Genomic DNA, 144,179 nt, shown 5'->3' with positions numbered 1-144,179 from the left:
AAAAGGATGATAGACAAAGGATGATGCATTTCCTTTGTCAAGAGACTTAAAGTAAGATATAAACTACCTAAACAGCACATTATAATTTTATTATTCATAGCCATATAATTATGTAGCTTAGGTTAGTGATATTTTTCCTTAAAAGGAGAATTGTAACTTGCAACTGAAGATTTTTTTAAATTTTTTATACACTTTCATGTTGGATTCAATAAAGGTTATTTCTCGTCAAAATTTAAAATCTTAATATTAACTTAAACTCATTAAAGAAATACTCTCCTGGTCACTTTCAGACCTAAAATTCAACCATCAGCCGTCAAAGATCCAAATATTTAACCGTCAGCCGTCAAAATCGGAAAAAAGTAACCGTAAAGAAAAACCTATCGTGGTCTCCAATATAAGCTGGAACTACGAAACTCTCTCCTTTTATAAGCATAAACTAGTGGTGACTAACTGTAATATCCCAAAAACTATTAGACTAATAGCAAAAAAAGATACGAATTGCCAGATGGAGAATCCGGGTATCGATCCCGATACCTCCCGCATGCAAAGCGGGCGCTCTACCATTTGAGCTAATTCCCCTTACCACCATAAAGCCATGTCTGAAAAACATCGCGGATCCTACAATTTCAAATTTATGATACACTCATCTCCCATTCACAGATCACTAAGTCATATCATTTACTAAATAACATCAAAGACAAGGACAAACTGATCAACAAACAAGAGGAAGTTTACAAGATCAATTTCTCCAATATAGAACTTCCTATATTGCAGAGAATGGTATGAATCTAAACGCAAGACTGAACAGAAACGATCGACGAAAAATGGTGCATGACACCAATCAATCACATCGCTGAACATCATTCACTCACGCGATGCTTAGCTTACAGCACTTACTACTTTCAACGACTGGCGCTGGAAAGCAGGTTCTCTCATTATAACTTAGCACTGAGTCACTTAAACAGACCGAAAGAAAGCCAACTGTGTTTGTAGCACAAGAAACTCTCTTTTCTTTTTTTGACATATCTTCTGCCGCTTTTTGCGTTTCCATCGCCTACATTGTCCAGGAATTACGAAAGTAGCTCTAATTTAATTGTTTTCATGCGCGAGATCAAAGTGGGCAATCCCGAGGGGGCAAGATGGGCCCATCTTGCCCTTCTTTAGCGGCTCTCGAAGTAAACAAGTCGCTCTTGATTCTTAATAAAGCGAAATCGTTTTGCAATATAATCAATCCTTTATTAACCAAGCTTGTTCGGTCAAGATGGCTGGATATTAGCCTCATTCTTTTTTGCATTTTTATGGACCTGTATTTCGTCTCGGTCCATAAAAATGCAAAAAAAAAGAACGCGGCCAATATCCAGCCATCTTGACCTCACGCTTGGTTAATAACACATATATACTACATTTGCAACATACTCATGAATATGCTGGCGAAACTCCCAATGAGGAGTTTTATGATTAAAGCCATTTACGGTTTTTGGAACACTTCACATGATCTAAATGTCTTCAGTTGTGATCCTTTCGAACGACGGGAATGGCTCAAATGTTCAAAGACAAGTCATCGAATGAATGACTGAATAAATGAATAGCTTTATTTAAAGAGGGAGACGCAATAACCTATTAAAGTTGTCTGATCAACGAACCCAAAAAATTAAATTAAAAGACAAAATAAACTAATAAATATATAAGAAATACGTGTATACATATAGATACAATGAATCTATGAAGTTCATATATTTTGAACTGCGGTTGTAGATACGTAGCGCTCTCTACTGCGAGGATCGTGCATCATACGTATATACATATACTAACTTTTTTGTTAATACGAAACGTTTCAATATATAAAACAGCAGTGTGTTGAAGTAAAATGACAAAGGCAATCTATTGGTCGTCAGAGTAAGAGACCGCACCGTGGTCTAATGTTCTCACAGTTCGTTGAGCCGGTGCTATTACAGCACCAGCAGATTAATATTATAACAAATGATAATGAACCAGTCGCTAAACAGAAATGACCGTATAGAAAATGATAATCCACTACCGACCGAGAAAATCATTTTTAAACTCTGTGTCTTTACATACAGTGGCCTCTGTAACGTAATGGATACCACAGACTCTACCTGTGAATGGAGCGTAGTTGAAGATTTCGGGCTTCGAGTCCCGTCGGAGGTATTGGATTATACACCTTTTTTTTACTTTTAGTTTGAGCTGCCATCTATGATAGAATGATAAAGAGCAATTTTCTCAAGGCAGAAACAAAACCATAGCAAAGTAGAGAAAACTCGAGTACCATTGTAACCAAGACGTCATGTGGCTTTACGTACGTTTAGAGGTGGCTCACAATGGACGGTATTTTTTTCTGGCTCCGGTCAGACCTTTATATTCGAGTTAGTGTTTTTAAAGTGCCCATAATGTCAAAAAATTTTTTTCGCTCATCTAATTCTACATTTCACCAAATGAACTTCTGCGAAAAAAATTTTCGATTTGCATAAAACGCAATTTTTTATAGTTTTTCTAAACACATTCAAATTTTCCGCCATTTTGGTCCACCATTCGCACCAGTCTTCCTTGGTGTAAAGTGAGTCGTGACGTAGGTTCAGAAACACGTGATTTTGGGTTGTGACTTATCTGACTTGAAAACAAGTGGGAATTTGCTTCAGAGTGGTCACCATATCGTAAGCTCACAATATCGTAAACGACCCGCACTCGACCAGTGTATTTATATGCATTTTAAGGTCAAGTGTGGTTCCTTAACCTACGTCACAGACATCAGTCACGTGGTCATTTTGAGCACGTTATTCTTGTGATCAGCGGCAGGGGTCGACCGCAAGAAAATAGAATTTTCAACCTTTGTAAAAATTCGTAAAAAAATCGCGTTTTATCCAAATCGAAAAAAGTTTTCACCGAAGTTCATTAGATGAAATGTAGGATTAGATGAGCGAAAAACATTTTTTGACCTTATGGGCACTTTAACTTTTTTCTTTAACTTGGGTCTTATTACGAACTGATGAGTTTTTTTCAAGCCTTTGATGGAGAATGAATAAGGTTAAGATATTAAAAACAAGTGCATTATCATCAGCGCACTCTTGAAGCCGCTCTTATTTTTCATATAGCAGAATATGAATGATACTAGGGATGTATTCAGTGTACGGCCCACGCCACCCAAAAAAACATCGCTGCAATCCTTTTTTATTGAACCTTATTCTCCGTCAGTGTCGTCAAAGGCTTCTTAACAATAGCTCATAGTAGGACTTGCTGCGAGTTTTAGTGTCATGCAAAAGGCCTCGCAGTAAAATAACACAGCTGATACTTTCCTCTTACCTCTTAGCCGATTAGTACAAAGGATTCAGCTATCATTGATCAAGGATTTTCAGTTGCCAGATTCGTTTTTGAAATGCCAGAACCAGCTGATAAAGATAAACATGAGGTGATTACAGATAAGCTCGTAATAAGACCTACGTTAAAGAAAAATGTTGAAAACACTAACTCGAATATCATGGCCTGACCGGAGCCAGAAAACAGAAACCGTCCATTGTGAACCACATCTAAACGTACTTTAAGTACGTGTATAAAGTCATATGAGGTTGTGATTACAATCTTCCTCAAGTCTTCTTAACTTTGATATAGTTTTCTTCCTGCTTTGAGAAAACTGCCTTTTGTAATTTTATCATAATGGCGGCTCAACCTAGAAATTAAGGAGATATTACAACACCTCCGACGGGACTCGAACCCGCAATCTTCGGCTACGCTCCTTTTGTAGGCGTTGGCCGGTGGAATAGGAGGCCCACGCGTTTACCATTACGCTACAGAGGCCGCTGTATGCTAATGTAAGACTTTAGAATATTATATTTATGTCAGTGGAGGATTATTATTTTATAAACAGTTATTTCTGTTTAGTGATTTGTTCGTTATCATTTGTTATTAGATTAACCTGCTGGTGCTGCAATAGTACCGGCTGAACAGACTGTTATAAAACATTGGATCACGTTGCAGTTTCTTAGCTTCTGAAATGAAATTGCTTTTGTCATTTTATTTCAACACACCGCTGCCTATCATATATTTTTGCAAATTGAAACGTTTCGTATTTACAACAAAACTAGTTAAAAACTTTTTTGAAATAACTAATTAAGCCTTCTCCTTATAATAAACCCTAATTAGTTAATTCAACATCAGCGGAGAGTGAAAGCTGAGTTTTTCTCCAACTTCACTTATGTCACACTCAATAATACGCTTACACGATCGTTTCATTTTCATTTGTTTGATACTTTTTAATATTTCAGTCGAATATACATGTAAAACTAACTTCTATGGAATATTTTATCTCAAAATCCGGATTAAGACTCATTAAAAGTAACGCAGCCTAAATTTCAAATGATTCGAATAGTAATTACATTAGCATCACGGAGAATGGATGAGGGCGTGAGGAAAGGAAATCCCTCAAAATCTCTATTTTACTTGCTTGCTAAGAAACGTTTTAGATTGTCATTTTCATTGATTTTGGCCTATAGAAATAACAATTTGTAATCATTTGGATATCTAAATCAACACTTAAAATGGCTGGCAACCACGATCACTTGCTTTTCTTCATTTGTGCTATTCTCACCGTTCGAAAAGATCACAACTGAGAACACATTTCGATCATATTCAATGTCCGAAAGAACGGTAATAGCTTTTATCATAAAATTTCTCACTTGGAGTTTCCGCCAGCATCTTCATGAGTCCGTCGAGATCAACGACGTTTTTTTGTTTTTATCCAGCCTCTGAGACTTAAAAGTTATTATATGGTGTATATAATTTTCTTCGTTGCCATGTTCCCACCAATAACGTAGCTCCATTTTCTGCCTTTAAAAGCACACACAACCCACAATTCCTCTATTCGCTCTGACGAAAGGCTAACGCTTGAAACGTCAGCTTTTGTAATCGTTACGGTGGCCAATTTACCATTTCAACTTTGTTGATATATCCAAATTATTTCGTTACCTCGACCGACGCAACCCAAAACAGTTTCTTTAGAAACTATCAGCCTTTATTCATATTATATGGTGTAGCCTGACAACTCCATAAACTCCGTCAGTCGGCAAAGTGAATTTCGGACCAAAAGAGGAGATTTTTTTCTTCCATGAAAGGAATATGCTATGGATACACCGTTAGTAGACGGTAGGTTTCCATGGGCTAGACGCTTGAAGTGTTTTCTAAGAAATCGAGAGGCTGAACTCTTTGGATAGTCAGTTCCTGAGCTGGGAAAAATCGCCGTTCGTAAGTTTGTGATACGTTTGGAATGACGTGACATGTATGTTGATTTTACAGTTTTCAATAAGGTTTTGGTATGCAATTAACAATGGCAGAAAGTCAGGCGCAAACAGCGTTTGGAAAGCTCAAGCCTTTTGAATAGCCAGCTTTTAAAACTCGCGTAGATATGTGATGAAACGAAACAATAGCACAAACAATAACTTTTTTGCCGCCTTCGTTTTGCCAGCTCCGCCCTGACTGGTCAATGAGCTAGAGTAATATTCCCTGAGGAGGAGGGTACACAATCTCCACCAATAAAGATCATATGGCGTACGCGCGCTTCGTCGCTAATGTTACAGATCTATTAGGAAGGACTGTTGTCTTTTACAGTAAATGACACTTCGACAACCTTAACAAAAGTAAAATAAACAGAGCCGAGTGGAGAGTTTTTTCTTGTTATCGAAGGCTGAAAGACTCTGATAGCATAAGTTGGTTGTGATAGTGTTCGTTGTCTAAATGTCGTGGAAACGTAGTTTGTGTGGTGTCGGTCATTGATGACGTCTGTTTAGGTGAGTCTGTGCTAAGCTAGGGAACCAGCCTTCCAGTTTTTTTCCAGTCATTGAAAGTAGTTAGTACTGTAGGCTTAGAATTGGGTGAGTCGCTTATCAGCAATGTGATTGTTGACATTATGCCCCACTTCTCGTTGATCGTTTCTTTTCGGTCAGTCTTCGCTTCAGATTCACACCATTCTCTCTGATGCAGAAAGTTCTACAGTCGGAGTAATCGATCTTGTAAATTTCTCGTTATCTTTGATCAGTTTGTCCCTGTCTTTGAAGTTAGTTGGTAAATTTAATGATATGGTGATCTATGTGGAATTCATGATATTTTTCAGACATGCTCTGGTGTACAGTATATAGTCACTGAAGTCGCAAGCGTCGTGCTATCGTTTGTTTCAGCAGTTGCAGTGGGCGTTAGGTGTTATGGCGAATGAAGTCATCGTTGCAGTTATTCTTGGAGACAGTCGAAGTAATTGTTTCGGTCGAACAGGCTGCCGGTCGTGCTGCAAAGTAGTTGCATACTTCCCACGGGTTGTAGGAGGACTCGCAGAGTAATTTGTCAGTATGGGTCGGTTTCCGGCTGTCAATTTTGTTTTATAGTAAACTCTCATTACAGCAAAAGAGGCAACCTGGAATTCTCTGTAAACCTTTGTGTCAACATAAATCGGACTTACAACACTCAACTGACAACAACTACTCTGACGATGACTTCCGCTAAGGTTGACCAAACGTCTGTTACTACTAACCAACCACAGCCATTCTCAGGACTACTCTCATCCGGATACTGGACTGCTCCCACCCGAAAGACTGGACTACAAGATCAAATGTTGCTCAGGGTACAAAATTATAACGTTACAAAGGTCAAAAAAATATCAATAACACACATACATACGTTTATTGCAACTCCCAAGCTGGGTTTTTCAGTTACAAAGCCTACATTAAATTATTGTAATTATAGTAACATTATATCAGCCTAAAAATTTATATAAGTAAATCTAAAGCTAATATGATATAAATACAAAAGGCCAGTAAACGTTAAAAACACTAAGGAACTAATACAAAAATTAGACAAGAATAGAAGATTGAAACGATTCATCTGTGCGCAACATTTCCACTAAGGAGCGCATTCAGTAGGCGGAGCTTAAGGGCATTTACATTCTCAGCTGCTTGTAAGTCTTTTGGGAGGTTATTCCACAATTCGCATCCGCGATAAGTGAATGCACGTTGCCCAGAGAACAGGCGGCATCGTGGGTTGTGGAGCAGATTACATGATCTTGTTACCCTACTATGAATACGAGATCGTGGGACAAACGTGTTAGCCAGATATTCAGGAACTAAATTATTTACACATTTAAATAACATTACAGCATCGTTGAAATAAAGTCTCTCCTTAACAGTGAGCCAATTAAGAGATTTTATGCCTTGCGAGATGTGGTCAAACTTCTTAAGACCTAATACAATACGGGAAGCGAAGTTTTGCACTGGCTGAAGCTTCTTTATATTTCTTTGACATGTGTTGGCCCATACAGTTGAACAATGATACATTGCACTAAAAATAAAAGCGTTCATCAAAAGTAAGAGAGTTTTTTAAAGCACAGACAATATGTTATATCACACTAGTAAAACTAATGTTAATCGAGTTGGGGAATTAGCTCAAATGGTAGAGCGCCCGCTTAGCATGCGGGAGGTACCGGGATCGACACCCGGATTCTCCATATAGTGGTGGGCTTCTTTTTGGAAATTCATAATGGAATAATACAGTAAGTCACCACTACTGAGCTTATTGTTCAAAATTGAAAAGAAAGTTTCTTATTAACTACTTATATTGCAATATGTTTTCCTCGTATATGCACTTCGAAAAGGAGGATCAAGACCTTTTGATTATGTCGGGTGCTGTATTTGACTCTCAGTGTCAACATACACCAAAAAAAAATTTCTTGGAGTTTTCTTTCTTCCTTAAGCTATCCTGTCCCTCATTTTGGTCTCTGTAGTCATGTAGTGGTACCTATATCCGACCCACATTCGGATGTTCACATACTCGAGCCTTGCAAGAAACATTTAAGTTCTCAGTAAAATTATTTTTTGAACTAAATAAAAATAGAAAAGGAAAGATGCGTTAATGATGAAACGATGCACCTCAGATACTATAAGAATAGCTGGCGAGTAGCTTTCTTGGCTTCTTACTTCCCTGGATTATGGTGTTTCCTTCCCTTTGATATCTGTTGCCACATTTCATTTTTCTCTCTTTTTTAAATCATTTATAAGGAATAGATCTGACAGGAATAAGAGTAATGCTAATAAAAATTTTGAATAGAGGCATGTCAGGTCCGTTAGCTCAGTCGGCAGAGCGTGGTGCTGATAACGCCACGGTCGTGAGTTCAAGCCTCACACGGACCAAAAAAACGTTACTTTATTTTCACATCTCTATATGCTTCTTTCCAAACGTTTGTTTTTCTTAAGCCCCGGCCAAACGAGAACTGCTGCGCCTCGCAACAAGACGCAACATTGTTGGGTCACCCAACATTTTCTCGTTTGGCCACCCTGTTGCGAGTTGTTGCGACGTGTTGGCACTTGTTAGATAAAATTTGACGATGGTCAAACTTTCTTCGCAACAAGAGCCAACATTTCCTTTGTTCGTGTCCACAATGCGTGAAATTTTCTCGTTTGGCCAAGTCAACGCAACATTTTGCGCTAACGCATGTGTATCGCACACTCAAAATTCATGCCCAAAATGCGGATTCACGAAAATGTTGCGTGTTCTTGGATATCGTTTGGCCACCCTCTTCCATGATAACATGTTGGGCGACTCAACAATGTTGCGTCTTGTTGCGTGGCGCAACATTTCTCGTTTGGCCGGGGCTTTACATCCTCTGAAACTACATCACAGTGTACTTCATCAGTGAAACTTGGCTAACAAAAACTCTCTTTCTGCATAGAGGAATAATCTCAAAAATAAATGAATAAAGGCTGAAAGTTTCTAAAGAAACTGCGGTGCTGCGTCGATGGGGGTAACACGGTAATTTGGTTGTATCAACTAAGTTAAAATTCGTATGATGCACGATCCTCGCAGTAGATACTCAGAGTGTCCTCTCCTGGGTGCAGTCTCATCTACTGCGAGGATCGTGCATCATACGTATCTAATACCGAAGTTCAAATTATATGAACTTCATATATTTTCATTGTATCTAAGTTAAAATTGTAAATTGGCCACCGTAACGAATAAAAAAGCAGACGTTTCGAGCGTTAGCCCTTCGTCAGAGCGAATGGAGGAATTTTTTTGTGTGTTTGAGGCGGACGGCCAGGCTTCCGTGAGGGTGGTGCAATGCCTGCCGACCACACGTCTGATCCAACCCGAGGCGGGGTGCAAGGCCTACGATCTGTGTCCACCACAAACTGAGGGTCACCAGACACCAACTTCGTTGGGCAATCGAACCCCACCTCATAAACACAAACATTAAAAATGACACACTGACATGGGCTACAAGACATAACAGGACGAATGAAAAGGTCTCTGCGCAGTACACCAACTAAGAAGACCCAGCACAAGGGACACAGAACGGATACCAGAGCCCCTGTGCAGTGCACCAATAAAGGAGACCGCAGACAAGGGGTTACGAGACGGAAACGGAGAACATGAAGGAGCCACTGTGCAGTACACCAGTTAAGGAGACCCAGCACAAGAGGCTTAGACACACTCACTCAAGCTACGGAGAGTGGGGTAAAGCAATTAGATAGAAAAGACCAGAGAGCGGTTCACAACAGAAGCTATGGTTCCACGGGCGCCCCACTGCCGGTGAAAAAAGAGACGGCGTCTGTCTGACTTGAACCTTTTGAACAAGATGGGGAGATAAAATTTCAGACGTGCTTCGATGGAGGCGATAACCGCCACAGCGCCAGGAAGAGTGTTACGAAAACGAGAATTATTACGGGATTGCCAGATACAAAACTTAGAAACGTTGAGTGTGTAGACGAAGATGTGCGAAATGACAACAGGCTCATCAGAGCGAAAACCAAAAAGTAGGTGACGAGGAAAAAGAACAGGACACATGGGAGAGTAACAGAACATGAGAGACTGCACCCAGGAGAGGACACTCTGAGCAAGTGCACAGGAAAAGAACAAGTGCTCGAGTGATTCTACCGGGACGCCACAAAAACACGGTAAAGGGACAGCCAGACCAAATGAAGAAAGACGCTGGGCGGTGTAAAGGACGCCGTACGCTATTTTCCAGTTCAGATCGATGACTTTGTGACAAGCGACAGGGAGCGCCATGTTGAAGGCCAGTTCAGACAGGGATACAAATCTCGAAATGTTTGAATGCAATGCGGTGGAGTCGCGTTCTCGGACAGAAGGTAGAGATATCTAGTCTTAGTAGATGTCTCTGCAACCGGAGCACGGGTGAGGGAAGACCTGATGACCAAAGAATTCTTTGACGGGGCAAAGGAGCCGTTAAGCTCACGCCAAGCCAAGACTAAGGACTGATAAAAGGGCGGGAAGGCTCGGTGGTCAAAAGAGAAAGGGCGGGAGAAAACAACTGAGGGGGGAACACCAAAGGACGAGAGAAACCAAAAAGACAAAAAAGAAGACCAACTAGATGGGGAGGAGGCGAACCTCCTAACCCATTGACTAAGAAGAGCCCATTCTTTGTATTTGACATTGACAACTGAGAAGCCACCAAGAAGAGGAGGCTGCGACACAGAGGAGCGCGAAACGCGTTCGCGCTTACCGGACCAAAACAAAGAGAAAACCGAAAGAGAGAGTTCTTTCTCCACCCAGGCTGGCATGTGGACAAGGGAAGCCACATACGAGACCCGGGAGAGGGCGAGGGCATTGACCACCAAAGCCTTGCCGGTAAAACACAGGAAGCGAGAACGCCAGGATTGGAGAACACGACTCACCGCATTAATGCGTGGGCGCCAGTTCTCTTCGTCTAGGTTTCCAGGGCCGATGAAGATGTCGAGGATCTTGAGGCTTGATGCTGACCAGTCAAATGGGACGGGGGCTCAGAACGGCCACGCCACCCGCCCAACCAAAGACCCTTGGACTTTGCGATGTTAAGCTTCGAACCAGACGCCTTTTCGAACAGAGTATAAATCTCAAGAGCGGCCCTGATGGCATCGTCAGATGTCAAAATTAACGAAGTGTCATCAGCGTATTGAGATATGGGAGACACGGGGGGACAACCCGGGAGATTCAAGCGACAGATACGGGGATAAGCGCGGATGTTACAGGCCAAAACCTCCGAGACCAGAACATATAAGAGGGGTGACAGTGGACACCCCTTCCTAACACCGCGAGAAAGATTAAAGAAGAATGTTAGATAGCCGTTGACATTGACTGTGCTCTGAACTCAATTATAAAAAAGGTCGACCCAGGAAATAAAAGAGGGGCCGAAGCCCATAGCCAGCAAGGTAGATCGCATGAAACCCCAATCGACTCTGTCAAAGGCCTTCTCTTGATCAAGAGAAAGCACCGCAATAGGGGTCTCAGAGGACTCTGCGTAAGTGACGACATCTCTGAGAAGTGCAACGTTTTCACCAATATATCGACCAGGTACACCACATGTTTGGTCACGCTTGACACCTAGATGGATGACATCAAGAAGGCATCCGGCGATGGTCCGCGAAGCTAGCTTATAATCCACATTCAGCAGAGATATGGGTTTCCAGTTACGAGGATCCAAGCGATTCCCTTTCTTGAAAGCAAGTGTGATGACTCCTCTGCGCTGAGAGAGGGAAAGACAACCAGAAAAAAAGCAAGAGTTGAGGACAGTGACGAGATCAGGACCGATGACATCCCAAAACTTCAGGTAGAACTCCATAGGGAGTCCATCTAAACCAGGAGCTTTTCCGCGAGCCATGCCTTTGAGGGCTTTAAGCACCTCAGATGGCGTGAGGGAGCCCTCGCAATGGCTGGCCTGATCTCGCGGGAGAGTGGCGGTGAGATTACGGAGAAGTGAGGATTGAACAAGGGGATCAGTAGGAGAGGCAGTGAAGATACAAGAATAGAAAGAGCGTAGAGAAGCACATAAAGCCGAGGGAGAGGAGACAATAGAGCCATCAGGGTCTCTCAGCGCAGAGATGAGACTATCGGCGGAGCGCCTTTTCTCCAGACGGAAAAAATATGCTAAGGAGGATTCATCCTCCTCCACCCATCCTTGAACGGACTTGTTCGCCTTTAGCAGCTAAAGAATCGAGTGAAGCCAGTTGCGAGAGGGCCGACTGGAGGGGGCCCACACAAGAGGTAACACCGGCATCCCCCTTGTTCTGGAGATGCTGGATTAGATTCACCAACGTATCTCTATTAGCCGAGGAAGCTAAGGACTTCCGGCAGCAGTAGCGTATCGTGAGCCCTTTGATACGACTTTTACCCTCATCCCACCATTTCCCAAGTGTGGGGAAGCGGGGGATGGAAAGACGCCAGACAAGCCAAGTATCACTCACGAGCTATACATATTCAGGGTCGTCCAAGATGGAGGTATTGAGTTTGCAGTAGCCAGGACCATGAGGGGTGACATCAGGGATAGAGGTAGAGCGCAAAACACCACGATGATCAGAAAAGGGCAACAATAGACAGAACAAGAGGCAACAGAGGGAACCCACGAAAACGGAACACCAAAAAGGTCAATACGAGAGGTAAGACTGCCATCCCACCTGGTCCAGGTGAAGCCTGGGGAAGAGGGATACAAGTACCTCCAGATGTCGGTCACACAGCACGATTGGAAAAGGTGACTAAGCGCCGAGGAGCTCTCACGGGATGTGCTGGCGGGGTCAGAACCGCCAGGGTCGAGAGACCTGTCAAAGACCGTGTTGAAGTCGCCAGCCAGAATAGTTGGGATCGAGGGATCGATCTTGGTATGAAGGCTATCAAAGAAATTGTCACGTGCAGGGTTGCGGTTAGGGGCGTATAGGCACACAACACGGAACACTTAACCAAGGAAGGAAAACTCGCAGTGAAGATAACGACCAGCATTGTCACACCAAGAATTATTTAAAGACAAAGAAGGACGAAAAAGAACTACACAACCACAGGGGAATGGACAAAACCAGGAGAAGCTACAGCATTAAAACCAGAGGAAGAGAACCAGGAAGAACATTCAGACACAGAGGAAACATGGGTCTCCTGGAGACAGACAACGTCTGCACTCACAGGTAAGTTCCGCAACCACTGCACAAGACTATCTCGCTTAGACCGGTCTCTGATACTGTTGGCGTTTAAAGTGATGACGGACAAAGTCATGAGGAGAAAGTGAATGACCCTCATGAAAGCCAGGGCTGGGTTTATAAGTAGAAAGCGGAGATACGCCATTGGTGGGAACATGGCGACGAGAAAAACAGGAATAAATTAGTGGAATTAAAAGCGTTCGTTACCTGTGGGATTAAGAGTGCCGATTTGAAAGATAAATTTTTGTTCAAGAGTTTTGCGGTTTTCCGTGTTGCCTAAATGTAAGGAAAGATCGCAGATTGCCATATGTTGTTTAGAATGATTAGGTAAATTAAAGTGTCTAGCGACTGGTTTTGATGCGTCCTTGTCAATCCTTTCTACGTCGCGAAAGTGTTCTCGGAAGCGGTCACTCAGTCGTCTTCCCCGTTTCACCGATGTACAACTTTTTGCAATATGTGCAAGTTATGCAATAGATTACGTTGGCGGAGGTGCACGTGAAGTGATCGGTGATCTTAATGGATCGCTTGGGTCCCGATATTTTCTCAGGGTTGTGAATGAAAGGACGAGTTTTGCATCGTGCGCGAGCGCAATTAAAAGTGCCGGGTTGGTCATTCGTTTGGAATGAACTTCTGACCAAAAAATTGCCTCTCTTTTTGTCGCGTTTGAATGAAATAAGTAGAGGTTGCGAAAGGATAGTGCCGGTCTCTGGATCGTTTTAAGGAATTTAAAGTCTTTAAGAATAATGCATGGATCTAGCTGAGTGGTTGTGTGGGTGAAACGTGAGAGTGAATGTCCATCGTCAGTGATAAGAACCCAAGAGAACAGCTAATGACAACAGATACTTGTAACTTTTACGAATTTCAAACAACGGCAATTTATCCCTATCCATTAATTGAACGATTTAGTTATAAGCAAGAAACATAAATGTTGACAAAGCGAAATACTTGAATGTACCTCTAACTTCCTCCAAAACACTGACAGTACACTCCATCTACAAGAAAAATTCCAAAAAGGTGTTTGTTCTCCAAATGAAAGAGCTTCTCTGAGAGAATTTAAGCGAGGCATCTAGGTGAAATAATATAAGAGATCAGAAAAGGCTCGCGATGGATATTTACCTCGCCGCTTCGAATTAGCGAATCGGTAAATATTCACCACCAGCCACCTTTAGTTCGATGAATTGTCGTTTATTATCACAGGGAGGAGAAATAATTGACAAGAGGGGATCCGAGTTTGTAGGAAGCTTGACTTGTGCAATATTATATAAGATATGTCTACTCCTCCAATCACAACCACGAAAAAATAACAGCGAAAACAAAATTAGTATTGTTTCTGGCAGGGCTCCAACCTGCGACTTTCCGCGTGTTAGGCGGACGTGATAACCACTACACCACAGAAACCTTCCCTATTAATCAGGCATTAATTGCTTGCCTAATAGAAATTAACGCATCAACCAAGATGCCTCGCTTAAATTCTCTCAGAGAAGCTATTGCATCTGGAGAACAAACACTTTTTTTGCACTTTTTCTCTCAGATGGAGTGTTCTGCTTTGGAGCAAGTTAAAGCTGATATTCATGTATTTCGCTTTTATGTTTCCTGCTTCTTACTACATCGTTCAATTAATAGATAGGGGAGAAATTGCCGTTGTTTGAAATTCGCCAGTTACAATTCTGTGTTGTCATCAATTGTTCTCTGGGGTTTTTATCATTGACGATTGACTGTTGCTTCGCTCCCAAGGTCGCAGTTTTTTCCTTAGAGTATGGCAAGACAATATAAGGACAAGCTGATATTCTCTCAATAGAGGATGTCTGCTCACTGTGATGCAGCCGTAGTTGATGCAGGTTTCACAGTAACCAAACATGTTAATGCAAATTATGAGGAACACGAACGTTGATATGGGCCACCGGAAAAATCGTATGACAGCAATTGATGACTGTTGATTGGAACTGCTGTCTTTATGTTTGACTTTTTTTCGCCCATCAACCATATAGCGCATTGTGGACATTGCGGTATAGATAACTGAACTTCTTTGGTATTATCTAAAAGAATCAAGGTTAGGGTTAGCGAGAATCATGCCACTAGACCAACATGCCACATTTATAATAATGTTAAACTTTACATGTGAATTTCTTTTTATGAGTAGCAGGTATCAAGCGTGTTGTCAGATGATCACTTTGAGCGACCTTTGCCCATCTTTAAAGGAAGTGATGTTTTCTGGATATAATCGTTAAAGTTGCCTGAACCTGCCCTCTTACTACTGTCCCTCTAAAAACTCTCAGTTTAGGCAATCTTTGATATTGAAGGTTGTTGTTGTCGTTTATCGTGGTATAGTACAAGTGCACTGGTTCATAAGAATCAAGAAGTTTGGATGCCGATGAATTGGCCACTGACCTATCCTTGTATCCTCTGGGAAGTTTGACTCCAGGTTAGGCTTTAAAACTTCGAAAATTAATATTTAATTAATTCTAATTAATTAAATACTAATACAGGTTGTGTATGTACATTATTATTTTTTCAAATTTTCTTCCCGTCTGTGTAAATTAAACGCATATTTAGAGGTATAAAACATCTCCGACCTATTTTTGAGATTTTTAATCCGTGCAGAAAGAGAATTTCTGTTAGCCAAGTTTCACTGATGAAGTACATTACGATGTAAATTCAGAGGCTGTAAGGAAAATAAAGATTTGAAAAAGAAGCATATATAGATGTGAAATAAAAACTTGAGTTTATTTGGTCCGTGTGAGGCTTGAACTCACGACCTTGGCGTTATCAGCACCACACTCTGCCGAATGAGCTAACGGACCTGACATGCTTTTATTCAAATTTTTTATTAGCATTACTCTTATTCCTGTCAGATCTATTCCTTATAAATGAATTAAAAAAGAGAGAAAAATGAAACGTGGCAATGCATATGAAAGGGCAGGTAGTACCGTCATCCAGGGAGGTAAATAGCCAAGAAAGCTACTGGCCAGCTATTTTTATAGCGTCTGAGGTCTATCGTTTCATCATTAACGCATCATTCCTTTTCGACCATTTCCCTAAAAATTGATCACAAACATTTATTTAGGTTAAAAAATGATTTTACTAAGAACCCAAATGTTCCTGGCAAGGCTGGAGTATGTGAACATCCGAATTTGAGTCGGATGCGGTTACCACTACATGACTACAGAGACCAAAATGAGGGACAGGACAGCTTAAGGAAGAAAGAAAATTAAGAGAAGTTTTCTTTTGTGTATGATGACACTGAGAGTCAGATACAGCACCTGACATAATCAGAAGGTCTTGATCCTCCTTTTCGAAGTACATATACGAGGAAAACATATTGCAATATATGTAAGTAATACGAAACTTTCCTTTCATCACTGAATAATAGTAGTAGTGACCAACTGAAATATTGCATTGTAAATTTAAAAAAAAACATTCCAAAAGATTGAGAATCCGGGTATCGATCCCGGTACCTCCCCCATGCTAAGCGGGCGCTCTACCATCTGAGCTAATTCCCCTGCTCACTTTCATTTTGTTGTATTAGTGTCGTAGATGATATTCTGTGTGCCCTTTACCAGTCATTGATATTTTTTTGGCTTTGTGATCAATAACGTTATAGTTTTGTACCCTGAGCAACATTTGATCTCGTAATCCAGTCTTTCGGGTGGGAGCAGTCCAGTATCCGGATGAAAGTAGTCCTGAGAATGGCTGTGGTTGGTTAGTAGTAACTGGCGTTTCGTCAACTTAGCGGAGGTCATCGGCAGAGTAGAGTGGAGAGTTGTTGTCAGTTGTGTGTTAAGTCCGGTTCATGCTGACACACAGATTTACAGAGAATTTGAGACTGCTTCTTTTGCTCTGATGTGAAAATAATAATTACTTTGACCGTGTCTAAGAAAAACTACAACGAAGACTTCAAGGCCGCGCAAGAGCCATTGTTTGTGGTATTGTTTTGTTTTATCACAGACATCTAAGTGAGTTTTGAAAGCTGGCTATTCAAAATACTTGAGCTTACCAAAGGTCGTTTGCGCCTGAACTTCTGCCAAAGACGATTGCATGCCGAAACCTTGTTAAAAATTGTAACATTAACCTACATGAAACGTCATTCCAAGTCTAGTCCAAATTTACGAACGGAGAATTTTCCCATCTCAGGATCTTATCATCTAAAGACGTCAGCCACTCGATTTCTTAGAAAACACCTCAAACGTCTAGCCCTTGGAAACCTACCGTCTACTAAAGGTGTATCCATAGCATATTCCGTCTATGGAAGAAAAACATCTCCCTCGTTGGTTTGCATGATGGTCGTTATCACGGTAGCCAGCCGTTTTAAGTGTTTATTTAGATATTCAGATGTCTGCAAATTGTCGGTGCTATAGGCGAAAATCAGTGAAAATGACGATAAACTGAATATTTTGGAAATGTGGAGACTAGTTGACCATTCTCAAGACTCCCCCAGATGTAAAACCTTTGTTAGCAAGCGGGTAAAATAGATATTTTGAGGGATTCCCTTTCCTCACACCTTTATCCGTTCTCAGTTATTTTAATGCAACTGCTATTCGAATCATTTGAAATTTAGGCTGCGTTCCTATTAGTCAATCTGAATCCGGAGTTTGTGATAAAAAATTCCATAGTAGTTAACTCCATAAATATATATATATATATATATATATATTCCCTTAGCTCCGGTTGGAGCATAGGCCATTAACCACTTCCGTCCTCCATCGGGTTCTGTCCTGGGCAAATCTTCCTAAAGTGGCCCAAGTGTGGCCCCAGTTTCTCATTTGGGACTCTACACCTCTTCTCCAGGAGTTCCTGGGACGACCCCTCTTTCTCTTGCCCTGAGGGTTCCAACGTAGTGCCTGCCGGGTGATGTTGTTAGCCGGTTTCCTTAGGATGTGACCTATCCATCTCCACTTTCTCTTTGAGATCTGAGTTATGATTGGTTCCTCGCCTGCTAATTCCCACAGCATCTCGTTCGTTACCCTGTCAGTCCAACTGATTTTTAAAATTCGCCTAAGGCACTTATTGACGAAGGTCTGCAATTTCTGGGACGTTTGGTTAGTTGTTCTCCACGTTTCAGAGCCATAGAGGAGGACTGCTTTGACATTGGTGTTAAAAATTCTAAATTTGGTTCTCCGTGAGATGACATGGGAGGACCACACTTTCCTCAGCATATTGAAAGCTACTCTGGCTTTGTTTATCCTGACCTTGATATCTTCATCGGAACCTCCGTCAATGCTGACTACACTGCCTAGGTAGACAAAAGATGTTACTTCCTCCAAGATGGTATCCCTCACTTTAACTGGTCTGTTGTTGGTGCAGTTGACCTTCATAACCTTGGTCTTACTCACATTCGGATGCAGGCCTAACTTGATGGAATTAGCCATAAATATGCTTGACTGAAATATCAAAAAATATCAAACAAATGATAATGAGACGATCGTGTAAGCTTATTATCGAGTGAAACATAAGTGAAACTGGAGAAAAACTCAGCTTTCACTCTCCGGTGATGTTGAATTAACTAATTTCTATCGTGGGTTATTAGTGGGAGAAGGGTTTATTAATTATTTAATAAAAGTTTTTAAGTATTTTTGTTGTAAATACGAAACGTTTCAATTTTCAAAAATGTATGATAAGCAGCGGTGTGTTGAAATAAAATGACAAAGGCAATTTCTGGTCCTCAGAAGCTAAGAGACCGCACCATGATCCAACCTATTAAAACTGTTCGTTGAGCCGGTATTATCACAGAACCAGCAGATTAATTTGATAACAAATGGTGATGAACCAATCACTTAACAGAAATGACCGTTTATAAAATAATAATCTAAATATAATAAAATAATAATCTAAATATAATAAAATAATAATCTAAATATAATAAAATAATAATCTAAATATAATAAAATGATAATCTAAATATAATAAAATAATAATCTAAATATAATATTTTAAAGTTTAACCACACAGGATACGGCGGCCTCTGTAGCGTAATGGAAAACGCGTCGGCCTCCTAATTCACCGGCCACCACCTTTGAAAGGAGCATAGCCGAAGATTGCAGTTTCGAGTACCGTCGGAGGTGTTGTATATTTCCCTTTTATTTCCTTAATTTCTAGGTTGAACTGCCATATATGATAAAATAGAAAAAAGTAACATTCTCAAAGCAGAAAGAAAACTACATCAAAGTTAAGAAGACTAGAGTAAGATTGTAACCACAACCTCATCTGGCTTTATAAACGTACTTAAAAGTAGGGTTTCTGTTTTCTGGCTCCCGTCAAAGCTTCATATTGGAGTTAGCCTTTTTAACTTTTTTCTTTGACGTAGGTCTTATTACGAACTGGTTTGTAATCATCTCTTCTTTATCTTTATAAGGTGTCTGTAGCATTTTAATTAGGAAACTGGCCACTGACAATCATTGATCAATGATAACTGAATCCTTTGCGCTAGTCGGCTAACGGGTAAGAAGAAATCAGAATCAGCTGTGTCATTCTTCGAAGCACTTTACAATTCTTCAGCACGTCTTGGCTCGCAGCAAGCCCTCCAATAAGCTATAATTAAGACTTTTTGTAAGCCCTTGACGACACTGATGAAGAATAAATATAAAAGGATTGCAGGGATGATTTTTAAGGGACCTTCAGTGTACGGCGCGGACCACACACTGATTACATTCCTTACATTCCTACTCAACATTACGCTGATGATAATGCACTTATTATGCCGAAATGTGTTCACTAGACACCGAGCTGTCCGAGTTCGATCCAGGCAGACTAACTTCCATCCCAGCACGTCATTAAAAAGAATCATTTTGTAGTACTTCTCTATTTTTACTTGAGATAACTTTTTGAGAGCTCCATGCAAATTAATTTTTTAAGTTGATTAATTAAGAAAGAAGAGCATCTCTGACGGGACCCGAGCGCATAGTCTTCGGCTTTGCTTCAGCTGGGCACGCAGATTCATATATCGTGATTTAGGAGGTTGCTAAAGGTCGCTTTACTCTTATCTATCGGCGTTCAATACAGAGACATTCAGTAGCGACGGGTTTATTGCACAAGCTTTTCACGTTTCAAAAACAGAAAGTGCCCGAGTGGTCACTCGTATCTTAATAATTTTTTCATTCGCTGTCGTTTCATTCTTTTCTGAACTGATTGTAGCTGTTGATCTCTGTAATCCTTTGTTGCTCTCCCATTTTCTTTTGACGCTACATTTACTTACCGTAGGGAAAAAAACTTAGTTCTGTAATATTAACATTGAATTGTAATCAGTTGATTTCCGTGGATGAGATTTTGCTTCCCTTGTACATGAAAATTGAACTTTTCCCTTCTAAAACTCAGAGAAGTGAGTTTTACGAAGCCTGGTAATCTAATTTTGTCCCATTCTTTTCTAATTTTGAGCGCGGTCGCCTTCAAACTGATCGTTTCTATTAAAGATGTCAATCTTTTGTTTGCTTTTTTTTCCTTAGATTGAAGCCGATCTCAGCGGTTTTAAGGAGAGCTACGATGCGGGCTCGGTAATTCGCAAAGAACTTAAATTGAATCAATTTAAATTGATTCAATTTAAATTCTTTGCAGGACTCTTCCAATGGAGAATCTAGGTATCGATCCCGGTACCTCTCGCATGCTAAGCGGGCGCTCTACCGTCTGAGTTAATTCCTCTGTCTCTTTATAAATTGTTGATATTTCTTCAAGTTTCTTACCAAAAAAACTTTATCGTTTTGTATCAGGGAGCAACATTTCATCCTGTAGTGGATTTAGTCTCTCGGATGAGAATAGTCTAGATGAAAGTAATAATGTCAGCCTTAGCAGAAAAGTGTGAAGAATTACTGAAAATCGAGTGCTAAATGTACGTTTCTTGAATAGCGATTTTCAGTTTTGGCTTTAACGAACAAAATGCCAACACACAGTTTACTCACTGCGGACGATGACGTACCGCCGAAAAGTGACCCATACTGTCAGATTACTCGTCGAGGCATCCTACAACTCTTTTTATACAGATATAGTTACTGTTAAAATCATCTGTATTGGACGGTGATTTTATCATCACTCTTAACTCTTGAGTAGCGCTGCACTGCAGGAGGATAGACAGGACACATACATGTTTTTGGTCATACATCATATCACTGCTTCAATCTTATTCTCAAAGGCCTGTTGGTATCGATGCTCAATTATAAAAGCTTGGTTTGAACTTCGAGCCTTGTTTCCACTTGTGCTTCTTTAGGAGAGTTTTTTTTTTTTCGTGTAAGGCGTCTGTACATTTTACACGTTATCAATTAATTCATTCCTTCTCATTCTGATGAACAGGGAAAGTTTCTGTGGTGTAGTGGTTATCACGTCCGCCTAACACGCGGAAGGTCGCAGGTTCGAGCCCTGCCAGAAACAATACCGAATTTCCTTTCGCTATTAGTTTTTCGTGGTTGTGATCGGAGGAGGAGTAGACATTTCTTAGATAATATTGTAGCAGTCAAAGTTCTTACAAACTCGAATTCCTTCTTGTCAATTATTTCTCCTCCCTGTAATAATTATCGACTTTTCATGGAAGTGAAGGTGGTTTGTGGTGGATATGTACTGAGCCGCTAATTCGAAGCGGCGAGGTATATATCCATCGCGAGCCTTTTCTGCTCTCTTTTATCATTTCACCCAGATGCCTCGCTTAAATTCTCTCAGAGAAGCTATTTCATTTGGAGAACAAACACTTTTTTGCAATGTTTCTTGCAGATGGAGTGTACTGTTTTGGAGCAAGTTAGAAGTGACATTCAGGTACTTCGCTTTGTTCTCTCAACATTGATGTTTCCTGCTCATTACTACATCGTTCAATTAATGGATAGGGGAGAAATTTCCATTGTTTGAAATTCGTAAAAGTTACAATTATCTGTTGTCATTCGCTGTTCTCTTGGGTTCTTATCATTGACGATTGACTCTTGTTTCGCTCACCAGGTCGCAGTTTTTTCCTTAGAGTATGGGAGGACAATGTGAGACTAGCTGATATTCTCTTAATAGAGGATGTCTGCTAGCTGTGGTACAGCCGTAGTTGACGCAGGTTTCAAAGTAACCAAACATTTTAATGTCAATTATTGAACGTTGGTATGGGCCACCGGAAAAATCGTATGACAGCAATTGATGACTGTTGATTGGAACTGTTGTCTTCATGTTTTACTTTATTTCGCCCATCAACCATTGTGGACATTGCGGTCTCTGTACACTATAACACAACTCAGTCAAAAGAAATATAAACGTTCTGATCATTCCTATAGAGAAATGAATTGCTTTGGCATTATCTAAAAGAATCGAGGTTCAAAATTTCTACCCTATTCAAGACAAAAGGGGCCTAACCGGGAAACGAACCGGGACCTCCCGCACCCTACGCAGGAATTATGCCACTAGACCAACATGCGACATCAATATTAGTGTTTCACTTTTTTTATATTTGAATTTCTTTTTATGAATAGCGGGCATCAAGTGTGTTGTCAGATGATCATTTGAGCTACCTTTGCCCAGGTTTAAAGCGAGTGATGATTTCTGGATATAATCTTAACCTTAACCTACCCTCCTAATACTGTCCCTTTAAAACCTCTCAGTTTAGACAATCTTTGATATTTAAGGTCGTTGTCGTCGTTTATCGTGGTATAGTACAAGTCTACTGGTTGATAAGAACCAGAACGTTATTCAATTAGTAGGCAAAGTTATCAGTTTGGATGCTGATGAATTGGCCCCTGGTCTTTCCCTGTATTCTCTGGAAAGTTTGACTCCAGCTTAGGCTTTAAATCTTCCAAAATTAGTATTTAATTAATTCTGACAAGTTGTGTTTGTACATAATTAGTTTTCACGGCAAAAAAAGTAGCGTTCACCGTACGGAAAACAAAAGTTGAATTCACGGAAAACGTGGCAATTTACTAGCGTTTACCCATGTTTTGCCTGCGGAAAATCCGACGTTTTCTGTGCGTTTTCGCATGGGTGAATCCCAGTATTCGTTCCATTATTCGGTAGTTTTCCTTCGCGGTAACTGATGCAGGTAAACAATTCATTTTCCGGCATTAACCATTCGGTTGACGCACTGCAAAGGGCGTGTTTTCCTTTTGTTCATTGACATTTTCCGAGTGAACAACAACGTATTCATCAGAGTTAACAGCTGAAAACACGCATTTTCCGGGAAGGTTAATGTGTAACATGCGGGATAAATGCGGGAAAACATAATGTTTTCCAGAGTTTGCAGTTCGTATAATGGATAGAAAATGCTATGTTTTCTTCTGTTCGCAACCATTTTTCGCCCGGTGAATGAAATGTTCACAAGAATTATCCAGTCGAACTCTACTACAGGTTCTCAAGGCATTTTGTCCTATTTCCCTCTCCCAGACAGGGTAAGCACTCCTTTAATAATTATCGTCAAGTTTATTAATGCACAATGACGTTAGCGGTACAATTTATTCAGAGTCCAAAATGGAGCCGGATAACAATCATTTATCTTAGCCTTATTTTACTTTACACATTTCTGTCTAAAGCCAAAAAGAGGCAAAACTTAACCGTTCCAGTACAATTCATACGATAAAATTGGAAGGATGACTGTCTGAAAAATTGTGTGGGTCAATATATACTAACTATTACCAGAAAACTGATCTCTAGATACATGTTTAAATTTCTAAACTTCTATTATAAGCACTTTGCAAAAATGAGTGTCAAGTGTTTGAAGAAAAAATAATTATAAAAGTTCACTCAAATTCACAATTCAGTCAAATATGAAGTAGTGTGATAATGTTCAAAAATCCATTCATAATACATGTGAATTATTTGCTAAAAAACACCTGCATTCAATCCTGAACATAAGTGCCAAATAGTGGTCAAGGAAGTTGCATTCAAGGTTTCTTCTTCTTCTTCTTTCCGGCGGATGGTGTTACTGTTTTCGGTGCGGAGACAACAGGCTTGGCACCCTTTTCCGAGCAGGTCCGACAAACAGGGTGAACCACTTTGTATTGGCCCTTCATCTTCATTCACTGGTGCATCGAGTTCTGTGCTTCCACATCTGCAACACATCAGGTCAAACTTTTTGCACGAATAATACTGCTTTTCCACTGGATCACTGCATGAAATTGATCCTGGCGTACAATGAAGATTTTTTAATATTAAAGAATATACCACTGTATAAATTACAAGAGGAAAAAAACAACATTCTAAAATGGAAACGCACCTGAAGATTTCACCTCTGCAGGAGGAAAACCTGCACCAGGGTATACGATTTTTGCGAGCTGCAGAAGATGGTTATGCAGTTCCACCCATTCCGTTGGATTTGCTTGCTCCTCGGCTGCTATTTCCGGCGGAAGTATCTTTGTGCTCGCCGCTTTACTCAGAACGTCGAAAGCATTCAATGGCTTGACAGCTTTTGCCTGTAGTTCTTCGTCTAGAACATCAAAATCTACAAAGTTCGCACCGAGGACATTAACAATCGTTCCAACGTTTTCTACGAGATCGACTGAAACGAAATTCAATCTTTCGGTTCTGCATCTACAGGCTTTTTAAAACCCACTCTACATTTGACACATACATCTAAATTGCCATCATACACATCGGTGAGCACTTCTTGAAACGACAAGTTCTTGTCAACCAACTTTACCCTAGGTAAGGCCACAACCCTCTTCTCTTTTCGTAATCTTATCACAGGTGCACATGAATTACTGTCTCCAAATAAAGAATAACGAACGAAGAAACCACGTTTTCGAGTTAACTTTGTAACCAAACTTTCGTACTTAGCAGCCCGGCCTTCTCTGCCACCCAGACCCCTTCAAGTGTTGGTTTTTTTTTTTACCCGACCGACCGACCGACTCACCCTCACGAGAGGGAGGGCAGTGGGAAACGAAACATTAAATTGAGATGACCTAAATAAATGTTTGTGCTAAATTTTGAAGGATATGGTCGAACAGGAAAGATGCGCCAATGATGAAACGTTGATGAAATGAGGAAATGTTTTCCGTTCTCAAGAAATGCCGCGGGAAAATGGACTGCCTAATTCACGAAATGTTATTCATTCGCGAACAAAAACCAAAGCTAAACACGCAGTCTGACTCAATACGTGCAAAAGTATTTATTTAAACATATACTGCACGATCTGACATGCTAAACACCAATAACAATGAACGCTCATTATTCTAATGAAGTTATCACATTTTATTTGTATATAATCTCTGAGCTACAATTTTACATCAGTTTTAACATTTTACTTGATAATGAGGTCATGCAGACTTCGAAACGTCGTAGACATTAATATTGGCATAGTAATTAATTTTTAATTTTTTTTTAATTTACTGAAATTGGCTGACTTTATATCTTGCCCAAGGGAGTTCCATACCTTTGGTCCTTGGAAGCGAATATTAAAGATTCCATAGTTTGTTCTAGCTCGAGGCAGGTAATAAGATTGATTTGCTGCACTTCGTGTATTGTAGTTATGGATACCAAGTACTGAATTAAAGAAGCCATCAAAATAGGAAGGAAAAAGTCATGATTCGCACTGCTTTTTTCTGTAAAATCTATAAAGGCTGAAGTGTAGTTGAATATGTATTACCCAAGATAACTATACCATAAATCAGAAATGGTTGGATTAAAGAGTAGTAGAGATTAGTAAGATTATCAATATTAACATAATGGCGAAGCTTAGACAAGATCCCTACACTTCTTTTAATTTTCTTTACAGTACACACAATTTGAGGTTTCCAGGATAAATTTGTATCAATTAAAATTCCTAAGTATTTAATACAGGAATCCTGTTGCAACTGTTTCCCATTTAAAGTTAAGCTGAAGTTAAATGTTACTTTCCTTTGGGGAGGATGAAAAATTACAAAACTAGTCTTCTCTATTATGAGAGAAAGTTTATTTGCACAAAGCCAGGAATTAACATTAGAGAGTTCATTATTAATACTTGCCTATAGAGAAGTGAGATTTTTATGTTTGCAAAATAAATTAGTATCATCAGCAAATAAATGGAAATTAAAAAATTTTTAGCAATGGTGAAGGTCATTAATATATAACAAGAAGAGAATTGAATTGAATGAATGAATGAATAACTTTGTTTGAAGAGGGAGCGCAATAACCTATTATAGTTTTCTAACTTATGACCCCAAAAAATTCAATTAAAAGACAAAATAAACAAATGAATACATAGTATATCACACACTAACTTTTCTGTACATACAAAACGTTTCGTTATAGAAAACAGCGGTGTGTTGAAATAAAATGGCAAAGGCAATTTATTGGTCCTCAGAAGGTAAGAGACCGCATCATGATCTGATGTTTTACAGTTCGTTGAGCCGGTACTATCACAGCACCAGCAGATTAATACTATAACAAATGATAATGAACCAATCACTAAACAGAAATGACCGTGTAAAAAGTAATAATCCACTACTGACCAAGAAAATAATGTTTAAATTCCGTGCCGTTACAAACAGTTAGCCTCCGTAACGTAACGAATACCACAGACTCTATATGTGAACAGCCGCAGCGTTGTCCCGTCGGAGGTGTTGGATTATACACCCTTTTTTACTTTTAGTTTGAGCTGCCATCTATGATAGAATGATAAAGAGCAATTTTCTCAAAGCAGGAACAAAACCATAGTAAAGTAGAGAAAACTCGAGTACGATTGTAACAAAGACTTCATATGGCTTTAAGTACGTTTAGAGGTGGTTCACAATGGACAGTTTCTGTTTTCTGGCTCCGGTAAGACCTTTATATTCGAGTTAGTGTTTTTAAATTTTTGCTTTAACTTGGGTCTAATTACGAACTGATGAGTTTTTCTCAAGCCCTTGACGACACTGATGGAGAATGAATAAGGTTAATATATTAAAAACAAGTGCATTATTATCAGCGCACTTTTGAAGCCGCTGCTATTTTTCATATACCACAATATGAATGATGCTAGGAATGTATTCACTGTACGGCTCACGCCGCCCCCCAAAAAATCATCGCTGCAATCCTTTGTTATTGAAACTTATTCTCCATCATTGTCGTCAAAGGCTTCAAACAATCTTAACAATAGCTCATAGTAGGCTTTGCTGCAAGTTTTAGTGTCATGCAAAAAGCCTCGCCGTAAAATAAAACAACTGATACTTTCCTCTTACCAACGTTAAAGAAAAAAATAACACTAACTCGAATATGATGGTCTGAGGGAAGCAGGAAAACAGAAACTGTCCATTGCATTGTGAATCACATTTAAACGTACTTTTAAGTACGTTTATAAAGCCATATGAGGTTGTGGTTACTCTAGTCTTGTTAACTTTGATAGAGTTTTCTTCCTGCTTTGAGAAAACTTCCTTTTTTTAAATTTTATCATCTATGGCAGCTCAACCTAGAAATTAAGGAAATAAAAGGGATATGTACAACACCTCCGACGGGACTCGAACCCGCAATCTTCGGCTTTGCTCCTTTCACAGGCGTTGACCGGTGATATAGGAGGCCGACGCGTTATCCATTACGCTACAGAGGCCGCTGTATGCAGATAGATAAGACTTTAGATTGTTATATTTACGTCATTGGTGGATTATTATTTTCTAAACAGTCATTTCTGTGTAGTGATTGGTTCGTTATCATTTGTTATTAGATTTATCTGCTGGTGCTGTCATAGTACCCGCTCAACAAACTGTTATAAAGCATTGGATCATGGTGCGGTCTCTTCTTGGGACCAGAAATTGCCTTTGTCATTTTATTTCAACACACCGCTAGTTATCATATATTTCTACAATTGAAACGTTTCGTATTTACAACAAAAATAGTTTTTTTTTAAATAACTAATTAACCCTTCTCCTTCTAATAAACCATAATAGAAATTTGTTAATTGAACATCAGCGGAGAGTGAAAGCTGAGTTTTTCTCAAATTTCATTATGTCACACTCGATAATAAGCTTACACGATCGTCTCATTTTCATTTGTTTGATGTTTTTTAATATTTTAGTCAAGTATACTTATGGAATTAACTACTGTGGAATTTTTTATCTCAAAATCCGGATTTAGATTGATTAAAAGAAACGCAGCCTAAATTTCAAATGATTCGAATAGTAGTTACATTAGCATCACTGAGAACGGATGAAGGCATCAGGAAAGGAAATCCCTCAAAATATCTATTTTACCCGCTTGCTAACAAACGTTTTAGATCTGGAAGAGTCTTTAGAATGGTTAACTAGTCTCCACATTTCCAAAATGTTCAGTTTATGGTCATTTTCACTTATTTTGGCCCATAGAACCGACAGTTTGCAATCATTTCAATATCTACAACTGTTGGGGATAGCACAAAACTTCGACGCGTTATCCGTAATATTCCTTTAATTTTCGACCATCACAATTGATAGTATGAACACGTCATGAAAAACGGTTACAAGACGGTAAAAACTGAGAAAGAAAACAAACAAGAAGACGAATAAACAAAATGAATACCTAAAACAAGCGTCAATGGAAATCCTACTTACATTTAGTGCGAACCAAAAGATTAAAAGAAGAGTTTACAGCCCGCAAGAGCTCGTCGATAAGAACACCTGTGAGAAGCTACAGTCCAAAAAACATGTGACCAAACTCTACCTCGTATATATGTACCGAAAAGTAACGCAACAAATAAAACAAGAACAAAGGAAATACGTCACGGACTAAGTTTAACTAAACAACAATAACACTTAAAATGGCTGTGCATTTTTGCTATTCTCACCGTTCGAAAAGATCACAACTGAGAACACATTTAGATCATATTCAATGATCCTCGTGAGTCCTTCGAGATCAACCATATTTTTTGTCTTTATCCAGCCTCTGAGACTTGAAAGTTATTTTTTGGTGTCGCCTGACAACTCCATCAACTCCGTCAGCCGACAAAGTGAAGTGCGGATAAAGCCAAGGTTGTGAGGGAGATGTTTTTCTTCCATTGCTGGTGGACGAACAAAAGAAGCTAATGAGATATCTATTATCTCCGTCCACCAACATGGCGGCGATGACGTAACGTGCAAACCGCCTATATGCTATGGATACACTTTTAGTGGACGGTAGGTTTCCAAGGGTTAAACGCTTGAAGTGTTTTCTATGAAATCGAGCGACTGAACTCTTTGGATAATCAGTTCCTGAGCTGTGAAAAATTGCCGTTCGTATTTTTGTGATAGATTTGGAGTGTAAGTAAGTAAGTAAGTAACAACTTTATTTACACTTATAAAATAGTAAAGAAAAAAAAAGAAAAAGAAAAAATCTAAGTGAAGTCTGGATATGCGCAACTAAGAACTAAGCTAAGAGTTCTTGGATAAAAAATATTTTCGAACAGAAGATTTAAAAGAGCCAATGGAGTCTTCCTTGCGAATGTCTAAAAGGATGCTGTTCCATAGTTTTGCTCCACTGGCCTGAAAAGTTTGCCCCCCTTCCGTTTTTCTATTATAGGAGGGGCACACTAAATAATGTTTTCCATAGCGACTGGTTTTGGTGTGTCGGTCTGAGTTTCTCGTTAAAAGTTCTGTTATATAACTCGGACAATTATTTTTATCTTTCATGCCCCTAAATATTAAACTAGTCCTTTTAAGGTTTAATTCTTCCTTAAGTGACAGCGAACCAAGTCTTCTAAAAAGCCTCTGGCTTCTTTCACCGATGTCAGCATCCAAGATTATTCCAGCTGCTTGCTTTTGCAGCTTGGATACGCGGTTAACGTTCTCTACTGACGCAGTGCACAATGCACATGAGCCATACAACATTATTGGTTTGATCAAGGCGTTGAAATATAGCTTACGCTCAGCTAGAGGCAGGTTACGCTTAATCTTTTTCAGCACCGCAATACGTTGTGACACTTTTTTACAAATGTCATCTATGTGTTCATCTATGTTACTCAAGTTAGTTTCTGTGAACTTATTTGCTCAATCTCGCTACCGTAGCATGATAATTTAAGATTCGTGTCTGGAGCTTTCTTTTTCAGTCGTTTGCCAGTTACCAGAAGACTTTTTTGTTTTAGAGGCATTAACTACCATCTTGTTTTCAGATGTCCAGTCTGCAATCTTGTTTATGTCTTTTTGGAGCCTCTGCTGAATTGCAGATAGATCTGTGACTACAGCGGAAGTACTTAAAGTCGTGTCGTCTGAGTAGATGTCTACAGTTGACTTAGAGACTGAGTTTGGTAGATCATTTACAACGATGATAAATAGCAGTGGTCCCAGGACCGATCCTTGCGGAACACCGTGTGTGATCAGCCTGTATTCTGAATGCACTCCATCAATGACAACTGAGCTCCTTCTGCCCTTTAAGTAGTTCGTTAAGAGCATCAGTTCCCAAGATGTTATACCGTATGCCTCGAGCTTGGACTGAAGTATGTCATGGTAAATTAAGTCAAGGTTTTCTTGTAATCCAGAAATACGAGCCCACTGACTTGGTCTTTATCCATGTCAGATAACAACTGATCCGTCAGCCGAATAAGCGCTGTCTCCGTAGAGTGGGATCTTTGGAAACCTGACTGCAAGATGTACAACAAGTTGTTGTTTCTCATGTAGTTGTACAGGGCTTGGTGGATGTTTCTCAAAAGTTTTTGATAGTATAGGGAGTACTGAGATTGGACGATAATTGCTCTTGTCGTCTTTACTTTACTTGACGTGAGATATAAGTTGATTTTACAATTTTTAACAAGGTTTTAGTTTGTAATTACCTTTGGCAGAAATTCAGGCAGAAACAGCGTTCGGTAAGCTCAAGTATTTTGAATAGCCAGCTTTTAAACTCGCGTAGATGTGTGATAAAACGAAACAATAATACAAACAATAACTCTTGTGCAGCCTTTGTTTTGCAAGCTCCACCCTGTCTAGGATGGGGTAATATTCCCTGAGGGGGAAGGTGCACAAAATCTCGACCAAATAGTGTACGCTTGTTTTGCAAGCTCCACCCTGTCTAGGCTAGGGTAATATTCCCTGAGGGGGAAGGTGCACAAAATCTCGACCAAATAGTGTACGCTTCGCCGCTAATGTTACAGATCTACAACTTTTTTGCTACAACAAGTAGCTTCCTACAGAAGTCCTGTAGGAGGGACTGTTGTCGTTACAGTAAATGACCCCTCGACAACCTTAACAAAAGTAAAATAAACAAATTCGAATGGATATTTTTTTTGTTGCTGTCGAAGGCTGAAAGACTCTGGTAGCATACGTTGGTTGTCTAAATGTCTTGAAAACGTAGTTTGTGTGGTGTCGGTACTTGATGACGTCTGTTTAGGTGAGTCTGTGCTAAGTTAGAAAACCAGCCTTCCAGATTTTTTCCAGTCATTGAACGTAGTTAGTACTGTAGGCTGAGAATTGGGCGAGTCACTGATGTTCAGCAATGTGATTCTTGACATCATGCGCCACTTCTCGTTGATCGTTTCTTTTCGGTCAGTCTTGGGTTCAGACTCCCACCATTCTCTCAGATGTAGGAAGTTCTGCAGTCGGAGTAATCGATCTTGTAAACTTCTCGTTTTCTTTGATCAGTTTGTCTTCGTCTTTGTAGACCTCGAGTTTGAGTTGCAGCCCGAGCATATCGCTTAGAACTTTCTCCGTAGAGATATTAAGGTTAGGCACTTGTAAAACGTTATTGCAACTACTTCATTTGTATTTTAATATGAAATGTTTTAGCACGCGTTTATTGCACTATTTATTATATATTTTAAGCAGCTTCATTAACGTTTTGTTGTTTGACGGATTTTACAGGTACGTGGGCGTCGCCACCTTCTCTTCGCCAGCCAGCAAAAGCTAGAGGTGTTGTACAGAGCCAAGACCTGGTATGTCGACGGTACTTTAAAACTTTGCCGAAACCCATTCAGCCAGCCACTGACCATCAACGCGTTCGTGCATAGGTCCTGCTCCTGTTTGCGATAATGTCAGAGAGAAAGAAAAGCCACCATAAAGCCGTTATGAAAAACGCACTCGAGTTGCTGCCAACAACACAATCCGTTAAGCGAATAACGCTTTACTATGAAAGAGCAGTTTAGAGTGTTCTCCGAAACCTCATAATGGCAGTGACGATCCAGGGCTGTTGCTCTCATTGGACACAAGCCCTATATAGAAAGGTATATTGAATTAAATGTCCAGTGTAATCAATATTCTGTGTGTCAGTAGTCAGAAAGTAGACGAAATTAGATTTGGGCATTTACATTGCTCTAGATATAGAAGTGGTAACGTTAAAGCTCTTTTGTTTCAGGCTCAAGAACTTGGCCTGCAATCACCATACCATCACGACCATGGAACTTACCAGTTGCTTCGCAAGTTCATGGCCCTATCATTCCTTCCACCCGACGCCATTCCAGAAGAGTTCTTCAAGCTCAAAAGAAAGGCCAGAAGAGACCAGCTGAAAGCCTTAGCCAACTATTTAGATCACAACTGGATCTTCACCAACACCTGGCCGCCGTCCAGTTGGAGTGTGTACCTGAGAGCCATTCGGACCAACAACGACGTAGAAGGATGGGAAACCGGGCTCAACCGATGGGCGCAGGTAAGTTAATTCTATTTCATAATCAGCCTAGGTCGTGAGGGACCTGTACGAGAGAGAGTAGCGCAATGCATCAACCCAGTTTGTGGTATCATTATAACGTCTGAATTCCTTGTTTTTTTTCGCTGATTTGCAAGAGTCCTAGAGAGGTAATATTTTTGCCCTTGTACCGCATTGAATTAGTTTTTTGTGCCATCTTGTGTTTCCAGCGTTTTTTCTCAAAAGGAACATGGCTGCCAACAACGACAATACAATACAATACAATATTCTTTATTTAACGAAGGTCACGTAATTAACCCTAATGAGTTATCTAACTTACGGCCTTAACAACAATACACCAGTAACCAGGCCAGACCAAATCACAGTAATCTCGTGAAGTGGGTTCTTTAACGTCCTGTCACTCCCGACTCCCTTGGGAGTCCAAGGTTTTGCCGTTCAGATGACTTTTGGCTGGAATCGCCATGTGCTCGGGTTTGCGGATCTTTTTTTTATTTTTTTATCCATTGAAGAGAGTTTTAAAAAGAGCGTTATTGTGTCTTTCGTTGGCTTAAGCGAACGGTTCGGTGAGTTAGTATTTGTTTTTTTTTTGTCGTTCAGGCAGGTATTTGGAGTTTGATGCCTTCTTTGTTTGTTATATTCAGAAAACCTTTCACTTTCACTTTCATTGACCAAGGCCGTGCGGCCAATGTATGAGTTCGAGTTTTCGGCGTTCGTTTGAGATAAATAAACACAGTTTTCCAACAGTTTTCGAACCTAGCGCTTCGTTTTCTCGGCTGGAAATTATATTTGTGTCAACATGTCTACCCATTCATGTCCCGAGGCAAATTAACTTATAGTTGCAGGAGACGGGACCTGCATTTATTCGTCCCTATCCGAGAAGACTAGAATATCTAACCATTTCTTGAACGATTTTATAGAAAGGTAGCATATTCTTCTCAATTATTTTAAGACCCTGAGGGTTGGTCCGGCCGGGGCTCGAGCCCTCGACCTTCCCGCACAACAGTCTGGCGCTTAACCAATTGAACTAACCAGGAGGCGGTTGATTGTGCCACAGAAAAGCAAAGTGACCAAAAGTCTAGCGCACTCATTGCTCCGTTAAATAGTATGAAAGCTGGCATCGATTCAGGGAATAACTTGCTACAAGAACTCGTAAGCAGGAAACGGTCATTCCCTAACGATGCCATCATAACATCTTAACGAAGGAAACCTGGTACGACTTCACAGAAAGCCAACATAACATCCGCGGACGAGGATGAAAGCGATGCTTCAGAGAAAGCAAATATGCTGCATCAACATGATGCAAGTGAGGCAGATGCCTTAAGTTTATTTGGAGATGATATCGATGAAAGAGAGGATATCCTCCCTGAGGATATGTCGGATGGAGACTCTGACAACGCTAATTTGTTGTCTTAAATCAGTTCCTTTCTGAGTTGTTCAGAGGACACAGGTCCACCAATTGCAAGTGGTCTTGCTGACTTAGTAAATGGAAAATTTAATGCAGAGTATTCCGTGGAGAAGAGAAAAGAAATTCTCCAGAAGTATAAGACTCCGAGTAATTGTGACAACGTGCTTGTTCCCAGAGTAAATGAGGAGATATGGAGCAAACTGTCCACAAATGCCACACGCTCACTATCCGAACTTCAGCATTACAAGACACACTTGTTAAGGTGTCTAGTGCTATTATATGCAAAACTGATAAACTTTTAGAGCAAAGAGAAAAGAAAGCCATCCCCAGCTACAAAGCAACGATAAAACCCATGTTGGATTCTGTTGCCATGCGAGGTAATGTTTGTACAGAACTGTCATACAAAAGAAGGGATGCTTTAAAACCTTTCTTACATCAGGATTTTCGTCCAGCATGTGCTAGAAGCAGAAAACCAGGGAAACTCCTGTTTGGGGATGATTTACCTAAAACACTTCAAGAATTGAGAACTACTGGTAAGGTCATGACCAAAAACAGTTCTGATGCCAGATACTACAAGCAAAATACTGGCCGTCCTAATCAAGACAATAACAGATATCAGCAGAAGCCTTTTTTAGTGAACAGAGGGAGGATTTTCAATCCTCCCAGATCAAAACCAACTCAGGGCTCGACCCCCTTCAAGAGAAAGTTCACAAAGACTTAGAGGATTTAACAACTCAGGCAAGGAATTTTCCAAGGTATGATAGGGATCATCTGTTACCTTATCTTAGGCTGCAAGTAAAGTCCTTTAGAGCTGGCCCGGTATCCTTATCTTATGAGAAATGGATGCAATTGACATCAGATCCTCATATTTTGCATACAGTTGCAGGCCAAACACTTGAGTTTTCTTCCCATTCTTTTCAGTAATTATATCCTCCCAATTCTATCTGTAAAGACCACGTTGCCCTTGTTGAGGCAGAAATTTCTTCATTAAAAGAAAAGGAAGTTATAGTCCAATGTCATCATGAGTTAGGGGAATTTACATCTATATTCTCAGTTCCTCAGTTCCAAAGAAAGATGGTAATGGGAGACTCATCTATAATTTAAGAAAGTTGAATTGCTTTGTTGAAAACTCGCATTTTAAAATGGATTCTATCCATACCGTTTTGAAACTTGTCACACCTAATTGCTGGATGGCCAGTTTGGACTTAAAAGATGCATATTATTGTGTTAAGATCCATCCTGATTTCCAAGCATTTTTAAAATTCTCCTACAAGGGCACCCTATAAAAGTACACAGTCTTCCCAAATGGTTTGTGCATCTGCCCAAGAATGTTCACTAAGATAATGAAACGCCCATTAGCTTTTTGAAACAATGTGGTCATATCATATGAGGGTATATTGATGATCTATATATATCTGCAAGGCAAAACCGAACAGAAGTGCATAGCCAATGTAATCGCTGCCATCAGAATGTTTGAAAGCCTTAGACTTATCAAACATCCAGACAAATCAGTAATAGTCCCACAACAGCGCCTTGTTTTTCTGGGTTTTATCATAGATTCTATCCAAATGACTATTAGTCTCACTAGAGACAAGATAACCGACATAAAGACACATTTGGTTTGTCTCCTTAAAAACCCTTTCTCTGTCAAAATCCGTGGTGTGGCCAAAGTTATTGGTCACCTAATTTCCAGTTTACCAGGTATTAAATATGGAGCCCTGTATTACAGAAATTTAGAAATGGACAAGGTTACTGCTCTAACATTAGCCAAGGGGAATTTTGAGGAGAAAATTTGCATCTCCCACAAAGGAATTTCTGAACTACACTGGTGGTTATGTAACCTTGATAGCAGTTTTAATACCATATGTTGTCCCCCAGTAGAGGTAAGTTTGTATTAAGATGCATCTCTCCATGGGTAGGGTGCAGTTATGAACGATACATCAACAGGTGCGATGTGGCTACCCACAGAAAGCAGGCATCACATAAATTACCCTGAGTTACTTGCAGCATTTTTTTCTCTCCAGTGTTTCCATTCCTCCCTTGCTGGCAAACATGTTAAAATTATGATTGATAATACCTCTGTTAAAATAATCTGTGATAATACCTCATGTTAAAATTATGATTGATAATACCTCAAATAAACAACATGGGTACGTGTCATAGTGAAGAATGTAATTCTCTTGTAATTCAGATCTGGGAATTCTGCATTTCACACAACATCTGTTGGCTTACAGCGCCCATACTCCTGGTTCCTCCAATGAAATTGCAAATGGTGAATCAAGGTATTTTCATTCCCAAGATACCGAATGGATGCTCAACCCTGAAATTTTGACTGGGGCCCTCAAGACCCTTAGCTTTAGCCCAGAGATTGATTTATTTGCTTCTCGATTAAATAAGCAATTGCCTATTTTTTGCTCATTCAGACCAGACCCAGGAGCATCATTCATAAATGCTTTTACTATTTCATGGTATGATAAAAGGGTCTACTGTTTTCCCCTTTTCAGCTGTATCTTACACGTGGTACAGAAAACCATTCAGGATCAGGCAACTTGTGCGGTAGTGGTTCCCTACAGGCCCACTGAAGCATGGTACCTTCTACTGACATCTCTCCTCAAACTTACTCTAGTCAAGCTTCGCCCCTCAAAGAATCTACTGAGACTACCAGCAATGCCAGCAACTGTTTTATGAAAGGGTTTTATGAACTTCGTCCTTCCTTGCCTAGATACACAGCAATGTGGGATCTGAATGTTGTGTTGAATTATTTCCGTAAAGGTGCATCTGTATCAGAGATTTCCTTGAAGGAGTTGACTTTAAAGCTGACTTTCTTATTAACTCTTCTAAGTGGACAAAGGTCTCAGACAGTCAAATTCTTTTCAGTGGAGCTCTCACACCGCAAGTGTACCTTTGTAATTAATAAAAAAGTTAAGCAAAGTCGTGTGGGTACCCATCTTAAACCTGTTGAGTTTCTTTCATCTCCAGAAGATGAAAAGTTATGCGTTATTAAACATTTACAGGAGTACATTAAGAAAACCCAAGTCATTCGAAACGATTCTGGTCAATTACTACTTAGCCATGTAAAACCTCATGGCCAAGCCAGCAAAGTCACCATCTCCAGGTGGTGCAAGAGTGTTTTGAAATCTGCAGGTATTGATGTGTCTATATTTACAACACACAGCACTCGTTCTGCTTCAACATCCTTTTTAGCAGAGAGCAATGTCAGTATCAAAGACATTGTTACCTCAGTGGGCCGGTCAAATGAGATTACTTTCCAGCGTTACTATCTTAAACCAGTCAACAATGCATTCAATCTTGGTGACACGATTCTGTGTTTGGCTGACACCAACAAGTGGTCTTACTTTTCGTAAAATATGACTCTCTTTTATTACGAGTTGTGTTAACATTATTATGTTGTATTACACAAGTGTTTCGCTTGCTGACGAGTAATAAACCATGGTTATATAATGTTCACCTAGTTTTTTGAAATACAATTCCTTCTAATGATGCCTCTATGATTGCTCTAAAATCTCGGACTGGTCCCTCATGCGCTAGGCTGATGATGAAATAGAATTGGAAATTAAACGAGACTTACCTGTAAGTTGAAGTTTGATTGCAATTCTATGAATCATCAGCCAGGAATGTAGGGAGTGGTAGCCCACCCTAGTTGCAGTTTATATCCCCACCCGGTGTGGTATGTTAATATCATTGAGGCAATCATTGGGCCCTCTAAAGCCTGGTTGATGCATTGCACTACTCTCTCTCGTACCACTCCCTACACTCCTGGCTGATGACTCATAGAATTACAATCAAACTTCAACTTACAGGTAAGTCTCGTTTAATTTCCATTTATTTGCTTGTCATTACGCCACGGTTCCTTCGTTTTGTGGCGCATTTCAACCTTTCGTGTCCGGGTTTTATATTCATATTTGTTTATATTTTCCTCCTTTTCATCCCAGGGAAAAAGTCAGCTTCCCCTGTACATGCTGATACAGCTACTTAATACTTCACGAAGAGAGCCGCCTGACGGCCCTCCAAATCCGAATGGTTTCGGAAGATCAACTGTGCAGACTCCACCGACGAACGTACCGGCAGCTGCAAGTAAAGATCTTCATTCTTTGGGATCAGTAGGAGAACGGTGATGGGACGGCGAAGCAGTTGCTGAGAGCCTGCTCCGTACTCTATGGACCGCGAGAAATCTAGCAACCCGATCATCGAGCGACCTGGTAGCCTTTGGGTTCGGTCAAATACAAAACCGGCTCCTTTAGGAGCCACCTAATCTATATAAAGGTCATGACCAACGAAATTTCTAGCATAGTTGTTTCCGGTTTATTTATTTCTTGTTTCCGGTCGCCCCAGTTCGCAAGCACTTGTATACTTTGAAAATGGCTGCTAGCCAATTAAAATTCAAAACTTGTCTTAGTTCTAACTTGTTTCCAATTTTCGAAAGAAATTAATTTAGACCTTACTCAATCTGGGGGCGAACTCAATTTAGTGAGGTCGAAATCGAAAATTGTGGGGGTGGCTGATACGGTACAGTATAGTCACTGTACATACATACATACATACATACATACATACATACATACATACATAAACTTTATTTCCATTCGGATTTATGAATAGCACGAGATGTGCTAGTATCTCCGAATATATAACTACAAACAAATGACAATAAGTTTAAAATCGAGAGACTCTTATAAAACCTCATATAAAAAGGCTAATAATTATATACTAATCCCCACTAAATATATATCTTCTAATGGCACGTTTAAAAGCTGCTAGAGTGTCTGACATTCTTAATTCATCTGATAAGCTATTCCATGCAGAGGCAGCAAGATACCTGAAAGAGTGAAGTCCGACAGTTGTGGTCTTCACCGCTGGTATCTATAATTTCCTTTTACCCGTTAAATTATATGCACTTTGACTGCGCTCTTTGAGAAGTGATGTGATATACCCAGGAGCCATGTTGTAAAGGCCGGCCTTTGTAAACCATAGTTAATATGTCCTGGACTCTTTTATCTTTTAGTGATACCATATCAAGCCTGTTCAATAAAGCTGAATATGAACTTGATCTGTCTCCGAGGACTAGGCGTAGCACTCGCTCATTTACTATCTCTAGCTTATTAGAATTCCGTGCTCCACAATAATGCCATACACCACTACAGTACTAAAAGATAGGTTGTATAAATGCCTTGTATAAACGCAACCGTATGGATCCAGTGAGATTTCCAAAACGACCAACGACCCTAGACTGGTTATTGACCCTATCGCATATATGGGATACATGCTTCGATAAACTAAGTTTTGAGTCAATATTAATTCCTAGTAGATCTATATCATCATGCTGCTCGATTCTCACCCCATCAACTATAAATGAAAAATTAAGATCAGTTTCTCCGAGTTCGAGAGAATAAGATTTACTTGGATCAATGACTGGTAAAGAGCACACACAATATCTTGCACTACGCCAGTAAAACTATTTAGAAACAAGTAGGGGAATTAGCTCAAGTGGTAGAGCGCCCGCTTAGCATGCGGGAGGTACCGGGATCGATACCCGGATTCTCCATCTGTTTCTATGTTTTTTTTTTAATTTACAATGGAATACTACTGAGCTTATTGTTCAATAGTGAAAAGAAAATTTCTTAATACCTACTTATATTGCAATGTGTTTTCCTCGCATATGCACTTCGAAAAGGAGGATCAAGACCCTTTGATTATGTCGGGTGTTGTATTTGACTCTCAGTGTCACCATACACAAAAGAAAATTTCTTGGAGTTTTCTTTCCTCCTTAAGCTATCCTGTCCCTCATTTTGGTCACTGTAGTCAAGTAGTGGTAATCACATCCGAGTCACATTCAGATGTTCACATACTCGAGCCTTGCCAGGAATATTTGGGTTCTCAGTAAAATTTTTTGTTCACCTAAGGCCATCTCAAATTAATGCTTCGTTTTCCAGCGCCCGACCGAGCCATTTTTTTTGGAAAAGTAAAAAAAAAATATCCTGCATCGTTTTTAAAGCCTTTTTAGACATTTAACAGTCGTTTTAATATACATCTTTTACCATCTGATTATACCTGCAAGACTAAATGTGAGATTTAGCATGCAAAAGTAACTGGAACACAAACTGAATGATTCTTGGAAAAGAACATTTCGTCAAGACAGCTTTTTTCATTAATTAAACAGTAACTTTCTAACAGTCTTGCTTGTCAGTCTCAATCTCATAATGGGGACGACTGAAAGTTTAGTTTTAACACGAAGTTGCATTCAAGGTTTCTTCTTCTTCTTCTTCTTTCCGGCGGATGGTGTTACTGTTTTCGGTGCGGAGACAACAGGCTTGGCACCCTTTTCCGAGCAGGTCCGACAAACAGGGTGAACCACTTTGTATTGGCCCTTCATCTTCATTCACTGGTGCATCGAGTTCTGTGCTTCCACATCTGCAACACATCAGGTCAAACTTTTTGCACGAATAATACTGCTTTTCCACTGGATCACTGCATGAAATTGATCCTGGCGTACAATGAAGATTTTTTAATATTAAAGAATATACCACTGTATAAATTACAAGAGGAAAAAAACAACATTCTAAAGTGGAAACGCACCTGAAGATTTCACCTCTGCAGGAGGAAAACCTGCACCAGGGTATACGATTTTTGCGAGCTGCAGAAGATGGTTATGCAGTTCCACCCATTCCGTTGGATTTGCTTGCTCCTCGGCTGCTATTTCCGGCGGAAGTATCTTTGTGCTCGCCGCTTTACTCAGAACGTCGAAAGCATTCAATGGCTTGACAGCTTTTGCCTGTAGTTCTTCGTCTAGAACATCAAAATCTACAAAGTTCGCACCGAGGACATTAACAATCGTTCCAACGTTTTCTACGAGATCGACTGAAACGAAATTCAATCTTTCGGTTCTGCATCTACAGGCTTTTTAAAACCCACTCTACATTTGACACATACATCTAAATTGCCATCATACACATCGGTGAGCACTTCTTGAAACGACAAGTTCTTGTCAACCAACTTTACCCTAGGTAAGGCCACAACCCTCTTCTCTTTTCGTAATCTTATCACAGGTGCACATGAATTACTGTCTCCAAATAAAGAATAACGAACGAAGAAACCACGTTTTCGAGTTAACTTTGTAACCAAACTTTCGTACTTAGCAGCCCGGCCTTCTCTGCCACCCAGACCCCTTCAAGTGTTGTTTTTTTTTTTTTACCCGACCGACCGACCGACCGACTCACCCTCACGAGAGGGAGGGCAGTGGGAAACGAAACATTAAATTGAGATGACCTAAATAAATGTTTGTGCTAAATTTTGAAGGATATGGTCGAACAGGAAAGATGCGCCAATGATGAAACGATGCACTTCAGACACCATAATAATAGCTGGCCAGTACCTTTCTTGGCTTCTTACCTCTCTGATTACGATGTTTCCTTCCCGTTCATATGCGTTGCACGTTTCATTTTTCTCTCTTTTTAAAATCATTTATAAGGAATAGATCTGACATGAATAAAACTAGTGCTAACAAAAAAATGTTGAACGAAAGTATGTTATGGCCGTTAGCTCAGTCGGCAGAGCGTGGTGCTGATAACGCTAAGGTCGTGAGTTCAAGCCTCACACGGACCAAACAAATCTAACTTTTTTTCACATCAACAAACATATGAAATATATGTATGAACTGCGGTTATGAAACGTATATGTGCACGATCCTTCGCAGTAAAGCACTATTTGAGCAATAGTGAAAATCAGACCTGAAAAAAAAATTTCAGGCCTGTACGGGATTCGAACCACTGACCTCTGCGATACTAGTGCAGCGCTCTACCAATTGAGCTAACAAGCCAACTGGGAGCAGGCCATCAAATTAATTCGACATAAACCCGAAGGATCGTGCACATATACGTTTCATAACCGCAGTTCATACATATATTTCATATGTTTGTTGTTGTTTGATTTATCATCTACGGGTTTATGTCGAATTAATTTGATGGCCTGCTCCCAGTTGGCTTGTTAGCTCAATTGGTAGAGCGCTGCACTAGTATCGCAGAGGTCAGTGGTTCGAATCCCGTACAGGCCTGAAATCTTTTTCAGGTCTGATTTTCACTATTGCTCAAATAGTGCTTTACTGCGAAGGATCGTGCACATATACGTTTCATAACCGCAGTTCATACATATATTTCATATGTTTGTTGTTGTTTGATTTATCATCTACGGGTTTATGTCGAATTAATTTGATGGCCTGCTCCCAGTTGGCTTGTTAGCTCAATTGGTAGAGCGCTGCACTAGTATCGCAGAGGTCAGTGGTTCGAATCCCGTACAGGCCTGAAATTTTTTTTTCAGGTCTGATTTTCACTATCGCTCAAATAGTGCTTTACTGCGAAGGATCGTGCACATATACGTTTTTTTCACATATCTATATGCTTCTTTTCCAAACCTCTGTTTTTCTTACATCCTCTGAAACTACATCACAATGTTCTTCATCAATGGCACTTGGCTAACAAAAGTTCTCTTTCTGCATAGATGAATAATCTCAAAAATAGGTCGCAGGTGTTTTATACCTCTAACTATGCGTTTAATTTACCCAGACGTGACGAAAATTGGAAGAAAACTAATTATGTACAAACACAATCTGTCAGAATCAATGAGATACTAATTTTCGAAGTTTTAAAGGCTAAGCTGGAGTCAAACTTCCCAGAGGATACAGGTATAGGCGAGGAGCCAGTTCGACCGCATCCAAACTGATAAGTATACCAGCCTTGTAATGTTGCCCACTAATTGAATAACTTCCTCGTTCTTATCAACCAGTGCGCTTGTACTATACATGGATAAACGACAACAACATTAAATATCAAAGATTGCCTAAACTGAGAGTTTTTAGATGGACAGTATTAGGAAGGCAGGTTAAGGCAACTTTAACGATTATATCTAGAAAACATCACCCGCTTTAAAACTGGGCAAAGGTAGCTCAAAGTGATCTTCTGACAACATACTTGATACCTGCTACTCATAAAAAGAAATTCACATATAAAAAAGTTCAGCATTAGCATCAATATGGCCTGTTGGTGTAGTAGCATGATTCTCGTTTAGGATGCGAGGGTCCCGGGTTCGACTCCCGGACAGGCTCCTTCTGTCTTGAATAGAGTAGAGATTTTGAACCTTGATTCTCTTAGATAATCCCAAAGAAATTCACTTATCTATAGGAATGATCGGAACGCTAATATTTCTTGTGACTGAGTTGTGTTATAGTGTACAGACACCGCGATGTCCACAATAGTTGATGGGCGAAATAAAGCAAACCGTAAAGAGAACAGTTCCAATCAACAGTCATCAATTGCTGTCATACGATTTTTTCGGTGGCCCATATCAACGTTCACGTTCCTTATAATTTACATTAACATGTTTGGTTACTGTGAAACCTGCGTCAACTACAGCTGCACCATAGCGAGCAGACATCCTCTAGTGAGAGAATATCAGCTTATGTCCTTATATTGTCTTCCCTTACTCTAAGGAAAAAAACTGCGACCTGGTGAGCGAATTAACAGTAAATCGTCAAAAATAAAAACCAAGAGAACAGCTGATGACAACAGATAACAGTAGCTTTGACGAATTTCAAACAACGGCAATTTCTCCCCTATCCATTAATTGAACTATGTACCAACTATGTAACACGAAACATAAATGTTGAGAGAACAAAGCGAAATCGGTCGGTGTAAAACGCAGACTGCAGACCGAGGGTAAAATGCAGACTGCAGACCAGGGGTAAAATGCAAACTGAGGGTAAAATAAAATAACAATAAAAAACAAGACTTGGGAGTCTTCCTACGCGTACCCGTAATTTTTTTTCAAAATCCCGAAAACTCAAACCAAAAGGCGTTTATTCGCCTTAGTCAAGCTTATTATCAACCTCGAGTTCTTGAACTACCCATTTTCTTGAACCAAGTTTCCCACAAGCGCCCAAACTAATCATAATATATTCTACGCATCTTACCTTTGTTTACGTGTCGGCCATTTTGAATTGTGCTTACGCGATTAGGTCTGGGATCGAGTAACTCTTTCAGCGTTTATATTCTTCATATGGCCTTGGGATTGTTCGGAAGACAAGGCAAGCAAAACCCGACAGGACAACAACAAAGAAAGGTAAAATTTTAGGTATCGAGCATAGTTTGTGAAAGACATTCAATCTTTGTACTCGACTTCAATGTATCAAGAGGTTTGTGAATTGATATTTGCTGAAAGGTGACACTGGGCTATCCAAACACGAAAAATTATAACATTTCGGCTTCTCAAATAATTGTTACTATGACCATTTTGATAGAGGAGATGCCAAAACTCAACGTTTCTAGGGCCATGTGAGTTGAGGACCATGTGAGTTTACTGCGTGAAGCGGCCTAAGTGTGTTTCGTGAGTCCTGACGTGACATTATTTTACAGGTACGAACATTCTTTATTTCATCCTCATGACTCGTTTTTTATTATTAATATTTTATTTTACACTCAGTCTACATTTTACTCCTGGTCGGCAGTCTGCAGTCCGTATTTTATAAGTTAGAAAGAGAGAGAAAAGGGAAAGGGAACACCCTAATCCAAGAAAGCAACTGCCCAGCTATCGTTATAGTGTCTGAGGTACATCATTTCATCATTGTTCAACCGATGGCCGTCAATGAAACTAATCATAAATTATTGTTAGAGGTCTAACAATGAGGGAGTACGCCTCATTGTTAGACCGTCTTTTTCTTAACTTTATTAATTAATATTAATCTTAATATTAACTTGGATATTAACCTTGGATACTATCCTAACTCCAAGAAATGATAGCTTGTTGTTAAGCCGGAAAAGGAAGGCCACGCGAAGGAAATGTTTGCAGGGACTGGTATCAATTTCACCACCGAGGGACGCACCGAGGGCCTTGGCGCTGCATTGGGCTCTCGGTCTTATCTTGAGCAATATGTGGGTAGCAAGGTAGAAGAGTGGGTGAAAGAAGTGACGAGGTTGGCGGAGTTTGCAAGATCTCAGCCAGAAGGTAGTTACGCCGCATTCACATTTGGGCTCCGACAATGGTGGACGTACTTTATGAAAACCTACTGCAGCCTTTAGAGCATGCAATCTCGGATGTACTCATACGTCGCTCATAGAACGTAACTGTTCTGAGGAAGAACGTAGTCTCGTAGCATTACCGGTGCGTATGGGAGGCCTTGGGCTCATTAATCCATCTGATACTGCAGATGCGGAGTATTCAGCGTCTGTTAGGGTAAGCGCTCCACTTGTAAGCAAAATAGAGGCGCAATCCCACGAGACCCCAGAAGAGGCCGAGGTACAACGACTAGTATACGTCACCCGGAAAGAAAAGGATGATAGACTAAAAGAAAAGCTCGAGGAGATGAAGGCCTTATTACCAGACAAGACAGAGAGCCGTAGACCTGGCCTGTGAAAAAGGATCCAACTGGCTTACAGTTATTCTTCTCAAACACATGGATTTTTATCTCATCAAGGGGGAATTTCGGGACGCTGTGAGGCTTCGATATGATTGGCCAATACCCGATAATCCATTAGTATACGTTTGTGGGAGCCTGTTTATAGTGGATCACGCGATGATCTGCCAGCGTGGAGGCTTAGTCTTTCAGCGTCACAATTAAATACGCGATCTACAGGCCGAGCTGCTCGACATGGTTTGTTACGATGTGCAGGTGGAACCGGCTTTATAACCTATTACAGGCGAAGAATTTCCCAGAGGGACTAATCCAGCCCCTGACGCACGTCTCGACGTCCGCTGTAGGGGTTTCTGGGAGCGACAGAGGGCCGCTTTTTTCGATATAAGGATGTGTCATCCCAATGCAGACTCATACAGAGATCTTAGCCCCAAGCAGATTTACAGGATTCATGAAAATGAAAAGAAGCGAAAATACAACTCCCGTGTAACAGAAGTAGAGCAAGGCACTTTCACCCCACTGGTATTTACAACGACGCGGAGGATGGCTAACGAATGCCTGAGGTACCACTCAAGATTAGCCGAGCTATTATCTGTTAAAAAGCAAGAGAGCTACGCCACAGCAATTTCATGGATTAGAGCGAAAGTGTCCTTTGCAATTTTGCGGAACGCGCTCTTAAGTCTAAGGGGATCTAGAACCCCGAGAAGGAGGAACTTAAACATTAAAGACAGGGATCTGAAAGTAGAGAAGGGTCGAGCAAGACTTCATTAAACTCATCAGTTATAGATTATTTTTATTATTTTTAAAGTACATTTTTCTTATTATTCTTTTGCGTTGAACTTTTGAAGACTATGCATTTCCTTCGTCAAGAGACTTAAAGTAAGATATAGACTACCTAAACAGCACATTATAATTTCATTATTCATAGCCATATAATTATGTAGTTTAGGTTAGTGATATTTTTCCTTAAAAGGAGAGTTGTAACTTGCAAGATTTTTTAAAATTTTTTATACACTTTCATGTTGGATTCAATAAAGGTTATTTCTCATCAAAATTTAAAATCTTAATATTAACTTAAACTCATTGAAGAAATACTCTCCTGGTCACTTTCAGACAAAAAATTCAACCGTCAGCCGTCAAAGATCCAAATATTTAACCGTCAGCCGTCAAAATCGGAAAAAAGTAACCGTAAAGAAAAACCTATCGTAGGCTCCAATATAAGCTGGAACTACGAAACTCTTTCCTTTTATAGGCATAAACTAGTGGTGACTAACTGTAAAACTATTAGACTAATAGAAAAAAGAAACATACGAATCTCAAGATGGAGAATCCGGGTATCAATCCCGATACCTCCCGCATGCAAAGCGGGCGCTCTACCATTTGAGCTAACTCCCCTCACTACCACAGTGTCTATAATGTACACAAGGCCATGGCTGAAACACATCGCGAATCCTACAATTGCAAATTTATGTCACACGCATCTCCCATTCACACATCACTAAGTCATATCATTTACTAAATAACATCAAAGACAAGGACAAACTGATCAGCAAACAAGAGGAAGTTTACAAGATCAATTTATCCGACTATAGAACTTCCTATATTGGAGAGAATGGTATGAATCTAAACGCAAGACTGAACAGAAACGATGGACGAAAAATGGTGCATGACACCATCAATCACATCGCTGAACATCATTCACTCACGCGATGCTTAGCTTACAGCACTAACTACTTTCAACGACTGGCGCTGGAAAGCAGGTTCTCTCATTATAACTAAGCACTGAGTCACTTAAACAGACCGAAAGATAGCCAACATATCTTCTGCCGCTTTTTGCGTTTCCATCGCCTACATTGTCCAGGAATTACGAAAGTAGCTCTAATTTAATTTTTTTCATGCGCGAGATCAAAGTGGGCAATCCCGAGTGGGCAAGATGGGCCCATCTTGCCATTCTTTAGCGGCTCTCGAAGTAAACAAGTCGTTCTTGATTCTTAATAAAGCGAAATTGTTTTGCAATATAATCAATCCTTTATTAACCAAGCTTGTTCGGTCAAGATGGCTGGATATTAGCCTCATTCTTTTTTGCATTTTTTTTGGACCTGTATTTCGTCTCGGTCCATAAAAATGCAAAAAAAGGAACTCGGCCAATATCCAGCCATCTTGACTGAACAAGCTTGGTTAATAACACATATATACTACATTTGCAACATACTCATGAATATGCTGGCGAAACTCCCAATGAGGAGTTTTATGATTAAAGCTATTTACGGTTTTTGGAACACTTCACATGATCTAAATGTCTTCAGTTGTGATCCTTTCGAACGACGGGAATGGCTCAAATGTTCAAAGACAAGTCATCGAATGAATGACTGAATAAATGAATAGCTTTATTTAAAGAGGGAGACGCAATAACCTATTAAAGTTGTCTGATTAACGAACCCAAAAAATTAAATTAAAAGACAAAATAAACTAATAAATATATAAGAAATACGTATATACATAGACTAACTTTTTTGTTAATACGAAACGTTTCAATATATAAAACAGCAGTGTGTTGAAGTAAAATGACAAAGGCAATCTATTGGTCCTCAGAGTAAGAGACTGCACCGTGGTCTAATGTTCTTACAGTTCGTTGAGCCGGTGCTATTACAGCACCAGCAGATTAATATTATAACAAATTATAATGAACCAATCGCTAAACAGAAATGACCGTATAGAAAATGATAATCCACTACCGACCGAGAAAATCACGTTTAAACTCTGTGTCTTTACATACAGTGGCCTCTGTAGCGTAATGGATACCACAGACTCTACCTGTGAATGGAGCGTAGTTGAAGATTTCAGGCTTCGAGTCCCGTCGGAGGTATTGAATTATACACCTTTTTTTTACTTTTAGTTTCAGCTGCCATCTATGATAGAATGATAAAGAGCAATTTTCTCAAGGCAGGAACAAAACCATAGCAAAGTAGAGAAAACTCGAGTACCATTGTAACCAAGACGTCATGTGGCTTTACGTACGTTTAGAGGTGGTTCACAATGGACGCTTTTTTTTTCTGGCTCCGGTCAGACCTTTATATTCGAGTTAGTGTTTTTAAAGTGCCCATAATGTCAAAAAATGTTTTTCACTCATCTAATTCTACATTTCACCAAATGAACTTCTGCGAAAAAAATTTTCGATTTCCATAAAACGCAATTTTTTATAATTTTTCTAAACACATTCAAATTTTCCGCCATTTTGGTCCACCATTCGCACCAGTCTTCCTTGGTTTAAAGTGAGTCGTGACGTAGGTTCAGAAACACGTGATTTTGGGTTGTGACTTATGTGACTTGAAAACAAGTGGGAATTTGCTTCAGAGTGGTCACAATATCGTAAGCTCACAATATCGTAAACGACCCGCACTCGACCAGTGTATTTATATGCATTTTAAGGTCAAGCGTGGTTCCTTAACCTACGTCACAGACATCAGTCACGTGGTCATTTTGAGCACGTTATTCTTGTGATCAGCGGCAGGGGTCGACCGCAAGAAAATAGAATTTTGAACTTTGTCAAAAATTCGTTAAAAAAATCGCGTTTTATCCAAATCGAAAAAAGTTTTCACCGAAGTTAATTAGGTGAAATGTAGAATTAGATAAGCGAAAAACGTTTTTTGACCTTATGGGCACTTTAACTTTTTTCTTTAACTTGGGTGTTATTACGAACTGATGAGTTTTTTTTCAAGCCTTTGATGGAGGATGAATAAGGTTAAGATATTAAAAACAAGTGCATTATCATCAGCGCACTCTTGAAGCCGCTGCTATTTTTCATATAGCAGAATATGAATGATACTAGGGATGTATTCAGTGTACGGCCACGCCACCCAAAAAAACATCGCTGCAATCCTTTTTTATTGAACCTTATTCTCCATCAGTGTCGTCAAAGGCTTCTTAACAATAGCTCATAGTAGGACTTGCTGCGAGTTTTAGTGTCATGCAAAAGGCCTCGCCGTAAAATAACACAGCTGATACTTTCCTCTTACCTGTTAGCCGATTAGCACAAAGGATTCAGCTATCATTGATCAAGGATTTTCAGTTGCCAGATTCGTTTTCGAAATGACAGAACCAGCTGATAAAGATAAACATGAGGTGATTACAGATAAGCTCGTAATAAGACCTACGTTAAAGAAAAATGTTGAAAACACTAACTCGAATATCATGGCCTGACCGGAGCCAGAAAACAGAAACCGTCCATTGTGAACCACATCTAAACGTACTCTAAGTACGTGTATAAAGTCATGTGAGGTTGTGATTGCAATCTTCCTCAAGTCTTCTTAACTTTGATATAGTTTTCTTCCTGCTTTGAGAAAACTGCCTTTTGTAATTTTATCATAATGGCAGCTCAACCTAGAAATTAAGGAAATATTACAACACCTCCGACGGGACTCGAACCCGCAATCTTCGGGTACGCTCCTTTTGAAGGCGTTGGCCGGTGGAATAGGAGGCCCACGCGTTTTCCACAACGCTACAGAGGCCGCTGTATGCTAATGTAAGACTTTAGAATATTATATTTATGTCAGTGGAGGATTATTATTTTATAAACAGTTATTTCTGTTTAGTGATTTGTTCGTTATCATTTGTTTTTAGATTAACCTGCTGGTGCTGTAATAGTACCGGCTCAACAGACTGTTATAAAACATTGGATCACGTTGCAGTTTCTTAGCTTCTGAAATGAAATTCCTTTTGTCATTTTATTTCAACACACCGCTGCTTATCATATATTTTTGCAAATTGAAACGTTTCGTATTTACAACAAAACTAGTTAAAAACTTTTTTGAAATAACTAATTAACCCTTCTCCTTATAATAAACCCTAATTAGTTAATTCAACATCAGCGGAGAGTGAAAGCTGAGTTTTTCTCCAACTTCACTTATGTCACACTCAATAATACGCTTACACGATCCTTTCATTTTCATTTGTTTGATACTTTTTAATATTTCAGTCAAGTATACATGTAAAACTAACTAAGCTACTTTTGCCCAGGTTTAAAGCGAGTGATGTTTTCTGGATATCATCTTAACCTTAACCAACCCTCCTAATACTGTCCCTCTAAAACCTCTCAGGTTAGGCAATCTTTGATATTTAAGGTTGTTGTTGTCGTTTATCGTAGTATAGTAGAAGTCCACTGGTTGATAAGAACCAGGACGTTATTCAATTAGTAGGCAAAGTTATCAGTTTGGATGCCGATCAATTGGCCCCTGGTCTTTCCCTGTATTCTCTGGAAAGTTTGACTCCAGCTTAGGCTTTAAATCTTCCATAATTAGTATTTAAATAATTCTGACAAGTTGTGTTTGTACATAATTAGTTTTCACGGAAAAAAAAGGAGCGTTCACCGTACGGAAAACAAAAGTTGAATTCACGGAAAACGTGGCAATTTACTAGCGTTTACCCATGTTTTGCCTGCGGAAAATCCGACGTTTTCTGTGCGTTTTCGCATGGGTGAATCCCAGTATTCGTTCCATTATTCGGTAGTTTTCCTTCGCGGTAACTGATGCAGGTAAGCAATTCATTTTCCGGCATTAACCATTCGGTTAACGCACTGCAAACAGCGTGTTTTCCTTTTGTTCATTGACATTTTCCGAGTGAACAACAACGTATTCATCAGAGTTAACAGCTGAAAACACGCATTTTCCGGGAAGGTTAATGTGTGTAAATGCGGGAAAACATAATGTTTTCCAGAGTTTGCAGTTCGTATAATGCATAGAAAATGCTATGTTTTCTTCTGTTCGCAACCATTTTTCGCCCGGTGAACGAAATGTTCACAAGAATTATCCAGTCGAACTCTACTGCAGGTTCTCAAGGCATTTTGTTCTATTTCCAACTCCCAGAGAGGAGAAGCACTCCTTTAATAATTATCGTCAAGTTTATTAATGCACAATGACGTTAGCGGTACAATTTATTCAGAGTCCAAAATGGAGCCTGATAACAATCATGTTTCTTAGCCTTATTTTACTTTACACATTCTCTGTCTAAAGCCAAAAAGAGGCAAAACTTAACCGTTCCAGTACAATTCATACGATAAAATTGGAAGGATGACTGTCTGAAAAATTGTGTGGGTCAATATATACAAACTATTACCAGAAAACTGATCTCTAGATATATGTTTAAATTTCTAAACTTCTATTATAAGCACTTTGCAAAAATGAGTGTCAAGTGTTTGAAGAAAAAATAATTATAAAAGTTCACCCAAATGCACAATTCAGTCAAATATGTAGTGTGATAATGTTCAAAAATCCATTCATACATGTGAATTATTTGCTAAAAAACACCTGCATTCAATCCTGAACATAAGTGCCAAATAGTGGTCAAGGAAGGAAAAATTCTAGAAACTGAATTCACTTTCCACTGACAATAACTTAAATGTAGACTGCTCAATAACTTAAATTGCTCAAAATATTACATGTTAGACATGTATGTGTTTACAGTCTTCAAACTCTCTTGTAATTGACCATGATTGTACAGAAGTCTCACTTTAAATTTTGCAAATGAGGTGGTTTCTTGTGAAAAAACTGAAATCAGCAAATTCTCAAATTAAAAGCTTAATTCAGAGAGAATAGAAGAATGGAGATGGCAGACCTACATTATCTGTATCAGATACAATGTATATATGAAGTTCGTATATTTTGAACTGCGGTATTAGATACGTATGATGCACGATCCTGGCAGTAGGGAGCGCTATTTATGCAATAGCGAAAATCAGACCTGAAAAAAATCAGGCCTGTACGGGATTCGAACCACTGACCTTTTCGCTATTGCACAAATAGCGCTCCCTACTGCGAGGATCGTGCATCATACGTATCTAATACCGCAGTTCAAAATATATGAACTTCATATATACATTGTATCTGATTTATCATCACGGGTTTATTACGAATCAACTTAACGGCCTGCTCCCAGTTGGCTTGTTAGCTCAACTGGTAGAGCGCTGCACTAGCATCGCAGAAGTCCGTGGTTCGAATCCCGTACAGGCCTGATTTTTTTCAGGTCTGATTTTCGCTATTGCTTAAATAGCGCTCCCTACTGCGAGGAACGTGCATCATACGTAATTATCTGTATCATTGGGTAAAAATATAGCAAGTTTATAAGAGATGGTCCCTAGAAGAGAATTGAGTAACTGTATACTAAAATTAAAATTAGATTAATAAAGTGGCGGCCCAGTGCAATTTTTCTGGGATCTCTCCACTATTTCTATGACTTGGTCTACCAACCCTTCTTTTCACTGACTGCTTCTTTTGCTGATTCGTCATGGAAGACTTATAACTCTGGTCTAGTACATGGAAGAAGTTGGTAACTTCTTCCGTCCACCAGGTAAGGGGCCTTGTCACCATTGATGTGGGATCTTTTTCATTAGACTCATCTGAGAAGACAAGACTAGGATGCAGGGCCTCAAAAATTGGTTCTCTCTTCTCTTCTTCACTTGCCACTTTGAGTCTCTTATACAGTTTCTAAAAAGGAAAATGTGAAAGAAGTTTTTATAATACTGAATGGTGAACAACTCCTACAATAAAACAATTATAAAGCCTTTGAATGAACCTCAGTGTCACTGGTTTGAGTTGTTCTTGGCATAAAAAGTTTTTTATCACCAGATCTACAGTGTAACTTGAACCTTAACCAGTTTTTAGATCAAACTTAAATTCAAACCTTCTGAAATTTATTCAAACATACAAGCTGATAAGATATTTGAGTGTTAAAGAGCCAAACAACTTTTTTTACCCTTTTAATTCTCTGGCGCTTCTTTTGCTCCTTCTGATACTGCTCGTAGGTACCATTTTCTTCCTGTCGTCTTCCTTTCTTTGACGACGCAAAGTTTTGAGAAATAGCATCTGAAAGGAAAGGTAGGTATGCCAAGATCAGTTATATAAAAAAAGATTGTCAGTTTTCAGGGCTGTAGTGAGCAAGGGGAAAGATGGGGAACTTGCCTCATCTAAAATCAATCCAAAGTTAAAGACAAATTGCGTTTATTCGGTCAAACAATCCCCGTTTGAACATACCTAGAATTCTTCTTTCGGTACAAAGAGAATCATTCTGAATCTGCTCATTTTCTTTGACCTCTTTCGAGATGGTGGCTAATACAGGTCGGTTTGCTGGTTCATTCTCTCTGTGAGAAATTCAAATAATTGCATCATTAATAATATGACAATCAAACTGAGAAAGATAACTTTCAAGTTAATTAAAACAGGATAAAACAGAGTTCTTGTGCTCGAGTATAAAGTGCAAATTAAAGAATTGTTTGTTCCAGATGTTTGCGCTTAGCCATTTCACAGTGGAAGTCTGATCAGTACGTGATATTTTGTGGAGAAAGTTGCTTTCTACTTCTCATGGCCCAGGGATCTTTCTCAACAACATATCTTTTGAATTCCACTGATTAAGAGCTAAGCCCCAATTGTCTAGAACAAACTACACAATCACCCAGCTAGCTCACCATCAAATAATTCTATGAGCGTCAAAGGATTGACATTACAAGCAAAAAAACCTTTTTGTTTACTTTTCAACAATTTTTTGTTTCTGATTTAGCTTATATTTTATAACTTTAAACATGAACTATTAAGCTTAGGCTTTTCTTCCAATTTCTTCGCGTCTGTGCAAATCAAACGCTTAGAAAGAGGTATAAAACACCTGCGACTTATTTTTGAGCTATTTTGCATCGTGCACGATGCAAAACGTGTCCTTTCATTCACAACACTGATAAAATATCGGGACCTAAACGATCCATTAAGATCACCGATCACTTCACGTGCACCTCCGCCAATGTAATCTATTGCATAACTTGCACTTATTGCAAAAAGATATACATCGGCAAGACAGGCAGAAGACTAGGTGACCGATTCCGAGAACACCTTCGAGACGTGGAAAGGAATGACAAAGACACATCGAAACCAGTCGCTAGACATTTTAATTTACCTAATCATTCTAAGCAACACATGGCAATCTGCGGTCTTTCCTTGCACTTAGGTGGAACGGAAAGCCGTAAAAATCTTGAACAAAAGCTCATCTTTCAAACCGGCAGTCTAAATCCCACAGGGATCAACGAACGCTTTTCATTCCACTAATTTATTCATGTTTTTCTCGTTGCCATGCTCCCACCAATAACGTAGCTCCATTTTCTGCCTTTAAAAGCACACAAAACCCACAATTCCTCTATTCGCTCCGACGAAGGGCTAACGCTCGAAACGTCAGCTTTTGTAATCATTACGGTGGCTAATTTACCATTTCAACTTTTTTGATAGATCCAAATTATTTCGTTACTCCCACCGACGCAGCCCCAAACAGTTTCTTTCGAAACTATCAGTCTTTATACAGCTGTATGACAGTTTATTCATACAACAACAAACATATGAAACATATGAGTGAACTGCGGTTATGAGACGTATATAAAAACGATCCTTCGCAGTAAAGCACTATTTAAGCAATAGTGGAAATCAGACCTGAAAAAAAAAAAATTTCAGGCCTGTACGGGATTCGAACCACTGACCTCTGCGATACTAGTGCAGCGCTCTACCAATTGAGCTAACAAGCCAACCGGGAGCAGGCCATCAAATTAATTCGATATAAACCCGTAGATGATAAATCGAACAACAACAAACATATGAAACATATGAGTGAACTGCGGTTATGAGACGTATATAAGAACGATCCTTCGCAGTAAAGCAGTATTTAAGCAATAGTGGAAATCATACCTGAAAAAAATTTCAGGCCTGATTTCCACTATTGCTTAAATAGTGCTTTACTGCGAAGGATCGTTCTTATATACGTCTCATAACCGCAGTTCACTCATATGTTTCATATGTTTGTTGTTGTTCGATTTATCATCTACGGGTTTATATCGAATTAATTTGATGGCCTGCTCCCAGTTGGCTTGTTAGCTCAATTGGTAGAGCGCTGCACTAGTATCGCAGAGGTCAGTGGTTCGAATCCCGTACAGGCCTGAAATTTTTTTCAGGTCTGATTTCCACTATTGCTTAAATAGTGCTTTACTGCGAAGGATCGTTCTTATATACGTAGTTTATTCATAGTTATGAACGAAATTGGTATAGTTTTAGCCTGGAAACTTTGCAAGGGAACAACTTTTGATAAAGTTGAAGATCTGTTGACCAGTTTAAAAGACAGACTTGCCTCTAAGGGTTGTGTTGTTAACCATTTCTATATTGACAACTGTTGCCAGTGGAGGCATAAACTGAATTCTATTTTTGATGAGGTGTCTATAAAGCTTGATCCTTTTCATGCAATACAGAGGGTAGTGACTAAAATACCAAAAAAGGGTGGCAGTGGACCACTTCAGAAACTGCGCACAATCCATCTACCAATTCATCGATCTATTGTTCCATAATTCTACTGATCCATTGATCTTATAACGATCCATCGATCTATCTATCGATCTACTGATCCATCGATCTAAACATCCATTGATTTACCACTGACTGATGCAAACCGTTTCACTTCTTTAACCTTTAGCGTGACGTCAGTTGTGAGGTTTTTAACCGAGCATAACTCTGTTATGGCGAATGAAATCATCGTTGTAGTTTTTCTTCGACACGATCAAGGTAATTTTTTTGTCGAACAGGCTGCCCGTCGTGCTGCAAACTAGTTGCAAGTTTCTCGCGGGTTGTAGGATGACTCGCAGAGTAATTTTTCAGTATGGGTCACTTTCCGGTTGCAAATTGGAAACTCTCATCACAGCAAAAGAGGCAGTCTGAAATTCTCTGTAAACATTTGTGTCAAAATGCATCGGACTTACAGCACTCAAGTGACAACGAATGCTCTGACGATGACTTCTGCTAAGGTTGACGAAACTTCTGTTACTATCAACCAACCACAGCCATTCTCAGGACTACTCTCATCCAGATTTTTTTAAGTTTTGAAAAGGATTTATTTGCAATAAACCACCTAGGATACAAAATAAAAGTGCTTAACGCACGTGGGCTTGGCCCTGACTAAATTATTTAAACAGTCCAGAGTTCAGTTCATAATTACTAAGAAAAACAATGATGAGGCTAGAGATAAATTAATTATGATAACGATGATGAGATTAAGGCTAAACTATTGTGACTAGAAATAAATTACCTAATATAATGATCTAATGTACTAGAAATAAATTAAATATTATTATTACTGGACTGCTCCCACTCGAAAGACTGGACTACAAGATCAAATGTTGCTCAGGGTACAAAGCTATAACGTTATTGATCAGCAAAGCTCAAAAAATATCAATGACTGTTAAAGAGCACACACAATATGTTGCAATACGCCAGTAAAACTAATTAGAAGCAAGTAGGGGAATTAGCTCAAGTGGTAGAGCGCCCGCTTAGCATGCGGGAGGTACCGGGATCGTTACCCGGATTCTCCATCTGTTGGTATGTTTTTTTTTTTTAATTTACAATGGAATACTACTGAGCTTATTGTTCAATAGTGAAAAGAAAATTTCTTAATACCTACTTATATTGCAATGTGTTTTACTCGCTTATGCACTTCGAAAAGGAGGACCAAGACCTTTTGATTATGTCGGGTGTTGTATTTGACTCTCAGTGTCACCATACACAACAGAAAATTTCTTGGAGTTTTCTTTCTTCCTTAAGGTATCCTGTCCCTCATTTTGGTCTCTGTAGTCATGTAGTGGTAACCACATCCGACTCACATTCAGATGTTCACATACTCGAGCCTTGCCAGGAATATTTGGGTTCTCAGTAAAATTACTTGTAGACCTAAGGCCATCTCAATTTAATGCTTCGTTTCCCATCGCCCGACCGACCCAATTCCTGCATCGTTTTTAAAGCCTTTTTAGACATTTGACAGTCGTTTTAATATACATCTTTTACCATCTAATTATACCTTCAAGACTAAATGTGAGATTTAGCATGCAAAAGTAACTGGAACACAAACTGAATGATTCTTGGAAAAGAACATTTCGTCAAGACAGCTTTTCTCATTAAACAGTAACTTTCTAAAAGTCTTGCTTGTCAGTCTCAATCTCATAATGAGGGCGACTGAAACTTTAGTTTTAACACGAACTTGCATTCAAGTTTTCTTCTTCTTCTTCTTGCCGGCGGATGATGTTACTGTTTTCGGTGCGGAGACAAAAGGCTTGGCACCCTTTTCCGAGCAGGTCCGAGAAACAGGGTGAACCACTTTTATTGGCCCTTCATCTTAATTTACTGATGCATCGGGTTCTGTGCTTCCACATCCGCAACAGATCAGGTCAAACTTTTTGCACGAATAATACTGCTTTTCCACTGGATCACTGCATGAAATTGATCCTGGCGCACGATGAAGATTTTTTAATATTAAACAATATACCATTTTATCAATTAAAAGAGGAAAAAAACAACATTCTAAAATGGAGACGCACCCGAAGATTTCACCTCTGCAGGAGGAAAACCTGCACCGGGGTATAAGATTTTTGCGAGCTGCAGAAGATGGTTATGCAGTTCCTCCCATTGCGTTGGGTGGAAGATGGTTATGCAGCTCCACCCATTCCATTTCCGGCGGAAGTATCTTTGTGCTCGCCGCTTTAATCAGAACGTCGAAAGCATTCAATGGCTTGACAGCTTTTGCCTGTGGTTCTTCGTCTAGAACATCAAAATCTACAAAGTTCGCACCGAAGACATTAACAATCGTTCCAACGTTTTCTACGAGATCGACTGAAACGAAATTCAATCTTTCGGTTCTGCATCTACAGGCTTTTTAAATCCCACTCTACATTTGACACGTACATCTAAATCTCCATCATACACATCGGTGAGCACTTCTTGAAACGACAAGTTCTTGTCAACGAACTTTACCCTAGGTAAGGCCACAACCCTCTTCTCTTTTCGTAATCTTATCACAGGTGCACATGAATTACTGTCTCCAAATGAAGAATAACGAACGAAGAAACCACGTTTTCGAGTTAACTTTGTAACCAAACTTTCGTACTTAGCAGCCCGGCCTTCTCTGCCACCCAGACCCCTTCAAGTGTTGGTTTTTTTTTTACCCGACCGACCGACCGACTCACCCTCACGAGAGGGAGGGCAGTGGGAAACGAAACATTAAATTGAGATGACCTAAATAAATGTTTGTGCTAAATTTTGAAGGATATGGTCGAAAAGGAAAGATGCGCCAATGATGAAACGATGCACTTCAGACACTATAATAATAGCTGGCCAGTACCTTTCTTGGCTTCTTACCTCTCTGATTACGATGTTTCCTTCCCGTTCATATGCATTGCACGTTTCATTTTTCTCTCTTTCTAAAATCATTTATAAGGAATAGATCTGACATGAATAAAACTAGTGCTAACGAAAAATGTCAGTCGGCAGAGCGTGGTGCTGATAACGCCAAGGTCGTGAGTTCAAACCTCACACGGACCAAACAAATCTAACTTTTTTTCACATATATATATATATGGTTCTTTTCCAAACCTCTGTTTTTCTTCCATCCCCTGAAACTACATCACAATGTTCCTCATCAGTGAAAAAATAGCTCGCAGGTGTTGTATACCTCCAACTATGCGTTTAATTTACACAGATGGGAAGATAATTGGAAGAAAACTAATTGTGCACAAAAACAACCTGTCAGAGTTAATGAAATACTAATTTTCGAAGCTTTACAGCCTAAGCTACATTCAAACTTCCCAGAAGATACAAGGATACAATTGGCCAGGGGCCAATTGATCGGCATCCGAACTGATACGTATACCAGCCTTGTAATGTTGCTCGTTCTTATCAACCAGTGTACTTCTTCTATACCACAATAAAAGACAACAACAACTTTCAATGTGAAAGATTTCCTAAACTGAGAGGTTTTAGAGGGACAGTATTAGGAGGGCAGGTTAAGGCAACTTTAACGACTATATCTTGAAAACATCACTCGCTTTAAAACTGGGCCAAGGTAGCTCAAAGTGATTATCTGAAAACACACTTAACACCTGCTTCTCATAAAAAGAAATTCACACATTTAAAAGTTTAATATTAATATGAATATGGCCGGTTGGTCTAGTGGCATGATTCTCGGTTAGGGTGCGAGAGATGCCGGATTCAAATCCCGGACAGGCCCCTTCTGTCTTGAATAGGGTAGAGATTTTGAACCTTGATTCTTTCAGATAATGCCAAAGAAATTCATTTCTCTATAGGAATGATCGCAACGTTTATATTTCTTTTGACTGAGTTGTGTTTTAGTGTACAGACACCACAATTTCCACAATGGTTGATGGGCGAAATAAAGTAAAACAAAAGACAACAGTTCCAATCAACAGTCATCAATTGATGTCATACGATTTTTCCGGTGGCTCATATCAACGTTCACGTTCCTCATAATTTGCATTAACATGTTTGGTTACTGTGAAACCTGCGTCAACTATGGCGGCATCATAGTGAGCAGACATCTTCTACTGAGATAATGTTAGCTATGTCCTTATATTGTACTGTCTTCCCATACTCTAAGGAAAAAACTGCAGCCTGGTGAGCAAAACAATACTCAATTGTCAATGATAAAAACCCAACAGCTGATGACAACAGATAATTGTAACTTTGGCGAATCTCAAACAACGGCAATTTCTCCCCTAACCATTAATTGAACGGTGTAGTAATAAGCAGGAAACATAAACGTTGAGAGAACAAAGCGAAATACCTGAATGTCAATTTTAACTTGATTCAAAACAGGTGCACTCCATCTGCAAGAAACATTGCTAGAAAGAGTTTGTTCTCCAGATGAAATAGCTTCTCTAAGAGAATTTAAGCGAGGCATGGTGAAATAATATAAGAGATTAGAAAAGGCTCGCGATGGATATTTACCTCGCCGCTTACATACATACATACACTTTGCACTTATATAACATAACTAACGATTGCAAGTGCCTACGATTCTCCAAGGACTTAATGTCGGCCAACTTGAGGAGGGGGGACAGGGGGCAATAGCGTAGGAATGGAGGGGTCCACTTGAGGGTGGATCCCGTCTAGAAACTGGTCTCGTGCAGGGTTGCGATTCGGAGCATACAAACTACAGACACGGAAAGATTGGTTACGAAAGGAGAATTCACACTGGAGAAAACGGCCGTCAGAATCGGTCCAAGAGTTAGATAAAGACAACGTGGGGCTGTAAAGAATCACACACCCGCGAGAATGAGTAGAGCCTGGAGATAGTACAGAGTTAAAGCCAGAGGAAAGAAACCAAGAACGACACTCATTTGCGGACGTACAATGCGTTTCCTGGAGGCAGACCAGGTCTACACTCACAGGTAAGTTTCGCAACTACTGCACAAGACCATCTCGCTTAGACAGGTCTCTGATACAATTAGCATTTAAAGTAAGTACAGACAAAGACATGAGGAAAAGATGGATAACCCTCATGAAAGCCAGGGCTGAGGCTTCCCCTTCTTATTAGAAAGATTGGGAACAGCCTTCGGCCGCTTAGAGATCGTGCTGGACAATTGAGCATTGGATGGAACCATCGTACGTTTTTTGGCAGGGCGCTTTCTGGTGACAGTTTCGAAGTTCTCAAAGGACACACTTCGCGTGAGAGGAGAGAAAAACTCCGAGATAACAGGGGACTCAGAGCCCTGGACAGGGGTAGAGTCTTGAGAAGAAAATTCGGTGATATCCTCTTCAATGTCACCAACAACAGAACAATTGTTAACATTAATTACTTTAGTGGTGCTTTGACCAGACTTACTACTACTATTAACTACTTGACTGGTGCTTTGACCAGAATTACTATTATTTACTTAGTTACATGTCTGGTACCAGACTTACTATTGTTATCATTGACATTAACTATTTGTCTGGTACTTTGACCAGAGTTACTACTATTTTCTACGACACTATTGTTAACATTAATTGGCTGGCTGGTATTTTGACCAGGATTACAATTAGGTTCTGAGGCCTCAGATTGTTTAACAACTTCGCTAGGAACAGTGATAACGACAGGATCAACCGTATTTGACGGAATGGGAGCGTTGACCAGCAGGTTAGCCGCGTTTCCAGCGGAGATTGGCGGGAAATCAGCAGCCGGTGGGACAACGCTAGCTCCTGGGAGCGTAGGGCCGCAGACATTATCACTTCGACGAGAAGGGCAATTACGAGCCCAATGACCTGCTTTCCCACATCTCATGCATTTCCCATTAAAAGCACAATCAGCAGCCTTATGACCCATGGTTTTGCAAATTGAACAGAAAGGTTTTATACCGCGATACCAGATATGAACAGGGTATCCATCGATTGTAATCTCCGCCGGTATGGGTTTTTCAAGCGACATCGTGAGGATGCGTGAGCCGGTAAAGAGATCAGGTCTCCCAATAAAAGTCTGACGTTTACAGAAGACAACTTTACCGAAATGTTTGAAGTCGTCACACAGAATTTCATCATCCCCTTCGGCAGGGTAATGATGAATGTAAACAAGAGTATGACGACGATCAGAGTTTGTAACGCTACACTCCTCACCATTAAGATTAAGTATACCGCACTCTAACAGACTCGCTTTGTCATCCGGATCCTTGAACGTAAGGCGAATGAGCCCTCTGGGAACAAATTGAACGGCCGACAATTTACTGAAATTAACTACTTTTTCTAATATTTTAAGAACATCCGGTCTAGAGTTGATCGTAACTGCCGCCGCAGCATGCACAACACATGTTCTGGCGCAAACCAAAACCATCACTCAAAAAGGAAAAAGGAAAGGGCTCAAAAAGCCTGCTTGAAAAGGCGAAAAAGGAAAGGAAACCCACCAAGTTCAGCAAAGCTGAAAACCTGGATGGGCCACAACCAAGCTCGGACCCACGGAAAAAGGCCAAGGACCAGATGGGTGATCCAAACCGAAAATAAAGAAAAAAAAAAAAAAAGACTGGCGTTCCCAGGTACTTAGCACAGTCAGCAATTAAGGTTTTATACTTACAAATCCCTTGCCCAAATAGTACGGCGAATCGTCTACCCAAGTGCAGAGAAAAAATCCCGCGTCATTGTACAATAATGAAAAGAAACGTATGATGCACGATCCCTTCGCAGTAGAGAGCGCTAATTATGCGATAGCGAAAATCAGACCTGAAAAAAATCAGGCCTGTACGGGATTCGAACCACTGACCTCTGCGATACTAGTGCAACGCTCTACCAATTGAGCTAACAAGCCAACTGGGAGCAGGCCGTTAAGTTGATTCGTAATAAACCCGTGATGATAAATCAGATGCGATGCATATATGAAGTTCATATATTCATTAAGTTTCTCAATACCTACTTATATTGCAATATGATTTCCTCGTACATGCACTTCGAAATGGAGGATCAAGACCTTCTGATTATGTTGTGTGCTGTATTTGACTCTCATTGTCACTATACACAAAATAAAACTTCTCTTAGTTTTCTTTCTTCCTTAAGCTGTCCTGTCCCTCATTTTGGTCTCTGTAGTCACGTAGTGGTTACCACATCCGACTCACATTGGGATGTTCACGTACTCCAGCCTTGCATTTGGGTTTTCAGTAAAATTATATTTTGACCTAAATAAATGTTTGTGATAAATTTTGAGGGATTTGGTCGAAAAGGAAAGATGCGCCAATGATGAAACGATGCACCTCAGACACTATAATAATAGCTGGCCAGTAGCTTTATTGGCTTCTTACCTACCTGGATTATGATGTTTCCTTCCCTTTCATATCCGTTGCCACATTTCATTTTTCTCTCTTTTTTAAAGGAATAGATCTAACAAAAAATGTTATATGAAAGCATGTTAGGTCCGTTAGCTCAGTCGGCAGAGCGTGGTGCTGATAACGCCAAGGTCGTGAGTTCAAGCCTCACACGGACCAAACAAATCTAACTTTTTTTCACATATCTATATGCTTCTTTTCCAAACCTCTGTTTTTCTTACATCCTCTGAAAGTACATCACAATGTTCTTCGTCAATGGCACTTGGCTAACAAAAGTTCTCTTTCTGCATAGATGAATAATCTCAAAAATAGGTCGCAGGTGTTTCATACCTCTAACTATGCGTTTAATTTACCCAGACGTGACGAAATTTGGAAGAAAACTAATTATGTACAAACACAGTCTGTCAGAATCAATGAGATACTAATTTTCGAAGTTTTAAAGACTAAGCTGGAGTCAAACTTCCCAGATGGTACAGGTATAGGCGAGGGGCCAGTTCGATCGCATCCAAACTTATAAGTATACCAGCCTTGTAATGTTGCCCACTAATTGAATAACTTCCTCGTTCTTATTAACCAGTGCGCTTGTACTATACCACGATAAACGACAACAACCTTAGATATCAAAGATTGCCTAAACTGAGAGTTTTTAGATGGACAGTCTTAGGAAGGCAGGTTAAGGCAACTTTAACGATTATATTTAGAAAACATCACTCGCTTTAAAACTGGGCAAAGGTAGCTCAAAGTGATCTTCAGACAACATACTTGATACCTGCTACTCATAAAAGGAAATTCACATATAAAAAAGTTCAACATTAGCATCAATATGGCCTGTTGGTGTAGTAGCATGATTCTCGTTTAGGGTGCGAGGGTCCCGGGTTCGACTCCCGGACAGGCTCCTTCTGTCTTGAATAGAGTAGAGATTTTGAACCTTGATTCTCTTAGACAATGCCAAAGAAATTCACTTATCTATAGGAATTATCGGAACGTTAATATTTCTTGTGACTGAGTTGGGTTATAGTGTACAGACACCACAATGTCCACATTAGTTGATGGGCGAAATAAAGCAAAACGTAAAGAGAACAGTTCCAATCAACAGTCATCAATTGCTGCCATGCGATTTTTCCGGTGGCCCATATCAAGGTTCACGTTCCTTATAATTTACATTAACATGTTTGGTTACTGTGAAACCTGCGTCAACTACGGCTGCACCATAGGGAGCAGACATCCTCTAGTGAGAGAATATCAGCTTATGTCCTTATATTGTCTTCCCATACTCTAAGGAAAAAACTGCGACCTGTCAATTGTCAATGATAAAAACCCAAGAGAACAGCTGATGACAACAGATAACTGTAGCTTTGACGAATTTCAAACAACGGCAATTTCTCCCCTATCCATTAATTGAACTATGTACCAACTATGTAACAAGAAACATAAATGTTGAGAGAACAAAGCAAAATCGGTCGGTGTAAAACGCAGACTGCAGACCGAGGGTAAAATGCAGACTGCAGACCAGGGTTAAAATGCAGACTAAGGGTTAAATAAAATATCAACAATAAAAGTCAAGACTTGGGAGTGTTCTACGCGTATCCGTAATTTTTTTTCAAAATCCCGAAAACTCAAACCAAAAGGCGTTTATTCGCCTTAGTCAAGCTTATTATCAACCTCGAGTTCTTGAACTCCCCATTTTCTTGAACCAAGTTTCCCACCAGCGCCCAAACTAATCATAATATATTCTACGCATCTTACCTTTGTTTACGTGTGGGCCATTTTGAATTGTGCTGACGCGATTAGGTCTGGGACCGAGTAACTCTTTCAGCGTTTATATTCTTCATATGGCCTTGGGATTGTTCGGAAGACAAAGCAAGCAAAACCCGACAGGACAACAACAAAGCAAGGTAAAATTTTAGGTATCGAGCATAGTTTGTGAAAGACATTCAATCATTGTACTCTACTTCAATGTATCAAGAGGTTTGTGAATTGATATTTGCTGAAAGGTGACACTGGGCTATCCAAACACGAAAAATTATAACATTTCGCCTTCTCAAATAATTGTTACTATGACCATTTTGATAGAGGAGATGCCAAAACTCAACGTTTCTAGGCCCATGTGAGTTGAGGACCATGTGAGTTTACTGCGTGAAGCGGCCTAAGTATGTTTCCTGAGTCCTGACGTGACATTATTTTACAGGTACGAACATTCTTTATTTCATCCTCATGACTCGTTTTTTATTATTAATATTTTATTTTACACTCAGTCTGCACTTTACCCCTGGTGTGCAGTCTGCAGTCCCGTATTTTATAAGTTAGAAAGAGAGAGAAAAGGGAAAGGGAACACCCTAATCCAAGAAAGCGACTGCCCAGCTATCGTTATAGTGTCTGAGATACATTATTTCATCATTGTTTGACCGATGGCCGTCAATGAAGGAAAAACCGCGTACAATAAAAGGTGTTAAAGCATCTTTAAACTGGTAAATCAGTCTCTACTTTTCTATTTATATACTCACTTTATGGTCCTATTCACTGATTTTTTCCTAAACTAACAGTTGAAAATATTTTGATACCTAATTTGATAGTTGATATTTATAAAATGAATGGCTAACCTCTTTGATAAATCATTGATTCTTGTCAGTGGCCACCCCACGCAACGTTATTCCCGCCGTTCGACAAAGTCACTAGCGAAAAGTTTACTTCGGAGGCTTAGCAATGTCATCAGGATGGGCTACAACAACTCAGAGAAAGCAATAAGGCTGAGTAAAACTTTAACGAGCTGCCGCGATATGAAGGCGCTCTCGAATATAGTGTTATTGATCGCCAAATGTAACAGGTGTAGATAACCGCTCTCACGAATCCAGCATGGGGAGTCAGTCTACAAGATTAACTTTCCTCTTAACATTAACTTACTTTATTAAATTAATATAAATCTTAATATTAACTTGGATATTAACCTTGGATACTGTCCTAACTCCAAGAAATTTTGGCTTGTTGTTAAGCCGGAAAAGGAAGGCCACGCAAGGAAATGTTTGCAGGGACTGGTATCACCACCGAGGGACGCAAACACCTTGGCGCTGCACTGGGCTCTCGGTCTTATCTTAAGCAATATGTGGGTAGCAAGGTAGAGGAGTGGGTGAAAGAAGTGACGAGGTTGGCCGAGTTTGAAAGATCTCAGCCAGAAGTTAGTTACGCCGCATTCACATTTGGGCTCCGACAATGGTGGACGTACTTTATGAGAACACTGCCGGATATTGAAAACCTACTGCAGCCTTTAGAGCATGCAATCTCAGATGTACTTATACCGTCGCTCAAAGAACGTAACTGTTCTGAGGAAGAGCGTGGTCTGGTAGCATTACCGGTGCGTATGAGAGGCCTCGGGCTCATTAATCCATCTGATACTGCAGATGCGGAGTATTCAGCGTCTGTTAGGGTAAGCGCTCCACTTGTAAGCAAAATAGAGGCGCAATCCCACGAGACCCCAGAAGAGGCCGAGGTACAACGACTAGTATACGTCACCCGGAAAGAAAAGGATGATAGACTAAAAGAAAAGCTCGAGGAGGTGCTAATACTTGCGCAACGTTAGTAAAGTGATCATTAATAGTTTCCGAAATGTCTATAGGATTACTTACTATTTTTTTATTTACTTTAATCTCCAGAATATTCGTCGACTTACTACTGTTACGTGAAGTTAGCTCGTTGATCACGTGCCACGTTTTGCGCAAATTACCTTTATTTGCTTCCAGGTTTTCGGAAACGTAGAGTTTCTTTGCAAGTTTAATTGCGTTGTTTGCCTGGTTTCTTGCACGCCTAAATTGATCCCATAAAGCAGGGTTATTGGAGGAAATTGCCTTCTTATTAAGGAAATCTCGTTTTCGGATTTTAATCAGCAACTCTTTAGTAATCCAAGGAGATCGCTTTTTTCGAATTCTTTTCGATTTGCGTGGTGCATGTTTATCGACGCACCAAAGGAACATTTCTTTCCATACACGCCACATTTCATTTGGATCAGAAAACAAATCTACATCGTCCCAAGGTAGTTGATTGAGTTCAATTAAGAAATTTTCTTTGTTTAAGTGTTTAAATTGTCGTGTTTCAATCACGCGTGGGCCAATACGGCAGTAGTGAGTCTTACGTGACAGAAAAACAAGAGAATGATCACTTATGCCAAGGTGAATAACACCAGAATTTGTAACCTTCTCTAGGGAGTTTGTTATGCATAAATCAATTAAAGTTTTTGAGGTCAGAGTGACACGTGTTGGTTCAGTGATTAATTGACTGAGACCATAAGTATCGAAAATGTTTCTCAGATAGGAAGAATTAACTGTTACTGCTTCAGGCAACAAATTGCAGTTGATATCAGCGCGTAAATATAATTCCTTATTTTCCGCGTCAACTTTTGCAATGATATTCTCAAAGTCGCTAAATATATTGGGTGAAGAACTTGGGGGTCGATACCAAGTACCCACCAGAAATGGTATACTTCGTGGCTTTCTAATTTCAATAAACAGACACTCTAAATTATCGCTATTTAAATAATTACGTATTCGATAGCTTAGGTTAGTACGTATGTATGTACATATTCCACCTCCATTCCTTCCGTTAATTTTACGATCTTTTCTGACTATTTCAAAGCCAGGTATATAAACTTCGTTATCACGTACTGTAGGGTCTAATTTTGACTCGTTGATATGTAAAATTGACATTTTTGAAGTAGACATAAAAACTCTAAGTTCATCAATATGAGACAATAAGCTATTGATGTTAAGGGACGCAATGACTAAACCTCGACCAAAGATTGTTGGATAGTTGGACTTACCGCGGTCGGTACCTTTATAGACATCAGCCGAGTCGGATTCCCAGACGGCAATATCCTAGTCTACACGTAAATGGCTAATAAAATTTTGAGCTAGGCGTGTGGTGCCTTTCTTGTTTAAATGAAGACCACTTCGATTTAAGTGACTAGTTTTTGAAATGTTTGAGTGGTCAACAAAACCCCAGTTCTTTTCGTTGCAGCATTCCTTAAGAATTTTGTTCACATCAGGTACTTTGCAGGCAAGGGCTTCGTCATCTGATCTATCGATGAGACCGGATATAGATATTGTGGCCGAAGATTCGGAGTTGACTGCTTCGGCTAGGTCAATCAGTTCGACTGCACATTCACGAGGAGTATTGGAGGATCGTTGTAATATTTCCTTAATTTCTAGGTTGAGCTGCCATTATGATAAAATTACAAAAGGCAGTTTTCTCAAAGCAGGAAGAAAACTATATCAAAGTTAAGAAGACTTGAGTAAGATTGTAATCACAACCTCATATGACTTTATACACGTACTTAAAGTAAGTTTAGATGTGGTTCACAATGGACGGTTTCTGTTTTCTGGCTCCGGTCAGACCATCATATTCGAGTTAGTGTTTTCAACATTTTTCTTTAACGTAAGTCTTATTACGAGCTGATCTGTAATCACCTCATGTTTATCTTTATCAGCTGGTTCTGGCATTTCAAAAACGAATCTGGCAACTGAAAATCCTTGATCAATGATAGCTGAATCCTTTGTACTAATCGGCTAACAGGTAAGAGGAAAGTATCAGCTGTGTTATTTTACTGCGAGGCCTTTTGCATGACACTAAAACTCGCAGCAAGTCCTACTATGAGCGATTGTTAAGAAGTCTTTGACGACACTGATGGAGAATAAGGTTCAATAAAAAAGGATTGCAGCGATGTCTTTTTGGGTGGCGTGGGCCGTACACTGAATACATCCCTAGTATCATTCATATTCTGCTATATGAAAAATAGGAGCGGCTTCAAGAGTGCGCTGATGATAATGCACTTGTTTTTAATATCTTAACCTTATTCATTCTCCATCAAAGGCTTGAAAAAAACTCATCAGTTCGTAATAAGACCCAAGTTAAAGAAAAAAGTTAAAGTGCCCATAATGTCAGAAAACGTTTTTCGCTCATCTAATTCTACATTTCACTTAATGAACTTCGGTGAAAACTTTTTTCGGTGTGGATAAAACGCGATTTTTCTACGAATTTTTACAAAGTTCAAAATTCTATTTTCTTGCGGTCGACCCCTGCCGCTGATCACAAGAATAACGTGCTCAAAATGACCACGTGACTGATGTCTGTGACGTAGGTTAAGGAACCTCACTTGACCTTAAAATGCATATAAATACACTGGTCGAGTGCGGGTCGTTTACGATATTGTGAGCTTACGATATTGTGACCACTCTGAAGCAAATTCCCACTTGTTTTCAAGTCAGATAAGTCACAACCCAAAATCACGAGTTTCTGAACCTACGTCACGACTCACTTTAAACCAAGGAAGACTGGTGCGAATGGTGGACCAAAATGGCGGAAAATTTGAATGTCTTTAAAAAAATTATAAAAAATTGCGTTTTATGGAAATGGAAAATTTTTTTCGCAGAAGTTCATTTGGTGAAATGTAGAATTAGATGAGCGAAAAACATTTTTTGACATTATGGGCACTTTAAAAACACTAACTCGAATATAAAGGTCTGACCGGAGCCAGAAAAAAAGACCGTCCATTGTGGGCCACCTCTAAACGTACGTAAAGCCACATGACGTCTTGGTTACAATGGTACTCGAGTTTTCTCTACTTTGCTATGGTTTTGTTCCTGCCTTAAGAAAATTGCTCTATATCATTCTATCATAGATGGCAGCTCAAACTAAAAGTAAAAAAAAGGTGTATAATCCAATACCTCGGACGGGACTCGAAGCCCGAAATCTTCAACTACGCTCCATTCACAGGTAGAGTCTGTGGTATCCATTACGCTACAGAGGCCACTGTAGGTAAAGACACAGAGTTTAAACATGATTTTCTCGGTCGGTAGTGGATTATCATTTTCTATACGGTGATTTCTGTTTAGCGATTGGTTCATTATCATTTGTTATAATATTAATCTGCTGGTGTTGTAATAGCACCGGCTCAACGAACTGTAAGAACATTAGACCACGGTGCGGTCTCTTACTCTGAGGACCAATAGATTTCCTTTGTCATTTTACTTCAATACACCGCTGTTTAATCTTTTGAAACGTTTCGTATTAACAAAAAAGTTAGTATGTATATACGTATGATGCACGATCTTCGCAGTAAAGAGCGCTACGTATCTACAACCGCAGTTCAAAATATATGAACTTCATATATTGATTGTATCTATATGTATATACGTATTTCTTATATATTTATTAGTTTACTTTGTCTTTTAATTTAATTTTTTGGGTTCGTTAATCAGACAACTTTAATAGATTATTGCGTCTCCCTCTTTAAATAAAGCTATTCATTTATTCAGTCATTCATTCGATGACTTGTCTTTGAACATTTGAGCTATTCCCGTCGTTCGAAAGGATCACAACTGAAGACATTTAGATCATGTGAAGTGTTCCAAAAACCGTAAATAGCTTTAATCATAAAACTCCTCATTGGGAGTTTCGCCAGCATATTCATGAGTATGTTGCGAAGGTAGTATATATGTGTTATTAACCAAGCGTGAGGTCAAGATGGCTGGATATTGGCCGAGTTCTTTTTTTTGCATTTTTATGGACCGAGACGAAATAGAGGTCCATAAAAATGCAAAAAAGAGTGAGGCTAATATCCAGCCATCTTGACCGAACAAGCTTGGTTAATAAAGGATTGATTATATTGCAAAACGATTTTGCTTTATTAAGAATCAAGAACGACTTGTTTACTTCGAGAGCCGCTAAAGAAGGGCAAGATGGGCCCATCTTTCCAACTCGGGATTGCCCACTTTGATCCCGCGCATGAAAAAAATTAAATTAGCGCTACTTTCGTAATTCCTGGACAATGTAGGCGATGGAAACGCAAAAAGCGGCAGAAGATATGTCAAAAAAAATAAAAGAGAGTTTCTTGTGCTACAAACACAGTTGGCTTTCTTTCGGTCTGTTTAAGTGACTCAGTGCTAAGTTATAATGAGAGAACCTGCTTTCCAGCGCCAGTCGTTGAAAGTAGTTAGTGCTGTAAGCTAAGCATCGCGTGAGTGAATGATGTTCTGCGATGCGATTGATGGTGTCATACACCATTTTTCGTCGATCGTTTCTGTTCAGTCTTGCGTTCAGATTCATACCATTCTCTCCAATATAGGAAGTTCTATGGTCGGAGAAATTGATCTTGTAAACTTCCTTTTGGTTGTTGATGAGTTTGTCCTTGTCTTTGATGTTATTTAGTAAATGATATGACTTAGTGATCTGTGAAAGGGAGATGCGTGTATCATAAATTTTCAATTGTAGGATCCGCGATGTGTTTCAGACATGGCCTTGTGTACAGTATAGACACTGTGGTAGTAAGGGGAATTAGCTCAAATGGTAGAGCGCCCGCTTTGCATGCGGGAGGTATCGGGATCGATACCCGAATTCTCCATCTGGAGATTCTATGTTTTTTTTTTCTATTAGTCTGATAGTTTTTGGGATATTACAGTTAGTCACCACTAGTTTATGCTTATAAAAGGAGAAAGTTTCGTAGTTCCAGCTTATATTGGAGCCTACGATAGGTTTTTATTTACGGTTACTGTTCTTTTGGGTTTTTATTATTGACGATTGACTGTTGTTTCGCTCACCAGGTCGCAGTTATTTCCTTGGAGTATGGGAAGACAATATACGGACATAAGCTGATATTCCCTCACTAGAGGATGTCTGCTCAATATGGTGCAGCCGTAGTTGACGCAGGTTTCACAGTAACCAAGCATGTTAATGTAAATTATAAGGAACGTGAACCTTGATATGGCCCACCGGAAAAATCGCATGACAGCAATTGATGACTGTTGATTGGAACTGTTCTCTTTACGTTTTGCTTTATTTCGCCCATCAACTATTAATAATAATAATAATAATATCGTCTATTCAAACCTCTTGCAGAGAATGCTGAATTACAGGTTTATGATATTAACAAGAATTATAGGAGAAAAAAGGGGGAAAACTGTACAAAATACATTAAACTACATACAAGTAAAAACAGCATGTACATAAAAATGATAATACTAAAATGATAATAATTTTTATTTTAAAAAAACGAGTATGATTAAACTGGCAAGTATTTGACTGTCGCAAAGTTCTTAAAACGATCGGTGGACTTTTTCGAGTGATAGTGAGTACGATTTGATCTTAAATTGTAGCGGTCTGAAGATTTACGAACGTCGGCATACATTGCAGTATAAAGGGGGTTGTCATTATGAATACGACTTATGAAGGATTCACAGGCAGCACTACGACGTGCATCAAGGGTTTCAATACCGGCTAGCATTAGGGTATCTGAGTACGAATGACCTGGCCAAATAATGGCGAGAGCACGCCTCTGCACTGACTTTAAGGTCTTAGATAAGTAGGACGGTAAATTGGCAAATGCAGTTGAGGCGTACTCAAGTATGGAACGTATTAGGCAGCAATAGATGTAGATGATATCTTCCGCTGGGACAGAACTTCTCCTGAGCTGCCTTAAAGCAAACAACCGTCTGTTAGCCTTCTTCAGCAAGTGGTCAACATGCGTCCCCCAGGAAAGGTCATTGGACAAGTTGACGCCTAAGAGCTTGAACGACGAGACCTCTTCTATAACAGCGCCCCCCGATACGACCGGGGGAGCCTTGTAACTATTATACTGAAGGAAGTCAACAGTCATGCACTTACATTTAGTAGGATTAAGGCGCATGTTATTGGTGTTAGCAAAATTTTGGATGTCATTCACAAGGAAGTTAAGCACAGAAGGAGAATTTCTTGGAAGAATTTCCATGATAGTTAAGTCATCAACAAACTTGATACGCAAGCCCCAGGAAGTCATTAGGTCATTAACCATGCAAGCAAACAAAATAGGCCCTAAACGGGTACCCTGTGGTATCCCGCCGCACAAAGCTTGGGAACTAGAACTGACCGTACCTATGCGCGTAACCTGAGATCTACCTTGTAAGAAGCACGCAAGCCAACGTACCAAACTGGTGTCTAGATTGAACTTAGATAGTTTTTCTATGAGGATTTTATGGTCTATTAAGTCAAAACCCTTACGAAAGTCTGCGAAAAACAATCGTACAGCACAATTTCCTTTATCGAGGGTTTCGAGAATCACATGGAGTAGGTAAACAAGGGCTTGTTCCGTACTTTTCCTAGCAACCGCAAACTGCTTGACATCAAGATCCGGTAGTATGGAAGGGAGAATCCTGGTGAGCGTGAACCCTTCTAATAGCTTGGCCACTTGACAAGTAAGACTGATGGGGCGGATGTCCTCTTCTATTTTCATAGGTTGTGACGTCTTAGGCAGGGGGCGAACAATCGCTGACTTGAGAAGGGGAGGGAGGTACCCCTCGCTTAATGACGAGTTTTAAATGTCGGCAATAGCGGGAGCCAATTCAAATTGTGGACATTGCGGTGTCTGTACACTATAACACAACTCAGTCACAAGAAATATTAACGTTCCGATCATTCCTATAGATAATTGAATTTCTTTGGCATTATCTAAGAGAATCAAGGTTCAAAATCTCTACTCTATTCAAGACAGAAGGAGCCTGTCCGGGAGTCGAACCCGAGACTCCTCGCACCCTAAACGAGAATCATGCTACTACACCAACAGGCCATATTGATGCTAATGTTGAACTTTTTTATATGTGAATTTCTTTTTATGAGTATCAGGTATCAAGTGTGTTTTCAGAAGATCACTTTGAGCTACCTTTGCCCAGTTTTAAAGCGAGTGATGTTTTCTGGATATAATCCTAATACTGTCCCTCTAAAAACTCTCAGTTTAGGCAATCTTTGATATTTAAGGTTGTTGTTGTCGTTTATCGTGGTATAGTACAAGCGCACTGGTTGATAAGAACGAGGAAGTTATTCAATTAGTGGGAAACATTACAAGGCTGGTATACTTATCAGTTTGGATGCGGTCGAATTGGCCCCTCGCCTATACCTGTATCATCTGGAAAGTTTGACTCCAGCTTAGTCTTTTAAAACTTCGAAAATAAGTATCTCATTAATTCTGACAGGTTGTGTTTGTACATAATTAGTTTTGCTTCAATTTTCTTCACGTCTCTGTAAATTAAACGCATAGTTGGAGGTATAAAACACCTGAGACCTATTTTTGACATTATTCATCTAAGAAGAAAGAGAACATTTGTTAGCCAAGTGTCATTGATAAAGAACATTGTGATGTAGTCTCAGAGGATGTAAGAAAAACAGGTTTGGAAAAGAAGCATATAGATAAGTGAAAAAAAGTTAGATTTGTCTGGTCCGTGTGAGGCTTGAACTCACGACCTTGGCGTTATCAGCACCACGCTCTGCCGACTGAGCTAACGGACCTAACATGCTTTCATTGAACATTTTTTGTTAGAAGTACTTTTATTCATGTCAGATCTATTCCTTATAAATGATTTAAAAAAGAGAGAAAAATGAATTGTGGCAACGGATATGAAAGGGAAGGAAACACCATAATCCAGGTAGGTAAGAAGCCAATAAAGCTACTGGCCAGCAATTATTATAGTGTCTGAGGTGCATCGTTTCATCATTGGCGCATCTTTCCATTTCGACCAAATTCCTCAAAATCAATCACAAACATTTATTTAGATCAAAAAATAATTTGACTGAAAACCCAAATGTTTCTGGCAAGGCTGGATCTAGTACGTGAACATCCCAATGTGAGTCGAAGTGCATATACGAGGAAAACATATTGCAATATAAGTAGGTATTAAGAAACTTTCTTTTCATTATTGAACAATAAGCTCAGTAGCAGTGACCAACTGTAATATTCCATTGTAAATTAAAAAAGAAAACACACCAATGTCCTAGAAGACATTCTGTGTGCTCTTTATCAGTCGTTGATATTTTTTGAGCTTTGTGATCAATAACGTTATAGTTTTGTACCCTGAGCAACATTTGATCTTGTAATCCAATCTTTCGGGTGGGAGCAGTCCAGTATCCGGATGAGAGTAGTCCTGACAATGGCTGTGGTTGGTTAGTAGTAACTGACGTTTCGTCAACTTAGCGAAGGTCATCGTCAGAGTAGAGTAAAGAGTAGTTGTCAGTTGTGTGTTAAGTCTGATTTATGTTGACAAACAGGTTTACAGAGAATTCCAAACTGCCTCTTTTGCTCTGAGGTGAAAAAAAAAAAATAAACAATTACTTTGACCGTATCCATGAAAAACTACAAGGACGACTTCAAGGCTGCGCAAGAGTTATTGTTTGTGGTATTGTCTCGTTTTATCACAAACATTATCATGAGTTTTGAAAGCTGGCTATTCAAAATGCTTCAGCTTACCAAAGGCCGTTTACGCCTGAACCTCTGCCAAAACCTTGTTGAAAATTGTAAAAATTAACATACATGAAACGTCATTCCAAGTCTACTCCACATTTACGAGGAGATTTTTCCCAGCTCAGGATCTTATCATTTAAAGAATTCAGCCACTCGATTTCTTAGAAACCGCTTCAAGCGTCTAGCCTTGGAAACCTACTAAAGGTGTATGCATAGCATATTCCGTTTATTGAAGAAAAACAACTCCCTCGTTAGTTTGCATGATGGTCGTTATCTCGGTAGCCAGCCATTTTTAAGTGTTTATTTAGATATTCAAATGACTGCAAATTGTCGGTTCTATAGGCGAAAATCAGTGAAAATGACGATAAACTGAATATTTTGGAAATGTGGAGGCTAGCTGACCATTCTCAAGACTCCCCCAGATGTAACACCTTTGTTAGCAAGCGCGTAAAATAGAGATTTTGAGGGATTCCCTTTCCTTACACCCTTATCCGTTGTCAGTAATATTAATGCAACTGCTATTCGAATCATTTGAAATTTAGGCTGCGTTCCTTTTAGTCTATCTAAATCCGGATTTTGAGATAAAAAATTCCATAGTAGTTAACTCCATAAATATACTTGACTGAAATATCAAAAAATATCAAACAAATGATAATGAGACGATCGTGTAAGCTTATTATCGAGAACAACATAGTTGAAATTGGAGAAAAACTCAGCTTTCACTCTCCGCTGATGTTGAATTAACTAATTTCTATCGTGGATTATTTGTGGGAGAAGGGTTAATTAATAATTTAAAAAAAGTTTTGAACTATTTCAGTTGAACTATTTTTATTTTTCTCTGTACGAAACGTTTCAATTTGCAAAAAAAATATATGATAAACAGCGCTAGCGGTGCGTTAAAATAAAATGACCATGGCAATTTCTGGTCCTCACAAGCTAAGAGACCACACCATTATCCAATCTTTTATAACAGTTCGTTGAACCGGTACTATCACAGAACCAGCAGAGTAATTTGCTGAGATTTTGCTTTCCCTGTGCATGAAAATTGAACTTTGCCCTTCTAAAACTCAGAAACGTGAGTTTTACGAAGCCTGGTAATATAATTTTGGCCCATTGTTTTCTAATTTTAAGCGCGGTCGCCTTCAAACTTGCCGCCTCACCAGTTATGAATACTAATATAATCATGTCGTTGTATTCTGCCAGTTGATATTTGTGGGGAGATTATTGAGCCGAAAGATCGAGCTGGTTTACCAACAATCAGGGCTACCTGAGGCACACTTGGAGCAGTGGCAACGCAAGGTTTTAACCTGGGTCACCTGGGAACAGTCGAGTAACTTTTGACTCACTGGTGATAGTTTTTTAACATTCTGAGCTCCCAATGGAGAAGTTCACAATCCCGCGTTAATTCAAGTATTCTTTAGGCGTTGATTTGAATGGAAAAGCTTTCTAAAGCTTCTAATAAAAGCATTGAGAAGTTTATGGTCATTTCTATCAAAGATGTCAATCTTTTGTTTGCCATTTTTCCTCAGTGATCGACGCTGATCTCAGCGGTTTTAAGGAGAGCTACAATGCGGGCTCAGTAATGCGCAAAGAATTTAAATTTATTCAATTTAAATTCTTTGCTGGACTCTTCCAATGGAGAATCCAGGTATCGATCCCGGTACCTCACGTATGCTAAGCGGGCGCTCTACCGTCTGAGCTAATTCCTCTGTCTCTTTACAATTTGTTGATATTTCTTGAAGTTTCTGAACAAAAGACTTTATTGTTTTGTATCAGGGAGCAACATTTGATCCTGTAGTGGATTTAGTCTCTCGGATGAAAATAGTCCACTCTCTATATGAAAGTAATAATGTCAGCCTTAGCAGAACAGGGGGAAGAATTACTGAAAATCGAGTGCTAAAAGTACGTTTCTTGAATAGTGATTTTTAGTTTTGGCTTTAACGAGCAAAATACCAACAGACAGTTTACTCCCTGCGGACGATGACGTACAGCTGGCAAGCGACCCATACTGTCAGATTACTCGGAGAGGCATCCTACAACTCTTTTTATACGTAGTGGCTGTTAAAATCATCTGTATTGGACGGTGATTTTATCATTACTCTTTAAACTCTTGAGTAGCGCTCGACTGCAAGAGGATAGACAGGAAACATGCATGTTTTTGGTCATACATCCTATTACTGCTTCAGTCTTATTCTCAAAGGCCTGTCGGTATCGGAGCTCAATTAGAAAAGCTTGGTTTGAACTTCGAGCCTTGTTTCCACTTGTGCTTCTTTAGGAAAGTTTTTTTTGCTTTTTTCTTCTCGTGTAAGTCGTCGTGTACATTTTACCTGTTATCAAATAATCCACTCCTTTTCATTTTGCTATGGTGATTACTAGGGAAGGTTTCTGTGGTGTAGTGGTTATCACGTCCGCCTAACACGCGGAAGGTCGCAGGTTCGAGCCCTGCCAGAAACAATACTGACTTTTTTTCGCTATTATTTTTTCGTGGTTGTGATCGGAGGAGAAGTAGACATTTCTTATATAATATTGCTGCAGTCAAACTTCCCACAAACTCGGATTCCTTCTTGTCAATTATTTCTCCTCTCTGTGATATGTGATAAACTGTGATAAACGACAATTAATCGAACTAAAGGTGGCTGGTGAAGAATATTTACCGATTCGCTAATTTGAAGCGGCGACGTAAATATCCATCGCGAGCCTTTTCTGATCTCTTATATTATTTCACCTAGATGCCTCGCTTAAATTCTCTCAGAGAAGCTATTTCATTTGGAGAACAAACACTTTTTTGCAATGTTTCTTGCAGATGGAGTGTACTGTCAGTGTTTTGGAGCAAGTTAGAGGTGACATTCACGTATTTCGCTTTGTCAACATTTATGTTTCCTGCTTATAACTAAATCGTTCAATTAATGGATAGGGGATAAATTGCCGTTGTTTGAAATTCGTAAAAGTTACAATTATCTGTTGTCATTAGCTGTTCTCTTGGGTTCTTATCACTGACGATTGACATTCACTCTCACGTTCCTCACAACCACTCAGTTGAATCCATGCATTATTCTTAAAAACTTTAAATTCCTTAAAACGATCCAGAGACTGGCACTATCCTTTCGCAATCTCTACTTATTTCATTCAAACGCGACAAAAACATAGGCAATTTTTTGGTCAGAAGTTCATTCCAAACTAATGACCAACCCGGCACTTTTAAATGCGCTCGCGCACGATGCAAAACTTGTCCACAACGCTGAGAAAATATCGGGACCCAAGCGATCCATTAAGATCACCGATCACTTCACGTGTACCTCCGACAACTTAATCTATTGCATAACTCGCACTTATTGCAAAAAGTTATACATCGGTGAAACGGGAAGACGACTGAGTGACCGATTCCGAGAACACCTTCGCGACGTAGAAAGTAATGACAAGGACGCATCAAAACCAGTCGCTAGACACTTTAATTTACCTAATCATTCTAAACAACATATGGCAATCTGCGGTCTTTCCTTACATTTAGGCAACACGGAAAGCCGCAAAACTCTTGAACAAAAGTTTAACTTTCAAATCGGCACTCTTAATCCCACAGGTAACGAACGCTTCTCATTCCACTAATTTATTCGTGTTTTTCTCGTCGCCATGTTCCCACCAATGGCGTATCTCCGCTTTCTACTTATAAACCCAGCCCTGGCTTTCATGAGGGTCATTCAATTTCTCCTCATGACTTTGCCCGTCATCACTTTAAATGCCAACAGTATCAGTATCATAATTCCTCCATTCGCTCTGACGAAGGGCTAACGCTCGAAACGTCAGCTTTTTTATTCGTTATGGTGGCCAATTTACAATTTTAACCTAGTTGATATAACCAAATTACCTTGTTACCCCCATCGACGCAGCACCACAGTTTCTTTAGAAACTTTCAGCCTTTATTAATTGAGTTTTGAGATTATTGCTCTATGCAGAAGGAGAATTTTTGTTAGCCAACTTTCACTGATTAAGTACATTGTGATGTAGTTTCAGAGGATGTAAAGCCCCGGCCAAACGAGAAATGTTGCGCCACGCAACAAGACGCAACATTGTTGGGTCGCCTAACATGTTATCATGGAAGAGGGTGGCCAAACGATATCCAACAACACGCAACATTTTCGTGAATCCGCATTGTGGACACAAACTTTGAGTGTGCGATACGCATGCGTTGGCGCAACATGTTGCGTTGACTTGGCCAAACGAGAAAATTTCACGCATTGTGGACACGAAGGAAGGAAATTCTGGCTCTTGTTGCGAAGAAAGTTTGACCGTCGTCAAACTTTATCTAACAAGTGCCAACACGTCGCAACAACTCGCAACAGGGTGGCCAAATGAGAAAATGTTGGGTGACTCAACAATGTTGCGTCTTGTTGCGAGGCGCAACATTTCTCGTTTGGCCGGGGCTTAAGAAAAATAAACGTTTTGAAAAGAAGCATATTATATAGATGTGAAAAAAAAGTTAGGTTTGCTTGGTCCGTGTGAGTCTTGAACTCACGACCTTGGTGTTATCAGCACCACGCTCTGCCGACTGAGCTAACGGACCTGACATGCCTTCATTCAAAATTTTTATTATCATTACTCTTATTCCTGTCAGATCTATTCCTTATAAATGATTTTAAAAAGAGAGAAAATTGAAATGTGGCAACAGATATGAAAGGGAAGGAAACACCATAATCCAGGGAAGTAAGAAGCCAAGAAAGCTACTCGCCAGCTATTCTTATAGTGCCTGAGGTGCATCGTTTCATCATTAACGCATCTTTCCTTTTCGACCATTTCCCTAAAAATTTATCACAAACATTTAATTAGTTAAAAATATTATTTTACTGAGAACTTAAATGTTTCTTGCAAGGCTCGAGTATGTGAACATCCGAATGTGAGTTGGATATGGGTACCACTACATGACTACAGAGACCAAAATGAGGGACAGGATAGCTTAAGGAACAAAGAAAACTCCAAGAATTTATTTTTGGTGTATGTTGACACTGAGAGTCAAATACAGCACCCAACACAATCAAAAGGTCTTGATCCTCCTTTTCGAAGTGCATATACGAGGAAAACATATTGCAATATAAGTAGGTAATAAGAAACTTTCTTTTCAATTTTGAACAATAAGTTCAGTAGTGGTGACTTACTGTATTATTCCATTATGAATTTCCAAAAAGAAGCCCACCACTATATGTAGAATCCGGGTGTCGATCCCGGTACCTCCCGCATGCTAAGCGGGCGCTCTACCATTTGAGCTAATCCCCCAACTCGTTTAACATTAGTTTTACTAGTGCAATATAACATAGTCTGTGCTTAAAAAAAAAACTCTCTTACTTTTGACGAACGCTTTTGTTTTTAGTGCAATGTATTATTATTCAACTGTATGGACCAACACATGTCAAAAAATATAAAGAAGCTTCAGCTAGTGCAAAACTTCGCTGCCCGTATTGTATTAGGTCTTAAGAAATTTGACCACATCTCCCAAGGCATGAAATCTCTTAATTGGCTCACTGTTAAGGAGAGACTTTATTTCAACGATGCTGTAATGGTTTTTAAATGTGTAAATAATTTAGTTCCTGAATATCTGGCTAACACGTTTGTCCCACGATCTCGTATTCATAGTAGGGTAACAAGATCCTGTAATCTGCTCCACATCCCACGATGCCGCCTGTCTTCTGGGCAACGTGCATTCACGTATCGCGGATGCAAATTGTGGAATAACCTCCCAAAAGACTTAAAAGCAGCTGAGAATGTAAACGCCTTTAAGCTCCGCCTACTGAATGCGCTCCTTAGTGGAAATGTTGCGCATAGATGAATCGTTTCAATCTTCTATTCTTGTCTAATTTTTGTATTAGTTCACTAGTGTTTTTAACGTTTACTGGCCTTTTGTATTTATATTGTATTAGCTTTAGATTTACTTATACATATATTTGAGGTCAATATAATAATATTACAATAATTTAATGTAGGCTTTGTAACTGAAAAACCCAGCTTGGGAGTTGCAATAAACGTATGTATGTGTGTTATTGAAATTTTTTTTACCTTTGTCATCCATAACGTTATAGTTTTGTACCCTGAGCAACATTTGATCTTGTAGTCCTGTCTTTCGGGTGGGAGCAGTCCAGTATCTGGATGAGAGTAGTCCTGAGAATGGCTGTGGTTGGTTAGTAGTAACAGACGTTTCGTCAACCTTAGCGGAAGTCATCGTCAGAGTTGTTGTTGTCAGTTGAGTGTTGTAAGTCCGATTTATGTTGACACAAAGGTTTACAGAGAATTCCAGATTGCCCCTTTTGCTGTGATGAGAGTTTACTATGAAACACAATTTACAGCCGGAAACCGACCCTGCGAGTCCTCCTACAACCCGTGGGAAGCATGCAACTACTTTCCAGCACGACCGGCAGCCTGTTCGCCTGTTCGACTAAAACAATTACTTCGACTGTCTCCAAATAATAACTGCAACGGTGACTTCATTCGCCATAACACCTAACGACCCACTGCAACTACTGAAACAAACGATAGCACGACGCTTGCGACTTCAGTGACTATATACTGTACACAAGAGCATGTCTGAAAAATATCATGGATTCCACACATAGATCACCATATCATTAAATTTACCAACTAACTTCAAAGACAAGGAGAAACTGTTCAAAGATAACGAGAAATTTACAAGATCGATTACTCCGACTGCAGAACTCCTGCATCAGAGAGAATGGTGTGAATCTGAACCCAAGACTGACCGAAAAGAAACCATCAACGATAAGTGGCGCATGATTTCAACAATCATATTGCTGACTGATCAGCGACTCACCCAATTCTCAGCCTACAGTACTAACTACTTTCAATGGCTGGAAAAAACCTGGAAGGCTGGTTCCCTAGCTTAGCAGAGACTCGCCTAAACAGACGTCATCAAGTACCACACACACTACGTTTTCACGACATTTAGACAACAAAGACTATCACAACCAATTTATGTTATCAGAGTCTTTCAGCCTTCGATAACAAGAAAACAACTCTCCACTCGAGTCTGTTTATTTTACTTTTGTTAAGGTTGTCGAAGGGTCATTTACTATAAACGACAACAGTCCTTCCTACAGGACTTCTATAGGAAGCTACTTGCAGTAACAATAAAAACTGTAGATCTGTAACATTAGCGGCGAAGCGCGCGTACACTATTTGATCTTTATTGGTCGACATTTTGTGTACCCTCCTCCTCAAGAAATATTTCCCTAGCTCACTGACTAGTCAGTGTAGAGATGGCAAAACAAAGGCTGCACAAGAGTTATTGTTTGTGCTATTGTTTCGTTTTAACACACACCTACGCGAGTTTTAACAGCTGGCTATTCAAAATGCTTCAGCTTACCAAAGGCCATCTGCGCCTGAATCTCTGCCAAAGTTAATTGCATGCCAAAACCTCGTTGAAAATTGTAAAATCAACATACAGGTCACGTCATTCCAAATCTATCACAAGCTTACGAACGGCGACTTTTCCCAGCTCAAGAACTAATTATCGAAAGAGTTCAGCCACTCGATTTCTTAGAAAACACTTCAAGCGCTAGCCCACGGAAAACTACCGTCTACTGAAGCTGTATCCATAGCATATTCATTTTATGGAAGAAAAACATCTCCCTTGTTAGTCTGCATGAGGGTCGAATCACAACCTTGGCTTTATCCGCACTTCACTTTGCCGACTGATGGAGTTGATGGAGTTGTCAGGCTACACCAAAACATAACTTTTAAGTCTCAGATGCTGGATAAAAACAAAAAACGTCGTTGATCTCGACGGACTCATGAAGATGCTGGCGGAAACTCCCAATGAGGAGTTTTATGATAAAAGCTATTAACGTTGTTTCGGACACTGAATAAGATCTAAATGTGTTCTCAGTTGGGATCTTTTCGAACGGTGAGAATAGCACAAATGCACAAAGGCAAGTTATCGTGGTTGCCAACCATTTTAATTGTTGATTCACATATTCAAATGATTGCAAATTGTTGGTTCTATAGGCCAAAATCAGTGAAAATGACGATAAACTGAACATTTTGGAAATGTGGAGACTAGTTAACTATTCTAAAGATTCTTCCAGTTCTAAAACGTTTGTTAGATCTTCCAAATTGCTTATCAAATTGTAAACCGAGAATGTATGCCGATGACACGCACCTCACATATGCGGGAAGCAATCTTGAGAACGTTCAGTTTTGTCTAAATGAAGACCTAGAAAACGTCTTCAACTGGCTACAAGCGAACAAACTCACGTTGAACATGACTAAAACCGAATTCATGCTAATAGGGTCGAGGCAGAGACAATACTCTCACAGCTTCTCCAACAATTAGAATGAACAATACTCAAGTGAGCCAGGTTTCAGCTACAAAATCGCTTGGTGTAATAATAGACGATAAACTCGATTGGCATAGTCACATCGAAAAACTAACGAAAAAGATCGCCTCTGGTATCGGGGCCCTAAAGCGAATTAGGCACCTGATCCCAGCATCAACCTTACATCTCATCTACCAAGCTTTAGTAAAACCTCACTTTGATTACTGTGACATTGTTTGGGGTAGCTGTGGGAAAACGCTACGAGACAAACTGCAGAAATTGCAGAATAGAGCAGCCCGTGTGTTGACATTCTCTAACTATGATGCTGATGCAACTGAGCTACTCGAGTTTTTAGGGTGGAAAAATCTTGCACGCCAGCAGGAAATCCATAAAGCCACCATGATGTTTAGATGTCTGCACGGGCTAGCTCCAAGGTATCTGTATTCAAAGTTTACGTGGCGTGACTCTGCTTATGACCTCAGGGACTCTGAAAATAAGCTTAATGTTCCACTACCGCGCACTAATTATTACAGAAAAAGCTTTAGCTGCAATGGCGCCACATTATGGAACAGTTTACCACGCGATATAAGGAACACAGAGTCTCTGGGGTTATTTAAACGTAAGATCAATGACATTTTTAAAGTCTAACGCACGGCATTCACGGAAAACAGCTTTAGTGTTATAGTATGTAGTTTTAATTTTAAATATCTTAGCGTATGTGATATGTATTTTTATAGGCTGATGAATTGATCGTGTCTAAATAAAGATTACAATACAATACAATACAATTAGCAAGCGGGTACAATAGAGATTTTGAGGGATTTCGAATTCCTTCCCTCACGCCCTCATCCGTTCTCAGTGATGCTAATGTAACTACTATTCGAATCATTTGAAATTTAGGCTGCGTTTCTTTTAATCTATCTAAATCCGGATTTGGAGATAAAAAATTCCACAGTAGTTAATTCCATAAGTATACTTGACTAAAATATTAAAAAATATCAAACAAATGAAAATGAAAGACCGTGTAAGCGTATTATCGACTGTAACATAAGAAAAGTTGGAGAAAAACTCAGCTTTCACTCTCCCCTGATGTTGAATTAACTAATTTCTATTATGGTTTATTAGAAGGAGAAGGGTTAATTAGTTATTTCAAAAAGGTTTTTAACTATTTCTGCTGTAAATACGAAACGTTTCAATTTGCAAAAATATATGATAAGCAGCGGTGTGTCGAAATAAAATGACAAAAGGAATTTCATTTCAGAACCCAAGAAACCGCACCGTGATCCAATGTTTTATAACGGCAGTTTGTTCAGCCGGTACTATTGCAGCACCAGCAGGTTAAACTAATAACAAATGATAACGAACCAATCACTAAACAGAAATTACTGTTTAGAAAATAATAATCCTCCTCTGACGTGAATATAATTTTCTAAATTCAAGTTAAAAAGGATTGAATCGTTCGAACTTATTAAATAATCACATTGAGACCTTTAGAGCCATGACCGCGACAACAACAACAGAACATCACAACAAAACTTCTATCCCGAAGTCTAAACTTAAAATTGCACATCTTAATGTAAGATCATTGAAAACAAGAAGCCATTTGCTAAAAGTGCGGGAGTTAATGTGGGAGAAGGATTATGATGTCTCGGCTGTTTCAGAGTCCTGGCTCAACTCGACTCTGGCGAACGCCGAAGTTGAACTTGACGGATGTAAATTAACTAGATTGGACCCACTAGGAAAGAGTGGAGGCGAATAGTGCGCATATACTCGCTCATCGCTCAAAGTTAAACGGTTAAAGGACATGTCAGATTTCGGAGTCAGCATTTCATCATTTATTGATGCAGATTCAACTAAAGAAACTGGGGTCAATGTTACTTTGTGTGGCGTATAGACCTGATTATTGTCCTTTACCTTGTTTTGTCAACAACTTTATGGACAAATATACTCAACCGCTTACCTTTGAGAAAGATATACTTGTTGCTGATGACTTAAATTGCGACATGTTGAAACCACGCTCTCCTGAAGCTAATGCCCTCCTTGATTCGTGCAACAGTGTTAATTTAACTCAGTTGATTAAAGAGCCGACACGGGTGACTGAAAATTCGTCAGCTCTTATTGATGTGATCATGACCCCCAGCAACAATATAGTAGAAGATAGTGGAGTGGTCGTATCTCACATCAGCGATCACTTTCTATTGTATACTTCTTTGAAATTCAAGTTGCCTAAGTATCCATCTGGCTCTGTGAATATAATATCCTACAAGAATTATGATCGTGATAAATTTGTCGAGGATCTCGAACAAGTGTCATGGCATGAGACCGCCCTTGATGACGTGAGTGAGTGAAATGTTTGATCACTTCGATTCAACACAAATTTTCTTAATGTGCTTGAAAGTCACGCCCCTATTAAAACTGTGAGGATCAGACCTCGTTGCTGCCCTTTGGTCGACACAGAAATAAAAGAGCTTATACGTAGCAGAGATGGCTTATTAAGAAATGCTCGTCGCACTGGTATGCCTTTGGATTGGGAGTTATACCGTGATTTACATGGAGTGAAGACTAAGTTATGAGAGGCGGGAAAAGGATACATACAGGAAGAAATAGTGCTAAACGTTATGATGACGGATAAGGTACTAGATTAGAAGAAATTGACCCCTATGGTATTACTGGATTTGTCAAAAGCCTTTGACAGTATTGACCACCGCAGACTTCTCTCCAAACTACAGGCTCTTGGAATTGGTCGTACTTCATTAGAATGGCTTAGAAGTTATCTAACCGGGCGCCAACAGTACGTCAGGATTGGTTCTGAGACCTCGAAGCTCCGCCCGATCACTCATGGAGTTCCACCGAGGCTCGACTACTGGGGTCGGCCCTCTTTAACCTATACATAAATGATTTACTTACCATCCCGGAAAGTGGCTCATTCGAATAATTTGTTGAAGATTCAAAGCTGTACTTGTCGTTTCCTGTCAAAGATGCTACCGCAGTGGTGCAGCTGATAAACGAAGACCTGGCTAAGATCGCTAGTGGTGCTGTTATAGTGGTCTCCTCATCAACCCTGATAAGACTAAACTCTTAGTGATGGGAAATCGCCAGATGCTGCAAAGACTTCCCAAAGATTTTCATGTCACTTTACTAGGCAAAGAAGTTACTCCATCCAACGCAGCGACGGATCTCGGCATAGAAATGGATGCAACGCTAAGCTTTGAGGAACATATTACGAACACTGTCTCATCTTGTTTTGCTAGCCTATGCCAGATTAACAGAATTAAACATCTTTTTGACTCAAAGTTTTGGAGAATGTTATCCACGCTTTGGTATTTAGTTGATTGTTTAATTGCTCTCCTGTATGGTCCAGTACCTCAGAGAAGAACGTCTCCAAACTACAAAGTGTCCAGAATTTTGCTGCAAGAGTTGTCACAGGCGTGAGAAAATTCGAACACAAAACACCTATCCTGAGGGATTTAAATTGGCTTCCTGTTAGTAGTTTGTCGAAATATACTGTTGGCATTCTCACATTTAAGAGGCTGTTCACCTAAGAACGGATGAGGCAAATTTCGGACCTTCACCGATTTCCCTGATTTTTACTGTGAAAGTCGATACTTCTATCCCATGAACAAATATTGCGTTTATTTTGAACCAGTCTGGTTTTTTCACTTTTTACGAGATATTTTTCAAGGTGACCTCAAAGGCACCCATTGTCCCCCTCCCAGACCTCCATAATTTAGATAAAAAAGTCGATCGCTGCTGTAGCCGTATTTTCGATTCTAACGAGCTTTCTATTTTATATGTCTAAGATCAACCCTCTGCCACTACGTTAACGGTCAAATGATTACACTGTAGATATTTATCACTGAGTTACAAATTTTTCAAAATACTTACCTCGAGCACTGAAATTTGTGATGCGTGAGGTACATGTGGTTGAAAGCTATTTTCTCTTATGTGGGACCTGATCTAGAGTCAAATCTATTACAGCCTATAAGCACTTACACCTAGTAAGTAAATTATGGAAGAGAACTTTTGGGCACTCTTCATGGCGCGCCGCACAAAGCTTTGCAAATTTCACAAATATTCGCCATTTTGATCGAAATCAGAGATAACGCGATCCGACCAACAGGTAAATTTGGGATCTGAGAACTTGTTACAAATCATAAAATAAAACTGAAGAGCGGACTTTTATATTGAAAAATACATGTCATGCGACTTTTTCGCCGTTAAGCTGAAAACATTGGTGTTCTAAAGAGGAAAGATCTGTGTTTACAGATACTAAATTATGCAAATTAGCGTCATTTGAAATTGTGTCCATAAAAATTTTTTTCTACAATGTTCTTAAACACAAAGAGCTGTCTCTTTTAACTGAAGAGCATATTATTCCACACTTCTAAGGCAAGGTATTTTTTGAGTTTATGGCCATTTTCATCTCCCACGAAGCACTGATTAAGTAAAACAGCTGTGTTTGTGTTTGTTTTATCATCAACCACAGAGAAGTTGACATCGAAGATCTTACCAGTAATATTTCCTTAACATCTCTTCAGTAGCAAGAGATGTTTTTTTTTTCCGGCAAGACCAAGAGAGCTCGTTTTCCTAACAGCCTCCTATATCCTATGCCAGATTATTTTTCCCTTCTTCGAAACTTTGTTTACTTCGCTGTAAATCAATTAAAATCCGTTGAGATCTACACCAGTTGTCACGTAACATTAACTAACTTAGCTGCGGAAGCATTCATGCTGTAGTGTTTGTTTATCGGAAAGATGTCTGCCGAACCCTTAAATAGTTCTCTTTACGAAATAGCACAGACTCCGTGTGGGGCTAGTAGGGAAGAAACGAAGCACGTTTTGCTCTCCGACTGCAATGCAGATATATCCGCCCATTTAGTTAGCTGCCACTTATCCGAGTGCAGCGCTATTACGGAAGCCGAGCTAATCATGGCAAGAACGGGAATACAACATTTGTCGAGGAGTCAACTCGCGGGTATGACAATCTGCCCGAGGCACCGAAACTCAATAGGAAGATTCTGGAGGGGTCTAAGATCCTGCCAATACCCTGCCCACAACGGGAAAACTAAAAGTGTGTCGGGCAGCCCCGTTGTAAACTTCCAAATGGCCGACCAAGTTAAACTTATAATTGGCGTAATCGCTGCTGTTGGATCACGTAAGTACCATAAGCCTTAACTTGTGGTTCGCTAGATCTATTTTCCAGCCCTGCACTCCTACAAGTCTACCCTTACTATACACTACTCCTAAAAGTCTCTGTTATTGTTGCTCACATTTCAACGTTCCCGTAGCTCATACTAAACTGCCGAATAAATTTCTTCCTTTTTCTAAATATTTTTGGTTTTCTTTCTTTTCTTTTCTTTTTGTTTTTTGTTTCTTTTTGTTTTTTGTTTTATTTTTGTTTTTTTGTTTCTTTTTTTTTTTGTTTTTTGTTTTTTGTTTTTGTTATTTGTTTTCGCTTTTTTTTTTTATACTGGCCTGCGTAGCTGGCAGCTTAGTGAGCGGCAATATTCTGGAGCGGTGGATCGGGTGTGTAAATTTCTTCCCATTCCCCTCGCGTCGACGCACCTTACCGCTCAAGAATACTCTTCCTTTAAACACATACACAAGGACGTCAGCTGGTCAGGCTTGTAATATACATTACGATCGTGAGTTATTAATCGTTTGCACTAATCTATAGCTGTCTGCACCACTTGCCGGAAGAAGCATGCTGAACGATTGTTGAGTTTAAGATGGCGGGGTTCTGCCGAAGGTTCACAAGACCAAGAGGGAGCAGTTTCTGAAAGGTTTGTTGGATCTATTTATTGTTCCTGAGATTCCGTACTTTTCTCACTATGTATTTAGCTTGTGCATGCCACATCAACTAGGCAAGGAACTCAGAAAAATAATGTGTTAGTAGCTGTGGAATAAACTGTGAAAACAAAACTGCTGGATAAAAGATGAAACCCTTTTTTTTCGCAAATTAACCCCTATATATGCCTTTCCGTTTTACTGAATCTTTCAGTAAAAAGAGGCATTATAGCGGATAAAGCATGTTCAGAAATGCCCGTTTAACTTTTCCGTTGTTAGTGAGACTGTCTTATCTCTCAGACCAGCCAGATCGGATGCGAAAGCTGCTATACAAGCACATTCAGCCGAAATGGAGACCACTCCATTCCTTCATTTTCTCACTCCAAAGCGTTGCTTTAGTCGCGGCTGGGGTCCAGGGAGTGCTCAAGCAACCTCTCTTCAGAGCACCGACACAGAAATTCTCAGCACTTACAACACAGCGATGGACAATATTGCCAGCAATATTACTTGCACGCGACTACCACTAACTTCACAACTGGACTTATGGGATGAAAGCACTGCAGCACAACGACAATACTGCATCCACAAAGCAGCTGAAGACTGCACGCTGGTATGCGATGTGATAGCCCCAAACGACGGCAAGCGGCTTTCTCATGCCTTGGTATCTCCAGGTGAAGAAAAGAATGATAAAGTAGTAGCCGATGACCTGCTGAAAGCTTTGATGACCGCTTACAGGAATGCTGAAGCCAAAGGCACCAAAACGCAAATTCTAAGCCTTTATGCCTATAAGTATTCGATTAGCACGTTAAAGAAACTTCACTCACCATACGATAAGTTGTCAACTCGTCAGATACAAAGAGCGCGGTGTCATGCAATAACAATAGGTCCTGGAAGAGTGCCTGAGAAGAAAAAACATCATCGTGTGCGCATTGATATGAGTAAAGTGGACCATTTTATCGAGTTCATTAATCGTCCATATTTTTACCAGGACGTATGTTACGGAACTAGGTCGCTGCAGTTAGACAGTGGTTACACCATTGAGATACCGAACGTCGTGCGTACAGTGACACGCTCTGCAATGATTAGCCAGTGCATGCAATTCTGTCAGGAGGAGACGTTTGAACCTCTAGGTCGCTCCACTTTATTCAAGACTCTTCAAGTCAGAGAAGCCTCACAGAGAAAGTCATTGGAAGGCCTCGACAACACTGCTGCTGATGGTTCAGCTGGCTTCCATAAAATTAAAATGATAGTCGAAGACTTAGAGAAAGGGGGAATGAAAAGGCAATGGGGCGCTGAAGTCAAAGAAAGGCTGAAGAAAGCAAAACGCTACTTGAAGACTGATTTTCGCGTTCATTGCAATCCAGAGGAGTCAGTATGTCCTGATCATTGCCGTAAGCTTGCTCTTAGGGATGAACAAGATCTCGACTTCCAGGAAAATTGTTCCCACCAACACACAGAAAACTGTAAGGAGTGTAAAAATCTGCGAAATGTCCTTGATGAAGTCGAAGACAAAATTCGAGGACCGTCTTGGTGACCTTACAGCAGCGAGCAACGAGATGATCTCCTCTATGACTTCAAGCTAGCAAAAACCGACATTTTGCAGTGGAAGGCTCACATTGTTCGCTCCATAAACCAGGAAGCAGCAACGCAAGATCAGCTGAAGATGATAAGCACCAGTCAAGACTGTGCATTAGTCATAATGGACTGGGCAATGAAATTTATCCAGCTTAGATTTCGTGAGAAGCAGTCCGATTGGTTCGGCAAGAGAGGAATGAGTTGGCATATCCTGACAGTGATCAAAAGTGATCCAAACCACAAAGGAAAACTAGAACTGCAGTCCTATGCCCATCTGTTTGACACATGTCAGCAGGATTGGTTCGCCGTGTTTTCCATCATAGAGAGTACACTAAAAGAAATTAAAACCAAGAGGCCCCACATCACTCAAGTTTACCTAAGGTCCGATGAAGCTGGCTGTTATCATAATAATTATCTCATTGCCGCAGCAAGAGGCATCGGTCAGCGGCAGGTATTGAAGTCTTTCTGTATGACTTTTCAGAGCCACAGTATGGCAAGGATGTGTGTGATGGTATCCTGTACCCAATGCAAACATGCATCCGACGTTTCTGCAACGAAGGACACGACATTCTAACAGCGGGAGACATGAGAAAGGCGCTCTCTGAGAGACCAGTGAAAGGTACATCCGCCTGCGTATGCGAAGTTGAAGAGTCTAAGAGAACCTTAGAAGTGAACAAGATAGATAGTTTTAGCAAGCTACACAACATCCAGTTTGGGGAAAAAAGTATACGTGCGTGGGGGTCGTACGGAATAGGACGTGGCAAGGAGATTTCTTACGACCAGCTAGTTTCAAATGACCGAGGGGACACCGCTCTCGTTGTAAGTAAGGAGTTCTTCCCTTTTCACAATGCATGCGTGTATGAATACACAGTTCCTGGAACAGAGGGTTCAAATGAAGACGATGATTTGGACGATTCAAAGATGGACATGTTTGAATGTTCGGAGCCTGGATGCGTGAAGAGTTTCCAAACGTTTTCAGAGCTTGAGTTACATTTGAACGTAGGGGACTATTGTGTGAAGGATGAAAGGCTGTCAGAAGCAGTATATGAAAAACTCCGTAGAGATTGGGCGGAGAGGATTACTACGTCAGTCAGCATCACTGACGAACCACAGTGCGAAACTAGTACCCACCAGATTGTATGTGATTCAATGCCCCCAGTAAACACTGTCAGTATGGGCTGGGGCCCTACCCAAGCCACGAGCAGGATCCACTAGATTCGATGGCAAAGTTAGGAATTATCTAACAGCAAAGTTTGATCTAGGCGAACAATCAGGGCTAAAAGCTGACCCTCAGCAAGTTTCAAATTATATGCGAAAGGCTAGAGACGAGCAGAACAATAGGTTGTTTGACCGAGACGAGTGGCTTACCAAGAGCCAAGTGCAGGGGTTTTTCTCTCGCCATACAGCAAACAGAAAAAGGCAACGAACACCCTCAGAAATCGAGCAAAATCCGAAGGAACTGTCCCTAGAGGAAGAAGAAGCTGAACGACAACGGCTGATGGAACACATCCTTAATTAACTAAAGCCGCAGCACCCTCTGTCCTATGATGCCTTTAATCTGTGCGAGTGCGCAAAGGAGAATAAGCTTAGTCTTTTTAATGTAGCAATGCTCAAAGAAATCTTGTCGTTTTATGAAATACCATTTAAATCAAGAGACAGGAAAAAAGACCTTATTGACCAACTGATGTCATTTATACAGGAATGCCAATGCTTTAATTAAACTATATCAGAAGCTGCATAGCCCAGGAAGACAAATGATGGTGCCTGTGGAGAGTTTGTTTCAGAACAATAGGCACAGCCTCAAAGTAACCTGATAAACAGTTGTACTCAGCGAATTAACGTACTCACTTCTGAGAGAATTCGCGAAAATCTCTCAAAATTTGTCGTTATTAAGTTTGTGGCGATGTTTTTAACTCGCAAAGAATTAAAAGAGAAAAAAGAAAGGAAAAAATACTATCCTGACCGTGGGAGATGTTAGTGGCATTTATGCGTAAATATAGGTTTGTGATTTTCTTAATTTCGAGAAATTAATATGTGAATTTTGCAGGAGTTTATTAAAATGCCAGTTTGAATCATTTGTATTATTTTTCAATTTCTCCCGGTAGCATTCTCCTACTCTCGATGGCGCAATCATATTGCATATCTTCGGGATTCGCGTTTGGTTCGACTATAAGACAAACCTCTGAAACTAGATGTTGCGTGACCAGGCGTAACTGACTCAGTCAAGTTGAAAAAGTAAACATGTAAAATTCACCTCTTCAACAAATACCGTTTTGAAATGATGAATATATGATTACAGTGTATAGGAACTGTGGAACGAGAAGAAGTTCATCGCAATTATAGACGAAACTTTTAATTTGCGAAAATAAACCTGAAAAATTCATGCTTGAATGTGTTTCGAACCTTTGACTTTTGCAACACCGCCGGTTCCGCACTCCAACCATTAGGCTGTCAAACCAACTGTGATGCCATTCTACAAATGATGATGAATAACTTGCTAACCACTTAAAAGAAAAACTTTAGCAAATAGCTGGAAGAATTGGTCAAATCTGGCAAATTGGCCACAATAATATACACGAGTGAAATGAACAACTTCTTCAACAACAAGTTCCGTTGGCACGTCGTTGATAACTGAAAACAAAGGCTAGCGCTCTTGAACATTAAGTAAGTTTCTCAAGTCCAAAAGGGAAACAACATTAACGTTTCCAGTTCTATAGAAACTATTGTTTGCATGGTCAAATATTGCTACGGAAACTATTTTGGACGCGTGTGTCGAAAAACATGGAACGCATGCAGCTAATTTGCATATGACTACAGAGAAAGATTTTTCTGAAACATTTCCTCCATGCCATGTAAGACGGACAAAACAATTTTTTTATCGATTTCGATACTTCATTAAGGAGTTGGTACTTTATCTTCAAGCATTTTTAGGCCGTTAGGGCTTAGAAATCGGATTCATGTGCGGATCGTCTTATCTTTGGTTCCGATCAAAATGGTGAATAGTTGTTAAATTCGCAAAGCTCTCTGCGGCGCGCCATGAAGCGTGCCCAAAAGTTCTATTCCATAATTTACTTATTAGGTGTAAGTGCTTATAGGCTGTAATAGATTTGACTCTAGATTAGGTCCCACATAAGAGAAAATAGCTTTCAACCACACGTACCTCACGCATCACAAATTTCAGTGCTCGAGGTAAGTATTTTGAAAAATTTGTAACTCAGTGAAAAATATACAGTGTGATTATTTTACCGTTAACATAATGGAAAAAGGTTGATCTTAGACATATAAAATTGAAAGCTTGGTAGAGTTGAAAATACGGCTACAGCAGCGATCGACTTTAGTAGCTAAATTATGGAGGTCGGGGGGGAAACTGGGTGCCTTTGAGGTCACCTTGAAAAATATCTCGTAAAAAGTGAAAAAACCAGACTGGTTCAAAATAAACGCAATATTTGTTCATGGGATAGAAGTCTCGACTTTTACAGTAAAAATCAGGGAAATCGGTGAAGGTCCGAAATTTGCCTTATCCGTTCTTAGGCGGACAGCCTCTTAAATGTGTAAATGGACTAGCGCCTAGATATCTCTGTTCCCGCTTTGTCACTAGGGCTCAGTGCTGTACACGATCGATATACTAGAAATAAGAACAAATTAGATATTCCGGGATACAAATCTGCTGATGGGCAGCGATCTTTTCTGTACCGATCAGTAACTATGTGGAACTCATTGCCGACTGATACCACTGATTGTAATAACCTAGCGATGTTTAAGAGGAAATTGAAAGATTATCTTTTCCGACTGTATTTTTCAAATAGTTAATTGTATCATTGTGCGACGATTGTTGTAGATAATATTTAATATTCATTTGTAAATTGGGATTGATAGGTAGTTTTCCTATTGTAGACAATAACCAATACATTTGTGTAAATTAGGACTGAAAAGCCTTCTTGAAGCCCTAATAAAGATGATTTCATTTCAAAGCGGCCTTTGTAGCGTAATGGATAACGCGTCGGCCTCCTCTTACACCGGCCAACGCCTGTGAAAGGAGCATAGTCGAAGACTGCGGGTTCGGGTCCCGTCGCAGGTGTTGTAATATTCCCTTTTATTTCCTTAATTTCTAGGTTGAGCTGCCATATATGATAAAATTAAAAAAGGCAGTTTTCTCAAAGCGGGAAGAAAACTCTATCAAAGTTAAGAAGACTTGAGTAAGATTGTTACCACAACCTCATGTGGCTTATAAACATACTTAAAAGTACGTTTAGATGTTGTTCACAATGCCGATGGACGGTTTCTGTTTTCTGGCTCCGGTCAGACCATCATATTCGAGTTAGTGTTTTTAACTTTTTCTTTAACGTAGGTCTTATTACGAACTGGTTTGCAATCACCTCTTGTTTATCTTTATCGGCTGGTTGTGGCATTTCAATAAGGAAACTGGCAACTGAAAATCCTTGATCACTGATGATAGCTGAATCCTTTGTGCTAGTCGGCTAACAGGTAAGAGGAAAGTATCAGCTGTGTTATTTTGCATGACACTAAAACTCGCAGCAAGGCCTACTATGAGCTATCGTTAAGATTTTTTGAAGCCTTTGACGAGAATAAGGTTCAATAAAAAAGGATTGCAGCGATGACTTTTTTGGGCGCGTGGGCCGTGCACTGAATACATTCCTAATATCATTCATATTGAGGTATATGAAAAATAGCAGCGGCTTCAACAGTGTGCTGATGATAATGCACTTGTTTTTAATATCTTAACCTTTTTCATTCTCCATCAGTGTCGTCAAGGGCTTGAAAAAAACTCATCTATTCGTAAGAAGGCCCAAGTCAAAGAAAAACGTTAAAAACACTAACTCGAATATAAAGGTCTCACCGGAGCCAGAAAACAGAAACCATCCATTGTGAACCACCTCTAACCGTACTTAAAGCCATATGACTCGAGTTTTCTCTACTTTGCTATGGTTTTGTTCCTTCTTTGAGAAAATCTCTCTTTATCATTCTATCATAGATGGCAGTTTAAACTAAGAGTAATGACACAGACTTTAAACCGGTATTATTTTCTCGGTCAGTAGTGGATTATTATTTTCTATACGGTCATTTCTGTTTAGTGATTGGTTCATTATCATTTGTTATAATATTAATCTGCTGGTGCTCTACTAGTACCGGCTCAACGAACTGTGAAACATCAGATCATGGTGCGGTCTCTTAGCTTCTGAGGACCAAGAAATTGCCCTTGTCATTTTTTTTCAACACACCGCTGTTTTATAAATTAAAACGTTTTGTATTCACAGAAAAGTTAGTTAAACATTTTTAAGTAATCAATTAACCCTTCTCCCTCTATTGAACCGTAGTAGTAATAAGCGGAGAGTTAAAGTGCCTATAACCCCACAGAATTTTTTGGGGTTATCGGCACTGAGTTTTTCTCCAACTTTACTTTTGTTTCACTCGATAATTAATTGCTTACACGATCGTCTCATTTTCATTTGTTTAATATTACAGTCAAGTATACTCAGTACTCTCTAGTTAAAACTACTCATCCAATGTTTTGATGGCAAAATACGGATTTAGGTTTACCAAAAGGAACGCAACCTAAATTTCAAATGATTCGTATAGTAGTTACTTTAGTATCACTATGAACGAATGGGAGCTTGAGAAAAGGGAATCAGTAATCAGTAATCAAAGTTTAATGTCTTTACGTGGGGCATGGTTACCCATATTTCCCGAGCCAGAGGCTCATCTATGAAACGCAAGACAACAACCCACCCATCCCACCCCAAGGGAGGATATCCATTACACAGTAATCTCGTGCGTGGGAAATTGACGTCTCCTACCCCTAACCCTGCAGGAGACGGGACCTCCATTTATTCGTCCCTGTCTGAGAAGACTAGAATATCTAACCATTTCTTGATGTTACAGAAAGGCAGCATATTCTTCTCAATTATTTTAAGACCTTGAGTGTTGGTCCGGCCGGGGCTCGAACCCTCGACCTCCCGCACATCAGTCCAGCGCTCTATCCATTGAGCTGACCGGGAGGCGGTTAGCTCAATGGAGTCCCTTAGAATCTCTATTTTATCCCCTTGTTAACAAAAGTTTTAGATCTAAAGAATCTTTAAAATAGTAAACTTGTCTCCACATTACCTAGAATGTTAAGTTTATCGTCATTCTCATGGATTTTCGCCCATAAAACCGACAATTTGAAATCATCAGTTGGATTATCTAACTCAATACTTAAAGTAGCTCGCTATCTTTTTATCAATCTCTTTAGTCAATTTATAGATTTATAATTTTATTACAGTAACTGTTAATTGTTAATAGTTAAATCGTTTCTCTTCATATGAAACCCAACCGGGGCTATAGGCTTCACCTATCCTATCACCTTGAAAATTAAGTTTCCCGGTAGACCACGTCTCCGATCACGTAAATCACATCTTCGATTGCCGTGTTGCCAGCGTGGTTGTCCTGATAGTGTAGTGGTCATCACACCTGACTAGTAACAGGGGGACGTGGGTTCAAATCCCGCTCAGTGCTTCAAACATTCATTTTATTGAAGTATGATTACTTGGGGTGTACAGGGTCAGGGCTTCCCTCGTATACAGAATTTATATATATATATATATATGTTGAGATAGAAAAATACAAAGAATACGCTTTCATCCCTACAAGTCTGTTTCGTGATAGATCACTCATCAGGCGATTTTAGCGTAGTCTTTGCATTTTTCTAACTCAACATATATTCCGCTCTACTTTTATGTATCGAGCACTGTAACACGGAAAAATCAAAAACACAGATTTTCTATCTTTATATATATATATATATGTACATATCTATGCAGTTATGTATATGTATATATTATGCATTTATTTGTTTATTTTGTCTTCTAAATTAACTTTTTGGGGTCGTAAGTTAGAAAACTATAAAAGGTTATTGCGTCTCCCTCTTTAAATAAAGTTATTCATTCATTCATTCATTCATTCATTCGATGACTTGTCTTTGAACATTTGAGCCATTTCCGCGGTTCGAAAGGATCACAACTGAAAAAACGTTTAGATCGTGTAAAGTGTTCCAAAAACCGTCAATAGCTTTTATCATAAAACTCCTCATTGGGAGTTTCGCTAGGATATTCATGATTATGTTGCAAATGTAGTATAGATGTGTTATTAACCAAGCGTGAAGTCAATATGGCTGGATATTAGCCATGTTAGGTTTTTTTTTTTTTTTGCAATTTTATGGACCGAGACGAAATAGAGGTCCATAAAAATGCGAAAAAGAACTCGGTTAATATCCAGTCATCTTGACCGAACAAGCTTGGTTAATAAAGGATTTATTATATTGCAAAAATATTTCGCTTTATTGAGAATCAAGGACGACTTGTTTACTTCGTGAGCCGCTAAAGAAGGGCAAGATAGGCCCATCGTGCCCACTCGGGGTTGCCCACATTGATCCCGCGTATGAAAAAAAAATTGAATTAGAACTACTTTTGTAGTTCCCGGACAATGTCGACGATGGAAACGCAAATAGCTGCAAAAGATATGTCAAAATAAAGAAAACAGAAACGAATCTCGTGAGTTTGTTTTGCTACAAAGACAGTTGGCATTCTTTCCCGGCCCTCGAACTAAACAAGTCATTCTTAATAAGTGATAAAGCGAAAACTTTTTGCAATATATAAATCCTTCATTAACCAAGCTTGTTCGGTCAAGATGGCTGGATATTAGCCAATATCCAGCCATCTTGATCTCCCGCTCAGTTAATAACGCGTATCTATCATATGAGCTTAGCTTGTGGCCGATGTGACGCGCGCTCTGATTGGTAAAGAGCGATATCAGAGCAGGGCATTAATTAGTTCTTATTAACCGAGCGGGAGGTATGTATGGGAGAATCTTGACCGAGGTCGCTAGTACAGACCGAACGCAGTGAGGTCTGTGCCAGCGACCGAGGTCAAGATTCTCTCATGCAGACCGACCTAGCTCGGTTAATAAGATGTTTATTATATGGCTGTGTCTTATATGCCAATTTCTTATATTCTTTGTACCTTTTTTTCTAGACCGGTCTAGATGCCGGTCTAGATGGGAAAATCTAGACCGCTTTTAATATTGATTTCAGCCAATCAAATTCGTGAATTCGGTAGTTCCCAGTCCTTGTGAGACACAGCCATATAATAAACAGCGGTAATGCCCAAGGGCCGATTATGGATTATGCAAATTATAATGAAAAATTATGCCCTTCAAATTATGCTCTTCGAAGAGCATAAAATGTCAGGCAAGTACCGCGGCAGTTCTTGTTGCTTTTTGAAAATTGAAGCGGGTGAAAACGATAAAGGCCGATTAACAGACAGACAGAGTAGATTCAATGTAATACAAGCAGGTAAAAGTTTTAGAAGAACAGCGAAAGTGCAGTTTTAAATAACCGTTGAGATTGTGCCGGAAGGGACGAGGTGAACAAACAAGAATACATTTAGGAAGCAAAGTTTTCCGTGTCGTACATGATAAAGCTTAAATCGTTAATCATCATTGGTAAATCTGTTATTCATCTCTAGAATAACACCACAAAAGAACCTAGTAATCACAACAATTATATTTACCGAAAGTTCAATTTTGTCACAATTATTCCTCAGTATTCCTCATCAATAGATTCACTCGCCATTAAATAGCCAAAATTAAAACAGTTTCCAGGAACATCAGATGTAAACAGGGGAGCGGTTTCTGTCAGCAGCAGTATCTCTGATTACTGCATGTTTAAACTTTACAGCAGTAGTTTTTTATCATTACTTATGATCGTCTAAGGTCAGAGTAGTCCTATAGGAAGGACCGTTGTCTGTAATAGTTACTGAAGCTCCAAAAACCTTAATAAAAGTCAAATCGGAACAGACTTGAGTGAAGAGGTGTTTCCTTTTTGTCATCAGTGGGCGGAAAAACTCTAGTAGCATAAGTTGGTCATGTAAATGTCGTGAATACGTAGTTTGTGTAGTGTCGGTACTTGATGACGTCTGTTTAGGTGAGTCTGTGCTAAGTTATAATGAGAGAACCCGCTTTCCAGCGCCAGTCGTTGAAAGTAGTTAGTAATGTAGGCTAAGCATCGCGTGATTGAATGATGTTCAACGATGTGATTGATGGCGTCATTGTTACCGGCCGTGGAAGGAGAGGTCGAAATCATTTACATTGAAAGCAAACATACAAACAATATGGCGGACCAAAACGAACTTCGTACGTTTTTTATTCTTTTTGCCATGGCAACTCGTGACAAATACGTTTATATGGGTAGGAGGGGTGGTGTCCGTTTTCTCAACTTATCCTTAACATCATGCACCCTTTTTCGTCGATCGTTTCTGTTCAGTCTTGCGTTCAGATTCGTACCATTCTCTCTAATATAAGAAGTTCTATAGTCGGAGAAATTGGTCTTATAAACTTCCTCTTGTTTGTTGATCAGTTTGTCCTTGTCTTTGACGTTATTTAGTAAATGAAATGACTTGGTGATCTGTGAATGGGAGACGCAGGTATCATAAAGTTGTAGGATCCGCGATATGTTTCAGACATGCCCTTGTAAAGTACAGTATAGTCACTGTAGTCGTGAGCGTCGCGCTATCGTTTGTTTCAATGGGTCGTTAGGTGGTTTGGGGAATGAAGTCATCGTTGTAGTTTTTCTTGGAAATGACGCGGTCAAAGTAATTGCTTTCGTTGGTCGTGCTGTAAACTAGTTACACACCGTCTCGTGGGTTGTGGGCTTACTCGCCGAGTAATCTGTCAGTATGGGTCGGTTTTCGGCTCTAATTGAATTGTTGTTCATATCGAGGTCCTTTCACGGCTAAACGGGCAGTCTGGAATTCTTTATTAAACTGTGTGTCGACATGTGTCGGACATCGGACTTAAAACACTCAACTGACAACAGCTTTTCACTCTGACGATGACTTCCGCTAAGGTTGACGAAACATCAGTTACTACTAGCCAACCACAGCCATTCTCAGGACTACTCTCACCCGGAGACTGGACTACAAGATCAATTATTGGGTACAAAACAATGACGTTGTTGTTCACAAAGCATAAAAGTATCAAGGACTGGTATAGAACCCATGAAATATCTTTTGATACACTTGAAAAACGTGGTGTATGTAAGACGGGGAATTAGCTCAAATGGTAGAGCGCCCGCTTCGCATGCGGGAGGTACCGGGATCGATACCCGGATTCTCCACTTGGAGATTCGTATGTTTTTTTTTTTTTTGTAATAGTCTGATAGCTTTTGGGATATTACAGTTAGTCACCACTAGTTTATGCTTATGAAAAGAGAGTTTCGTAGTTCCAGCTTATATTGGAGCCTACGATATGTTTTTCTTTATGGTTACCTTTTTCCGATTTTGACGGCTGACGGTTAAATATTTGGATCTTTGACGGCTGACGGTTGAATTTTAGGTCTGAAGGTGATCAGGAGAGTTCTTCGATGAGTTTAAGTTAATATTAAGATTTTTCATTGTTCGATATCTACCATTTAGAGGGTTTGTCAGTCTCCCATTGACGGAGTAGAGTGAGGCGTACTCCCTCATTGTTAGACCTCTAACAATAATTTATGACTAACTTCAAACGAATCCTTACTTCCTTCTGTTACACGTGCAAACCACATCAATAGAATTTTTTAGACCTTACTCCCCAACCTAGATTCGTCAGAGCGGTCATCTGCATGCTACAGCTGTTACATTTGGCGATCAATAACACTATATTCGAGAGTGCCTTCATATCGCGGCAGTTCGTTGACGTTTTACTCAGCATTAGTGCCTTCCCTGAGTTGTTGTAGCCCATCCTTATGACATGGCCAAACCTCCGAAGTCGAATCAATTTACTTTCCTTTTCCAATTAATTCCACAAAGACTAGTCCAAAAACGACTTTATTGCTGACGTAGTGATTCCATCTGATCTGATTCATTATGGTAGGTACAGGAAATTGTCGTATGGTGCGTAATGTCCTCCAGCACTTGATGATGGTATAAGTCCATGTTTAACTACAATTCAGGAATATCTCAAACGCTTTATAAACGCTGTGGCACGGAGCAGTGAGATAAATTCAAAGATAAACTTTTTCTGAAGCTTTAATTTGCCGTCCAGATCTTGTAAAGGAATGAGTCTTCATCTTCATCTTCATGTTCCATGAATTCACTTTTTGAGTAACTTTCGTACTCATGTGTTGCATTAAATCCAACGCTGGTATGGAACTGTGGTATGCTTGTGTCTTTAATAAAAAGTTATAGTTGGACGAAGCAAATCTCTCACGGGTATAGAATTAAGAGATATATCGTCTCCATTGCAGTCATCATGAAAAAGAAAATGTCCACACTGCTAGAGGTTTGGGTTCTGCCTAAATAGCTGGGGAGTGCACCTGCTGTGTCCTTTGTGATTTCTGCTCGAACAGTCATCTGTCTCACCCGTCGGTTGCTCTCTATCCACTCTTTCATGACAACCTCCCTTTCTTCGGAAATTGTCTAAGAAGGCAGAGGTTCAATAAAATGGACAGACAGGAAATGCATAATAGACTGGGGCACTGGGTATTAGGAGCCAGGGCACTTTGTCATACCCCTAGGGTACTCCTTCTGGATGCCACCGTTATCTTTAGCACATTACAGGACGCTGAAGGCATCATATTTAAAGTGTGAAACGGCATGGTGGTTTACAAATTTTACAAGTTGGTAGAGCTGGAGCTCGTATGAGTCGAGCCCAAATTTGGCAGACAAGTCATTGATCCCTAGGAAACCAATTATTTGTTGCTGTAGACCTCCAATGCTTTTCCCCAACAGAAATTCTTGTCTTGAATTGCTCGAAAGCTTTACAATGTGTCTTTTTTTACTATAGAAACTCACGACAGCTTTTAACACGCTCGACAAGATGTCAACTTTTCGCATGACTTAGTCGAACGGCGTGAATAACGTTGCGTGGCGTGGTCACTGACAAGAATCAATGATTTATCAAAGAGGTTAGCCATTCATTTTATAAATATTAACTATTAAAATTAGATATCAAAATATTTTCAACTGTTAGTTTAGGAAAAAATCAGTGAACATGACCACAAAGTAATTATATAAATAGAAAAGTGGAGACTGATTGACCAGTTTAAAGATGCTTTAACATCTCTCTTTGTGCGCGGTTTTTCCTTCATTGACGGCCATCGATCGAACAACGATAAAATGATGTACCTCAGACACTATAACGATAGCTGGCCAGTCGCATTCTTGGATTAGGGTTTTTCCTTTCCCTTTTCTCGCTCCTTTTAACTTACAAAACCAGTAGTTAGGTCCGTTAGCTCAGTCGGCAGAGCGTGGTGCTGATAAAGCCAAGGTCGTGAGTTCGATACTCACACGGACCAAAGAAACCTACCCTCTTTTTCCACATCCTTATATGCATATTTTTAAAACTCTTTTCCTTACATCCTTAGAATTGTACTTAATCAGTAAAATTTGGCTAACAAAAATTCTTTTTCTGCATAGTTAAATAATCCCCAAAATAGGTCGCAGGTACAAGTGTAACTAACTATTTAATTACAAAACTACAGAACTAGAAAAGGACACAAACATATTAGTTGAAAGCTTTTTTTGGCTTCATAAGAGAAGATCACATTGTTTTTTTTAGTGCCTCTTTCATATGTTTTTCGCTAAGTATCTTACTGTTATTGATATCAACTTATTCTGGGTCTCCGCGAGTCGAGCACCTGAGCGTTACGAGCAGTAATGGATTATCGGTTGACTGTAAGTACTGATCATTGAACGCCCAGAAAAGAACGCTCCGGTCACTGAAACAGAAATCCCCACAACAAGAACAACTGTGTCAACTATAATGTTACACCATGTCATGTCATGGCAGTACAACTTTAGATGAATCAAAGGTGGGAATATGAACTCCAAACTGATACCAGCGATACTGCCGACAAATGCTAATAGATAGGTGTAGGCGGGAAAAGTAGCAGCGAAAATGATACTTGTAGATACCATTGATAAACGAAGGAAGATAACGGATGGTTTTAAGATGGATCTAGCGAGATCCTCTGGTAAACATGGAAAGTTGGAGTTTTCAACAATGTTAAATATAGTGAACATCGGTAATGTATAGGATGTAAAAGACAACACAGCCGCCATAACATTCACTGCTCGACGGAATGAGCCTTCTGGTAGGTTGTTTGTTATGACTTCAGCCGTGTTGGGATGAAATGAGATGTAAGCGACTACTCCAATGATCACGTTGAGCAATGTCATTATTCCGTACGCAAGGTTCATCAAAAAGTTGAATTTGTCTTTGTAGCGCATGCTGCCTTCGATGAGTGACACAAAGGGCTGTGATAGATAACTTGCTACAAGTATTCCTAACGCTGATGGAAATGTACTGGCATTAAAATGTCTCAAAGAACTGAGCTCCCACCTGTGGAACCAGGATAAGCTGTAAGCAAACACTGTAATGAAGATAATTTTGGCGGAAAGAACTGTCAAGATGCTGGTCCACGCCACTTGAGAAAGGTTTTTAAGAAAAATATTTGGAACAAAAAGTATTCCGCCAAAGAGTGTCCAGAGCCAGCAAGGAACAGCAACGTGAGGAAACGATTTTGCCAGTAATCTTCCTACTAATAAAGGATAAACTGAAGCTACAAACAACAGCTCTATAAACTGAGTAGCAAGGACAATATGGCCTCCTAAGTTTGGCAGAAAAGCGTCGCCGATATCTGCGTAGGAATTGCGGACCCTTTTTCGTTTACCGCTCTTTGGATCTATTTCATAGAGGCAACGAACAATTGTTTTTCCAGTGTAATTAGAAGCAGCCGCGACAAGCAAAAGAGTAAGGATGGCCAAGTAGCCACCATTCCGAACGGCATAAGGTATGACCAATATCGGTAAACCTTGAATTGTGTTGCAAATGTTCCAGAAAGTTGCAAATGACGAGGCTAGTTTGTCTTCACCCGGTTGGATGTCTGGTTTGGTGTCTGGAGAGTTGAGAAAGTCTGCACTTCTCTCTAACTTCTCCGTTTCCTTGCTGTTTTCTTTCATTTCCATTTCACCTTAGCACCTCGTGATACCAGTTACTTTTTACCGTGTGTCTCCGAAACAAGTGGATCAAGTTGAAAATTTCAGGTACTAGTTAATTTCATACAGGAGTTTCTTTGTTGAGGAATTGAGCTCCCACCTGTGAGAATTGTTGACTTTGTAAATAAATATCTTCCTTCCAGAACAGCCACTTAATGAAAAATGCTGACCGTAGACTGTAAATCAACAATTTCAAGATCTTAATTCAGTTAGATTAACGAATTATGTGGTTTTCCCTTCAGTGTCCTTACGGATACCGCATCTCGCCTAATTACGGTGTGGCGTGAGAAGAGATAATTTCTTCAAAAATTAAAAGTTTGTTTAGATAGCTGTCTTGTTTGTCTTCGACGTCAGATAAACAATTTGAGATGCATCTCTCATCGAGTTGACCACTGGTCTGCTTTAGATGCCTGTTTATGCAATTCAATCCTTGTTGTTAAGCACCGTGGAAAGCGACTAAAATTAAAATGGGCCTTGTCCTTGGCTCAGGCAATCGTTGTTCAAACGTGATTCTAAGCGCTATTTAATCTGGGAACAGGTTATGTAAATGATTTAATGAAAAACAACAGGTGTATGTCTCATGGATCATCTGTTCCAAATTCGATCAGTTACAAACTCTAAAGAAGGAGACGCTGAGTTAAAAGATTGCAGGTTCGGAATAGTCGGTCAGCAAGGATGCTCCAGCAATTGACCTCGCTTGGTTTTTGTTCGAAATGGAGGAATATTTGAGTTGTTTAAGACCTTAGTTTTTTATCATAAGGTTGCGCGGAGAGCTTGCATAATGTTCTGTCGATGATCAGATCGAAAGACAATTCTTAAACGCTTTTGTTACCCAAACTGCACAAGAAGTCATACACCACTTTGGTATAAAAAAGCTAAATAAAGAGATGTTCACTTCCTCAAAGCATCTCTATCACAGACGGTTTCGCACAACTGATCAGATTGTTATGAACATAATTTTTACCTCTTTGTAGTGTACAGTAAGGAGCGTACAGTAAGGAGTGTACAGCAAGGAGATTGCAAAGAAGGAGAAGACTTTCTGAGTAGTCATTAATTTCCGAATAACGAATTGCTCCCACTACCATCATTAACCCTTCATTACCATTCACTCAAGCTTTAGAACCAACAAGTGACACGCTTAAACGGTAGAGGTATCAGCACATGACATTAAAAGATCCGTGCATTGGTTTTCCAGTTGTACATGAATTGGATAAACTAAGGGTTTGGATTACACTTCTAGTCAATAACACTTCACAGAGCTTTTAAGCGTAGCTCCAAATTCGACCTTGGTATCATCGAATTGCACTTTTTTTCTGATTTCAGAACCCTGGTTTCCTTGCATCCTTTTTCTGACTGTTTACCTCCTAAAGGGGGGCTAACAAAGGAACATTTGCAATCATAGAGTTGTCAGTGCTATAATTCCGGTGAAATCTGATAAACCTTGTTAAATGGGCGTTACCCTTTCTGCTATGAGTCTGCTTGACTATATCATAGAGTCTTAAGTATACTAAGAGTCTTGAAAACAAAACACTTCTCATGATGAGATAGTCAATTCTACAAGCGGTATTTGAAACAAAGAACTTCTTTTCCCGTCAGTAAGACATAAAACATCTTCCATTCGAGACATAAACAATATTATTCAAGGGAATTTTTCTAGCTAACCGTATCGGAACAAAGGGATCTTCGACGGATCTTATTGCTTTAAGTGTAAAACTCCGATTTGTTAAAAAAAAGATACTAATGGTAATGATAATCATTTTTGCTCTATTATTTATTTTTTTGCTATCGTTTTTGGGAATTGTAGAGCTGAGAATTTCAAGTCACATGTTTATAAAGATAATTAGTGTAGAATTAACGGGTACCTGAACGTGATGCCGTAATTTGATTGGCTAATTGGATAAAACAACACAGCTCATCACAGGCGACGCTCACAGGGAAAAACCACCGATTCACCTGTTCTGTGTACGACGCGGGGGTGGCTGAAAAAAAAGTTGTTTGACGGGTTTTTTTGTTTGTCTTTTAAGGCGACTTTCCCAACTTTAGGAGGTCGACCTTGGAATAAAGGAATGTTTTAGCTTATTCGGGGGTTCTACCACCCTAAGAGCAAGAAGGAAGGACACATGTACGAGAAGACGAGCTTTTTTTCGAAGCCTGCCTGGCGGGAACATCTTAAAGAAGTACAACTTGAATATAAACTCCCTTTGCTACTATGACACTTCCTGTGCAAGCGACACGAGAGGTTAGGTCTCTACGATATGTCTCTTTGCTATAGATTCAAGCAGTTTTGGTTACTTTTATTCGACGGTTGGTGGCTTGAGAAAGGAGAAAAGAACACTCCCAAATCACAGAGAAAAAAGAATAATATCAACGAACGACAAGTGAAGCTGAATGGTGAAAGGAGGGATTTTCAGGGCGCGGAACGAAAAAGTGACGATGTGACTGATTCTCAGCTTATTTCTCGTGGAGTTCAATTCTCCAGCAAAGAGGAAATGGAAGGTTTTGATTCTAAGATGGACGAAATGCATGATATATTCCTTAAGGAACTTTCTGAAATAAAGCGACAACACGAACGACTGCAAATTGGTAGGGTTATTCTCAGTAGACGTGTGTCAGAATTAGAACAAATCCTGCAAACGGACATCAAAAGCTTTACGAGCTCCGATATTAAATCGTTTATGGAAGATTCGTCATTATCTAGTGAAGAGTTACAGCTTTTGGCCGAGATGGATGAAATACTAGAAATGCTTGAAAAAGAACAGCAAGAACTTCTATCGCTGGAAAAATATTTAGACATTGAACTGCGTGAAAGAACATACTATCCAGAACCTGTAATGCCTCGCCACAGAAGGCTGGAAGATGAATTCTCAAAGCAGATGAAAATCGATGGTGGTTTGAAATACGAGAGCTTTGACAAAACCGTTCAGTTCATAACTTATCGTTCGCTTCCACCGCCCCTGTCGCTAGGCGATCTTTTAGATGTGGCGGATAGATAATACAAACGGAGAGAGCCAGCTCTTCCTTACATACGTGCCGAGATAAACATTTGCTTAGTGCAGGTGTCAGTAAACAGGTTCCTGAATAGGGTTTATCGGTCGTCGGACTCAACAAAAAATTCTGAATCGTTCTCGTCGATCCCACTAATGAACGTTGCGAAGGGATACAGTATTGCTATAATGATGATAAAAATAGAATGATGCATTGCGTAAAATAAAAATTGTTACAGATACTGTTGAATCAAATTCCAAGTATTCATACTTAAGGTCCCAGGTTATATGACATGGACTGATTCTGTACGCTGTGCGATATCCAGTTTGTTTATAAAAAATCCTATCTCTGCTATAATTTTTTTCCATCGGAGAAACGTTGTTAGTATTCTCAACCTGAAATTATATAAATTGGTGTACTACCTGAATTGTAACCCAGTATCCTAGGTAGTTTATAACGGTATCGGGGCTATGGGCAAGCCAGAACTTTTAACATTATCAAACAGCTTCAAATTAGAGTTTCAGTTAGCGGGAATACTAAACAACAACAAAAAAGAAAATAAACGGAAAGTTGTTAGAAGTGGACTTGCGCCTTTTATTCCCCTTCAACTGTCAATTGAAGGCAGGTTTATTCATGCAAGCTGCTGCTGTATATTTCTGCTCAAGAATTGTAAACAAATTCAAATTGAATACAAATGAAGCAAAAAAGAAAAAAAATTGGAAAGCCAATTTAAAATACAAATAGAAATGCCGTGGGAACCCTACCAACCAACCAACTGTTCCGAAACGAGGCCTGTACTGACTAGTTGAGTCTGTAAAAAGTTCACATTCCACGAAAATTTGCCACGCGTCTTTGCGGGAAGTTTGCCGAATGAGAACCATGTCTGTAGCATACTCACCAAAGCGTTTACCGTGACTCAGTTAATGTAACTTTCAGCAGTATATCGCAGTGTAAATTCAAAGGACAAGGTAATGTTCTTGGGCGGTCTTAAGATCACTTGTTGAAGCCGTGGTTCTTGTTACACCGATGTTGGTGACCTCAGAAGACCTTAAAACACATTTCTTTATGTCAGTTCACGTTCGTAAATGTCCATCTTCGCACAAACGCTCTTAAATAACCCATGAGTTCCGAAAATGGTTTTCCTCCCTACTCCTCCTACTTAGAGATTGCTTTCATAGTCTTTCATGTTCTTCAATCGGCCATGTGAACCTCGATTTAATATGCAAATTAAATGTTGTCATTTCGGTGTGTTTTCCACTAGCGTTTTGTTTTGGTATTACCTTCCTTTTTAACGCCTTATTTATACCTAATTTCAGTTCCTTTTTGTTATCTATTCCATTGCAACACTTATGCATCATTTAACTCACAACTGACGGAGGGTAGGTGCCACCGTCGCAGTCCAGCATTTCAGCAGATTGAAAATAAATGGTATGATTGTATTGTGGTCTGTGCAATCCTTTTCAGTGTGATTGTTTAGTGTTTCTGTAGAACTGAGGCATAGTAATTTTCTCTTTTCATCGCATTTTCTTCATTGATCAGATGTGCTAAGAGACCTGTTTCCGTAGGCCTCGCTTTCATGAAAGGCAGCAGAGGATTGATTCATATAATCTTCATGTGCTGCGTTTTCCTGTTACTGACATCACCTCAAGCTATCTCTTAGGCTTTTGTATATTTTTAATATTTTATGATTGGATTGTTTAGAAAAAGGACAATATGCTGAAACACTCAATAGCCCACTTTCGTCTTACTTTTCAATTATAAGGAGGCGTTTCAATACTAATGAAATAATTATTTAAATTTACTTCTAAAATGGTACGTAGGCGTTGGTGGTATAGTGGTGAGCATAGCTGCCTTCCAAGCAGTTGACCCGGGTTCGATTCCCGGCCAACGCAGAGGTTATTTTTTCATTTACATTTTTATACATCATCTTTTTCCCCCACAATATTACGCACAATTTCTTATCAGACAGAAACGGAACTCTTTTGACAGACAAGCAGTATAACATAGAAATTCAGAAAAGATGAAACTAGTGTCACTGAAATTCTTATTTTTTGTACGGAACTCATATGCTCACCTAGCTGCACCTCATTCTCTTGGTATTACATCGTAATAGTGATCCGTTGTCATTATAACAGTCCTCTTCGTCCTGTTCGTCCTGTTCGTCCTGTTTACTTTGACTAAGACCTGGGACTGATTTTCAATACAATTTTTCCTTAGCAGGAAAGAAAAAAGAGGGAGAAAGGGACCTAGTATACTACTATATTGGGTTAGTGGACCGGCCCATTCCGGAGACGCTCGACATTATTTAGTGTGGGCCTACCACGAACGGCGTGTGCGTTTGTACGTGAGATGAGCGTATAAGACAGGAATCTTTGAGAGGCGGACTTCACGAAACACAGCATTCTATAAATTATGTTGTTCACGAGGAGAGACTCCATATGATAACACAATTAAGTTGTCGCACTGTGATCTCCAGTTTCCGCGGTTTACGCAAGGAATGCTTAGGACCATGATCCCTATTTTGGCGACCAAGAACGCCTTGCATTTTAAGACTCGGCCTTTTCAACCGAAGCCCGAGTAATTATCTCCCGTTGTCGATATTACAAGGAAAATATAAAGTATTCTTCGGCACCAGGCTGGGTTTCGCGGTTAAATGTCCGTGAGGTCCACAGGGTCCGTGGGCAGTTGGCCGAATCGGAAAAAAAAGCTTTTCTGTGAAATTTCAACTAAACAACCACGCTTATCGTTTGTTCTGTGAAGTTTGAATTTGTCTGAATTATTTAGAAGGAAAAGGGAAAAAATGTCCCTTTCGCTGCGAGCAGGATTCGAACCTGCGCGGGAAGATCCCATTGGATTTCGAGTCCAACGCCTTAACCACTCGGCCATCGCAGCACCACGTGATCTATCATGGTAGATTGCATTATATAAATTACAAGTTTGTACATCGTGACGTTCAATGCAAGGTATCCAACTTCGAGATTTATCTAACGGAAACCAATATGAAAGATCTTTCTTTCTGTCTGTCTGTCTGCTTTCCCGCCAATACCGGAACACAAAAAGAAAGGAACCTTACCTCTATCTCGCAAGGTTCGCAGCAACACTTCATAATCTTCTACAGTGGAACCCTGATTTCTCGAACCCTCGGCCGGTTTCTCGAACCTCCCGATATCTTTCGAACCAAACCCTGTTTCCCTTGGATTTGCTTTACTTGTAATTTCACCCTCTTTTTCTCTAACTCCCGATTTCCCGAACCAATTTGCGTTTCCCCTGGAGGTTCGAGAAATCGGGATTCCACTGCACTTCTAAAAGGTACTTTCGGATCATGTTTCTACTAAGCACATCTTGGAGCAGCTGTTGGCTCGCTGTGAAACTCAGATAGTCCTTTAGAAATGAAATATTGATTGAATGTTGTTGTTTTTCATAGAAATAGTCAATCTAAAGACACGAGAGAACCAGGGCTCAAACAAAAACTGTAATTATAGTTTGCAGTTTTGGAGTTCACAATTGACCTGTCAATCAAATTAGTGATCTGCTGATGACTGCTAGTTTTAAGTTTAAATGACAAAAGTATTTGGGCACCCATATGTTTTGAAAACAATGTAGTAAGAAACTATTTTGTTCATTGTGATTCAGAGGTAATTCATTTACAGTATCTGGCATACACTGAAGGCATCACTTCTGTAAATAACTGAATCATGGATATTTGCATCAATCAATGGATAATTAATTTTCCCATGCAAGTATGTTATTTTCTAAGGATCAAACCTCTACATTGTAAAATCTGCAAGACAGTTGAGAAAAACTAGGATAATAATGTATAATTATATTATTTTTTCGGTTGAGAATTTAAAGTAGCTGACCAAAGCCTGGTACCTGGACTTTTTGAGAAAATCTAAGAAAATTAAACCAGCTGAAGAGAAATAGAAAAGTGATCCCAGTTACTGGATTAGGATGGCCATCAATGTAGTCTTTACCAAATTGTTAGTAGGTAAATTAGAAAAATATCTTGCTCTCAAGCTGCTTATAGTTAGAGTGCACCACATCTGGTGAAAAACAGAATGGATATGTCAAATGTTGATGACTAAGAAGATGAGTTCCAGCATAACTCAGCAGCTACTGATCTGCATCATATTGTGAAGTGATCAAGAGTCAAAGTAGCATTTCCCTTACTGCATGCAGGCAAAGTGTTTTTTATGGGGGAATTGAAAAACAAAACAAAACAAAAAAAGCCAGTAGGCTCCTGATAGAGATGGTATTTCTTAAAGGGGGAATCAAAACATGAAGCAATGGTCAGGCAATTTCTCACAGATTACCCCTCTCTCCCAAATCTGTTGCACTAAGGAGGTTTAGCCCTCCACTTGGAAAATGAGGCTTATATAGCAACATTTTGAGTCTCCCAACTTTTGATATTATAATCCTTTCACTATTATTACGTTAGTTAACAGTTCTTCCATATCACTTTTACACAAGGCTTGATCCTTCAAGGCATAGATTGCAGTCCCCAAGTGTTTGTACATTTTTTTTGTTCTTAATCGCACACAAATTTTATCTTTTTAACTTTTGGGCAGGTGTTTTGTATGAAAAAAAGATTGAACATATTTCAAACCTGCCTAACCAGAGTTGACTCAGTAGTCAACATGGGTTATTATACAAGAGGGATTAATTTTCTGTTTTAATGTAAGTGGTTTGTCAACATATGAAAGCGTGAGTTGTTTACCCTTTCTAGTGACTCAAACAACTAGGTTATAAAGCCAGTCCTTGAGTCATGCACAGGGGGTCCATACCAGTATTTGTCACTGAAACAGGATCAGTCAGGAGCCTTTAACTTGTCCACATTTAATTATACATTAATTCAAATGTTTGCAGGGGACAAACAGGCTTATTAACACACAAGTACATCATTAAGTAACAAATGGAAAATTCCAGGATAACACAAAATAAGGCCATTCTTTATGTGAAAATTGTGTAGAATAACAATTTAACTGAAATGTTTTAGATAAAGAATTGTTTAGAAAGTTTTTTTGCATTTTTATTTCAAATCAAATACATATCTTTTTAGTGGTGTTGATATTTTATATACCATATACCACAGTTTACTGTGTGTACTTAACAATTATTCACCGAAGGCAAGGTGAATATCGTTGAATAATCCCCGAGACGAAGTCCAGGGGATTATTCGACAATATTCACCGAACCTGAGGCGAATAATTGTTTTAGTATAATTTCAGAGCTGAACAACGGAGAAATTTCTAAAATCATAACATTTTGGTAACATTTATTAACATTTTATTTCAATATTTTATATAAACTGCGTGGAGCAGTTTAGACAGCATCATATAAGGAACTGCTTGACCACTGAATCAGATTGCTGGAAACTCTTTGCTCAGCTCTGAAATTATACTAAAATTAAATACCTCTTCTGAAAGAAACCTAGATCACATAAAATTTATGGTTTCAAGTCTATTGTTTTGTACGTGTTTCAGTTTTCATGGTGATATTAATTTTTCCAAAGTATTGATCATGGTCTATTTTGGTCTATGGTAAGTGAATGGTTGGGGCTCAATTCAATAGCTGATTCAAAATGATCAGGTCTGGCCTTCAAACTACTTTATTGATTTTTTTTAAAAAAGCCTTATTGTAACAGGTAATAAACCTATGTTCTAAGTGATTTGATACGACCCTCAGAAACTTTAATGAAACTGATAAGCTCCTTACCTTTATATACTAGTTATGATGATCAATGTTCTATAGAGCTAAGTTGTTTGTACAGACAGATTTAAAAAAATCAATAAAAGGATAAAGGAAAAAAGAAATTAAGTTGGTTATACTGAATGAAGTTTTGTGACTCGAACCAGGCCTATCACAGCCAGGAACTCATCCTTAGTGATAAGGTCTCCCTTACTCATCAAAATATCAACTTCTCTGGTATTAACCACCCTACTTGTACAAGGCTCAGCTTTTTTCGTTTTCCTTCTACGACTTTTCCTTTTTGAGGGGTGATCCACTGCTTCTGTGGAGGGATTGCTTCTTGATGCATTATTTTTTCTATTTTTGGCAATGGTAAAACATTTTTTCTGCTTGTCTTTCTTTGCATCGGGCCTTAACTTCTCAATGGCTTCCTCATGCTTTCGAAGGAGAGCTTTCAGACTCTCTATTCTCTCCTCTCTTGTCTGTGTTTTGGTATCAGTCGGTTTATCTTCTTGATCTCTTCTTTCAGTTAACTTGGTTTTCTTCAGTATGTCGCTTTCCTCTTCCCGAGCCTGTTTGTTGTTTTCCCAGCTGTGTTTGTGGGTGTCAAGTTCATAATGTAAGTCATAATCGTAACCACATGATGTTTGCATAAGCCAGTCATCTTCATTTTCCCTATGAGACAAAACCGGAAGAGTTCTTCATTAGCATAGATGAATGTCTGAAACTAGCACTTCATCATCATGTTTATTTGTTCAAGCAGGTTGAATTTATTGGCAACTGTATAAGCTGATGTAGACCTGATGTGGACCTGCTGTTTTCCTACCCAACCCACCTCAGGGGAGGACATCCAGCACACAGTAATCTCGTGCGTGGGAAATTAACGTCTTTTACCCCTTACCCTTTAAGAGACGGGACCTCCGGCTTTACGTCCTATCCGAGAAGACGAAACAATGTGAGTGAAGTGTCTTGCTTAAGGACACAACGTTAAGCCCCAGCCAGGAATTGAACCCGGGCCGTTTGACCTAGAGTCCAGCGCACTGACCACTGGACTACTCACGCTAACCTAAAGTGCCGTGAGCTACTGAGGTCAGTCTGCTTGAGGTTTAGCGTAAACAACAAGAGGCTCTCCGAAAAAAGGCATGTTCGTTATATTAACAAAGTACTGTTAACTTCCAGCTCCTGCCTTCCAGCTGTTGCGCACACAAAATCACGAGTGCGGTGTGCGAGGAGGGAGGGAGCTTGATCACTGTGTCCACCCTATTGTTACTTGTACTCAACTCTCACGCGAAGTTGATGTCGATCAAAACTAAGCGGCGAAAAAAGTAGGCTGTGAACCGTCTTAGGTATTGTGGTGACTTGCGTTACACACGGGAATTGAAATTCTGAAATCAACCCGAAATGTAGATACTTTGTTCTGTCTACAGTTATTTTAACATGCCTGCTTCTATCTTCACGCATTTCTGTATCATTTCGGTAGAGCTCATCGGAGTGTCGATGTTTCGCGTTGTCACTTGAGAAACAACTCTCCGGTTTACGAAGCCTTTGTTCCTGCTGTCGTTTTCCCGTCCCTCCTCCGCGAATCTTTGCCATATTTTACTGTTAAAAAGCTAAAAGGCTAACAGCAACACGGATTGCAGTTTCTTCCACATCCTATTTTTATCGAAGTTCAAGTTCGGCACGCAATCGTAAATGCGTTAGTACAACGGTTCAACTATCACGCGGAAAGTCGTCATATTTGCGCGAGCTTTTTTATTTGATATGCGTTCTATTTTCGCCCGTCAAAAAAGTAAGGTGTCTGTTCACACAAATCTGGAAGTAAACTTTCTCCTTTCTTACCTTGTCCTCGCGCGGATGTTTGTACACCTCTGGGTTGTATCGAAATATAATAACATAACTCCTCCTGTATCCATGTTGGAGCAGATAAATGATAAGATTATCTTTGTTGGATCGTAAAACAAGCTGATTTCTTCTATTCACCCCCGAAACAATAGTCGATAACTTTATGGAGTAACGAAGAAAGCTATGGTCTTGCGGCTGGGTGCTTTCAAACAAAACACTTCTGACGACAACAACAACACCACAAAAGTGTGGAACCTTGTCTCTTGTTTTCCTCTTTTCCCTTTTTTTTTCGTGCGAGAACTCTCAAGTTACCTCCTCGTAATTTTCACATCAACAGTCACACTATTGCATCATTTTTAACAGTATTAAAAAGTTACTTACCAGCTTCCGCCAGGTTTGTGTTTGGCTTCCTTGGAATTGATTTGGAACAAATGCCAGTTAGTTCGAACAAAGTGTTTTGGTCCCCGCTAGCATGGTATAGCCACTGAGATAGCCGTAAAGGCCCGTTTAAACGGTTTCAACGTTTGACCAACACTCATTCAACAAAAGTTGAACGGCTGTTGGGCAAATGTTAGACGCAAAAACAAAGTTGAGCCGAGGCTTTTAACAAGCTTTCAACATTTTTTTACATTTTCAACAATGTTGCACGACCTGTTCAAACGCGGTGATACAAGATAAGCACAAACCAACCACTGAGGCATTTAAACGCACAGGTGGTAAAGATATGAAAGTCTCTTTCCAAAAATGGCCATTTTTTGTAGGAGCTTTTTGTCGGTGAACGCCGCGGCTGCGGTTATGACGCTCGAAGGCGAGTCCAATACCTAGTTTCATTATCAAAAGAGCTTGATAAATGAAGATAAATTACCTTGGGGTATTTTGAAAAGCAGCTAAGGCGCGAAAAGGTCCTGACCAAAGGCTAGCCCCCCCCCCCCCCCCCCATACGTCAGCTTTTTAACTTTGCTTCGAGGCTTTGTCAAGTTTAAGTAACACTCGAGCTCCGCCTCCCGGTTAGCTCAATTGATAGAGCGCTGGACTGATGTGCAGGGGGCCGAGGGTTCGAGAAGAATATGCTGCCTTTCTATAACATCATGAAATGGTTTAGATATTCTAGTCTTCTCGGATAGGGACGAATGAATGGAGGTCCCATCTCCTGCAGGGTTAGGGGTAGGAGACGTTAATTTCCCGCGCACGAGATTACAGTGTGATGGATGTCCTCCCCTGAGGTGGGATGGGTGGATGTTGTCTTGCTATTATATGAGCCTCTGGCTCGGACAATATGGGCAACCATACCCCACGCAAAGACATCAAACTTGATTACAGCTGACACAGACTGATCTCTTACCGCATAGTGTGAAACGATAAAATGTTAACTTCGACCCAGCAAATAGCAATTCTCCATCCTTAGATTGTCAGAATAGCATTGAGAAACGAAATCTTCACGCTGTATGATTGCTTTGTTGCCAGTAGGATCCATTAGTGTAACTTAATCGGGACTGGGAGGGGTACTGCGCGTAAAGTTTGTGTCTAGGGTGGTGCCTTTCGTTTGTAAATAATTTTCCAAAATTCCTACCAATATATTTAATACGTATGATGCACGATCCTCGCAGTAGATAGCGCTATTTAAGCAATAGCGAAAATCAGACCTGAAAAAAAAAGTCAGGCCTGTACGGGATTCGAACCACTGACCTCTGCGATACTAGTGCAGCGCTCTACCAATTGAGCTAACAAGCCAACTGGGAGCAGGCCGTTAAGTTGATTCGTAATAAACCCGTGAAAGTGATAAATCAATTGGCTCAATTGCTTAGACGTTACTGTTAATGAAAATTGATTATCGTGCAAATGAAAGTACTTTGCGAGCTAATAAATGTCAAATGATACAGATGCTTGTCTTCAAATGCCATTGAACGTTATAACTTTGCTAAAGAACAGCTAAAGGTTTAGTCTCAAAAGAGCGCACCCGAAAAAGGAACTACCCTACCCCCATTCAAAGCAAACCGAAAAACCAAAGAAAAAAAGAAGGGATTTTTACAGCCGTTGGAGGTGAGTCAAGTCCTGAACGACGAACCCCACGTGCACTCCAAAAGAGATTTTGCTTCAGTCATTTGACGTACGAGAAAAAGCATCATGAAGAAGTGTGATACAACAATTGGGAGAGCAGATAGTTTTTCTAAAGGCTTTTTAATGAATGGAATAAGGTTACAATAGTAAATACTCTCACTACATCAATTATCTAATACAATTATTTCATTGCTACATGGGCGATTCTTTTAAAAGTTCTCTTCTTCATTTCGGTATCTCTTGAACCCGTTTTTGGCTCATAAAGTCATTGAAGGTCCGAAATCTTGGTCGAAAGGTTCGTTTTCTACCACAATGTGTAGCCTTACATGCGTCACTCTTCTCGGTACACAGAGTGCATTGCCCCATGGTGTTGCACGCGCCAATACACATCGTGTAAACAGTGTCACAGTTAAGGCATTCATTCGCTGATGATAAGGTAGCAGTCGCCACTAAAAACGCCGTCACCAGAAGAATTGTTTCGTGTTTCATCTAAAATACAAAGGATACAAAAATTAGCTCATTATCACTTGGATATTCCCTTTCATTACTTGTTCTTCGAAAAAAACATGTTTTAGTCCCAACGCCATGGCACCGATGCAGTTTATTTTTGCTAACAATTATTCAGACACCAGTAGCAATATACCATAGAATACGTGTGTCTGAGTTTATTTAAGATAATCGGAAGGGTATTTTTCTCTCTGTTGAACGATATTTCCGTGGATCCTTTTGAAAGTAATTGCTCTTTTTCCTTTTGAACCCAACAGAAATATTTCCTTCTTCAATGGTGACGTTCCTACAGTTTTAAACACATTTCTCTAAGAGAAATGAAATACTCACACAAGCGCACAAACCTCGAATTGCCAATAGAGCAAGAAAAATGACGGCTCGAAATTTGACAGAACAGCTGGTGGTTCAAGAAATCCATTAAATCGAAAATATTAAAGTGCTACTGAAACGAAATTTTCGTATCTCAAATATTTGCTCTAACCTGTACTTTTGATTATGCTGATCATCATGAGATAATTTGCTTTGGCCAAAAAGAAGCGAAAGATATCTTTTTTAACCGTTCAAATAAAAAATTTTACACAAAACCATATCCGGGTCCTGGTATCGAGCGAAATGGATTGATGATGTCACTGGTTGTGTTCACTCCGATAGCGTGGTTTATTTCACTCACTGTTTGTTTGTATTCGGGGGCGAAGGAGATGGAAGACATTGAAGTTTTGTCAAGCGAATCTTCTTCTGAACGAGGCGAAGTTGTCTCCAGTAGCGAAGAGGAAGATGGTGGCGTAAATGGGGTTGACAGGCCTACACGACTCCCAAGCGTGTGTTTAGAGTAGCCTATTCAAAGTTTAGCCCTCACGAGTATGTCTTTGAGCGACCGCCCTCTTTTGTAAGATACGAGCGGCGGATTTTTGTATAGTTCGCTCAGTAGTGGTTGTGTTTCTATTAAATGCCAGTTTTTCATGAGAATTTGCTTTATGTGTGGCACTGAGTACGCACATCAGGGATTGCGTCTTTTTCGAATCGTTCGCCTTTGTAGATGTACAGCTATTTTTTTTACTGTCTCGATCGTTAAGTTGTCTTGATTGCTTTCAGCTTGCGCCACGCGCGCTGATTCGATCGTACTACAGTTCTTAGTGTTCAGTGTTCCAACCGTTTTGGCTCGTTTTCTTTTCTTTATTTCGGTATTAAAACGACCGATTTCACGTTCATAGAAGCACATGATCGCCTTTACTGTTTCTTGCTCCGCGTTGTTACGGATTTGCTTTATCTCATTTTTTAAATCCTCGTCTGCTCTTATTTTGGCCCTCGCCCTATATTTTAGGGATTCTGGGCATGTTCTGCTAGGCATTTGGTACAGAGGGATTTGTTCGTTATCCTCAGACTTGCCGAGTAGATCATCTTCAGTGGCGGTGTCGTATGACGCTTCTATGGTTTCTTCATTCTCTGAAATGGCATTGCTTTGGCCCGGGGCGTTTAGTAGCCCATTTGCCGTTATAATGTCTTTCGACATTTTCTGTAGATGGTCAGGCAAGACCGCGGTTTCGATCCTAATCTTGTGGATCTCGTCAGTTGCCGATTAACTAAATAGACTGGTAGAGATTCGTTCTCGGTATCAGTCGGGAATTTCGCTCCCTATCCAGGCGAACCCCTCGCAGATAGCCAAGATGCCGATGTGGCCGCCGATGAATAAGACGAGGATGGCATTTTTCCCGAAGTCCTCTTTTTCGGCCTCCCAACATGCAAGCCACACTCCATGCTTTTACCCTTCTTTCACAGAAGTACACAACCAGTGACGTCACAGGGCTGTTTTGGCCGCGCCAAGATGGCCGCCAATTTTGATCTCAGCCGGTCAACTTCGAATGCTTAAAAATGTACTTTCCGGTATGCGTTGGCCCAAAAAAAGTACACAGCGCTTGCAAATAACGTTCAAACTCTATTATATTGCAAAAATTTCGGATATGAAATTACGTTTCAGTAGCACTTTAAGGCTCAATACGGATGAAATTATAGAGCACATTGTTTTTATTTCTTAGCAGAACATACAGAAACAGGTGGGAGGCTAAATGTGGAATTTAGTTGTTTCACCCCAAAATGTCAGTCATAATAGTCAGAGACCAAAGCTTGATTTTCTACAAACAAATTCCTCAACTTGGTACTTGACTTCTTTGTTTTAGAACTTATAAGTCAAGCTGATGGATAGATAAAAAATTATCCGAACGTGACTACAAAATAGTTAATTCGGTGTTTTGGTAATGTCAATCAATGCATAAGATTCTTACAAATACAGGGTTGAATCAAGAGATTTCTTGGTTGAATTTAGTCACCAAAGCTCAGTAGTTTTTATGTAATCCTGAAAAAAAGTACCCCCCTTCTCGCCTCATATTCTCCCCTTATCTATGAATAGAGCCTTGATAGACCCTGTGAATCATATGGAACCAATAAAATTCATTGAGCTGAATCTCCCGTTGAATTTAATCGAAAGAATATTTTTTTATTTGGAGAACTGTTGACTTTTCTTTCTTAAAGTGCATTATTTGTTTACGTGGTAGACCGTTTTGAAAAAGGAGAAAATGTCGTTGGTAATCTTTTAATACACATGCACTTCAGAGGAATTAAAAAGAATTACATCGATCTTCTTTAAACGGGTGAAATATTTAACTTTTTTTCGATGTGGAACAAGACTGAGACTAGGTTTACACTAGAGGAGAGTTTTCCGGATTCGTAAATGTTTCCGGATTCATTAATTTTGGAGTATTCGGATTCGTACGCGTTTACACTGAAGGATATTCGGATTCCTGACTGTTCACACACAAAGACAACTCCAGGAACATTCTAAATGGAATGATTACCAAGTCCAGTGTTTTTTCGTCGTTCGATCGACAAAGTGAAAATGCCTCTCCCAAAAAAGGCTAGAGTAGATCCAGATGCCACTGAGGCAAATTTGAGCTGGACAGATGCCAAGCCATCTACGTCGTCGGCGATTACGCGTGGCTGACGTTAAACTTCCTTGCAATAATAATTTGCGTTTCCTCAGAAATACTACGTACACATGATAAAATTTATCGCCTGAACCTGCAACAAGATTAGGCAACCGGAGACCGCCAGCAATGTTAGCACCCGATCCTCCATTTTGGTTTCCCCGCAAACTCAAAAGATTGCCGGCGGAAATAATATCCGGATTCGAGAAAAAAAGCAGTTACACAACAAAACTTTCCGGATTCGGAGTTATCGGATTCAAAGTTCCCACTTTAAATTCCGGATTCAAAATTCCCGGAGACACGACCAAACCGGGGAGTTCTTATTTCGGATTCGTCCACTTTCGTGTAAACGGCAAAATCAATCCGTTACTAAAACGTTTCGGATTCATCTCGAATCTGGAACAATTTCCTCTAGTGTAAACCTAGTCTGAAAGCCCACCTTGGTGGACATCAAGATCAGAAATATATTAATCATGGTCATTTTTGCTGTCTCGGTAAGAGAACGCCTGAAAGTTGTATCCACTTTCTCGTTAGATATTATTACAGGGAAGAGAGAAACGCCTTTAGCAGCTTACAAGTTAAAACAAGAACTGATTCGAATTTAACTCAAAATTTTATGGTTGCTGATAGGTGTTGATGAGCAAAACCACGAGGAGCCTCCTGTTAAAGTCGTTAAATGATTTATGTGGAGATTTTCATCATTACATTGTTCTTAAGGGAAAAAAAGAAAGAAGGAAAGAGGGGAGATAGAGAGACAGAAAGGTAGATGGGAGAGAGAACGATTAACTCACCGAAAGCCAGTTTTAAAACAGGTTACCATGTGAACAGCAAAAACTAGTGTTGAAGTTGTATACAATGGTTTCTTTGGACATGCTCAAAGGTTATAGCCTGAGGCTCTGTTAAAATTGTTCAAATCTGATATACGTTATACGACATTTCAATAAAAATAAGTATGATTGAAGCGTATTCAAGGAAATTTCAGCTAAATTGACGTGAAAGACCCCTGGATCCACCTTCGGTTCTTTGCACGATAAAAAGATAAATAAACCGAGATTTAGATCTAGGAATGACTTTTGGACACGGACATTTATTTTCAGTGTTACCCTCATCTTTACTGTGTTTTCTGAAATGAGTCACGAACAGGTCGTGTCATAGGCACAATTACAATTCAAAGTTTACTTACCTTTGATAACGAGAAAATTCAAGTTCTTAATTGTATAGTAGCTCTTGTTCCTGCAAGGAGAAGAATTAAAAAGTTCTGCTTAGTAGTTGGCCAATAAATCAACGATATGAGTTGAACAGCAGAAAGCTGAACTTATAAAGGCGCTTTCCTCACAATTACCTCTCACTCGGTAACTGATCTTAGGGCGTCTTATATCCTTGCACGCCAGGTTTTGTAGAAAATTTCCTATTCAAAGTGAGTTCATAATTGCTCCTTTGAACAAAAGCACCGAGAAATAATCAATGGAAAAATGACACTGACCATTCAACGGGCGACTTTTACATACAAAAATGACGGAAGTTAAGGTTCTTGAGCAAGGATAAGAAATGAACTTAATAGATTTAATAATCATAGATTCCGGTTATCAGCAAAGAAAATGACATTAATAGAACGCAGCTTAGAGTTCACTTTTCAGCTTAGTCAAAGAAACTTTTATGAGAATTATTATGTCTTGATTTAAAGATTTTCTATCTTTCAATGGAGCTGTCATATTTACGTGATTTATATCTACTGTGGTAGACAATTGCTAATGTCGTGAGTAAAGCTGAGCAGTATGGAAGTTCTTGTCTTAAGTACCGGAAGTTTAGGTCACCTGACAACGTACTATAGCTAAAAGCACACTTCTAAAATAGAATAGACAATGACTTCTTTTCTCTGGTAAAGTCGATTATTGTACATGATAAAGTTAAACGTACGTTTGCACGCCCTTTTGTGTATGGCAGGTTCTAGACTGATTTCAACAGCGAGATTAAAACACTAAAATAGCCATTTCTTCTGATTAATTAAGTTCCCTGTTGTAATCTTGAGTCTTAAGATTTTAATTGACATCTTAACTCAGCAGGGAGAGTACTTTTACCGCGCAAAGGAAACTTTTCAATTTTTGGGGGAGTCACGTAACCTTTTTATAGCTATGACGTAGGAGAAAATTACATTCAAGTGAACGTTGGCCGGGCACAAGTGACCGCCAGTAAGAATGTAAATGATGGCTAATTGTTCGTACTTCTGTGTTCTTGTTTTTATGGTTAAAATGTATTATAAAAATATGTAGATCTCTCTATAATCAATGAAATTTCCTACTGATATATTTCGTCATATCATCGAGGCACTAGATGTTTACATTAATTGCCCGGTGCAAAGATCACAAGGATGTCTGACAGAGTGAAAAATGTGTCGATCTGCAGATAAAACCAGAGATTCAAGACAAGACTGAACGTAAAATAATTAACGCCGCTTTTAAACTTCTTTACTCTTTAGGCCCTTGGATATCCATAACTGCGAATGTGAAATACATCCAGATCTGGAAATTTCCCTCACTCTTAGCTGCGCCACCTTTGATTATTCGAAGACGCTGAGTACACATATTGTAAAGAAAATCCAATCGATCGTCATGAAAGCCATCTCACTCGTTCTAGTTCTAATGAAATTAATTGTTTTTTATTTGACTGGCGTTAAGACGTGTAACCTCTCCACTGAACTTCTTGTTGAAGTAAACAACAAACCTGAAAGGATAATTTTAGTTGTCTAAGTTTTACCGTTACTGAGCAGTAATACTGAGCGGCACCCGATAAAGATGAATGACCAACTTTTACCTAATTTTTCTAACAATTAGCGGCTCTTGCACGGCGTTTTAAGCCATGCTAAACAAATGCATACTTTGTCATTGACCGAAAAATAATAAAAGCAAGTAAGAGTAAAAGGAAAAAGTACTAACGTTCTATAAAAACAGTAATCCCAGATTCAGCTTTGAATATAAGTTTTCAAACAAATAAATTAAGTCTCTCCCTTGGCCTTGAGTCCTTCAGAACTTCATGCAGTTAATTGGCTAGAGGCATGAACACTTTCTTAAAAGCTTTTAGTGTCTGTTAAAATTGATTCAGGCTAGCGCATCAAAATTCTCTCATTTTACACGCAGGTTTTCTTTTTTGATCCGCTTTAGCCGTTCGATCTTTACTCAGTCCTTTGTCAGCCACCATGAAATCAAATTTTCAACAAATACCCAAAGGTTTCAAAACTTTGAATAGAGATATTAAGCAGTGGTCTTGGAAACCGTGCATTTTACGTTTAAAGGTGCACAGGAATTGTTATAAAAGATGTGTCTGGTTTAAGTATTGTTCAGGACGTGATTGTGTTATTTTAGAGAGTTAGGGGGAGCACAAAATTATATTTAACAAATCATCGTTAATTTCAGTGTTTATGCCTTGTCTTATTTGACATTCATTGTGGTTGTCTACTCATCGCAGAAACGTACTTCCCCGTAAAGGATCCATTTTTTTACCTTGAAGTCTTTAAGGAAACTGTGAACATTGTAGCACTGCTCCTCTGAATTTATGATCTTCACTACTGATTCATTCTCAACGCAAGAGAATGGATGAAAATATTTATATTTAGGGCTGAGCTGCACGTTTTAATGGGATATTTCCAACAGAAACAGGTATATTTAAGCCAAATCAATAAGGAGCGCCGTTCCTCTATTTCCTCGATTCCATGCAGGATGGACTGACTCATACAATTAGCAATTTTTAGTAAAAAATCTGTAGCTGATAATGCGAGTAACAGTTCAAAGTATCAACGGTTGACAACTGAACTCTAGCGATCTTCGTCATTCACCAGTACGTTATGTAGAAATAGACCCAGTACTTTGAAAATACTTGCGTTGAAACATTGCCAAAAAAAGAATGATTGATAAAATATCAGCTCGGAAAACACAGATGTTTGTAAATCGTTTGGCAATCGATGGCGGGCAAGTTTCCTTGGATAAAAACATCATTATTTACACGGAGCGAACATACTTAAATATGCTGAAGATAAGGATGAGTTAACCTTTGTTGACAGGAGCTTCCTTTTTCATTTTCAATCAATTTATGTTTGCAGTTTTATCTATTCAGGGTATTCCAGCAAATTTTTCTTTTGAAATTTTTCGTTGTAACGAGATTTTCAACGAGAAAATAAGAATGCAGTAAGACCGTAAAATAAGATATGAACGTGAAACACATTAAACCTACCTCTATGGAACTTTAACTATTTTGCAAAGTATGAGGGATGTCCATCTTTAGAATTCCTCCTCACGAGTCCTTTTGTTGAACACGTCAAATAGAGTTGGTTTTTTGAAATTTTGACAAGTATTCATGGTTTGCTCTCTCGGTCTTGAGATAAACTGCAAAATAGGCGCAAGAACCAAGCATCGAAGGAAAAGGAAATTGATATTTTTTAGCTCCTGGCAGAAATGAACATTCAGGTTTTTTTAATCGCCAAGTTTTGCAGTTGAGCCGTAGGCAGTCCCTATACTGCAATTTATCCTCAAATGGGTATATTGTTCTTTTTGGCAACAGTCGACTTATACTTTCATCAGAACAAACTCACTCTATCTAATTTATTTTCCAAGTATCTGTCGAAAGAGTGTAAAATTTTGTTATATTTTTTCATTTATGCCCGAGAACGGTTTCGTAATCAGTGATGAAAGAAAAGCGAGAATGCAAAGCGGAATCTTTTGGTAAAAGGAATATTCAATCGTAAACAGCCGCAAAATGATCAAAACAAGGCAGAAAATATATTCTAAAATCACAACGCTTCCATCCGTTCTGTTTATGTTTGAATAAATGAAAGAATACATTAAGGAAGGGTTTAAGAGAATAAAGGAAGAATTAGGCAAAACAAATTGGATTTTTGTCGTTATTATTTAAGGGATAGTACTGAATTCATTATCGAAGATGTCTCAGAGACCGGTAAACAGGTGAAAAAAATAGCTGATTGATTAGAAAATCCAGATCAAAATGGAAGACGAAGCATTTATTCAATCGCAATGAGACTTGGAACGCTCGACTGTCTTTGGATGTCTAAGAATTCTAATAACAACCTTGTAAAAAGAATGTCTAAGAATTCTTATAATAACCTTGTAAAAAGTCGAACAGTGCGCTAATACGTTTCAAAGACAAATCCTTCAAGATTTTATTCATCAGAGAAAATAATTTTTTATTTCATACAAGACGAAGAGTCAAGCAAGAGGGATATATTTCATGAAGTAAACAATTCGTTGCTTTTGATGTTAGCGGATAAAGTTTAATATAAGAAAATAGAATGACGGAGATATATGAGACGTAATTTGTCTTTAGTTGTACGAAATTGATAATAAAGAAACTGGATGTTTTTTCCATTTCCCGTAAGAGCAGGTGAATCTTTTGTCTCCCTCCTCTCCTTATACGCATTTTGCAATAACGAGCACTTTATGGCCATCATTTGCACAACCTTTAAATTGAATTTGGTCAAACAAAAATCTGTTAAATCACTTAGGACCACAGGGTATAAAACGTAGAGTTGTTTTGCCCTTACAAAAATATAGATACATATACGTATGTAGATTTTCATGTTGGTTACAGCCATAGAGATGTTATCTTTCAGGAAGCATTTTTATATCTGGGCTGGATAGACAAAAAATACTCCGATTTTCAGAAATGCCCGGAGAAAAGACCTGAAGACTTAACCTCGAATATATGTCATAGGGTTAGGGTGAGGCTGGCGTATAATCAATTTTGCTCACAAATAGTTTTTATACACTTTCAAAAAGTAAATTATTCAGTACATGTAGGTTTTTCCCAAGCTATCAACAACTCAAACGGAGTTTGTCAAAAGGGAGGGGGGTTAAAAAACGTAATAAGTCAAACAAAAAGGTTCATAGTATGCATTGCAAAATGGTCCCAATTTCGATATATAGAGAGCTGTCGTAATAAAACGATGAACTACCTCTGAAGTCTTGAACCAGTTTGTTATAATTATATATATATAAGCGAAATAGGCAACGTAGGATCCAGGATCCAGTTTGACTGATGAGTGGATCAACTTTTGTTGGTCTACGAAACAGGCTGTATTAAAATCCATATGTGCGTAACCTGAGTAGTCCATTTGCTACTATATATATTAGTGGAACTAACTATATATATTTATATATATATATATATATATATATAGTTAGTTCCACTAACGACTATATATATATATATATATAGTCGTTAGTGGAACTCTCAGGCCAACAAAGGGGCACCGCGCCAGGAGGGTCAATAAAGATTCGCGGTCCAAACCTCACAGCAAACACGAACTTAGAAAATTTAAAAATTGCGAGAATGGACAACTTCTGACGTCAAAACTATAAACAATTTTAATAAGATTTCATATATTTTTGATGTCAGAAGTTGTCCATCCTCGCAATTTTTAAACTTTCTCTCTCTCTCTCTCTCTCTTTCTCTCTCTCTCTCTCTCTCTCTCTCTCTATATATATATATATATATATATATATATATAACTGCAGACAGTACTGTTTCGGCCTTCTGGGCCTCATCAGTGCAGTGCTAATGCTAGGATGGGGGAGAACCGAGACGGTCACCCCAAACGACCCAACCTTTGTGGTATCGTCTAAGCCATGCCAGATATATATATATATATATATATATATATAGGAAGTCTGTAAGTCGATTTTCGCGTGGAACAGTGCTCAATACGTTAAAGCAGAGCAGAATAAATATTACGAGAGGAAAAAAGGACGTAACTACATTTCCCGACAAGCCTGTTTCGTGAATCGCTTCACTCTTCAGGGGTTACGTCCTTTTTTCCTCTCGTAATATTAATATATATATATATATATATATATCGCAAGTCGTTAATGGAACTCTCAGGCCAACAAAGGTGCACCCGCGCCAGGAGGGTCAAAAAAGATTCGCAGTCCAAACCTCACAGCAAACACGAACTTAGAAAATTTAAAAATTGCGAGGATGGACAACTTCTGACGTCAAAACTATAAACAATTTTAATAAGATTTCATATATTTTTGATGTCAGAAGTTGTCCATCCTCGCAATTTTTAAACTTTCTCTCTCTCTCTCTCTTTCTCTCTCTCTCTCTCTCTCTCTCTCTCTATATATATATATATATATATATATATATATCGCAAGTCGTTGATGGAACTCTCAGGCCAACAAAGGTGCACCGCACCAGGAGGATCAATAAAGATTCGCAGTCCAAACCTCACAGCAAACACGAACGTAGAAAGTTTAAAAAATTGCGAGGATGGACAACTTCTGACGTAAAAAATATAAAAAGTTTTATTAAAATTTTTTATATTTTTTACGTCAGAAGTTGTCCATCCTCGCAATTTTTTAAACTTGCTATATATATATATAGAAAGTTCAAAAATTGCGAGGATTAGTTATATATATATATATATATATATATATATATATATATATATTGAGTTAAGCCGGGCCGGACAGAAAAATATTTGGCCCTCGGTCATGACGCACGGACCCCGCTGTGCTCGGTCCGTATGTCATGACCTCAAGCCAAATATTTCCCATTTGGCCCTCCCACTCAGTCAATCAGTACATACTGTTACTACAAAGCGTTAGGTTGAAACTGGGACAATAAGAAACCACTGTTGCGAAACTACTATAGAAGTTGTTTGAGTCACGAATCAAGATAAATGAGATTTTGTCCCAAAGCCAACCCAATTCGCTTTAACAGTAATTTTGCCTGCTAGAACTCACTAATTTGTTACAGTCACTTGGAATTATCGAGTAAAGTGCTATAACTATCAGGTGAAGTTTATATCACCCTCAGAAGAATGTCCTTTGCTCTAATTATTTGGCAAGCCTTTTCATTCGTTACACACAATAAGGCTGGCATTTTGGCTAAAAATGAATTTAAAATGAATCATGAGTACCTTTCAAGAATGGCAGTCGCTCAACACCAACCACACAACAGGTTCGCTGCAAAAAACTGGAATTCATGTCCTGTCATCTCTCTTTCTCACCTGTATTCCATATTTCACACAAGGCGTGGGACATCAATCAAAAAGGTTTAGTGAGACAATAACGATGTTGCCAGAGATCCATCATCAGGAAAATACCGTTATCAAAGAAACGAAGACAATCCTTGTCTAATGAATCTGACAAATAAATTCGAAATGTTCTCAAAATGGTGCATGTTTGAGATGGATACCAAAAGTGAGAAGCAACGGTAAAGTTGTCAAGCGATAGCACTACTTGACAAAACAACGTGAGCAATATCTTATCTCAAGATTTAAAAACATAACAAAGGCTAAATCATAAATGGATTTGTCCCCCTTTTTAAAAAAAATTACTTAAAAAAATGAAAACCAGCGACTTTCTTTTGTTATCAGACAAAACCAACAAATCTGACATATTGCTTTTCATTTAAAGAAAAAAGTTTTAAATGTATTTTTATCTTCCCCTATCAATCTCACTCCAGCATCCGTTTGCATCCATGACTCACTCGTGCCGCATCAATTTGTTTCATAGTTGATTACCAATGAATGAATTTTTCAAGAATGTTTCAAGAATGAATACTTGACGTGGCGGGCCGGATGTAGATGCAGCCAGTTAGATTAGACAGTAGCTCCATTGTAATATCTGCTTCTCGTCGAGCCATAGATAGCACGTTTACGGGTTAACGCGGATTTCTTTAATGTCATATATAATAAACAAATGGATTCAGACTTGAGGCCGCGAAAAACGCTGTTTTTGTTAACCAAAGCTGTAATAAATCTGTCGAATGACCAACTCCCTTAAAAGTCAAAAGGGGCAAGATGGGTCGATAAAAGTAACACAGCAATATCTTACTCATCGCCATCATAAGACCTTTGTGATTAACTATGGTGAATCTTAAGACATTTCTTGAAAAGATGTCTTTATGAACCGGGAACACTAAATCTTTGCATACACATCTGCGTCCTGTGAGCTTTAGCTGCCAGATGCATTTTTATCATGATGTTTAGGGAAACAAATATGAAACAGAAACAAATAACATGTATCAATAAAGGTGATCGTTTTGTTTGAGGCACATCTAAAAGAGTTACTACTCCAAAACCGCTGCTTACCAACCAAGCTGTTAAACTGGCTACGAGCACTCTAGCTTTTGTCATAATATCAGCACATTTCAAGCTGTGTATCACTGAAATATATCGCTGTATGGTAACTGTGACAACACCGTGAAAAGATGCTGAGTTGACAAAAGTCTGTAGGCTTTCAAAAAAAAAGGATCTGAACTAATCGTTGACATACGCCTATTTCTCCCAACAACAAATTTAAAGCTGCAAGGAGCAGTGCATGAGACCGCCGAATAACCGTCAAACCCAACCATGGCATCTGTGACAACCAGGTTAAACAGAACCATGGCAGAAAACGTCCATTTCTTTTGACGTTTAATTCCATTCGTCAAGATTTTTACGTTGTAGAAGATAGTCACAGCGCTGAGTAAACTATGGAAGGCGTAATTTAACCAGATAAGGGGAAAGCTTGTTTTGTGCTTGCGAAATGCCACATGAGCAGCTGTCAGTTTAGCATCATGATGAATTGACACAGCCATCTCGATACCAAAGCAGCTGGATATTCTTTGCACTGTTTCATTGACCATCATTAATAAATTGCGGCATTCAGTTGAACGCGAGCTGTTTTGCCACTCGCACTTGGTGAGAGGCTTAGCGCCTCAGCTTGTGACTTCAGTCTTACATCATCTTGCAGTACGACATCTGATATAGCACCTTTATAATCACGTGCCAAATATAAGCGTTGTCATTCACCCATTGATGTTGTTCACTCACAGAAACAGTCGAAAGCTTCTACAACGGTTCTATAAATAACAGGCAATTTATTGTACTGCTTCGAAACGGGGCACCATTTTCACTCGGATAATTTTTGATTCCCTCTAAATTGGATTACGAGCAATTTTACTTGTTTTACTTTCTTTTTCTGAACACGTAAACCGATAAAGGTATCTTATCGACTCTAAATCTCTCAACAATTCAGCAGGAACAAGGGGGTTTGAGGAAAGCTTACAAGAAAGAAAATTATGATTTTATTTTTTAATAAAGTCCACAGGCAACATATCATCAAAATATAATGAGACAGTCCCCCAAAACGGAATTTATCAATTATATGAGTTTGATTCACTTATATTTTCCACGGAAACAAATACACCATTTGCGTTTTTTCTTGAGTTGTTTATGTTCAAATTTTGATGATTTTTCGATTAACTGATCATTTTGAGAATAAAAGTGTATTTTCAAAATATACGTTTTTTTTAAACGGAATAATTTGGCAAATCAAACACAGCCGATGTATACAGCACCTCGGTAAATACAGATTCATTCTGAATCAAACCAATTACCTCTTTCTTTGCTAAAATGGGCGAAAGTAGCTTATACGCTGTGGGCTGTTGTCGATTCATTTAAACATTATTGTGCTCTTTCCTGGTCTCTACACGAAACTCCATATGGAAATGTTTATATGCAACAAATAAAAAAAATTCAGAAAATCAGAAACCATTTACAGTGAATAATAGAACTTTTTCTGAGTGACATTTATCGGAAGTTCCATCTTTCGTTTATTTATTGTACAGCGGAGCTATTTCTGTGAGACTTGAAACTAGATGTAAATGAAGGTGGTAAATTTTAAGCCTGATGATTTAAGCGGAGAAGGACGTTATTCAGTGAATGACTCGGGCATGATCGAATGAAAAAAAGGGAAAAAAAAGCTCCGAATGCTCCCAATAGAAGTCGAACCTACGACCTTGCCATTAGTACTTCGGGAACTCCACCTCTGAGCTACAAGAGACTCGTGGGCTAAGCCACTTCTCTAGGTTCATCGTGTTCCTGGATGGTAATAGCATAGGAATGTTGATATACGATGCTTATGGGAAATGATAATATAAATGAAGACAGAAAATCCGCAGTTTTAGCGTGGGGATTTAAGAATAGGAAGATGTGATGCTAATGAAACTGGTGGAGCTCTTAAAAGTTGGAAAGTTATTTGGTCACCGGGTCTGGAAGATTATTTGAAAAGTAGGAAAATTCAGTGACAGTAACGATGCCATCAGTGATGCCCATCTATAGCAGAGTTCTCATCTTTTTTTACATCGTTTAAAGGAATATCATTGTGAACTATCCGTAGGTTATGTAATAAGATGCTTTAGAGAAACCTTATCATGAAGGTTATGTTATTTATTTATGCGTCCGACACCAAATTCTTGTTTTCGGTGGTATTATTATTTTAACTGTTATCATTATGATTATTAATATCGTCAATATCAATTCTTATAAATATTTTTATTATGTAATAGGACTATAAAGCGAGATGTCCTCATTCAGACTACCTGTTCATTGTATGATTACATCCTGAGTGCGTTATTTCAAAATCCACTATTCCACGAGTCCATTACAAATGCAGGCTTATATTTCCGCAGAAGCCGGAAGCAAAATACACTGTAGCTTTAAAGTAGATGCAACTAGTATTAATCATCAGTCATTCATGTACTCAGGGTGAAGGACCTTGTTAAGCCTTGGATTTTTTTAGTTTAATAACCACTTTTCTTACCACTACGGTAATTTATTTTAATGCTGTGGTTTTCGCTCCTGAGCAGAATATAACGCGAGTGGACATAATCTAAAAAGTTGCGACCGCAGTAAACATTCTCGTTTTTGCCGTCTGTAAACAGTTTAAGCGATTCTAAGTGATTTTAACATGTATTTAAGACCGGTTGGTCAACAATATTACTACAGTTGACAGATGTTACAACACAGACCACGTCTTGTCCTTGTCTTTCGATGTAGCCTCTCCACATTTAACAGGATGTCTTAAAACTCATTTCAAGTATTTGGGCGCCGCCATCAGTGAATTTTGATGTTACCTTCGATTTTTTTGCATCATCTATATATTGATTTTGATTTTGACTGACGCAGAGCAAAGACTCGGAAAAAAAAAGTTTAAAGCTGTGAAAATAAAATATGACATTTCGCTGCGAGCAGGGTTCGAACCTGCGCGGGAAGATCCCATTGGATTTCAAGTCCAACGCCTTAACCACTCGGCCATCACAGCAAGTCGACATAATTCCTGTTAAATGTTAATATTTTATCCTAATGTTATTTTCAGCAACGTGCCTTTCTTTACTAAGAAAGTTACCGACCTACTGAGAAATTCGGGACTAAAATCTGACCTGTAACAACTAAAACAATTTTCCTGACTTCAAGAGCGGAGAAAATGATTTGAATAAGGAACACATCGTAATGGATTCTTCTTTGAATATATTTGAGCTTCCAACAAGGGTTTCTTGTCATTGATACTTTTTCTAGCTCGTAGAAGTCACTGTATTGCTTTTTTAATTTTTTGACGAAAACTCTTACACTGAACTCAATTAAACTCGGTAAAATATGCGAGCGAAAAACCAAGTTTTAAGAGATAATTATCCTTCTCGACTCCGCCTGACAAAATACAAGTTAATTAGTAGAACATGATGCCTTTACGCCGCGCTCTGGTATCAAGGATACCTTGCAACTAAATTCATTAACGTCATGAACAAAACTTGTTTTAAAACAGACTTCAGTAGACATGCATGTGAGCAGTAACAATTGGGTGGAAACCAACTGGTATCAATTCTGTTCGAAAACGAGAGCTTGCCGTACGAAGCATCATGCACGAACAACAGTTACTTGACATATTTGTCTTTCCTCGGTAAAGGTAACGAATCGGATCCAACCGACGCGTCGGCCGACACACTACCGACACACCACCGATGCTGTACAAACAGCCGCTGTCGAACCTGGCTTTCTATAAGGTCAGGCTCGTTTTTCGAAGGTTCCAACATCCCGCTGAGTACGTGGCTTCATCTAATGTTCCTGTGGGCTATCAAGGCTTCTGGAGGTAACATCGCCAGACTGACTAGCCTTTCAAAGCCTACAGTGATCCGTGCGCTGAGCGACTTACGAACGGTATGTTCGACGAAAATTATGAACGCTGACATGAAGATCGGAGGTGTAGGAAAAACAGTGGAGATCGACGAGTCGAAGTTTGGAGCCAAGCGAAAGTACCAGCGAGGCAGTCTTTCTATAAGGTCCGGCCAACGTGTCGGCCGACGCGTCGGTTGGATCAGATTCGTTACCTTACCCCTTTCCTCTATAAATATGACTTAATTAAGGATGATTCAATCGTCCTTTAAAAAAGATTGTCTTACCTTTAATCAGCTAGTCAATTGTCGAGGTGCCACTGGCAAATATTACTAAATTTAGTGGATTGGGATACCAGAGACTTGGCATACATACAATATAAGAAGCGATTGACCTTTTAAAATTGTATTGCCAATGAACTTTTATCGGCGCAGGTACCGAGATCACGAGGACGTCAAGCTGGCTCCTGGTTTCTCAGTGACGGCGTTAAGCTATAATCTGAATTCATTTATACTCGCTGATTTAAGTTGTTGCTGGTCATTTACCTTTTCTTACTCATAATGAAGGCTGTTTACCAAAATTTTCAGTCTCATCAGTTAGTTCAAGGTAAAGCTCTCGTTGAGCGCAGCAAAGGCAATGGACTAAGCGAGAGTTAGAAAAGCAATACTCGGAAAAGCTGCTATATGGAATGTCCACTTGATGTACTTCAGTATGTGCCACACAAACCAGCATAGCTTCAATCGTTACACACAAACAAAGGAGAATAGCACGCTAATTTTCTTGCGCTGAGGCTAAAAAAACTAAATCACTTTTGTATGACATTAGAGCTAATTGTATGACATGGAGCTCTCGGCCTCCAAAGAAATTCACAGTTTTCGCACCCGCCTAAGGTAGGCGTGTGTCGATGTGGTCATGCCGCCAACCAATGAAAGGCAACATTGAACTCACTAGTGAGTCTCCTGACAAAGAGATCCATTGAAACTCGCGGGGAAAAGAGTAAGGTCAGAGTTTTTCGCCTCCGTCGTGATCTTCTGCTTTCGATTTCTTTGGTCCGGGCTTTCTGCTAGATTTGTCCCCAAGTGACTTCTATTCTTGACGACTCTTATTTTTCAATGTATTGGGAAATGTAACAAATTCACTCCTTTTGTGCGGTGCAATATGCGATATAAACGAAAAATGCAAATCGAAATCCCGGACAAAAGTCCGCAAAGAACGTCAAAACTCTGCTGAAGATTTCCACAATATACACCTTTTATTATTTGGTACTAGTTACACTCTTTCAGCCGTATCTCAAACTATTTTTTAATTTTTTTTTTTCGCAAATTAAAGTAGGATGATTTCTATCACTGAAGAGCAAAACAACGAAATTTTGATCAAGTTTTTCGACGGCTGCCTTAGGCAAAGTATCACAAGTTGCTAAAAAAAATTATATTCTTTCTTTAATTATGAATAGTCAGTTTAAGCAAGGTGGTTTAATTACACATGCTTTGTTTATACCTACCATTTATCAATAAATTATAGAAAAGGTTTTTTTTTTTTTTTTTAAAGAGAGTTCATCGCCTAAATCTAAGAAGCATTCTTCCATTATGTTTTGTGACTCGAGTGTGATGTAAATTTCAAGGAAACTGAAAACGGCAATCAAGCTGCCAAGTTGTTGCGTGCGAGCAGTTGGCTGGTCGAGGCTGAAGTATCTTTCGCTTTCAAGGCAAAATAAAACTCCACGTGGTGCCGCTTCTCTGTGTGAGCTAAGACATCAGGGAACACATGTTCTACAAACTCCTTTCATTTTCTTCATTTTTGGTCCGATTAAACACGAATACACTCGATTTAAATTCAAAATTTGCATAAGCACCTGCTTTTTTTTTTTGAGAATAGAGAACTTGAATAAAAACAACTAAAGACATATGATAATTTTCAGGCTTCTACGTGCTTTTTGTGAATAAAGATGAGATAAAAGATAATAGCTGTACTTTCTGGGATAATTTGCAATGGCGTGAGTGGAGAATAAAACAATGGTGATTGTTTTCATATCAAACTTTGCTGACAGTAACAACCCAGACAAGCTTCTTGACAGTACATCACCCTACTACAAAGCGTCACCAATAAGTTCGGAAAGTTGACAGTAGTATTTGGCATCTTTACTTTTCCAACATAATGAAACAGGTTGCCACCATTTGGCGATATAAAATTATTCGTCGGGTGTCTGATGCCGAAAGTATGGTATACACGGTTTCTCTTTAGCAAGTATTTGAAAGTGAAAATTGTAACACATGCTATATATATATAAACAACAAAAATTGGCTATCTGAGCGGAACACCAAGGCTCAGTGACACTCTATTTGGGTATTGCCCGGTGAATCTCGTCCGCAATTTGATCGACGCATTTATTCTTCTCGTCTCTCTGAAGACAAGTCACTGGATTTTGATCATTTTGCTTTGCGACGATTAAGTTAGATCGAAAATCATTCACTTTCAAGGAGCTGATGTCGACCGACCAACTTCTTCGAGGTTCTCCCATTTCATCCGATTGTTTGGGAAAAGCGAAGCAAGGCTCATTTGTGCTAAAGGGGAATGGCTGTGAGATGAACGCTTACGTGACTAACAGGTAAATTGCTTACCGCAGATAATTCGTAAATAAGCTTTCCAGAGGAAACATTATCAGCTTTTTCAATATCTGTATCACCCTTTCTGTTCATGGTATCCATCACATCAGATCTGAACTAGAACAGATGAAAGTCTAATCTAGGTACAAACACCATACTATACTGCAAGGATCTTGAACTTCTCACTCTCTTCGCAATAAATCAACGCTAGCATTGTTTTTTCCTTATTTCGTTGCCCGTCAATAACAAAACCTTCAGCGAAAGTAGTGGATAAAATACCCCATTTCTGATGACGTCATTATTCTTGTAAGTATTATCATAGGTTCGCACTGAACTTTTTAGGCTGAAACACACACATGCACAAATAATGATTAAAATAAACACTGCTCAAGTACTAAAATTTCTGTGAAGTGCTTCTTCTAGATCTTGAGGAAATTGTGTTGCTCTCGTCTCGTGTTAAAAAATGATTGGCCATATTGTTGTTTCTTCAAACACCTGGTGTTCGCTGTTCGCATTTGTGTACTACAGGCCGGTCTCTCAACGCTCCCCCTAATCCAGAGGATCGATTGTTGATATCATAATTTGATCATAAACTTCTTTTCACAGCGTACTTTAATAAGCTACACCTTAGATTAATTTATAGAAGATATTTCTGAAAAGCGCGATCCTTCCTTACAACGCGGGTTGGCAGGATGATACGTTTCTATATGAATTTATTAATTTAGGAACTATGGGAAGGATAAAAGATAAAATCGGCCTACAAAGTTTTCCACGCAGGCACGAGTATTAGCTTTTGTAAGCCCCTCGTACATACAAAATTATCTAAAACGACAAGAGATGCGATATGACTTGAATTGATGATACACCGGCTCGATTCTGTCAGAGTCTGTATCTAGTCATTCAGTCGTCAAAACGGGGTCAAGGGCTCAAAATAAAAGCTGATTTGAACTTCGTATACATACTTTTTAACAATTTCATAAGGAGCCAAATTTACAACACAAACCACAGTTTGTAGCGGTCTCTACATTCATAAGTTGACAACTGGAGCTGTTTCGCACAAGCTGTTGCAAAAAAAAGTGTCTCAGCGAAGTGGCACCGCCAATTCAATAGTTTTTTTACCACAGGGTACCTCCCAGGGTACAATGCGGAATCCCTATCATGCACAGTCGGGGAGCGTTGTAAGATATTAAAAATATTTATACTTATTTACTTGTATCAAATTTCATTTTAATGTAAGGGTTGTTGATGCTGATTTGGGAAAGGCAGCCGGATCCGCCGCCTATTTCTCAAGTCCTTAATAAATTTCTGACTTCTTAAGAGGTGAATAGACCTGTGCATCTTGATGCTTTACAGGACAAACGACACAGACAAGCAAAGAATCACCAGCGGTCTGTTAGCAAATGGAAGGTATCTCCCTTTTTTGACTCGGAAGTGTGGCTGTGCCGAATGTATAATCGCCCGTGAAAAGATGGAATTAAGGCACCCCCGGAGCATCCAAAATGGACGCCATGGTTCATGCTTGAACGAATCCTTCTTCAATCAAACGAAAAGCGAATACAGTCATAAGCGTCAAATCAAGGAACAAAGAATAGAAACACATCCCTACAGCGCTCAGCTACGAAACGGCACTGGTTCATCATGGGCAGAAAAACACAGGTTCAGGCCACTGGCATGTGACAACATTTCTCATCCTTTACAATACAATAACAATCCCAGAATGTCCGAGATGTATGCAACTACGCTGAGTCCAAATGGGACAGATCCTTTTTCCAGAATGCTGAGCATAGGCCCTGTTGGTAAAGGAAACCTAACTGAAACAAATCATTGGGCATGGAATGGCTCCTTGGACTCTTCTAGCAAACATAAAACTCAACTGCAATTATCAAGTATTCAGCAACCTTATCTCACCCAACAACTCAGTAGGGACCCACGTTTAAGAAGGAAAAATGAACCGTTGAATGGAAACGATACTTCAAGTATATATTCGATGTATCAAGCTCAAGAAAACGCTGAGCTTGTGCAAAGGGGTCAGGAGGGACACAAACATCAAAGCAACGAGGATAACACCATGGGATGCTGGGATCAACGACCAAAGAGAGCTCTAGACTGGAATTTTTCATCAAAGCCTCAGCCCCCCCAACCCCAGCATATACCAAGCATCTACCCAGAGAGATGGGGGGTGAATGCAGTAGTAAGGGAACATAAAGTGAGGGTGAACGAAAGGAAAGACCGACCATGCCGGATAAGCAAGCCGTCACGAACATCGCTCGAAGAACTCTCAAAAAAACATACTACAGTTAACGAACGTTCTCATTCATCCAATGCTACTCCTTGGAATAATCCATATGATCTAGGAGTAAAAACTTACGGAACATCTAGAGTGGAAAATAAAAAAGATTCCAAAAGGACATCAACGTCGGTAGAAAACTGTGGCTCTGAAAGCAAACAAACAAAGGGCAATTTAAAGTCATTTCCAAATGACCATATGCTTCGAAGCAAGCCACAGTGGAATATTGACGATGAAGAATTGAAAAATGAAACCCAACATTTAGAAATGGTCGCCCGTGAAGAAAGGATAAGATCATTGAAAAGTTTACTTGCTAAACAAGAGCAAGCACTGGAATCACTGAGATTTCGAAAGAAACCTTCCAAAAATAAAGCTATTCATAAACCCTCTACAAGACACAAAGCAATTTCAATTGATCAAGGGAACTTTAACAAAAGCAGTGATCAGCCTCAAACTTACTCATCATCAGGGACGACTTCGGGAAATTCGTTGAAACGGAGATGGCTCCAAAACTGGGATGAGGAAGAGGAGCCCGAGCCTAAACACCCAGTTAAGAAGGAGAAAGAAAACGAAAGGCAATCAAATGGTAGCCTATCTGAAAACGAAAATCAGAACCTCAGTAATGCTGAATTTACAGCATTAGAAGGACTCGTGACACTCAGCAAGAATTAGGCCTAGAACTTAAACAATTGTAACCATTTCACCTTAGCTATGAGCGCATAGAGCGCATATTACATACTAGTTCAAATGTATTAATAAAATAGTTATCGATTCAGTCATCAGATTTATTCATATGCGAACGATCAAAGATGTGTCTGTTGTACTAAACTACGATAGGGTGCTGCTCTCCTTGAGGATAAAATGGGTAGTAAACAAGTGCATAAATGAAGGGCTGTCTTCTAACTACAGAGGGCAGCTTCATGCATAATCAGATCTTCACAACTTTCAGCAACACTAATCCAATAACTAATCACAGGTTAGGTCAGGTTAGACGGAACCAGGTCAGGCCATAGTGCAAGTTCTTCGTTTGAACGTCTGTAGCGGACCAAAGAAATTTTTACTCGGAAGCATGCATGCGCACCAAAATTGACCGCCCAGAGACTCCTCAAAACTAAACTCAAAGAATGATACAGGCATGTACGTTTAAGGAACCTCGTTTAATTTGAAAAAGTAAACGTATCTGTAACGATGGATAGTTTATGATCTAGACTTAGGTCTGCGTTTTAAAGGCAATTGATCTTGAAGTGGAATTAAAAGCTGTTCGAATAGTGTTGTCAGTGGAGTACTTTCGCTAGCCATGTGAATTAGTGGATTGGCTTATAACCCCAACATGTAGCAAGGAAGCCGGCGCAATCGTGAAATGATCCCTTTCTAGCCGCTTCATGTGGCCTGGTTCGAATCCTGCACCCTAATTTAAATTTGCCACTGGGTTTCGTGCCAGCTGATCATGATTGGTCATTTCAGCGGGCTTTCCGTCTTTTGTAACACTTCAAATTCCAACATCTACACTATAATTTTAAATTTGTTTTTCGAGCATCGTAATGCAACATCGATAAAGCGACTCTAAACTTTTAATACAATTGTGATTGTGAAATTCCGCTACTTTTTGCGAGAGCCTGATTTGCTCAATTTTTTCTCATGTCCTTTCGATGTTTGATCTGGGCGTTATGAACATAACGTACCTTACGTGTTTTAAGAGCTCCATGCAGAATTTCAAAGGTATTCCAAACAGGAAAAGGTGCGTCACTTGGGGCTGTGCTGACCAAACGATTAGTGTGCACTGCATGGCATCATACAGTTAATTTGTCAGACCATAGGGTGACGTAAAATAAACGGTTAATACAGCCAGCCAATTTCTCCAAAAACGTACCGCATTAATACAGCCGGACATACACTCAAGAGACACAAGTGCGTCTAAGATTCTTGCACAACCTCTCATTTGCCAAGCTGAACGCATATGATGGCACGACACCAATTTCAAACCTCTTGGTTACATTCGATGACCGATTTTTAACAGGGGTTTTAAAGAGAAAAATAAAATCTTGCATCGATCTTCGACACTTGAGTCGATGCAGGCTGTGGCGGTGGCAGAAACACAGCCATAGCTTGAAATGCCACCTGAGCAACTAGCGAAATTATAGAAATCAGATATCTGGAGGACCGAGTAAAAGAAATAGTCTATTCTAGAGGTTGAGCTAGAAATTCTAGTAGGGCGAAAGAATGAAACTAACGTGTTAGTTCAATAACATTTTACGGCCTTCAACACCTACCACATACTGTTTTAAATACTTTTGAAAGTTAAAACACAAACACTAGAAAAAAATTAAACGGCCATTAAATCTAGTGTTTTCTAAACATAATGACCAGAGAGGAACTTTTAAACAATTTGCAGGAGTCTGGCATGATATATATGTAACAGGATATGGTTCAGAATCAAATATTTTAAATAGAAAACAGTCATGTCACTGATGTTACGAAAACTCCACTTTTTTTGTAACGTGAAGACGATTTCACGCAATATTCCTGAGATAAATAAGTAATATTATTGTTGAAATCATAAAACCAATCTTAAATAGTGATGTGTTAATAAAAGAATTAAAAATTGAAAACCGAAGGAAGCGGAAATTTAGGTCCAAAAAATTCTATGCTTTTTCGTTGTCTTTTCGGCGTCAGTGACGTAACGGACGTAGAAAACAGCTTTCTTTGGACGGCACCCTGTACGGAAACATCTTTAAATAGAGCTGGTTATGGTTTCTCCAGTGAGATGAAACTGCAAGTCATGGTCTAACTCTGTTTCTGGTTCATTTTCAGCAAGCCAAACAATGACAGAAACTCCTCCTGACTGATGTCCTCAGGCGCACAAGCTCTGTCCAGATTTGTTACTGGACCAAGTTCCTCTTGACCCTTATCATTCATAGATCGTATTCCTTTAAGTTTGGAAGACGACGACATTCGTTGGCCTCTTTTGCGCTTCCTTCTTATTTTGGTCTTTTTAGAACACTGCGTTCGTTTGTTTTTCTTATCGTCACTCGACTGTTCCTGCAAGACTCCACTGGGTAGATTGAACTTTCTCTTCAAAACAAAATTCTTAACCGCGCTTTCTGTTGGAACAGCTCCTACATCGCCGGCCTTTTCCTTCGTGTTAACGTTGAAAGGTGAATCAATTCTGCGAGGCGATGTTTGTTTTCTACAATTCTTTCTTTGGAGGGTTGTTTTTCGTTCCCCTGAGGGAAAGTAATGGATCTGAGTAGAGGGACAATCTTTAGGACATACCCTCTCTTCTTGATCCCCTGAAGATTTGCTGTATTCGATTATTTCTCCGTCGGTGGATCTGTCTTTGTTATTTTGTTGGTAAATTCCATCTAAACGTCCATTACTCGGAACTCCTTCCTTAACTGACTGCTGCTGCTTAAGTTTTTCGAGTTCTATCGTGTGTTCAGCAAGACGTTTTTTCAAATCCAGTATCTTTTCATCTCTTTCTGTGTATTGCTCGGATCTTCGAGAATTTTTCTGGTCTTTCATTAATTTATCACGATAAACTGGATGGTATTCTATTGTATAGCCTTTAAAAATGCGAATATGGTCTTCTGTGACTTGATCGTACTCATCATAGTATTCGCTGTTTTGATTATCCATGATTGTTTTTGGATCATCTCTCCCGTCGCTAGAACTCTCAGAGAGGTGGTTATATTCGCTTTGATTCACTCTTTCCTTTGGTTTTAATACAGGATCTTCCAACTTGATCAGAGAATATTTTTCCACTTGATTTTTTTTTTCAAAGATAGGCGATGTGGCTTCACGAGGACTTTCAGCCCTAGCAGGTTTTCTAAAAGAGCATGATTTCACAAGCTCAGACAGTTCTTCTTTGACATCACTGTGGATTTCGTCGTCACTGTCATGGATATAAATGATGTCGTCCTTTTCCTTTCTGCTTTCACGAGCAGCCGCCTCTGTGCTACGGTGTTCAGAATTGAAACTCGGAGTCTGAGTTGCGGACCCGTGATCAACCATCACAGGAACATAATAAAGGTAGACATTACCTCCTTGCACCGGATAAGAAGGCAAGTTCATCATTCTGTATTCTCTATGAAGGATCTGTTGGTATCTTAATGCAACCTCCTGCCATACTCGTCTTTGCTGCTGTGTACCTCCTGACGCGCTGCTGTATAAAAACATCAGCGCTTAATATAAGTCAAGTCAAACTTAAAAAATAAATTGGTGCTCAAAGTCGAACTAGTCGTAGATTCTAATATAAACAAACTGAACATAATTTGGGATAATAGAGCCTTTAGACTCTAAGACAAGTCCGATTACGGATGCGATATTTGAATAGTCTCTTTTACAGTCGTGGGCTTAGTGGCCAAGCCTTTGAACAGGAGTGAGGCTAAGGGTGACCCTGTTGTGATAGAGACCTGTATCTAGTTAGCACGATAACAAAGTAATTTGTGTTTGAAAAGCGGCAACATCTCTATCATAACAAGGTCACCCTAAGCCTCACTCCTGTTCAAAGGCTTGGCCACCAAGCCCACAACTGTAAAAAGGACTATTCACATTGTTGGCGTAATGAAGTGAAAACCGTATCAGAGCAATCTTTAATTGAGTGTCGAAAGTAATCTGAGGTTAGGTCTGTGATTGGTGAACAAAACTCGCGCTATCCAACCAGACGCAAAACGAAAACCAATCCTGACTTTATCGCCCGCGTTTTTGTTGTTTTGCTTGTTTTTACTTCGAGTGCTCATTAGCTAATGTTTTTGGTATTCGACAGTCAATCGAAAACTGCCCAAAGAACACGCCCATGGGATTCCTGATAGCGTCAACTCATTAAAAGGTATTTATTTGATACTGGGTTATAAAACTTAACAGCTTCAGTCCTAAAAAACAAAAAAGTAAAAACTCCGTGAAGTATCCGCTCAATAGTTTCTTTCTGTTTTCTTTAGCTTTTTTGTTTGTTAATTTGTTTTTCTGTTCTTTTGTTGGGGGGGGGGGTCAGTGGGGGTTATAAAAAGGACTATCTAGGTTGTCATTCTACCAGCCTAATCAAAACATTTGACTTTAACCCGAAAATGGCACGAATATGAACCCGTGGTCCCCTCTTTTAACTTACAGTTTAAAACAATCAATCACCCAGCATGATTTTACCAAAGCTGTTCCACGCCGGTAAAACAAATACAGCCACAGCCTTTGTAGACCAAAGCTTGTTTTCGTTTTACTCTGAAATGTCATCATGGCCGAAAAATCAAATTAGTAAATGAGAATCTAAATTGTTTTGTTCTTCCTGTCTTTTGTGAATTGATGGTTCTAACGAAGCTAGTTTTATGTCCCCGTTATCATGGCTGTTTGAAAGAAACGACTTCTCTTCAATTGAAATGAAGGAGAAAAAAGCATGTGTGTGCCAAACTGAAAACGACAAGAAACCATAAACCGGAAGTTAGATGTTCATGTTCTTGGCTCCAAGCAACGCGACTTTCGTTTTCTATCCCTGACTGACGCAAGGAACTATGTCTGAGGCAATATATGACAATAAAACAGAAGAT

At 39.4% G+C, this 144,179-nt stretch overlaps 6 protein-coding genes, 1 long non-coding RNA gene, 18 other non-coding genes and 2 pseudogenes across 27 annotated transcripts in view; 16 read left to right on the top strand and 11 right to left on the bottom strand.

Annotated features, from left to right (window-relative positions):
- LOC148723476 (uncharacterized) overlaps positions 1 to 45,940 on the top strand; it is a 46,481-nt pseudogene extending 541 nt beyond the window's left edge.
- On the top strand, positions 7,426 to 7,498 carry Trnaa-agc (transfer RNA alanine (anticodon AGC)). Its single transcript has one exon. It is a non-coding gene; the product is annotated as a tRNA-Ala (tRNA).
- Positions 8,108 to 8,180, top strand: Trnai-gau (transfer RNA isoleucine (anticodon GAU)). The gene has a single exon. It is a non-coding gene; the product is annotated as a tRNA-Ile (tRNA).
- On the bottom strand, positions 14,270 to 14,342 carry Trnav-aac (transfer RNA valine (anticodon AAC)). Its single transcript has one exon. It is a non-coding gene; the product is annotated as a tRNA-Val (tRNA).
- On the bottom strand, positions 15,673 to 15,745 carry Trnai-gau (transfer RNA isoleucine (anticodon GAU)). The gene has a single exon. It is a non-coding gene; the product is annotated as a tRNA-Ile (tRNA).
- Positions 21,224 to 21,296, top strand: Trnav-aac (transfer RNA valine (anticodon AAC)). The gene has a single exon. It is a non-coding gene; the product is annotated as a tRNA-Val (tRNA).
- On the bottom strand, positions 27,278 to 27,381 carry Trnar-ccu (transfer RNA arginine (anticodon CCU)). The gene is made up of 2 exons: positions 27,345 to 27,381; positions 27,278 to 27,313 (listed from the first exon to the last, which is right to left on the bottom strand). It is a non-coding gene; the product is annotated as a tRNA-Arg (tRNA).
- Positions 31,738 to 37,950, top strand: LOC111324115 (uncharacterized; annotated as a pseudogene).
- Positions 39,244 to 39,316, top strand: Trnaa-agc (transfer RNA alanine (anticodon AGC)). Its single transcript has one exon. It is a non-coding gene; the product is annotated as a tRNA-Ala (tRNA).
- On the top strand, positions 41,302 to 41,373 carry Trnai-gau (transfer RNA isoleucine (anticodon GAU)). Its single transcript has one exon. It is a non-coding gene; the product is annotated as a tRNA-Ile (tRNA).
- Positions 45,941 to 62,890: 16,950 nt separating the features above from the next.
- On the top strand, positions 62,891 to 62,963 carry Trnai-gau (transfer RNA isoleucine (anticodon GAU)). The gene has a single exon. It is a non-coding gene; the product is annotated as a tRNA-Ile (tRNA).
- An 8,154-nt stretch (positions 62,964 to 71,117) lies between these two features.
- Trnaa-ugc (transfer RNA alanine (anticodon UGC)) lies at positions 71,118 to 71,190 on the top strand. Its single transcript has one exon. It is a non-coding gene; the product is annotated as a tRNA-Ala (tRNA).
- Positions 71,191 to 74,029: 2,839 nt separating this feature from the next.
- Trnai-gau (transfer RNA isoleucine (anticodon GAU)) lies at positions 74,030 to 74,102 on the bottom strand. The gene has a single exon. It is a non-coding gene; the product is annotated as a tRNA-Ile (tRNA).
- Positions 74,103 to 77,432: 3,330 nt separating this feature from the next.
- On the top strand, positions 77,433 to 77,505 carry Trnav-aac (transfer RNA valine (anticodon AAC)). Its single transcript has one exon. It is a non-coding gene; the product is annotated as a tRNA-Val (tRNA).
- A 2,031-nt stretch (positions 77,506 to 79,536) lies between these two features.
- On the bottom strand, positions 79,537 to 79,609 carry Trnai-gau (transfer RNA isoleucine (anticodon GAU)). The gene has a single exon. It is a non-coding gene; the product is annotated as a tRNA-Ile (tRNA).
- A 9,892-nt stretch (positions 79,610 to 89,501) lies between these two features.
- On the top strand, positions 89,502 to 90,686 carry LOC148723473 (uncharacterized). Its single transcript, XM_088734443.1, has one exon. The coding sequence runs from the start codon at positions 89,502 to 89,504 to the stop codon at positions 90,684 to 90,686; it is 1,185 nt and encodes a 394-aa protein (XP_088590569.1).
- A 9,832-nt stretch (positions 90,687 to 100,518) lies between these two features.
- Positions 100,519 to 105,263, bottom strand: LOC111334899 (vesicular inhibitory amino acid transporter-like). The gene has a single exon (XM_022940718.2). It carries the CDS (start codon positions 104,722 to 104,724, stop codon positions 103,402 to 103,404), a length of 1,323 nt encoding a protein of 440 aa, XP_022796453.2. The 5' UTR covers positions 104,725 to 105,263; the 3' UTR covers positions 100,519 to 103,401.
- Trnaa-cgc (transfer RNA alanine (anticodon CGC)) lies at positions 100,823 to 100,895 on the top strand. Its single transcript has one exon. It is a non-coding gene; the product is annotated as a tRNA-Ala (tRNA).
- Trnai-gau (transfer RNA isoleucine (anticodon GAU)) lies at positions 102,980 to 103,052 on the top strand. The gene has a single exon. It is a non-coding gene; the product is annotated as a tRNA-Ile (tRNA).
- A 1,461-nt stretch (positions 105,264 to 106,724) lies between the features above and the next one.
- On the top strand, positions 106,725 to 108,318 carry LOC148723472 (uncharacterized). The gene has a single exon (XM_088734140.1). The coding sequence runs from the start codon at positions 107,010 to 107,012 to the stop codon at positions 107,745 to 107,747; it is 738 nt and encodes a 245-aa protein (XP_088590266.1). The 5' UTR covers positions 106,725 to 107,009; the 3' UTR covers positions 107,748 to 108,318.
- Positions 108,319 to 109,559: 1,241 nt separating this feature from the next.
- Trnag-ucc (transfer RNA glycine (anticodon UCC)) lies at positions 109,560 to 109,631 on the top strand. The gene has a single exon. It is a non-coding gene; the product is annotated as a tRNA-Gly (tRNA).
- Positions 109,632 to 110,549: 918 nt separating this feature from the next.
- Trnas-cga (transfer RNA serine (anticodon CGA)) lies at positions 110,550 to 110,631 on the bottom strand. Its single transcript has one exon. It is a non-coding gene; the product is annotated as a tRNA-Ser (tRNA).
- Positions 110,632 to 113,331: 2,700 nt separating this feature from the next.
- Positions 113,332 to 115,118, bottom strand: LOC111334888 (uncharacterized). Its single transcript, XM_022940704.2, has 2 exons — positions 114,869 to 115,118; positions 113,332 to 114,102 (listed from the first exon to the last, which is right to left on the bottom strand). The coding sequence occupies exons 1-2, from the start codon at positions 115,018 to 115,020 to the stop codon at positions 113,562 to 113,564; spliced, it is 693 nt and encodes a 230-aa protein (XP_022796439.2). The 5' UTR covers positions 115,021 to 115,118; the 3' UTR covers positions 113,332 to 113,561.
- Positions 115,119 to 117,428: 2,310 nt separating this feature from the next.
- Positions 117,429 to 122,148, bottom strand: LOC111334889 (uncharacterized). Its single transcript, XR_002695281.2, has 2 exons — positions 121,996 to 122,148; positions 117,429 to 117,816 (listed from the first exon to the last, which is right to left on the bottom strand). It is a non-coding gene; the product is annotated as an uncharacterized LOC111334889 (long non-coding RNA).
- A 10,680-nt stretch (positions 122,149 to 132,828) lies between these two features.
- Trnas-uga (transfer RNA serine (anticodon UGA)) lies at positions 132,829 to 132,910 on the bottom strand. Its single transcript has one exon. It is a non-coding gene; the product is annotated as a tRNA-Ser (tRNA).
- Positions 132,911 to 135,827: 2,917 nt separating this feature from the next.
- LOC111334885 (uncharacterized) lies at positions 135,828 to 139,420 on the top strand. The gene is made up of 2 exons (XM_022940702.2): positions 135,828 to 136,360; positions 137,712 to 139,420. Exons 1-2 carry the CDS (start codon positions 136,239 to 136,241, stop codon positions 139,315 to 139,317), a joined length of 1,728 nt encoding a protein of 575 aa, XP_022796437.1. The 5' UTR covers positions 135,828 to 136,238; the 3' UTR covers positions 139,318 to 139,420.
- Positions 139,421 to 140,805: 1,385 nt separating this feature from the next.
- Positions 140,806 to 144,179, bottom strand: part of LOC111334887 (uncharacterized) — a 4,958-nt gene continuing 1,584 nt past the window's right edge. For 2 of the 3 annotated variants that reach the window (XM_022940703.2, XM_088732646.1), the window contains exon 3: positions 140,806 to 142,807. In XM_022940703.2, coding sequence (XP_022796438.2) covers positions 141,430 to 142,807 — 1,378 coding nt within the window. In that variant the 3' untranslated portion in view covers positions 140,806 to 141,429. The remainder of the gene's footprint in view (positions 142,808 to 144,179) is intronic. The other variant, XM_088732645.1, reaches the window with a different exon arrangement.

The sequence above is a fragment of the Stylophora pistillata genome, chromosome 9 (assembly GCF_964205215.1).
Source record: "Stylophora pistillata chromosome 9, jaStyPist1.2, whole genome shotgun sequence".
Lineage (NCBI taxonomy): Eukaryota > Metazoa > Cnidaria > Anthozoa > Scleractinia > Pocilloporidae > Stylophora > Stylophora pistillata.
Note: the sequence above shows the minus strand (reverse complement) of the source record. Positions and strands in the feature narration are given on the sequence as shown.

Bases quoted from the DNA above. Each gene is read 5' to 3' on its own strand.
- LOC148723473 (XM_088734443.1), top strand. From the start codon at position 89,502: ATGGAGACCACTCCATTCCTTCATTTTCTCACTCCAAAGCGTTGCTTT.
- LOC111334899 (XM_022940718.2), bottom strand. From the start codon at position 104,724: ATGGAAATGAAAGAAAACAGCAAGGAAACGGAGAAGTTAGAGAGAAGT.
- LOC148723472 (XM_088734140.1), top strand. From the start codon at position 107,010: ATGTCTCTTTGCTATAGATTCAAGCAGTTTTGGTTACTTTTATTCGAC.
- LOC111334888 (XM_022940704.2), bottom strand. From the start codon at position 115,020: ATGGCAAAGATTCGCGGAGGAGGGACGGGAAAACGACAGCAGGAACAA. The intron at 114,103-114,868 runs GCATGTTAAAAT...TTTGTCTCATAG, and splicing joins ATGCGTGAAGATAGAAGCAG to GGAAAATGAAGATGACTGGC.
- LOC111334885 (XM_022940702.2), top strand. From the start codon at position 136,239: ATGTCGACCGACCAACTTCTTCGAGGTTCTCCCATTTCATCCGATTGT. The intron at 136,361-137,711 runs GTAAATTGCTTA...GATGCTTTACAG, and splicing joins AACGCTTACGTGACTAACAG to GACAAACGACACAGACAAGC.